General features: G+C 42.8%; 5 protein-coding genes across 8 annotated transcripts; 3 read left to right on the forward strand and 2 right to left on the reverse strand.

Annotated features, from left to right (window-relative positions):
* Positions 1-3,909: 3,909 nt before the first annotated feature.
* Positions 3,910-6,187, reverse strand: LOC110533344 (POU domain, class 4, transcription factor 3). The gene is made up of 2 exons (XM_021617455.2): positions 5,951-6,187; positions 3,910-5,636 (listed from the first exon to the last, which is right to left on the reverse strand). Exons 1-2 carry the CDS (start codon positions 6,068-6,070, stop codon positions 4,740-4,742), a joined length of 1,017 nt encoding a protein of 338 aa, XP_021473130.2. The 5' UTR covers positions 6,071-6,187; the 3' UTR covers positions 3,910-4,739.
* A 3,279-nt stretch (positions 6,188-9,466) lies between these two features.
* Positions 9,467-25,254, reverse strand: LOC110533345 (RNA-binding protein 27). 3 transcript variants are annotated; one of them, XM_021617457.2, is made up of 21 exons: positions 24,985-25,254; positions 23,976-24,094; positions 23,694-23,821; positions 23,523-23,605; positions 23,072-23,262; positions 22,561-22,848; positions 21,571-21,801; positions 20,811-20,966; positions 19,963-20,109; positions 18,215-18,359; positions 17,845-18,028; positions 17,458-17,682; positions 17,166-17,294; positions 16,907-17,035; positions 16,733-16,807; positions 15,142-15,312; positions 13,465-13,569; positions 12,374-12,586; positions 12,085-12,168; positions 11,853-11,972; positions 9,467-11,731 (listed from the first exon to the last, which is right to left on the reverse strand). In XM_021617457.2, the coding sequence occupies exons 1-21, from the start codon at positions 25,044-25,046 to the stop codon at positions 11,642-11,644; spliced, it is 3,075 nt and encodes a 1,024-aa protein (XP_021473132.2). In that variant the 5' UTR covers positions 25,047-25,254; the 3' UTR covers positions 9,467-11,641. The 3 variants fall into 3 exon arrangements, with proteins under 3 accessions (XP_021473132.2, XP_021473131.2, XP_036845595.1); XM_021617456.2 differs by having other exon boundaries at positions 17,166-17,297; XM_036989700.1 differs by lacking the exon at positions 20,811-20,966 and having other exon boundaries at positions 17,166-17,297.
* Positions 25,255-25,312: 58 nt separating this feature from the next.
* Positions 25,313-55,616, forward strand: lars1b (leucyl-tRNA synthetase 1b). Its single transcript, XM_036934554.1, is given in 32 exon segments — positions 25,313-25,321; positions 25,888-25,918; positions 25,921-26,008; positions 26,105-26,179; positions 26,243-26,249; positions 26,292-26,368; positions 26,428-26,536; positions 26,653-26,804; positions 28,207-28,263; positions 28,455-28,672; positions 28,805-28,906; positions 29,382-29,458; positions 29,596-29,644; positions 29,761-29,816; positions 29,818-29,907; positions 30,088-30,123; positions 30,125-30,169; positions 30,398-30,426; positions 31,214-31,296; positions 33,187-33,276; positions 33,279-33,324; positions 35,287-35,344; positions 35,346-35,409; positions 35,412-35,487; positions 36,002-36,234; positions 36,272-36,322; positions 37,190-37,325; positions 53,099-53,135; positions 54,031-54,062; positions 54,064-54,148; positions 54,533-54,665; positions 55,070-55,616. Coding segments are annotated over 32 exon segments (2,637 nt in total). The 3' UTR covers positions 55,276-55,616.
* Positions 55,617-55,762: 146 nt separating this feature from the next.
* On the forward strand, positions 55,763-61,182 carry plac8l1 (PLAC8 like 1). The gene is made up of 5 exons (XM_036989701.1): positions 55,763-56,740; positions 57,016-57,147; positions 57,314-57,558; positions 57,911-58,047; positions 59,989-61,182. The coding sequence occupies exons 2-5, from the start codon at positions 57,113-57,115 to the stop codon at positions 60,118-60,120; spliced, it is 549 nt and encodes a 182-aa protein (XP_036845596.1). The 5' UTR covers positions 55,763-56,740; positions 57,016-57,112; the 3' UTR covers positions 60,121-61,182.
* Positions 61,183-65,199: 4,017 nt separating this feature from the next.
* LOC110533346 (glutaredoxin domain-containing cysteine-rich protein 2) lies at positions 65,200-105,819 on the forward strand. Of its 2 annotated transcripts, none has more exons than XM_036989702.1 (4): positions 65,200-65,485; positions 91,059-91,419; positions 104,200-104,439; positions 105,083-105,819. In XM_036989702.1, the coding sequence occupies exons 2-4, from the start codon at positions 91,066-91,068 to the stop codon at positions 105,254-105,256; spliced, it is 768 nt and encodes a 255-aa protein (XP_036845597.1). In that variant the 5' UTR covers positions 65,200-65,485; positions 91,059-91,065; the 3' UTR covers positions 105,257-105,819. The 2 variants fall into 2 exon arrangements, with proteins under 2 accessions (XP_036845597.1, XP_021473133.1); XM_021617458.2 differs by having other exon boundaries at positions 65,206-65,485; positions 105,080-105,819.
* Positions 105,820-144,179: the final 38,360 nt, after the last annotated feature.

Here is a 144,179-nt window from a genome sequence, read left to right on the forward strand (position 1 = left end):
TGGAGTAGCTAAAGTAGGACCACATGGAGTAGCTAAAGTGTGGTGTAAAGTGGGACAACATGGAGTAGCTAAAGTGGGACAACATGGGAGTAGCTAAAGTGTGGTGTAAAGTGGGACAACATGGAGTAGCAAAAGTGGGACAACATGGGAGTAGCTAAAGTGTGGTGTAAAGTGGGACAACATGGAGTAGCTAAAGTGTGTTGTAAAATGGGACAACATGGAATACTAAATTGGGACAACATGTAGTAGCTAATGTATGTTTTAAAGTGGGACAAGTGAGTAGCTAAAGTGTGTTGTAAAATGGGACAACATGGAGTAGCTAAAGTGTGTTGTAAATTGTGACAACATGGAGTAGCTAAAGTGTGACAACATAGAGTAGCTAAAGTGTGTTGTAAAGAGGGACAACATGGAGTAGCTAAAGAGGGACAACATGGAGTAGCTAAAGTGTGTTGTAAAGTGAGACAGCATCGAATACTAAATTGGGACAACATGTAGTAGCTAATGTATGTTTTAAAGTGGGACAAGTGAGTAGCTAAAGTGTGTTGTAAAATGGGACAACATGGAGTAGCTAAAGTGTGTTGTAAATTGTGACAACATGGAGTAGCTAAAGTGTGACAACATAGAGTAGCTAAAGTGTGTTGTAAAGAGGGACAACATGGAGTAGCTAAAGAGGGACAACATGGAGTAGCTAAAGTGTGTTGTAAAGTGAGACAGCATCGAATACTAAAGTGTGACAACATGGAGTAGCTAAAGTGTGGTGTAAAGTGGGACAACGTGGAGTAGCTAAAGTGTGTTGTAAAATGGGACAACATGGAATACTAAAGTGGAACAACATGGAGTAGCTAAAGAAGGACAACATGGAGTAGCTAAAGTGTGGTGTAAAGTGGGACAACATGGGAGTAGCTAAAGTGTGGTGTAAAGTGGGACAACATGGAGTAGCTAAAGTGTGTTGTAAAGTCGGACAGCATGGAGTAACTAAACTGTGGTGTAAAGTGGGACAACATGGAATACTAAAGTGGGACAACATGGGAGTAGCTATAGTAGGACAACATGGAGTAGCTAAAGTGTGGTGTAAAGTTGGACAACCTGGAGTAGCTAAAGTGGGACAACATGGGAGTAGCTAAAGTGTGGTGTAAAGTGGGACAACATGGAGTAGCTAAAGTGTGATGCAAAATGGGACAACATGGAATACTAAAGTGGGACAACATGGAGTAGCTATAGTAGGACAACATGGAGTAGCTAAAGTGTGGTGTAAAGTGGGACAACGTGGAGTAGCTAAAGTGTGTTGTAAAATGGGACAACATGGAATACTAAAGTGGGACAACATGGAGTAGCTAAAGTAGGACAACATGGAGTAGCTCAAGTGTGGTGTAAAGTGGGACAACATGGAGTAGCTAAAGTGGGACAACATGGGAGTAGCTAAAGTGTGGTGTAAAGTGGGACAACATGGAGTAGCTAAAGTGGGACAACATGGGAGTAGCTAAAGTGTGGTGTAAAGTGGGACAACATGGAGTAGCTAAAGTGTGTTGTAAAATGGGACAACATGGAATACTAAATTGGGACAACATGTAGTAGCTAATGTATGTTTTAAAGTGGGACAAGTGAGTAGCTAAAGTGTGTTGTAAAATGGGACAACATGGAGTAGCTAAAGTGTGTTGTAAATTGTGACAACATGGAGTAGCTAAAGTGTGACAACATAGAGTAGCTAAAGTGTGTTGTAAAGTGGGACAGCATGTAGTAGCTAATGTGTGACAACATGGAGTAGCTAAAGTGTGTTGTAAAGTGAGACAGCATCGAATACTAAAGTGTGACAACATGGAGTAGCTAAAGTGTGGTGTAAAGTGGGACAACTTGGAGTAGCTAAAGTGTGTTGTGAAGTGGGACAACATAGGGTAGCCAAAGTGTGTTGTAAAGTGGGACAACATGGGGTAGCTAAAGTGTGTTGTGAAGTGGGACAACATAGGGTAGCCAAAGTGTGTTGTAAAGTGAGACCTGCTGTCTCAAGTTATAACCTGCTGTCCCAAGTTATAACCTGCTGTCTCAAGTTATAAACTGCTGTCCCAAGTTATAACCTGCTGTCCCAAGTTATAACCTTGTGTCCCAAATTATAACCTACTGTCCCAAATTATAACCTGCTGTCTCAAGTTATAACCTGCTGTCCCAAGTTATAATCTGCTGTCCCAAATTATAACCTGCTATCCCAAATTATAACCTGCTGTCCCACGTTATAACCTGCTGTCCCAAGTTATAACCTGCTGTCCCGGTTTAAAGTTCTGTCCGAAGTTATAACCTGCTGTCCCAAGTTATAACCTACCAAATGAGAACTGAAAATATGGTTTTGACTCCTGTCAATATGCTTTTTTTGTGTGTGTGTGTGTGTGTGTGTGTGTGTGTGTGTGTGTGTGTGTGTTAGTGTGTGTGTGTGTGTGTGTGTGTGTGTGTGTGTGTGTGTGTGTGTGTGTGTGTGTGTGTGTGTGTGTGTGTGTGTGTGTGTGTGTGTGTGTGTGTGTGTGTGTGTGTGTGTGTGGGTGTGTGTGTGTGATTAGGACACATCTTGAGGATTTCAGAAATGTATCATGTGTTGGGCTAATATGTTGGACAGACGTTGAAAGAGGTTACAGAATACGAAAATGCAAAGTGTCCCACTTATTCCTAATTCACCCTACAGTATATTGTTTTCTATTTTCATCAACAATATTTTGTTTTTATTTTCACTTCCCCTTAATACATGCATCGAATTTACACAAATCGAACCAAATTTGTATTTATTTAAAGCCTATTCCTGCTCCACTTTTACCAAAAAATATCCAATACTAAATTACTCATACAGCAGTACTTATTAATCACGACGAGAATACATACAATTACAATGAAGTGAGTTATTATTGTTATTAGTTTAAATAATACTAATAACAGATTGACAAACTAATTCAAAATTATATTGTTGCATTTTTATTCGTATAATAACAGATTCAACTTGAGTCCAAAAACTCCTTTATATAAAGATATAAAAACATCTAAAATATTGGAGAAAAAAAACATAGCTATCCCCTTAATAGTCAGTTAGATAATCACACATTTAAAATGACGGGGTAAAAAACCTACACAGTACACACAGATGAAAGGGGTGAAAAAAAAATCTGTTATTTTCGCATGGGTTTAAAAGATAAATAGAAGTCTTCAAATCCTTACCTGAAATTGTGAGAGTCACAAGCCTCTATCCTTCGAGTCACGAGCTCCCACACTCTCAGCCCTCCGCACAGCAACAATCCTCATTTTATGCCTATATAATTAATATTGCATCTTCATTATTTAATAATTTGAAAACTCACGACATACCCCAGTAACACACGGGCATTCGTTATTTAAACATATCTAATTAGGACCAAGATCCTGGTAACAGTGCGTCAAAGAAAAGGAAAACACAAAGTGTGCCTCTTATTGTTATTGTTGCGTGGTGTTACATGGTGTTTGACTTTGGTTTTAAAATTCAGCACTGAAAATATTTTTTTTCCTTCTATATTTATGTGCTATATGATTCATTTTAAATCGTAGCAGAGCATTGGGAATTCATAAATACAACACGTCAAGTTCTCTGTGAAACTCAAGGTTATACAATGATTTTATTGCCCATCTGTATCTTGAGGCATGATTTATTCAAAGACCACGGAAGAACAAACCCTGAGTCAATATTCCCTTACTCCAACCCCAGAAACGAAAGAGATATTGTATTTAACATAGACTAGCACAAATAGCAAAATTACTTTAAGCCTAGGTAAACGTTTTCTTCCTGTCTTTAAATTTAGTGATAATGCTAGGTCTAATTATCTACAACTGACATAAACACAAATTAAGCATGTCCAATGTAATCAAAATAATCAATTGCTGATTCAATTGAATTGTATAAAATATTCAATGATTTATTCATTCATTTTCAACTTCACACATTTTGTCAAGTAAAATTCAAGAGTGAAGAAAAATACTAACAATATTTCAGTGATACTCCAAACTGTTTTACATGTTCACATCAAAATACGTAATGTCAAAATATAGCAGCTTTTCCATGCCCGTTTGACGTGCCTTAGTTAAAATAGTGACATTTTGAAAATGACTAAAGAAAATCAACTCGTGTTGTGTCGTTAATATTGTGAAATGTGATTTTCCTCTTTTGCACACAACTGTGAATTAATTTGTCAACGAAGTTCAGCTAGTTCACAAAGAGAGCATATTAATTTGCAATATGTTTTTAAGGGGGGGGGGGGGGGGGGGTGTTAAACCGATAGAGTGAAAACACATTAATTCCATCCTATACAAGTATGAATCCAAACAGTCCGAGACATACAGTAAACGTGGAAATGTTGGTGTAATTGATTAAATTGTCCAAACAACTAACCGAACTTACGAGCATTCAACAGGACATCTCACATGATAGAGATAGGTCATTTTCTATAGGCCTATTTGTTATAGTTATGTGATTGAAGAGAGTTGTGATATGCAGTCAAGTAAAAGCAACAACAACGAAAACTTAATCCAAGAGACCTTTAGCACAACACGTGTCATTCCAATCTACAACATAAAATGTGCCCGTTAGAGGACAAAAAAAGTGAACGAGACAACACAATGAACATTTAAATAAATCTATAGAGTCGCGGTTGTAAATTCCAGTCGGACATGATGAAATGTTGATAGATCCCTGTTATCTCTTCAAAATGTCGTATTTTATGCATAATGTTAATTAACTAATGCACAGCAGAATATTTCATCCTTTTCTGTTTTTGCCTTTGGTTGCAAAACCACACACGAACCACGTTTTTTTTAAGGTCCAGCTTTTCAGCAATTGCAGCAATTTTTTCCGAAGATGGACGGGGCTGGATCGCAAAATATGCCTCCAACGAGCGCTTCTCAGGTGCGGCTATCGAAGTGCGTTTTCGTTTCCTTTCGTTACCATTAAAAAGATCTGGCTTGCTGTTTTTCTCCCGGTAAGCAGCCTCGGCCTCCTCGAGCCAGGCTTGGAGGACAGGTTTTAGCGCAATCATATTATTGTGAGAGAGGGTGAGGGACTCAAACCTGCAGATAGTACTCTGGCTGAGAGAGCCCACCCCAGGTATCTTCAGGTTGGCGAGGGCTGAGCCAACGTCCGCCTGGGTCACCCCGAGCTTTATCCTCCTTTGTTTGAATCGCTCAGCAAAGGCTTCTAGCTCCCTAGGATCTGACTCCACGTCGTTGACACACGACATTCCGTTGTGCACAGATAGAGAGTGCGGATGACCCATGGCCATAGCCTGGTGGAGGTGACCCATGGTCTGGAGGTGGTGCTGGTGCGTGGTAATCATAGAGGAATCCGGAGCCCCCATCCCGCTCACTGAGAGACTGGACGAGATGTGATCCAGAAGATCCCCCTCTAAGCTCTGGTTGAGGTGGTGGTGGTGGTGGTGTTGGTGAGAGGTCAGGGTGGAAGGATGGGAGATGGGCACCGTAGAGGAGTTGGAGGTGCAGGGGACACTACTCATGGTATGGTAAGTCACGTCTGGCTTGAAATGGTGACTCTTGCCGTGAGAGACTATGTCAGCAGCCGCCAGAGCTTCCGCGCGTGCCAGTAGACTCTCATCAAAGCCACCGAAGATATTGCCCTGGAGCTGGAAGCAAGAGTGCGCATACTGGAATCAGTGGGGAATTCTGTCAACTCAGGATTCAAATAAATGTTAAGCACAGGGAGAACCCTCCTCAAAGCACAGGTCATAAACATTAATATGAAAGCAGCAGCTTTGCTTGAATAGACGAGATGATGAGAGAGCGAAAGAGAGGGAGGGGGGAGGGGTTGTGGGGGAGAACGAAAGAAAGAACGAGTACGAGAGTGGATAAAACAAAGTCCTTTCTGATCCACTTAAAACGTCTTAAATTGATATTTGTTCATACATTTGTGCCTCAAATAATTGACTGAGAAACATACCTGCGGGGCAGGCAGACAAACTCTGCGCATGCCTTCCGAACTCGCGTGCAGGCCAGAGTATTTGGGCTCCTGCAGCACAGGGTGCATAGAGAAATGCTGCTTTCCGTTCATGGTCATCATCTTCGATGCGCACCTTGCAGGTAAGTGGCCCTGACATAGAGGCAGGCTCGGTTCTCTGGCTCCTTGCTGTTAGTGAGCTATTTCCATTGGCAGCGCCTCCCGTTCTGCCTCTCTCACCCCACCTGCTCCTTTACTCAACTTACAAGTTACAAGTCATGGGAATGGGCTGGGTGCTGTGCGCAAGCGTGATGCACGGTTGAAAGTGAACGCAATTAAATTGCCCATGAAACTAAAAACAATGGGCCTATGAGGCTCATTATCAGCTATACATAACATGTGATAATGGATTATAAATATGATTAGGCCTATACAATTGTTTGTTCATATTCTTAATAAACTACTCGAGGCCTATATATTTCTGCTGCATTAACTTGTGGTTCCAGACGTAATATAATGAACACAGATCAGTCTATTTTTATTAATTTGTCATGTTTTTTAGCCGTTTTTTTCCTCATCAAGGGTAAAACAGGAGCGTGGTTAGCTTCAGCAGCATGGACAGCTCCAGTATTGGCTTCTCGAGGCGACAGGTGATTCTCACACAGTTAAATGAGGGAACCGTGCTTCGACCAGTCTTCAACAATCAGAGGGTGTGGCAAATGAATAGCAGACGTGAAATCTAATTCCACACAAATTCTATACCATTAATTAAATTATAAAATGTGTTGATGAAATATACCAATAGATTCATTCCCTTCAATCCAGTCAATGTATGCTTAGAATATGAAACCACTCTTGATTTATGTACAAACATTTTTTCAAGAGGCAAAAAAGAAACAAAGGTAGCTCAAAAAGAAACAGAAATAAATACAAACTTGGTAATTAAAAAGAAAATTCCTTGAAAAATGATCAACATTAAGGCCTACATTGATTTAAAAATGTATAGATAAAGAACTAGCGTACTTCATACTTTATCAAAAACGAAAGAGCAATCTATAATAAGATTTCTCTTGAAAATATGATTTGGGTAATTTATTAATCCCATGTCTATCTCTCGAGCAATTACTGATAAATAAAAAATATTAAAATGATTAGTTAAGACCTCCCGAGTGGCGCAGCAGTCTAAGGCGTCACTGCAGATCCGGGTTCGATACCGGACTGTGTCTCAGCTGGCCGCGACCGGGAGAACATGAAGCGGCGCATAATTAGCCCAGCGTCGTCCGGGTTAGGGGAGGGTTTGGCAGGCGGGGATGTCCTTGTCCCATCGCGCTCTAGCGACTCCTGTGGCTGGACGGGCGCATGCATGTTCACGCAGTCGGCAGGTGTACAGTGTTTCCTCCGACACATAGGTGTGGCTAGCTTCCGGGTTAAGCGGACAGTGTGTCAAGAAGCAGTGCGGTTTGGCGGGTTGTGTTTCGGAGGAAGCATGGCTCTCGACCTTCGCCTCTCCCGAGTCGGTACGAGAGTTGCAGCGATGGGACAAGACTGTAACTACACATTGGGCAGAAAAAGGGGTAAAAGTAAAAAATTGTTTTAATTAGTAATGAAAAAATATGATTTTCAAAATTATTCTAAAACTGCGGCTCATATGCCCCATATAGCACCAGGCTAAAGCCAAAAGTATGTTAGTTGAATCTGGACTGACTGAAATAGGGATCACTTTAATGCTGCACATCCAAAACGACATAGACTTGTTATTTACAGGTATTCCTGATCTTAATCCTTCCCATCATTGCATTGGGATAGGGTCAGTTCAAGATGATCGACTTTGGCCAAATCTGATTACAGGATCTTGTAGATAAGACACCTACAGTACACACAACAGCAATATTGGCTGAATTTAATTGGAGCAGGTCAGGGCAGGGCCTTGCTCTCGTCTCCCTCCCCATGCAGGTGAACAGAGCACCTGTCCTCAGTGCATTAGATCTCATGTGGCAGGCTGAATGCCTCTCCCAGCAGTAGAAAGAGGAGCCAGGCAGGCCAGTGACACAGCGCTTCCATCTGATCCTGGCCACCTCTCCTCCGGTTCCTCAGACAGTGAATAATTCAGCAGCATGGTGGCAGGCATCAATTACCACGTTGGCATGTCCTTATTCATTATAGAGATTAAAACAGGCAAGGTCTTTTCTCACCACTGGACCTGTTGAGTGAGTGAGAGAGAGAAAACATCTTGTCAGGGTAGACTTTTTGTATACTGTACAGTAGGCCTATACTTTAAAGGAAGTCCGACTCATTGCCCAGCTGGGCTGCAAAGATGTTCAGAACTGAGAAACAAACTATGTCATGTATTATTCCATTCAATATTTTACCCTGAATTAAGTATAATGTCCTTCTCTCTCTTGCTCACATGAACTCTTATTCTTAGACTTCTTAATAACAGTATGTATAATTCAGTGGTCATTGTTGGCTTGTCATCTGTGTGCATTCCCATTCTGAAGATTGCATCTGACATGTTTTATGGATTTGTTTGTATCGAGATGTGACAGCAGCACTCATCTCCCTAGCCTGTGTACAGCTCATAAGGTTTCCTTCACCAAATGACCCTCCAATTGTTGTCTGTCTCCACTTTGGGATCTGTGGCGCGTGCACGTAGTGCTCATCACCTGGGCGACAGGGGATGTGAGGACGAGTGGCTGTGGTTGACATTTCGTCCCACGGGTAACCCAACAGCGCTTGCATTAAATCAAATAGACTCTTGAGTGTTTTTCACTTCACTTCCTAAAGTAAGGAATGTTCATGCATTATTTATCAACATTTGAATATGTCAAAGTCACTGAAGCCAATTTAAGTTCCTCTCTGTGTTGGAATTCTGTTTTGGTGGGTGGGATGGGTGCCATGGAGGAAGCCCACCCGAGAATGACCCTGTTTTGGTGGGTGGGATGGGTGCCATGGAGGAAGCCCACCCGAGAATGACCCTGTTTTCCCATCATCATACAAATAAAACTATGTGCCGGTACAGCCCCTCTCCATATGTATTTGGACAGTGAAGCAATTCAAACATTTTGTGGCTCTACACTCCAGCATTTTGGATTTGAGATGAAATGTTTCATGAGGTAACAGTACAGAATGTAACCTTTTATTTGAGGGTATTTTCATACATCTGATTTAGCGTTAATAAATGAAAGCACTTTATCTAGTACCCCGATTTGAAGATGTCACAAGTATTTGGACAAATTTCACTTAGTGTATTCAAGTTGGAGAAAGTTTAGTATTTGGTCACATATTTCTTGCACACAATAACTACATCAAACTTGTTCGATGCATTTACAGCTTGTTTTGGTTGTGTTTCGGATTATGTTTTCTACAATGGGAAGTGAATGGTGAATAATGTATCGTGTCATTTAGGAATGACTTTTGTCAACACTTTTACACAAATGCGGATGCTACCATAATTATAGATAATCATGAATGATGGGTGAAAAATGTAGTAAGACAACACTAAAGGAATGACAACACAGGTTTTAAAGGTAATATTCGTTTGGAATGTTCTCCCACCCAGGTAGAAATTTGAATGTATTTCTGTTTTTTTGCTGGTGTCAAATTCAAATTGTTTATATTTTGTATTTTGTTTCTCTTCCAAGCACCCCATTCCTCCATCTTTATTGGTAAAAGCAAACATGCTAGTGAGTTAGAAATCCATTTTACAAACAGAATAAATCAAAAATACACCCACATCCCGCAAATATAAACAGTAACAAATCCCCAAATGATTCTTCCAATAAATGAGTTGCATTTTACACTACGATGTCACAGTAGCATCCACATTGCAGTACAAACAAGTGTAGAAGTTTCTCAAAGCAATTTCTGAAATCCCACTTTGACATGTAATAGTCCTGTCTATAACTGACATTTAAGAAAAGGACTGTTCATAAAAGCACATAGCAAAACAAGTGTGAGGGTACTGTGCAGTGAAAAAGATCTTATTCTTTAGCCTTTTCCTTCTGGTCTTCCATCCCTTTCTCACATTTCAATGGGCATTTTATTTATTTCCAAAACTAAATATATTGGCACCTGATATAAGTGTCATGCTGATGTCTGTTACATGGTAACACCAAGCCTCACTGATGGAGATGAGGCAAAGCCTAGGAGTCTAAGAGTTAGCCTCCCACTTTCCACGTCTCTAATCTAACTCTTTCAATAGGACTGCAAAATGAACAGGGATCAAAAATCTGTTAGGGCTACGGCAACATAAAACTATTTTTCCTTTGCACTCAACGTTGAATTAAATGGTCTAGTCTTGAGTTAGAGAGAGACCCTGGCCAAATATGAAAGAAGAACATGCTCTAGAGTTCAATATCTGTAGATCAGCAGCAGCAATACAGGATTCATTTTTTCCTCTCCTGACAAAATGTAAATACAGTATGTAAGGACAAATAAAACACGTTTTTTCATCAAGTATACACATTCAAAAGAGGATGTTACTTTGCTCATTTCATAGCCACCAACACAATGCTTCTTGACTTGCAGGGAGTCCTCACTCATTAACACTAAGTGCCTCACACCGAATGGATTAAACTGCTGCCGCATATTGCTACTGTAAAATAAGATCAGAAACTGCATGGAGAAATCTGTTACAAATGGCTGGTTTACTTGTCAGCTCTCAAAACCATGCAGCTAAATCCTGGCAGACATGAGCCTGGTAAGAATGTGTTGTGAAGTGACGCCACAAGGGTTGCTTTAACACAAACCTACCTTAAGTAGGGACATTAAGTACTCTTGCTTGAAAATAAAAATGGGCCCTCTTTTCCTGACAACTTCAACATTCATTCAAATGACAAACTGAAAAAATATTAACAAAGTAATTCCTATTGCAAGAAAAATACATCTCGTAAAAATGCAGCCTTCTGATTATGTAAGGCAAAATTATATATAAAACCAAATGCTCAGTATACATTCAAACACCATTGTCTACAGATCTCAAACAAATTTGACAATAGATGACTAGATCCTCATCCAAAGATGTCTTTGGTCTCAGATGACAGAAGAGATGACTCGGGAAAAGAGAAAATAGAGTTGTTAAACACCATCTCAAAAGTGCATAACATTAGTCTTGGTGTTCATATGTGCATAAAGTGGCACCACACGTTTAGTCGACAACAAAATACTCAGTGAAATATCAAGTGTCTCTCTTTGAATCCAAGATGGAGGCTGTATCTAATTTACATTTCAACAGGGGACGCTGATTCTGTAATCTGTAGCTGTGACAGCATAGCCATCCCTGGACCTTGAGCCTCGTAATTATAGACAACATCAGTCAAATAAGAGAGGATGAAACCATAGCTTAAATATTTATAAAAATACCTATTCACAGTAGTCATAAATGTTGTACTGATATTATCTGGTAACCACATCGAAACATACATTTATTTATAACGGTTTAGATTTATCTCAGCAAAAGTGAGATTTTAATAATTATTCAGATGTTTCAAGAGAAAACAGTCTGCCCTTTCAAGCTTCACACGTATCATTAAAGTATAGACTTTGTCTCGTATTAGTCCGTATTTCTTCAGTCTCAAAATACTGGAAGCTGGTCTAAAAAAACCTAAAGAAGTGATTTCCGTCAAATCTGCTTGAATTAGTCTAAAAAAATATATCAAAGTCCTTCCCACGAAAAAGTGTGACGTTCGATTGCCTTCATCGCCTCCATGAACGACTCTCATACTCGTCATCCTCATCGTCGTCTTCCTCCTCTTCCTCCATAAGCAGGTAGGGGCTGACTTCCTCCTGGAGGAATCAAATGAAATAATCATCTTTAGATCAAGCGGTTCATTGAGTGATGATTTTACATGGTTTTCCAAAATGCTATAAGAAAACAGGAAATAGGGAGAGGAGTACAGTAACTTACCGCATTGACCTCTTCCTTCGAGTCCTCCTCCTCAGGTTCTGTGGATACGGATGGTGTCTTCGGCTTGAACCATGCAATCTGTAGAACGCGACCTTTGAACTTTGCTCCTTGGTTTGCAGCCTATAAAACGTGAAAATGATCATGAATGGTAAAATTAAATTAAAACTTGAGAAATTTCTCGGTTATAAAGGCATCAAAATGTTACTGTGTGCATGCCATCTGCAGGACATACATTCTCCGCGTCGCTCCGGGTCTTGAACGTCATGACAACACTGGTAGCATCCTGATCACGGAGCTCCTCTATCTCACCAAATTTCTGTGACAAGGACAAGAATACAGAAACAGCCGTAAGTACCTGTAGAAACTCCTTTACACATCTCTCTGGTGGAAGCACTGTTTTTACAACTATAATGATTCATGCTTTGTACCACGAGTTCTAGCACAGACCTTTCAATATTCAAATAAGACGTTTTGGGAAAATTATACAACTAGCTGTATTTGATAAGGGTGTATTTCCTTACCACAAAGTGAGGCATCAGCTCCTCCTTCTCTTCCTGTGTGACTCCCAGGATGGCGATGGCTCGGGGCCTGTGGTCCACCACCATGTGATTGCCACCTCCTCTGCCACCTCCTCTGTGTCCCCGTCCCCTGCCCCTTCCCCGGCCCCTGCCCCTGACGCCTGCTGCGTCGCCCACCTTCCCACGCCCGGTTGGTATCAGGCCCAACCGGGTGGCCTGGGGGAACACAGTCAACAAGGTCATCAGATCCACAACTAACTTCCATTTCTCAACACACAGCACGAGGTGCCAGCTGACACTAAGGTGATGCCACAGATCCACATGTGGAACCAAGACATCTGGCCGTGTTACCAGACCCCAAACCAAGGCGGTGGAGATGGTGCTACCTGGCATGTCCTCACCAAACAGTGCCAGGCAGCAGCATCAGTATCCAGGAAGAAAATGTAGTGTTACTGAGAACCAGTGTCCCCACAGGCTTGGTATCCATATTTAATGTGTCCAAGGGAACATGTACCAGCAGACTGACTGTGGTGGCCCTGATGGCTTGGAGCAGAGCACCAACACTCCTCCTCATCCTAATTGTCATCCCTCCACTTTCTTACAAGGAACACAATCTCAAACTTTAATGACATCAGATGCATCAATGTAGGATCTCCGTTTGGTTAGGATTCATTAGTGGGTGTCCTCTGGGCTTGGTAAGTGCCTGCAGTTTAATGTGCAGAAGAGGGGTAAAGCCATGCATATTTCATGGGGGCTAATTTAAGCACACCATGCTGGAAAAGCACTGCAGAAGGCTGTTAACAAAAATACATTTCTTGTTTTCAGCCTGATCCTCTGACATCAACTATGACATAATGTGACTAGCGACAGACAGAACAGCTGTGGGACAAGGAATATGTTCACATCCAAGGTGATGCCTTTCTGCTCGCTTCAGACCATTCTTGAAAAGGTTGCATTTTAACCAACAGTACAGATGTTTTGAACGTGCCGAGTCTGCCACTCCTCCTTCAGTATGCCAGAAGACTGCCACATTCCAGACATGTTCATTAACGCTAGAGAGCACTTCCCAAATTATGGACGCCCTGTGTACCCACCTCAACCTGCAGCTGACCCAGTCTCCTCTTCAGGTCTGTCGTGTCCTCTCCAGAACTCATCTTCTTGTGGAAATCAAGCTCTGCGTCCAGAAGCTCCTTTTGTGCCTGAGGGAGAGCACCATTAGTTTGGGATTTCCAAAATGCATGCGCCATAGAAATAGAATGAATACTCCCAGTTAGACAGAATGTTCTGGCCCCAGAATGTTCTGGGGGAAAACAACCGGAGGTTACCTTGGTTACCCCACTGGCTCACAGCAAAAACGTGACCCTTTTCAAAACAATGTTCTTGTTGTCTACTTGGTTTAGTCAATTGCAAAAATACATTTAGGAAAAGTACATGTCTAAAGATTACTTTCAACATCGCCTGCTCCAGAGTGTTCTCACTACTTAGAAAAAGTGTAATATTTTAGGGCTTCCCTTCATTTAAATGAGGGCCACATGAGGGCTCTTCTGGCAGGCTTCCCTACATGCAGTCAGATTTTTGACCGGGTTACATGTATATTGAAAACCACATCTTTGTCATGTTTTGTTATTTCTGTAGAACTAAACATTATTTATTTATTTTAAAATCGACAATATAGTCGACTCTTTTACAATGGGGAAATAATGATATTTTCCCCCAATTTGTGGGCGTGGTCAAGGGGAATTCCTTCTTATGACGTAAATAGAGTACAGAAGGGGCTTGGAGCCTCTGAAACCCAGTTTCCCAGGTTGGGCTGGCCTTGGTGGGCTAGCTCAAATTGCGTTTCCAGTGCCTCTAGGAATTACAAATGTCATGTTGCTAGGTAGCCAATTTGTGACTGTGCAGGTGGCTTTGCTAATGTTGCTAGCAAACTAGCACCCTATACTCCTGCCAGTGCCAGCCAGAATCATAGCCACGTATTTAATTTGCTAACGCTACCAAAAAGGTTAGTGTCGTCGCTAGCATTACAAGCTAGCTAGCTAATTGCTACCTTGCTTGCCATGACATTGGTTATTAGCTCGCTAGCTAACCAAGCAAACCAGACGACAGGTTTGATGCGTAGCTAGATTTTAATATGACCTGGCCGGATACAATTCCTGTTCTCAAGTTATCTTGCTAGCTTGTTTCAACTGATTTGCTAGCTAACGTTTGGTAGCTAGCATTAGAAGGCTGACTGTTCTTATAAAGAAGTTTGTGTAGCACCAAAATGAATGAAGGATCCAGCTATGGTGGTAATTTGTATAATGTCTGACTGTTACAATACTGCTTGTTGCTGTTAGCTAGCACATGGACAAGCCCAGACGAGCTAGCTAAATGTGTCAGCATCCTGCAGTGATTAATTAGCTATCTGGTGGTTGCATAGTAACGTCGTCACCAGCTCGAACTCTAATAGAGCTGGCACCAGTTGTGAAACTGGGAGGCGCTGGCCCGGGTTTCCCTCGACCCAGCTCGAATTTGAGAATTCCATTCGAGCCAGCTCAAATATGCCCTAATTTTAAGTGCCAGTGGACACAGAGCGTAATTAACCCTGCCAATTTGACTGGTCAACTCATGGGTTTACAATGGCTGCCTGGTATTGTGATGCAATAATTTCCATGTTAATGTTCATTCACATTTTGCTAACTGACCAAGCGCATGCAATGGAATGTAATTTTTGTAATGTCAGTTGAGTTTATTCAACAAATCACAGAATATGATATGGTAGGTAGACTTACATCTGTCTTAGTCTTGGACTGAGCCGTGTTGGCTGTGGAATGGGAGGCTGGGTTCATCTCGTTCTGAAGCTGGGAGATCTTGTCGGTCAGATCCTTCAGAGTCTTCATAATGTTGGCCCTCTCCTCTGGCTTCAATGTGGCCCTGTTCTTTTCAAGTCTGTTGATCAGAGCCTATAGGAGGGAGGGCATGAGATTAACTGGCTAATCAATGTAAGACGAGCAGGGTATCCAGGACAACACCCAGGGTCTCTTGGTCTAGAGGTGTCCATGTTTTGATAGTGAAAGGACAACACGATGATCACAGCATGTGGTTTATTTGCGACTAAAATGAAAGGTGGCATCCTTTAAATAAGGTCGGAAGTTTCCATAAACCTTAGCCAAATACATTCAAATTCCTGACATTTAATCATAGTAAATATTCCCTGTCTTACATTAGTTAGGATCACCACTTTATTTTAAGAATGTGAAATGTCAGAATAATAGTAGATAGAATGATTTATTCAGCTTTTATTTATTTAATCACATTCCCAGTGGGTCAGAAGTTTACATACATTCAATTAGTATTTGGTAGCATTGCCTTTGAATTGTTTAACTTGGGTCAAACGTTTTGGGTAGTCTTCCACAAGCTTCCCACAATAAGTTGGGTGAATTTTGGCCCATTCCTTCTGACAGAGCTGGTGTAACTGAGTCAGGTTTGTCGGCCTCCTTGCTCGCACACGCTTTTTCAGTTCTGCCCACAAATTTTCTATACATTTCTCCAAAATGTACAATCTTTGTTCCCATGTGCAGTTGCAAACCGTAGTCTGGCTTTTTTGTGTCGGTTTTGGAGCAGTGGCTTCTTCCTTGCTGAGCGGCCTTTCAAGTTATGTCGATATAGGACTTGTTTTACTGTGGATATAGATACTTTTTTAACAATTTCCTACAGCAGCTTCACAAGGTCCTTTGCTGTTATTCTGGGATTGATTTGCACTTTTCGCACCAAAGTATGTTCATCTCTAGGAGACAGAACGCGTCTCCTTCCTGAGTGCTATGATGGCTGCGTGGTCCCATGGTGTTTATACTTGTGTACTATTGTTTGTAAAGATGAACACGGTACCTTCAGGTGTTTGGAAATTTATCTCAAGAACGAACCAGCCTTGTGGAGGTCTACAATTTATTTTCTGAAGTCTTGGTTGATTTCTTTTGATTTTCCCATGATGTCAAGCAAAAAGGCACTGAGTTTGAAGGTCGGCCTTGAAATACATCCACAGGTACACCTCCAATTGACTCAAATTATATCAATTAGCCAATCAAAAGCTTCTAAAGCCATGACATAATGTTCTGGAATTTCCCAAGCGGTTTAAAGGCACAGTCAACTTAGTGTATGTAAACTTCTGACCCACTGGAATTGTGATAGTGAAATAATCTGACTAAACAATTGTTAGAAAAATTACTTGTGTTATGCACAAAGTAGATGTCCTAACCGACTTACCAAAACTATAGTTTGTTAACAAGAAATTTATGGAGTGGTTGAAAAACAAGTTAATGACTCCAACCTAAGTGTATGTAAACTTCCGACTTCAACTGTATGTAGTATAAGCAACCATCATACCTTTTGACATTCAATCTGCTTCTCTAGCATCTCCTGCTTCTTTTTTCTCATGTCCTGCTGCAACTTCAATGCCTCCTGAAACAAGAATAAAGCAATTATTTATAGTGTAATTTTGATTTGTGTATATAAAAAGGTAATGACTGACTATGAATGCAGCTGGCAAAAATTACTTGCCTGCTTCTTTTTCAAGATCTCCTGTGCTTCAAGTGCTTTGGCAGTTTTACCAAGTGACTTGGACGCTCCCTTGTGGACTGTGGAGCTGTAGGGCCCCTTCTGAAGGGCCACAGAAGTAGAGAAGAGTGCCTAGGACAGGAAGAGACAGACAGACCCTTTTGATTACTACCTGACCCCGTCTACTCTCTTTGCCATCATACAACACCATGCTCTAACTCTGCATAGGGGCACTCTCAGAGCATAGGAGCTGACGGCTTACCGCTGCAGGGTCTGCGCTGGGGTGCGAGACGTCCAGTTTGCCTCCGGCCACAGCCCCAACACCAAGGCCATGTTTGGACAACGTCTTATTATTCAGCACATAGGCTCCGGGATTGTGTTGCTTGATCACCTGCTGGTTTATACAGAGATGCATAAGAGTCATGAAATAAATGTTGATCACATCTAACCTGGAACTTAGAACCTCTCCATTCAAAATCAAAACTACTGTTCGAATGAATAAATGCTTGGCCAGCTAAAAAAGTTTTAGCAGTAGTCAGAAGTGCTCTGTCCACCTTATGAACGTTGGGGTGCTGCTGCCCCATAGCAGAGCTCTGTCCGTGTCCGTCCCCCTGGCCCTGACCCATGCCCTGTCCCTGCTGGGTGTTGGCCTCACGGTGCCAGTACACACGGATGAAGCGGTTGTTGAGCACCGCCTCAGTGCTGGAGATGGCCTGCCGTGCCTCCTCGTTGGCTGTGTACTGGATCAGCGCTGCCTCGGGGTCGCCACCAAATACCACCTATTGGAGGAGACAGGTCAGAAAGTAGTAAACAGGAAGGCCAGAAGTTATGTCCCTTATTCACCCTCCAAAGTAAAACGCATGTACACGCCCTAACATTTATTGATCTAAGACATTTTTGTAGTGGTACACATCGTTTCAAGGAATTGTCAGATTTCTTACCTGAATGTTTACGATGGTACCAAACTTGCTAAAGTGCTCATTCAATTTGGTGATGTTGTTGAGATCTCGGGGGATTTTGCGAACTTCAAGCTTAGTGTTGACGTAGTGATTCTTCTTGGGGAAGCCCCCGTGTTGGGGCTTGTTGTTGGGGAAGTTGAGCTGGTTGTTGGCCTGGTAGGTGGGCCTGGAAGAGAATGAGTTATTCGTCTCTTACATTTTTTAAATAGGTATTTTCTTAAAACTGTATTGTTGGTTAAGGGCTTGTAAGTAAGCATTTCACTGTACGTACTTTGGTACGTACTTTGGTGCGAAAAGTGCAATTCTGTTGTATTCGGCACATGTGGCAAATACAATTTTACAATGTTCTTACTTGTCCATCCAGGGTTTTTTGGGCGGTGGACCCTCTGTGGGCCCCAGGGGCCTCTTCCTACCCTCATGCTCTGTGCTGCTGTAGCGACACACACTGCTGGGGACACTGGCCACCGCCGGCTCTGTCTGGATCACGATGTTAGCCGCTGGGACAGGAGAAACACATTGTCAGTCATAATGACAGCTCGAATCTGGACCGCTGTGTCTGGATGACACGGAGGATACGTAAAGGCAGGATTCATACACATTTTGACAGATGGTATTGTGACTTTTCACCAAATTCCCATGACCAACAATTGGTGTAGTCTACGTACATATAAAAAAAAGCATGAGTGACTGCTCTCTGATGCTATGTACCATCTCCTGTCGTTGTACAAGGCACTTAAACACCACCCCCCGCCACAAAGTAGAATACCTGTTAGGCAACTGTATATAAACATTTTAAAAAGTGATCAACCCTCAGTCTGGAGAGCTTCTTCGTGAGCAGGCTTTGGTCCAGCCCTGCTCTGACAGAGTCAGTTTATCAAGGTTTGGTTGAGCAGCTAATTTCTAAAATGTGGGTAGTTTAAAAGGAGACTGGAATAAAAGCCTGGAGGATGGTTAACCACCCTTTATGTAAACATTGCAACATTACATTAGCTCATTCAAAAATATCAAATGGCTATGGTAGTGGGGCTGGGCGATATGGAAAAATATCATATTTTTCACATTTTATGTTTTTTAATAATACAGGTTGTAAATAAGCTTTGAGTATCTTGGTCTGCGGTTGTGAGGCCGGTTGAACTTACTGCCAAATTCTCTAAAATTACATTTGTAGAGAGAAAAAAAATATGTTTGTAGCCCTTTATTGTCCCCAGCACAAGCTACACCTGTGTAATGAGCATGCTGTTTAACCAGCTTCTTGATATACCACACCTGTCAGGTGGATGGATTATCCTGGCAAAGGAGAAATGCTCACTAACAGGGATATAAACAAATTTGGGCACAACATATGAAGGAAATAAGCTTGTTGTGCATATGGAAAAAAAATTTTTTTTTTCCCCCAGCTCATGAAACATGGGAACAGCACTTTACAAGTTGCATTTATATTCTTGTTCAGTTTAAATGTATTGAACATTAATTAATTTGCCCAAGTTTATCACAAGACATGAATAGAATGCATCAGTAATTCGCATTTCCTGCAACTTTATGAAGAGGCAAAAAGAATGCCACTGTGTCTGTGTGGTGCACACCTCTACCACTTTGTGTAGCTGTTAGCGATGATGCTAGCTAATGAAAACAATCTTCTGGTTGATGGAAAGGCTTTCCCCAAAACCTTCTCAATTAAATGCTAACGACAAACTTCAGGATATAATTGCATAATTTCCCAAGGCCCTACACTTACCTGGCAGAATTATGTTAATCAGTCCAGTAGGTATTTGTTTTGAAAACTCTACCATCACATAGGCGCTATAAAAAAAACACTGCTGAACAGCCTCTTGGATAGGTGCACAATTCAATTACAGTAACTACACCCCAAAATCGAATATTTTACCCTGACCTCAAAAGTGGTCTACGGATATGATTTAAGCATTGCTGTGGACTTAGAACATCCAATTTAGTTTTGGGAAAATCTAAATTTGAATCAGGCAAAAAAAATTAAAACAGATTTCATAGCACCCTAAATACAGAAGTCCTCATGTTTACTATAGGTTAGGATCAGAAAGAAAGCCCAAACTAAACCACCAAAGTATGACCCACATGTGATACCTCTGGATCCCTGGCCATCCCCGGAGGTGAGGCCGATCAGGTTGGGCCTCTGGGTCTGGATGCGGGGGATGAACTGCCTGTACTGGGGCCGGCCGGCTGCTGTCATGCCTGGAGACTCTGGGTTGTAACCCTCTGGGTCATAATTATCTGGCAACACAAGGGAGAACAGACAAACATTAGAAGAAGTCAGTGTTTTACACAGTGAGAATACCCAAATAGACCTATCCATCACGACACCTACTTTAACTATATGGCTACACTACAACTACAGGGAGAAAGAAAATACAGTTCTAGTATTGAACTCAATATTATACCGTCTGCTTTTGCTCTATAATGTTCAATGGCTTGAGACTCAATAATGCATGCAAAAAACTAGAGCAACTAAAAATAACATTTCAATTGAGAGAAGTGAAACGCACTGCATTTTAATTTCCTCTCTTATGTGGGCAGGACTACTAAAATAGAGTTTTTGCACTGTCTAATGTGCAGCTTACAGGAACAGTGGACTTTAGTTCATCAACAGTGCAACCCTCTGGTCAAAAGATGCTACTGCACCCTAAAGAAACAACTAGCTCATGCAGGCCAGGCAGTAGCACAAAAACAAAACACCTTCACTCAAAAAGGAAATAATTTGCAACACATGAATGAACCATGTGAACATAAATACTTTAAGACAACAGCATTTCTATGTCCTTCCTCACTACAGTCAAACAATACCATTTGGTTCACATGGATTTGAAAGTCAGTGTGTCAAAGAAAACAAATTGACAAAAATGTGAACAATATGGGAGCTATGCTCATAAAAGTACCACTTTGCCAAGCTTATTGAGAAAAGCATAGTTGCTTACATTCTGACTGAGAATATTGGGGGTGTAGAGAGACAGAAGAGGGAGGTGGTGGAGGAAGAGGAGGTGGTCCCACTCCAGGCGGTCCTAGAGAGGACGCAGAACTCGTCCCTGAGTGGTTGGGAGTTTCTATCCCACTTGTTGGTATCAATGGGGGCCCTATGGGAGATACAATTCCTTAATAAACTCCTTAACAGAATAGGCTAGGTAAAGTACTACAGACATAAACATTAAGTATAGGGTGAGTACTAGTGAGGGTAAGACAACAAAGACAGCCGTTTCCCTGAGGTGTGTTTCTATGTAGCACAACAGTCCTTATAAACATGCTATTTCTCCATGGAACAGGCCAGCCTTGAACAACAGGGAAACAGCTTTCTTCTCATTGATACAAACACACATCCATGCACCCTAAAATGACTCATCCATAGAACTTGTCTTTATATCTGTGCCATTGTAGCATCTGTGACAGCATGGGCAGTGCGCCATTGAGGCTACAACCCATAGGAATCCCCACCTAGTTGACTACTTTAAAAAATGGTGGAAGCCCTCAATGGCAATGTCCACGCTAAAAACGGGTTATATCCATGATGAGTCCTCCATCTCTAGGCTCTCACCACATCAGGAACTAAAGCTAGGGCCCTGGGTTTTTCTTAATCACGTGGACTGACCAGGAAAAACTCCTGGCCTTAGCCTATGTCAAACAATGACTGGTGAGCATTCTGGGTTGAGTTCCTAATTGGAGACACATGATAACATTACTCACCAGGAGGTGGCATAGGGAAGATGCCCGGTGGGGGTGGCTGGCCGTGGAGGGGCATTGGCATCCTGATGGCCGGGGGTGGCTGGCCGTGGGGGGGCATGGCCATGCGGGCCGGTGGAGGCATGCCAGGTGGAGGAAACGGAATCATGGCGGGCAGCGTGACGTCGTCCACGATCAGAGGATCATTGCCATGGTCAAAGGGACAGAGGTCACCACGCACACAGAAACCTTTTTCTGTGGAAGACAGAAACTGATCAAAATTCTGTTTAAAAAAAATATGAATTCCTTTCTTACTGTAAATGCACTCAGCAAGATGCTTGCCAATAATAGCTTTAAAAAATAAAATCAGCCCAAATGAGATTATCGGTTTGGCAACCTTGACACTTTTTGTTTACAGTTCCTGACAAGATCCAGGCTCATCTTTGAACCCTCAAGGTGGGGTGGAGTGAAATGTCATTGCTGTTGAGACTGGATGAATATAAAGTGTCCCTCAGGGGAAAGATGTTCAACTCGGGTCATTAGCGCTGCTTTAAACCAGGCAAACACCCTACTGAGGGTTGGAATACCACACAACCGATTGCATTTAATCCATAAAGAAAACACAATCGACTGGTATTTTACTAAATATTTGTACAATTTGAATAGAGTAGACATAAGCTTAACAGTCAACAGATATGAACCCTGAAGCACACAATGATTAGAAGGCCATGCGAGGCCACCTGCTTCCATATTCAACATCCTTTTACACATTTATGCAAGTACATACATTACATTAGAACTTATTTTGGTTATGGATAAGTGCCTTTCATAAAAAAAAAGATAAAGCTGTTTAGCTACATAAAAAAATGGTTATTGTAAAAGAGAAAGTGTCCTGAACGACTTACCTGGCAAAAATAAAACCCAGATATTGTTGCTAGATTTACAGCAAATCTGTAACATCTTGTATCATAATATAGACCAGAGTGAAATCAGACCATTTTAGTTAGCCCTTACCGTCATAGTCACGGCAGCGGTGCTTGACTGAAGTGACCTTGTTGAACGGCTTGCCCTCCCTGTGATTAGAGTAGTAATTAGACCAGCTCTCTGTAGTGCTGTCGGGCAAGTGAGCGGGTGCTACCACGATAACAGAGTTCTGGACTGCTTGGCCCCCGGAGGAGGGAAATGGGTGCTGCTGGGGGGTAGGTAGGAGGGGCGGAGGATGCTGGTGGGTTACCAGGGACCCAGAGGTGGAGTTGAAACTCTCGGGCTCCTTTCTCTCCACTTCAAACTTTGACCTGTAATCTGTTTAACATACACAGACACACAAAAAAGCTTGAACCTAAAAGGACCCAAAATGCAACATAACCCAGGAAAAAAATACCCCCTTTAGGAAACATTCTCACCACAGAGGGCATTTAAGGATCCCAGAGTAAAAGTCCAATAAATACACTAATGTCTTTTGCTTGTTCTTAGCAAACATTTGAAGTAAAGCAAATGTCCATGTCCGTGCCCCTGTGAGTCTCACCTCTCCCTCGGCTGTGCTCCTTGTCCCTGCTCTTGCCTCGGCTCCCACTTCGGCTCCTGCTGCGACTGTAGCTGCGCCCACGAGAGTTGCCTCCGTGCCGGTCATGCCTCTCCCGGTGGGAATCGGTGCTTTTACCGTGGCGGTCCATGTCACGCCGCTTACGGTCGTCTCGTCTGCGGTCACCACGTCCCCTGTGAGGTCAGGTATGTAGGTTGGTCATTTAGCAGCACCTTTAATACATCACCGGAACTCAAGGAGTTTCCGGTCTTTGTGGTAATCTGTACTATTGATGTGACTAGCATTTCAACAACAATAACTAAATTATGTGTCAAAGGTGCAGTCCATTAAAAGGGCCTAATCAAACTAACATCTTGATCCCAGAGAGCTACATCACTGTCAAGAGGAACTCACTTGAGAACACCAGGAAACAAAACATAGAGTCCAGCCTCACCTTGATTCGTTTAAGTCAGAGCGGTTTCTCAGTGGACTTCTCCGCCTCCTGTTATCCCCCCTATCCTCTTCTACATTTTCAGCCTTAAGAAAACAACAATAGTTAGCTAGGTATATCCCCACTATCAAAGACTGACATAATAAGACAGAGGAAGCTCAAAAAAGCCCTTACCTCCACAGCCTCCTGTTTTAACACAGGGAGTTTGGGCTCCTCTTTGGGAACTTCCTTAGGAGGTGGATTCCCCAAGTAGTTTTTGGTGGTCAAACATTCAAAGAGCTTATCAACAAAACCAGTGGTTTCTGCAATAGGGAAAGCATCGAGGCATAAGACTTTTATAAACATTTCTCTCAAATGATTTCACAGTCAGTCAACTACATGTTTACGCAACGAAAATACTAACATTAGTTGGTGAGATGCAAACCAACACTGACATTAAGGACTTAAGTAGCCTACCTTTTTGTAAAAAGACATCCAGTTGATCTGCACAAAGTGCTTTCAACTCTTTCTCAGGTTTGTCCTTCTTTACCAAAGCCACAACATAGTTGGCTAAAGCAGAGGGGTCAGCCTCACAGCTGCAAAAGCAAACATTATCCATATTACTCAACAGGGTTTGCATAGTTCCCAACCAGAGGTACTAGGATACCTGTGTGTACTTTCCCTATCCACATGGGGTACTTTAGAAGACCATAGGATACTTGTAAAATGCCCATGTGGGGTACTCCGGGCAGAACAAAATTCAGTTGGTGGTGCAGTAACCGAAAAAGGTTGGGAAACACTGCATTAGACAATATCTAGCTAGAATCATTCATTTGTAACCAAGAGAGTTGTAAGGAAAAAGTTGAGGTTTTTAAGGCAGAAGGTTAGACCCTAATATCATGCTACATAACACATATGCTGCAAATGACAACACACACGTAGTTACATCAACTTGGATGACATGCTTCTTAATTAACTGGTTAGCTAGCTGGTTGGCTAAATGCTAGACGTCACTGCTAGCACTGTCTAAGGCCGGGTAGATGCAGCTAACTTAGCCACTAAATTTATGATAGGATGTTAAACAAACTATGAGTAGACTAAGTAGTTACCCATTCATCACAAGCCAAACGTGATGTGCATCCATTAATATAAATAATTCACCTTGATTGGGACGATGTTGATTTGAGTTGAGCAAGCTAGCTTTTAGTTAGCTGGCCAAATTAACTACTGTAACGTTAGCAACTTAAATAGTTAGCTAAATTGCGGCAGCGACAGCAAAACACATATCTAAAATGTCATAATCAGATTAGTGTCTGCAATTTACCCAACAAATCCGATATGCAGAATGTGTAACGTCGCATAATTGACAGAACAAACGTTAAATGTGTATTTTTATTGCCATATAACGAGCAAACGTTAGCGGTGGCGTAGCTAGTGCTAACTCGTGCAATCTAGCTAAATGTCATTTCAATTAATCAACACTCACATTGGCTCCAGGAGTTTTGCCAGCCAAGACTTCAAAGCTTCCACATTTTCTATGATCATCATGAAAACGACTTAACAATACTGACTACAAGTTCAATGTGCGTTGTGATATTCCTCCTTTCATCGTCTATAAATGTATATTAGGCTTAGCTAGGCCTTCAATAGTCACTCCACTTGCAGGTCGGACGAATTGCTTTACGTTCAAACACAGGCATGGCAACTTAACTGGCAATGTCGTAAACCGATCAGCTGGCCACACTAAGATTGGGGTTTAGTGCTATCCGGGATCCTTAAGACGTCCCTACCCCCCATTGAAGTTTATATTTAAAATGGTTAAGGTACTTTTTATTTGTATATTTTTTTTAACCTTTATTTAACTGGGCAAGGTTAATGTTAGGGTTTAGGGTAGGGACGTCCTAAGGAATCCCGATAGTAACCAGTAACCAATCACCCTGAAACTGAATCCTGAGACTCTGGTTTTGCAGCTCTACTTAAAATGTTAATTAATGTCCAAGTTTCAGTATTCTTTGAACAAACTTCAGGCAAGGGTTGACTCTTAACTAAAATCTTATATCAAATCTTTTTTTTCACTCCTGTAGATGTCAACAGCTAAGTGCTGAAGGTTCGTTTTACTCCAATGTTTGTAAACAAAGTAAATCTAAACATATACTATATAGCCTAAAAACATGGTTAAAACTATAATTTAGATGGTCAGCCCTTGCATCCATAGGCCTGTCTATGAATATGAGAGTGGCTACATTTCTCCAACCCCATCCCATCCCTTACCTTGTTTTACCTGGGAATTATCTTTGTTATTGTTTAAACTGCTGATTGCAGCAATAATGATGAGGAACGATGATGTTGTTGTTCTTCAATCTAAATTAATTATACATATTAATTTTAGGAGCGAAACGGAACAGCAAAGTTGGACTTTCTCAAAAGATAGAGGGGGGAATACAACAGAAATGGGAGAAGGAAAGAAGGCTTGATTGTGACTCACCCACCACTATTTGTGAAAGCACATTGTAAGTCTACTTGGACCGTTAATATGATTATCCATGCCCTACTTTAGTTTTCACGGCCACTTTTCCCAACCTAATGTACCACCCTTTCATTCACAGCAAAAACAAGTACTTTGTCACCCACCCCTACTTGAATGGAAGGCTGCATCTCAGTCATACTTTCTGCCTTTCGAAGTAAGATATATATAGATTTAACTTGTAGATGTACTAAGTGTGGGTCTTATTACTACGTTCAAGATCCTCTGTGAAAAATGTATTTTACACATTGCTCTTTATTTCATTGTAGTTTGCTGTTGGTTTCCATTGGTTGAAAGGGAAGCAATGCCTATTTCCATTTGGGTTACATTGTACAGGAAGCTTGCTGTGCACATCATACATGATCAGCTGTTATTTAAGAAGGTTACATTCATCTTAATTCACAGGCCTGTGCAAGCAAGCTGAAGTGAGATATGGAGGTTCCCTGATGAGGAGGAAGAGAACCCCAAGTTTGCAGATGAGTTAATCTTTAAAGACAAATCTAAGGGCATAGAGGTGAACATTTTATGCAAATATCAATTGATCCTCTGCACTACTTGTAAGCTTGGGGAAAATAGTTTCCTTTAATGCACAATTCAAAATGTAACTTATCTCTTGTGTGTGATCTTCAGAGCAAAGCAGTGGCAAAGGCTGTAGAGTCCAAGTTCTAATGGGACATTATGTGGTCTCTGGGGTAGAGTGACAAGGAGATGGTGTCGTTTGCCAATATGGAGCACTGCCTGGAGAACTTCTCACCCCAGGCCGTGAAAGACCAAAAGGATGGGTGTAAAGGTGACTGATTATGACAAGAAACCATCAAACTGAGCTTGTTTCTTAATTGTATCTTATTCAGTACCAGGAAGCCTGATGTTAACCAATAGACATACATTTGTTTCATGAGATCTGATTCCTAACTCGAGATATGTGCTGATAACTTACATTTTCTTGCAAATCTTGCATTTACATCAATGTATAATTCTAAGTTAAGTGTGTGGATCTCAAGTTAAGATTCAGACCTGAATGTGCAGAGCAACAACCATGCTTTAGTTCACTTTGAAAAATAATTTCAGGTGCTGACAATGTTTTTTAAAAAAAAGGTGATTATATCACAGGTGGTACAGGCGACGCACCTTCATCACAACCGTTGTGAAGCCTTTCTACCACTCCTTTGTGAGGTGGCAGTTTATCGCCCTAAATGAGAGGAATAAATGAAAGTTTGGTAAAAGGTAAGCTGTTGGAAATGGTTATAAATATCCCTGCATTTTCCATGTAGCATTATTACATTGTCATGCCATTACGTTTTGCAGGTCTATCATCTAATCACCGAAAGATGGAAAGCTGTGCATGGACCACGACAGACAGACTGGAGAGGTAAAATGTTTTTACCACTACATAATCTCAATGAGTTGTGTGACTACAGCTCTGCAGCTTTTGTCATCAAAGCCCCATATACTACCCACCACGGCGACCTGTATGCTCTCGTTGGCTGGTCCTCACTACATATTCGTTGCCAAACCCACTGGCTCCAGGTCATCTATAAGTCTTTTCTAGGTAAACCTCCGCCTTAGCTCACTGGTCACCATAGCAACACCCACCCGTAGCACACGCTCCAGCAGGTATATTTCACTGGTCATCTCCAAAGCCAACTCCTTCTTTAGCTGCCTTTCCTTCCAGTTCTCTGCTGCCAATGACTGGAACGAATTGCAAAAATCACTGAAGTTGGAGACTTGTATCTCCCTCACTAACTATAAGCGTCAGCTGTCAGAGCAACTTACCGATCGCTTCAGCTGTAAACAGCCCATCTGTAAATAGCCCATCCAACCAACTACCTACCTCATCCCCATATTTGTTTTTCTGCGCTTGCACACCAGTATTTCTACTTGCACATCCTCATCTGCACATACATCACTCCAGTGTAAATAGCTAAATTGTAATTACTTAGCCACTATTGGACTATTTATTGCCTAACCTCATTACTTAATTTGCACACAATGTACACAGATTTTTCTATTGTGTTATTGACTGTACGATTGTTTATTCCATGTATAACTCTGTGTTGTTTTTGTCACGCTGCTTTGCTTTATCTTGTCCAGGTCGCAGTTGTAAATGAGAACTTGTTCTCAACTTGCCTACCTGGTTAAATAAAGGTGAAGTAAAAATAAAATCATCATGTTTTTACATTCTAGGGATCCACAGGATTACACCCTCATTAAGATGAAGGTTGTCGAGCCCTACCCTGCAAACTAAGTTACTACTCTACGTGAACCCGGAACAACTTTTTCATTGATGTAACCAATCAATTTTGTGTTGTTAATTGTGACATAAGATGCAAGTTGGTTGTCCTAATAGCAGGTTATAGCAGATTATAGCAGGGTGCTGCTTGAGAATACAATAATTGTTTTGCACTCTTCTGAACACTTATTTCCCTGGTAACCTGGAGTGTCCTTAAAAATCAGAGCATCTTTTTGGTGGTAGCTACTCTCAGACCAGAGAGCATGTTTGGCCAGACTAACTGCTGGGTCCATCCTGACATCAACTACCTAGCCTTCGAGACGGCCAGTGAAGACATGTTCATCAACACACGGAGGTCTACTAGGAACATGTTTTACCAGGGCTTCACGAAGAAGAATGGCAAGGTCACAGGGATCATGGGTGAAAAGATGTACATTTAAATGACATCCTTATGTTTAAGTATTTGCACATACACTTACACACTGCAACTTATGTGAGCCTGACACATACACACACACACTACATCTCATGTGACCACACACACTCACGTTTAACTCTCTCCGTAGGATATTCTTGGATGTGCTCTTAGTGCCCCGCTGCCATCTTACCAGACCATCTATGCTCTGCCTATGCTCACCATCAAGCAGGACAACGGTATTGGAATAGTCAAGAATGCTCCAAATACCACTTAATTGCTTCCATGATGTCTCTGCTCCAGCACGTCAAGATCGGCCTTGAGGCCTTCCTCCTTTTGAAGAGCTAAAGTGAGGGAGGCATAAGTCATTGTAGAGCAAGTAAAAAGATGATGGTTACTGATTTAGGACCTGAGGGGATGCTACACACAACTCCCACAGCATTGCCTCTTTTGCTATGAGTCATTACAGTGAATTATTTTGGTCTGTTTTGCTCCAGGGGTTTACATCTGCATTGAAATGGTCTGACTAAATTGAAACGTCAGAATGCAGATGTCTATGGCTTTGTTCTCTCGCTGATGCACAATGTCCTGTGTTTGGTGGAGAAGGCAATGAGGGAAAACATTCTCAGAGGACACCGCAGGGGAATTTTTGTGCCTCTGGGTGTTGGTTGTGTTTGTCATGTGACTTTGGTCCACTTGCTTTGTGACACCCAGGCACTGGAATTGTCACCAGCGTTCCGTCCGATGCACCCAATGACATCGCTGCCCTCAGGGATATAAAAAAGAAACAGGTGATGCTTTAACTGTACTACTTCATTATTTACCTTGTGCTTGTTTGTGGCTACTGGTCTATATTAGCTAACCTATGCATTGCAAAATATGTTTTGGTCAATGAAGTAATTGGAGATCACTTGGATTCCTCTTATAGGTCCTGAGAGAAAAATATGGAATCAATTTTTTTATTTTTTTTACATTTTATTTATAAATACAAGATGGTCTTACCTTTTGAGCTGGTAAGCTGCCTCTCGCAACCTTTATTTGGTTATAAATGACCAGACAGTGTACTGTGTGCCTTGTACTCACGCTGCTCTACTCCATCTGCCCATCATTGAGATCCCTGGCTATGGGAACCTGTCGGCTCCTCCAGTTCTGTGACCAGTTGACGATCCCGAGCCAGAATGACCTTGAGAAGCTGGCAGAGGCCAAGAAAAGGGTCTACCTCGAGGGCTTCTATGAAGGAGTGAGTCCTAATGGCTACACATAACATCTCAACTATGCATACATGTAATACAATACCACTTTATTTATCCTCGTAGGACAGCTATGGCTACAGAGGTGCAGCAGACCTATACAACAACCTAGAATAATATTTTTAAAAAGTCAACAACATAGTTTGTAATGAACTGTCTTCTTTTCTCAGATCATGCAGGTTGAAGGCTAGAAGGGCCGAAAAATTGCAGGACGTCAATAAACCCATCCAGAAGACAATGATGGAGGAGAAGGTACCCTGGTTGAAATCCATTATTTGATACTGTCGGGAAGAGTGGGGAGTGCCCGACTACACAAGTGGAAAAGGAGTAAACACACAACAACAGAGTTCAAGGTTCATAAGCTTTTACTCTAGCTTTCAGTGTCTCTGGAGTTCTTGTCCACAAGACGTTCAAGCTAAGAGGGTGGTTAAACATGGCGGCCACCTGTAGCCTCTTGCGGCGATGTGGCCTCACTGGCAGAATCTGTGGCAGGAGAGCGAAAACACAGTGTGAGTAGGCTGGCTGTCTTCCTAACTGCTCCAGCTGAGTGAGGTCCAGCCTGCGCTCTTGTGCCAGTCAGTTGATTAAGGAATGCCTTGCAGGTGTGCTGATTAGTAATCTTGTACCATGTGTGTTGGGTGAGAGGAGTTGTGGAGCTGTCTTCGACTGGCCTGGTTTTGACCGTAGTGCAGTCTTCCGCAGTGCTGAACTGAGTGCTGCTGTCCATGGTGCTGCACTGGGACTCCTTCACCTATGCTCATGCTTCTCACGCTGCCACAGATACGACACCAATCTATATTTATTGTGTTCATGTTTATGCTTTTTAACTATATTGTTTGTTTACACTGTGGGCTGTTTGCTGTGATTGCTGACATGGGCTCTTTGCTACTGTTGTTGACGTGGGCTCTTTGCTACGGTTGTTGACGTGGGCTGTTTGCTACGGTTGTTGACGTGGGCTGTTTGCTACGGTTGTTGACATGGGCTCTTTGCTACTGTTGTTGACGTGGGCTCTTTGCTACTGTTGTTGACGTGGGCTGTTTGCTACGGTTGTTGACGTGGGCTGTTTGCTACGGTTGTTGACGTGGGCTGTTTGCTACGGTTGTTGACGTGGGCTGTTTGCTACTGTTGTTGACGTGGGCTCTTTGCTGTGGTTGTTGACGTGGGCTGTTTGCTACGGTTGTTGACGTGGGCTGTTTGCTACGGTTGTTGACGTGGGCTGTTTGCTACAGTTGTTGATGTGGGCTGTTTGCTACAGTTGTTGATGTGGTCTGTTTGCTGTGACCACACACTCTTTAGGTTCTGTGATGAGACCAGGAAGAACTTTGAGGCCACTCTGAACTGGCTCCAGGAGCACGCATGTTCTCGTACCTATGCCCTGGGTAAGGAGGGGGACAGGCACATGGGGCAGGATCAGTGGAGTTAGTTTGGACAGGGGACAGGATCAGTGGAGTTAGTTTGGACAGGGGACATGGGACAGGATCAATGGAGTTACCTTGGACAGGGGACAGGATCAGTGGAGTTAGTTTGGACAGGGGACAGGATCAGTGGAGTTAGTTTGGACAGGGGACATGGGACAGGATCAGTGGAGTTAGTTTGGACAGGGGACATGGGACAGGATCAGTGGAGTTAGTTTGGACAGGGGACAGGATCAGTGGATTTAGTTTGGTCATGGGGCAGGATCAGTGGAGTTAGTTTGGACAGGGGACATGGGGCAGGATCAGTGGATTTAGTTTGGTCATAGGGCAGGATCAGTGGAGTTAGTTTGGACAGGGGACATGGGACAGGATCAGTGGAGTAAGTTTGGACAGGGGACATGGGACAGGATCAGTGGAGTTAGTTTGGACAGGGGACTTGGGACAGAATCAGTGGATTTAGTTTGGTCATGGGGCAGGATCAGTGGAGGTAGTTTGAACATGGGACATGGGACAGGATCAGTGGAGTTATTTTGGACAGGGGACATGGGACAGAATCAGTGGAGTTAGTTTGGTGTCACAGCAAAGCATATCCTGTGCAGGGCCAGGATTTTTACTGACCATGTGACCTGACAACTCTTGGCGTAGTTCTACCAGTAACATACAGTCTGACTAAACTCTTGGCCAGTTCTACCAGTAACATACAGTCTGACTAAACTCTGGGCCCAGTTACACCAGTAACATACAGTCTGACTAAACTCTGGGCCCAGTTCTACCAGTAACATACAGTCTGACTAAACTCTTGGCCAGTTCTACCAGTAACATACAGTCTGACTAAACTCTGGGCCCAGTTCTACCAGTAACATACAGTCTGACTAAACTCTTGGCCCAGTTCTACCAGTAACATACTGTCTGACTAAACTCTTGGCCAGTTATACCAGTAACATACAGTCTGACTAAACTCTGGGCCCAGTTCTACCAGTAACATACAGTCTGACTAAACTCTTGGCCAGTTCTACCAGTAACATACAGTCTGACTAAACTCTGGGCCCAGTTCTACCAGTAACATACAGTCTGACTAAACTCTTGGCCCAGTTCTACCAGTAACATACAGTCTGACTAAACTCTTGGCCCAGTTCTACCAGTAACATACTGTCTGACTAAACTCTTGGCCAGTTTTACCAGTAACAGACAGTCTGACTAAACTCTGGGCCCAGTTCTACCAGTAACATACAGTCTGACTAAACTCTGGGCCTAGTTCTACCTATAACATACAGTCTGACTAAAACTCTGGGCCTAGTTCTACCAGTAACATACAGTCTGACTAAACTCTGGGCCTAGTTCTACTAGTAACATACAGTCTGACTAAACTCTGGGCCCAAAACGGAACTTCGTCAGGTCAAACACACTGAGTGTTCACATCCCAAAATATATACATTTCACGTCACATGACCATTACGGACATGACGCATGGTGTGTGCAAAACCATGTGTATATCTCTAATAATTAGATGACAATGAGATGGGGGCTTGTAATGGTTCCAGAACATAACCTCTCACGTCCGAGAACACATCTTTTGAGACCAGAGGCATTGGGGAATTTTGGGATGGTGTAAAATTAGCTTGGAGGCAAAATACCCAAAATAAGGAAGCATGTTTTAGTAGATAATGTGCCAAACTACAGGAAGGAAACATGTTTCACATGCTTAATGATCAGTTTTCCATTTCAATGGAGGACCCAGCGTGTAAAACCACAGTAATTATATGATAAGCATATCCCTTACCGTTCACACTAGAAGGTGGTTGATTGTTTTTCTTTCTTGGTCTTTTTTTTTGTCCGGTGTGCTTGTTGCTATAGGAACAAGGTTGCCATGGGACCAGCAGTGGCTAATCGAGTCCCTGTCTGACTCGACCATTTACATGGCCTACGACACCGTGGCTCACTTCCTCCAGGGGGAGTGCTCAACGGACAGGGACCGTCGTCTCAAGGGATCAAGTATGCCCCACTCTCTACTCTCACATGGTCATTTCATTTATTGGGAATAGGCTTCTGTAGATGCAGACTGAGGGCTTTATAACTCCCTAATATGACCTTTTCAACACATTATTGCAATAGAGAAAGTTTGTAATGTAATGGTTAGAGATATGATTATAATGTACTATTTTGCACATGTATATACAGTTGAAGTCGGAAGTTTACATACACCTTAGCCAAATAGATTTAAACTCAGTTTTTCACAATTCCTGACATTTAATCCTAGTAGAGATTCCCTGTCTTAGGTCAGTTAGGATCACCACTTTATTTTAAGAATGTGAAATGTCAGAATAATAGAAAAATGATTTATTTCAGCTTTTATTTATTTTATTACATTCCCAGTGGGTCAGAGGTTGACATACACTCAATTAGTATTTGGTAGTATTGCCTTTAAATTGATTAACGTGGGTAAAACGTTTCGGGTAGCCTTCCACAAGCTTCCCACAATAAGTTGGGTGAATTTTGGCCCATTCCTCCTGACAGAGCTGGTGTAACTGAGTCAGGTTTGTAGGCCTCCTTGCTCGCACACACTTTTTCAGTTCCGCCCACACCTTTTCTATAGGATTGAGGTCAGGGCTTTGTGATGGCCACTCCAATACGTTGACTTTGTTGTCCTTAAGCCATTTTGCCACTTTGGAAGTATGCTTGGGGTCATTGTCCATCTGGAAGAGCGATTTGCGACCAAGCTTTAACTTCCTGCCTGACTGATGTCTTGAGATATTGCTTCATTATATCCACTATATCCTACCTCATGATGCCATCTATTTTGTGAAGTTCTCCAGTCCCTCCTGCAGCAAAGCACCCCCACAACATGATGCTGCCACCCACGTGCTTCACGGTTGGGATGATGTTCTTCGGCTTGCAAGCCTTCCCCTTTTTCCTCCAAACATAACAATGGTCATTATGGCCAAACAATTATATTTTTGTTTCATCAGACCAGAGGACGTTTCTCCAAAAAGTACAGTCTTTGTCCCCATGTGCAGTTGCAAACCGTAGTCTGGCTTTTTTTTATGGCGGTTTTGGAGCAGTGGCTTCTTCCTTGCTGAGCGGCCTTTCAGGTTGTGTTGATATAGGACTTCTTTTACTGTGGATATAGATACTTTTGTACCTGTTTCCTCCAGCATCTTCACAAGGTCCTTTGCTGTTGTTCTGGGATTGATATGCACTTTTCCCCCCGAAGTATGTTCATCTCTAGGAGACAGAAAGCATCTCCTTCCTGAACATATGACGGCTGCGTGGTCCCATGGTGTTTATACTTGCGTACTATTGTTTGTACAGATGAACGTGGTACCTTCAGGTGTTTGGGAGATGCTCCCAAGAATGAACCAGACGTGTGGAGGTCTACAATTATTTTTCTGAGGTCTTGGCTGATTTCTTTTGATTTTCCCATGATGTCAAGCAAAAAGGCACTGAGTTTGAAGGTAGGCCTTGAAATATATCCATAGGTACGCATCCAATTGACTGAAATTATGTCAATTAGCCAGTCAGAAACGTCTAAAGCCATTATATAATTTTCTGGAATTTTCCAAGCTGTTTATAGGCACAGTCAACTTAGTGTATGTCAACTTCTGACCCACTGGAATTGTGATGCAGTGAATTATAAGTGAAATAATCTGTCTGTAAACAATTGTTGAAAAAATTACTTGTGTCATGCACAAAGTAGATGTCCTAACCGACTTGCCAAAACTATAGTTCGTTAACAAGAAATTTGTGGAATGGTTGAAAAACAATTTTTAATGACTCCAACCTAAGTGTATGTAAACTTCCGACTTCAACCTTATTTTGTGGAAGAGGAAGAAAGCAGTGTGCCAGAGCTTTTTAAATCCCAATAGTTGGTTATGGATATATATAGTGGAGCCACTTTACAATCTGAGTCTCTGTGTCTGTGCTCTCTCTGTCTCCCTGTCTCTCCCTGTCTGTCAGGCCAGAACAGATGAGCAGGGAGGTGTGGGACTTCATCTTCTTTAAGAGCTCTCTCTTCCCCGAAGATGGAGATCCCCAAAGAAAACCTGCAGAGGCTGAGGAGGGGGTTTGAGTACTTGTACCCATGGATGCCCGTGTGTCTGGGAATGACCTGGTGCCCAACCACCTGTACAACCACATGGCCGTGTGGCCCAATGCCAGGTGAGATGAACCCCCAGCCTGGCCACCTGCCTGTCTGCCGGGCCTGCCTCTCTACGGTGCTAGGGCTGCTACAGGGATACAAGCTATTTGGGCTTTATGGGAATTTTGTTTTGCTATATTGATGTTGTTTTGCTATAATGCTGTATTGATTGAGTTATTTGAGCCTTCATTTAATGATGAAATGGGTGCGAGTGCTGTATATTAAAGATACCTCGAAGTGGTTTGTTTGTCTTTTCTAATTTATGCAGTTTTGGGTGAACTTGTACGTCCTATTCTTGTCATACTATAAGACTAATGTCCACATACATTAGATACAGCTGGTGTCCTTACAAGTGTAGAATAATTATGCAGTTCCATACCTCTATTATTTGAAAGGATTGTCAGGATAAGCCTAATTACTGCAGGGTGTAACCAGTTACTGTATGGGATAAGGCACTGTGCAGATGGTACGGATGGGAAGACAACCCCTCTGGAGATTCTCATGTTTTGAAGGAGATTATCTTTGTGTACACAGCAGAAAATGGCTGCAGGCAGTCCGGGTGAATGGTCAGCTGTTACTCAACTCTGAAAAGGCATGTTTTCCCTTCTCTGAAAGAGGTTTTGTTAACTACAAACAAGTCACCGATGCACTGAAATTTCTCTGTCGCCTGCTCTGGCATCATGGGACCTTTGTGTTTGACGCCAAGTGTCATGCACAAATGCTGTGTGTGTGTGTGTGTGTGTGTGTGTGTGTGTGTGTGTGTTTGTGTGCGATCCTACTGACAGTCTTTGTCATATTCATCAGATGGCAACATCTTCATTCTGAGTATCGCCATCTCCAAGTTCTCTGCTAACGGTAAGTAGGGCCCTATAAGCCTTCCAGTCTCTTAACTCAACATCTCCTAACTACTAGGAAGCTTTATGAGAGGAACAGTCATTATTTTACAGGCCTTTTCTCCAGAAGTTATTAGCATAATCAATTAGTCATTCTTTACTTCTTGATGGCTAAAAGTTTCCTGCTATTTCTCCTCTGATGGAAGGGTGGGTTTGCTTTATTTGAGAAACAGAAATAGAATTGGAAGGGGTAGCAGAGCATTGAGATAGCGTTTCCTGCATTCCTTCCGACCACCTCTTCCTACTTGGAGAGTAGAAATAAACACCATGGTCTGGCCCAGAGTGGTGGTAGTAAATTAGTCATGCTGATTTGATGCCATTCCTCTGGCTGATTGCTTCCTTCTGGTTATTTATGAAGAAGTGGGACTGCCTAAATGCACTGTTCTCTTCACATACTTTTGTAGAAGACAGGAGGGGGGATGGAGGAGGGATTATGTAAGGCTGTCATTATGCATCATTATACTAATTGCAAAAATTCTGCTTTTAGTGTCAAAGTGCTTTGTTTCTACTAGTGCCACTGTAATATGGTGTGCGTGTGTGTGTGTGTGTCCTGAGTGTTAAGCACAGCCTTACCATGTTGTGTGTGTCCTGAGTGTTAAGCACAGCCTTACCATGTTGTGTGTGTCCTGAGTGTTAAGCACAGCCTTACCATGTTGAGTGTCCTGAGTGTTAAACACAGCCTTACCATGTTGTGTGTGTCCTGAGTGTTAAACACAGCCTTACCATGTTGTGTGTCCTGAGTGTAAAACACATACTTACCATGTTGAGTGTCCTGAGTGTTAAACACAGCCTTACCATGTTGTCTGTGTCCTTGCCCATGGATGTCCAGAGGACACAGTGGAAGACGTTAACTTTGTGGATGCCATGGCCGATGCTGGCGTCCTGCACCTCTACACCTGGGTGGAGTGTTTCAAGGAGATGATAGTCAATCAGAACAACCTGAGGACAGGGCCAGCTTTTGCCAGGTAGTTTGCAATGTCCAATGAGATAATTTAATCTAACAGAGTGTGGAATCATCATCCAAGCTCCCACAAATTTATCTCCATCAAGGAGAATCAAAATCAAATCAAATCAAATGTATTTATATAGCCCTTCGTACATCAGCTGATATCTCAAAGTGCTGTACAGAAACCCAGCCTAAAACACCAAACAGCAAGCAATGCAAGTGTTGATGCACGTTGGCTAGGAAAAACTCCCTAGAAAGGCCAAAACCTAGGAAGAAACCTAGAGAGGAACCAGGCTATGAGGGGTGGCCAGTCCTCTTCTGGCTGTGCCGGGTAGAGATTATAACAGAACATGGCCAGTCCTCTTCTGGCTGTGCCGTGTGGAGATTATAACAGAACATGGCCAATCTTCTTCTGGCTGTACCAGGTGGAGATTATAACAGAACATGGCCAATCTTCTTCTGGCTGTGCCGGGTGGAGATTATAACAGAACATGGTCAATCTTCTTCTGGCTGTACCGGGTGGAGATTATAACAGAACATGGCCAGTCCTCTTCTGGCTGTACCGGGTGGAGATTATAACAGAACATGGCCAGTCCTCTTCTGGCTGTGCCGGGTGGAGATTATAACAGAACATGGCCAATCTTCTTCTGGCTGTACTGGGTGGAGATTATAACAGAACATGGCCTTTTAAACCCGAACTTGGGAGGATTTATAATACAAGTGACAGCCATTGAAAATAGTGGTAGGCTGAAATGTTTTTGTCCTCTGGGTTTTGCCTGCCATATCAGTTGTGTTATACTCACAGACATGATTTTAACAGTTTTAGAAACTTTAGAGTGTTTATCCAAATCTATCAATTATATGCATATCCTAGCTTCTGGACCTGAGTAACAGGCAGTTTACTTTGGGCACGCTTTTCATCCGGACGTGAAAATACTGCCCCCTACCCAAGAGAGGTTCATCTTAATGTGCAAGTGCTGTAGTCCTTTACACTCGTACTCGTATACGTGTTGAAAATGGCAGATTTGGGCACTGATAAACGCCTAAATTGTAACTCAGTGGCTGTACAGTAACATGCTATAGATGACGTCAGAGCTATGGCTCTACACTTCACAGCTCTGTATGGGTTTTGACTGAGAGCCGCTCTGAACTTGAGCATCTTGCGCGACAAGAAGTTGCCCCCAACCCTCCCATTAATTGGGCAACTTTTGCATTTTGTTTTCTGAGTGAGGGAAATGCTTTAAATTAAGAGGACTCAATGTATTTTGAAAGATGAGACATTGAGGATTATAATAAATAACTATTTGATATCATACAAGCAACCCAAACACCTGTGAGTCCAATTGTTCACTTCACATTTCCATATCATAAAACTCATGTCATATGCAATGGCAACGTGAATGATCACTATGTTTGATGTACATTTACAAGATGACATGGCGTCGTACCCTGGGTTGTTCTGAACAGAATCAGCTCATCACCCTGGGTTGTTCTGAACAGAATCAGCTCATCACCCTGGGTTGTTCTGAACAGAATCAGCTCATCACCCTGGGTTGTTCTGAACAGAATCAGCTCATCACCCTGGGTTGTTCTGAACAGAATCAGCTCATCACCCTGGGTTGTTCTGAACAGAATCAGCTCATCACCCTGGGTTGTTCTGAACAGAATCAGCTCATCACCCTGGGTTGTTCTGAACAGAATCTGCTCATCACCCTGGGTTGTTCTGAACAGAATCAGCTCATCACCCTGGGTTGTTCTGAACAGAATCAGCTCATCACCCTGGGTTGTTCTGAACAGAATCAGCTCATCACCCTGGGTTGTTCTGAACAGAATCAGCTCATCACCCTGGGTTGTTCTGAACAGAATCAGCTCATCACCCTGGGTTGTTCTGAACAGAATCAGCTCATCACCCTGGGTTGTTCTGAACAGAATCAGCTCATCACCCTGGGTTGTTCTGAACAGAATCAGCTCATCACCCTGGGTTGTTCTGAACAGAATCAGCTCATCACCCTGGGTTGTTCTGAACAGAATCAGCTCATCACCCTGGGTTGTTATGAACAGAATCAGCTCATCACCCTGGGTTGTTCTGAACAGAATCAGCTCATCACCCTGGGTTGTTCTGAACAGAATCAGCTCATCACCCTGGGTTGTTCTGAACAGAATCAGCTCATCACCCTGGGTTGTTCTGAACAGAATCAGCTCATCACCCTGGGTTGTTCTGAACAGAATCAGCTCATCACCCTGGGTTGTTCTGAACAGAATCAGCTCATCACCCTGGGTTGTTCTGAACAGAATCAGCTCATCACCCTGGGTTGTTCTGAACAGAATCAGCTCATCACCCTGGGTTGTTCTGAACAGAATCAGCTCATCACCCTGGGTTGTTCTGAACAGAATCAGCTCATCACCCTGGGTTGTTCTGAACAGAATCAGCTCATCACCCTGGGTTGTTCTGAACAGAATCAGCTCATCACCCTGGGTTGTTCTGAACAGAATCAGCTCATCACCCTGGGTTGTTCTGAACAGAATCAGCTCATCACCCTGGGTTGTTCTGAACAGAATCAGCTCATCACCCTGGGTTGTTCTGAACAGAATCAGCTCATCACCCTGGGTTGTTCTGAACAGAATCAGCTCATCACCCTGGGTTGTTCTGAACAGAATCAGCTCATCACCCTGGGTTGTTCTGAACAGAATCAGCTCATCACCCTGGGTTGTTCTGAACAGAATCAGCTCATCACCCTGGGTTGTTCTGAACAGAATCAGCTCATCACCCTGGGTTGTTCTGAACAGAATCAGCTCATCACCCTGGGTTGTTATGAACAGAATCAGCTCATCACCCTGGGTTGTTCTGAACAGAATCAGCTCATCACCCTGGGTTGTTCTGAACAGAATCAGCTCATCACCCTGGGTTGTTCTGAACAGAATCAGCTCATCACCCTGGGTTGTTCTGAACAGAATCAGCTCATCACCCTGGGTTGTTCTGAACAGAATCAGCTCATCACCCTGGGTTGTTCTGAACAGAATCAGCTCATCACCCTGGGTTGTTATGAACAGAATCAGCTCATCACCCTGGGTTGTTCTGAACAGAATCAGCTCATCACCCTGGGTTGTTCTGAACAGAATCAGCTCATCACCCTGGGTTGTTCTGAACAGAATCAGCTCATCACCCTGGGTTGTTCTGAACAGAATCAGCTCATCACCCTGGGTTGTTATGAACAGAATCAGCTCATCACCCTGGGTTGTTCTGAACAGAATCAGCTCATCACCCTGGGTTGTTATGAACAGAATCAGCTCATCACCCTGGGTTGTTATGAACAGAATCAGCTCATCACCCTGGGTTGTTCTGAACAGAATCAGCTCATCACCCTGGGTTGTTATGAACAGAATCAGCTCATCACCCTGGGTTGTTATGAACAGAATCAGCTCATCACCCTGGGTTGTGCTGAACAGAATCTGCTCATCACCCTGGGTTGTTCTGAACAGAATCTGCTCATCACCCTGGGTTGTTCTGAACAGAATCAGCTCATCACCCTGGGTTGTTCTGAACAGAATCAGCTCATCACCCTGGGTTGTTATGAACAGAATCAGCTCATCACCCTGGGTTGTGCTGAACAGAATCTGCTCATCACCCTGGGTTGTTCTGAACAGAATCTGCTCATCACCCTGGGTTGTTATGAACAGAATCAGCTCAACACCCTGGGTTGTTCTGAACAGAATCAGCTCATCACTCTGGGTTGTTCTGAACAGAATCAGCTCATCACCCTGGGTTGTTCTGAACAGAATCAGCTCATCACCCTGGGTTGTTCTGAACAGAATCAGACTATCTTTGTCTGTTTTGCCACATCACATCCACTTGACTGCACTCATAACTCTTTTCTATGGAAAGTAATGAAGTGAATAATGAATTGCATTGTGAAAGCCTAATAGTGAAATATTGTACTTTATAACTTAGCTAGTCATGTTGGCAATAGAACAGTCTTTCACATGTTGCCCACCTGACCCAGATTGTGATCTGTAATGGACCCTTTTTGGATTGCATAAACCAGTGGTTCCCAAACTTTTTATTGTCCCATACCCCTTCAAACATTCAACCTCCAGCTGCGTACCCCCTCTTGCACCAGGGTCAGCGCACTCTCAAATATTGTTTTTTGTTATCACTGTAAGACTGCCACACACACACTATATGATACATTTATCAAATCAAATCAAATTTTATATGTCACATACACATGGTTAGCAGATGGTAATGCAAGTGTAGCGAAATGCTTGTGCTTCTAGTTCCGACAATGCAGTAATAACCAACGAGTAATCTAACCTACCAATTTCACAAAAACTACCTTATACACACAAGTTTAAAGGGATGAAGAATATGTACATACAAATATATGAATGAGAGATGGTATAGGCAAGATGCAGTAGATGGTATCGAGTACAGTATATACATGAGATGAGTAATGTAGGGTATGTAAACATATAAAAGTGGCATAGTTTAAAGTGGCTAGTGATACATGTATTACATAAAGATGGCAAGATGCAGTAGATGGTATAGAGTACAGTATATACTATACATATGAGATGAGTAATGTAGGTTTAAAGTGGCTAGTGATACATTTTTTACATCAATTTTTCCATTATTAAAGTGGCTGGAGTTGAGTCAGTGTGTTGGCAGCAGCCACTCAATGTTAGTGGTGGCTGTTTAACAGTCTGATGGCCTTGAGATAGAAGCTGTTTTTCAGTCTCTCGGGCCCTGCTTTGATGCACCTGTACTGACCTCGCCTTCTGGATGATAGCGGGGTGAACAGGCAGTGGCTCGGGTGGTTGTTATCTTTGATGATCTTTATGGCCTACCTGTGACATCGGGTGGTGTAGGTGTCCTGGAGGGCAGGTAGTTTGCCCCAGGTGATGCGTTGTGCAGACCTCACTACCCTCTGGAGAGCCTTACGGTTGTGGGCGGTGCGGTTGCCGTACCAGGCGGTGATACAGCCCGACAGGATGCTCTCGATTGTGCATCTGTAAAAGTTTGTGAATGTTTAAGGTGACAAGCCAAATTTCTTCAGCCTCCTGAGGTTGAAGAGGCACTGCTGCGCCTTCTTCACCATGCTGTCTGTGTGGGTGGACCAATTCAGTTTGTCCGTGATGTGTACGCCGGGGAACTTAAACTTACTACCTTCTCCACTACTGTCCCGTCGATGTGGATAGGGGGGTGCTCCCTCTGCTGTTTCCTGAAGTCCACGATCATCTCCTTTGTTTTGATGACGTTCAGTGTAAGGTTACTTTCCTGACACCACACTCCAAGTGCCCTCACCTCCTCCCTGTAGGCCGTCTCGTCGTTGTTGGCAATCAAGCCTACCACTGTAGTGTCGTCTGCAAACTTGATGATTGAGTTGGAGGCGTGCACGGCCACGCAGTCATGGGTGAACAGGGAGTACAGGAGAGGGCTCAGAACGCACCCTTGTGGGGCCCCAGTGTTGAGGATCAGCGGGGTGGAGATGATGTTACCTACCCTCACCACCTGGGGGCGGCCTGTCAGGATGTCCAGTACCCAGTTGCACTGGACTTCCTGACGGGCCGCCCCCCAGGTGGTGAGGGTAGGTAACAACATCTCACACTCATAAGAATGAGTGTGGTTTTTGTCACAACCTTACTCGTGGGAAGTGACAAAGAGATCTTATAGGACCAGGGCATAAATAATAATATAAAAATAATAAATAATTTTCCTCTTTATTTAACCGTCTTACATATTAAACTTTACTTGTTCATCGAAAATTGTGAATAACTCACCACAGGTTAATGAGAAGGGTGTGCTTGAAAGGATGCACATAACTCTGCAATGTTAGGTTGTATTGGAGAGAGTCTCAGTCTTAAATCATTTTCCACAAGCAGTCTGTGCCTGTATTTAGTTTTCATGCTAGTGAGGGCTGAGAATCCACTCTCACATAGGTACGTGGTTGCAGAGGTCATCAGTGTCTTAACAGCGTGATTTGCCAAGGCAGGATACTCTGAGCGCAGCCCAATTCAGAAATCTGGCAGTGGCTTCTGATTAAATTCAATTTTCACATAACCGCTTGTTGCAATTTCGATGAGGCTCTTTTGTTCAGATATCGTTATGTGGACTGGAGGCAGGGCATGAAAGAGATAACGAATCCAGTTGTTTGTGTCATCCATTTCGGGAAAGTACCTGTGTAATTGCACTCCCAACTTACTCAGGTCCTTCGCTATATCACATTTGACATTGTCCGTAAGCTTGAGTTCATTTGCACACAAACAAATCATACAATGATGGAAAGACTTGTGTGTTGTCCTTGCAACTTCTTAATCCTAGCTTTAATTTTGCACCTCACATTGAATATAGTTGTGGAGAGTCCCTGTAATCCTAGATTCAGATCATTCAGGCGAGAAAAAACATCACCCAGACAGGCCAGTTGTGTAAGAAACTCGTCATCATGCAAGCAGTCAGGCAAGTAAAAATGATGATCAGTAAAGAAAACTTTAAGCTCGTCTCTCAATTTAAAAAAACTTGTCAATACTTTTCCCCTTGATAACCAGCGCACTTCTGTATGTTGTAAAAGCTTTACATGGTCACTGTCCATATCATTGCATAGTGCAGAAAATACACGAGAGTTCAGGGGCCTTGCTTCAATTAACAAAGTTAACCATTTTCATTGTAGTGTCCAAAACGTCTTTCAAGCTGTCAGGCATTTCCTTGGCAGCAAGAGCCTCTAGGTGGATGCTGCAGTGTACCCAAGTGGTGTCGGGAGCAACTGCTTGCACATTACCACTCCACTATGTCACCCCTGTCATGGCTTTTGCGCCATCAGTACAGATACCAACACATCTTGACTACCAAAGTCCAGTACTTTAAAAATATCCTCTCCTGTTGTCCTGGTTTCCAGTGGTTTGCAGAACAGGATGTCTTCCTTAATTGACCACCCATAAACGTAACGGAGGTATGCCAGGAGCTGTGCCAGTTCTGCCATGTCTGTTGACTCATCCAGCTGTAACGCATAGAATTCATTGGCTTGTATGTGATGCAGTAATTGTTTCAAAACATCTCCTGCCATGTCACTGATGCATTGTGAAACAGTGTTGTTTGATGAAGTCATTGTCTATATAGTTTTTTTGGCCTTTTCCCCCAGCATTGTTCCAGCCATATCGCGGCAGCAGGAAGAATGAAGTCCTCCACAATAGTATGGGGCTTGTCTGTCCTAGCCACTCGGTAGCTCACCATATACAACGCTTCTAGCCCCTTCTTATTAATGGTATCTGTTGCTTTCATACATGTCTTACAATTCGAAAGTCTTCTTAATTCTCGCTCAAAAAACTCCTGTGGCTTATTTTTCAAATTGGCATGTTTTGTTTCTAAATGTCTGTCCAAGAGTAAAGGTTTCATCGAGATGTGAGATAGTACTTTTGCACATATAACACTCTGTGGCAGAGGAAATGCACTACTCCCAATATAAGTGAACCACAAATCAATGTAGTTCTCATCATATTTGCGCCTTTTCGATGGTCCAACGTCCCTGTCTGTTGTTCGGTGCTTTTCCGGGTAAGTGGGCAGTAGCTCTTCGGCTGCATCAGATTCACAACTGTCAGTATCCATGCTAGCATTGGATATGCTCGTGGAAGCAGAACAACTTGTGTCGTCGACAGTTGCAGGTGTTGTACTGCTGGTACTTTTTTAAATGTGAATCACATTTTTATTTAGCTTACCCCCCGACGGCATTGCGTACCCCAGTTTGGGAATAACTGGCATGAACAACATTAATTGTGTGATGACGGGGATGCAGGGTTGTGTTCAGAAAATCTATACGTGTGCTTTCTCTAGTTCCCCAATGGCACAGCTAGGAGAGCTCACAATAGAAGCTTATACAGTTGAAGTCAGAAGTTTACATACACTTAGGTTGGAGTCATTAAAAAGGCGTCCCGCTAGCGGGACAACTTCTTGTGAAGCTGGAGAGCGCGCAATTCAAATAAATAATCATAATAATTATGGATATTAAACATTTAGCTAAATATAAGTGACTTATATCGGTTGAAAGCTTAAATTCTTGTTAATCTAACCGCACTGTGCGATTTACAGTAGGCTTTACAGCGAAAACATGCCATGCGATTGTTTGAGGATGGCACCCCACATCAAAATATTTTTCCACCGGCAAAGGTTTCATAAATTCACAAATAGAGATTAAATATTCACTTACTTTTTGAAAATCTTCCTTTGATTTGTCATCCACAGGGTCCCAGCTATAACATATAGTGTCATTTTGTTAGATAAAATCCTTCTTTATATCACAAAAAGTATTTTTATTTGACGCCATCGATTTCAGGGATCCACTCATTCAACGTGACAAGATAGGCGTCCGAAAATCTACCCCTAAACTTTGTTTCAACAAGTTAAAATATGTTTCTAATTAATCCTCAAATACCCTAAAAGGTAGTCAAACTATAATTTTTCATATGGAAATAAGTATGTCAATAGGAAAGCGATATTAGCAGGTGCGCGTTGTCTTCATTGTGAGTGGTCACACGAATTTCCAAGCAGATGTCATTGTACTAAAACTCATTATTCTTACTCGTCTTACTCCATTGTAAGAGCATGGGCTCTCTCTCAAAATAAATTCTGGCTGATTTTTCTTTGGATTTTCTCCTACCATATCTATCGTGTTATAGTCTCCTAAATTATTTTATAATTTCCGCAAACTACTGAGTGTGAATGTTTTCTTTCCAATGGTACCAATTATGTGCATATCCCAGCTTCAGTGCCTGAGCAACAGGCAGTTTACTTTGGGCACATCAGTCAGGCGGAAATTGAGAAAAAAGTATCCTCTTCTGAATAAGTTAAAACCCGTTTATCAACCACTCCACAAACTTCTTGCTATCAAACTATAGTTTTGCCGGTTAGGTTAGGACATCTACTTCGTGCATGACACAAGTCATTCTTCCAACAACTGTTTACAGACAGATTATTTCACTTAGAATTCACTGTATCACAATTCCAGTGGGTCAGAAATGTACATACACTAAGTTGACTATGCCTTTTAAAAGCTTGGAAAATTCCATAAAATTATGTCATGTCTTTAGAAGCTTCTGATAGACGAATTGACATCATTTGAGTCCATTGGGGGTGTACCTGTGGATGTATTTCAAGGCCTTCCTTCAATCTCAGTGCCTTTTTGCTTGACATCATGGGAAAATCTAAATATATCAGCAAAGACCTCAGAAAATAAATTGTAGACCTCCACAAGCCTGGTTCATCCTTGGGAGCAATTTCCAAATGCACGTTCATCTGTACAAACAATAGTACGCAAGTATGAACACCATGGGACCACACAGCCGTCATACCGCTCAGGAAGGAGACGCGTTTTGTCTCCTATAGATGAACATACTTTGGTGCAAAGAGTGCAAATCAATCCCATAATAACAGCAAAGGACCTTGTGAAGTTGCTGGAAGAAACAGGGTACAAAAGTTTCTATATCCACAGGTAAACGAGTCCCATATCGACATAACCTTAAAGGCCGCTGAGCATGGAAGAAGCCACTGCTCCAAAACCGCCATTAAAAAGCCAGACTACGGTTTGCAACTGCACACGGGGACAAAGATCGTACTTTTTGTCCTCTGTGCTGATGAAACAAAAATAGAATTGTTTGGCCATAATGACCATCGTTATGTTTGGAGGAAAAAGGGGGAGCTTGCAAGCAGAAGAACATCATCCCAACCGTGAAGCATGGGAGTGGCAGCATCATGTTGTGGGGGTGCTTTGCTGCATGAGGGACTGATGCACTTCACAAAATAGATGGCACCATGAGGAGGGAAAATTATGTGGATATATTGAAGCAAAATCTCAAGACATCAGTTAAAGCTTGGTCTCAAATGGGTCTTCCAAATGGACATTGACCCCAAACATACTTCCAAAGTTGTGGCAAAATGGCTTAAGGACAACAATGCCAAGGTATTGGAGTGGCCATCACAAAGCCCTGACCTCAATCCTATTGAACATTTGTGGGCAGATCTGAAAAAGCGTGTGCAAGCAAGGATGCCTACAAACCAGACTCAGTTACACCAGCTCTGTCAGGAGAAATGGGCCAAAAGTCACCTAACTTATTTTGGGAAGCTCGTGAAAGGCTACTCGAAACGTTTGACCCAAGTTAAACAATTTAAAAGCAATGCTACCAAATACTAATTGAGTGTATGTAAACTTCTGACCCACTGGGAATGTGATGAAGGAAATTAAAGCTGAAATAAATCATTCTCTCTATTATTAATCTGACATTTCACATTCTTAAAATAAAGTGGTGATCCTAACTGACCTAAGACAGGGAATGTTTACTTGGATTAAATGTCAGGAATTGTGAAAAACTTAATTTAAATGTATTTGGGTTAGGTGTGTGTAAACTTCCGACTTCAACTGCAGTTGAAGACTCTTCTTTGAGTCATAAAAGTGCAGTGAAATTACTTAGGAGCTGTGCACACTTTGGAGAGGTGTGTGGCCCCTTGGAGACACCAGTAGTCCTCTCAATCAAACCCTTGTAATTTTTTGTCTTATGTTGCACCTAAACCACATTTTCCAGGATATTTATTTTTATTTTTATCCCCCTTTTTTCTTTTCAATTTCATGGTATCCAATTGGTTAGTTTTAGTCTTGTCTCATTGCTATGACTCCCGTACGGACTCGGAAGAGGCGAAGGTCGAGATCCATGCGTCCTCCGAAACACAACCCAACCAAGCCACACTGCTTCTTGACACAATGCCCATCCAATCCGGAAGCCAGCCGCATCAATGTGTCAGAGGAAACACCGTACACCTGGTGACCTGGTCAGCGTGCACTGCACCCGGCCCGCCACAGGAGTAACTAGTGCGCGATCAGACTAGGATATTCCTGCCGGACAAACCCTGCCTAACCCGTATGACGCCGGGTCAATTGTGAGCCTCCCCATGGGCCTCCCGGTCGCGGCCGGCTGAGACAGAGCCTGGGCCCGAACCCAGAATCAGCCTTACACCACTGCGCCACCCGGGAGACTTCCAGGAATATTCTTATCATGTTACTGAATGTATCCAGAGTATTTTCTGATTTCGTTATCAACAAATGCTGGCGAAAAGTACAATAAATGTAAAATGCACACCAAATCAACAGTGTCTTGTTTGGATTCAGTCTTCTGTCAGGTGAACTTCTGTGTCCTAAACTTTGGTCTGATAATTTCATCATAATCTCCAAACTGTTCCCTTTCAATTGCTACCACAGTTGTGCAAATGCTTTTCATATTTCTTCTGTAAGAAACATTTCAAATGAGCTCTATCCATGTAGGCCAATTCCCCACGAGTATAAAGGGTTAATGGAGCTGAACTAAGTTTGAAATGTACCTTTGTGGTCAATGTTGATGAATAGCTTAATGGTTAGATGGGACATAATGGTCCTGCGGAATCCTTTCCCTTTCACACAGCACAGTGAGCCAGAAAACAAGTCTCTTCATTAAACCCTGACAATACCAAGCAGCCTTGGATACAGACATATGTCACTAAGTTGTACAGTAATTACCCAATGGTGACATTTAGGTCTCATTGCATTCTAATGTTGTCACAGTGTCACGACTTCTACCAAAGGTAACTCCTCTCCCTGTTCGGGCGTCGCTCGGCGGTTTACTAGCCACCACCGATCCTTTTTCCTTTTCTGGTTGTTTTGTCTGTGTTCCTTTTCACACCTGGTTTCAATTGCGTTTATTTCTGTGTGTATATAGGGCACCTGTTACCTGCCTTAATTCGTGCAGGATTAAGCTTGTGGGTATTTGCGTTCGGTATTCTATGTTGTTTATTGTTTTCGCATTTACGTACTTTACGTACTTTACGTACGTGTATGTAGTGTCGGAACTGTCGAGAGCGTAGTTTGGATATTCATCTGGGCCAATTTTGTATTGGTGGACTATGTATACATATTAAACACGCTTCTCAGAAATCCCTGCTCTCCTGCGCCTGACTCCTACACCTCTCACCACCGAGACGCACCTTATCACACACAGAGACCAATGAGTTCTCAGTCAAGTGGCTGGGGTCCTAGATAGAAGTTAAAATACTACTCTGATCTTGTAGCCTATCTTGTGTACATCTCCATAGATGGTTCCATATGTAATTCTATGGCGAGGAGTGTATTGACAACGTGAAGCTGTATTCTACCAGCCTCGACAGATGGCTCTTCAGTCACTGTCTATATTTTTTGGATGGAGTAAAGAGAAATGATTTTGTTCCATAGAAAACATAGACACGGCTATAACACATCCCCTATGAGTAGGATAGTTGGTAACAGTCAGTGAAAACAGCTCTTCTTCAAAGAGACCTATTTACAGACCATTAGCCTAGCTGTAGCTTTCTGCCATAGGGACTAGACAGCATCTTTAATGTATGGCTCACACACCCTCTACTACTCTGAGAAGAGAGAAAAATGAACGTGGCGGCAGTGTCCCGTGTGGTAACTAGAAGAGAGTCGACAGCTGTCATGTTAAATGAGTTCACGGATGCCCGGCTCCACTTGGCACTGAGACTAGTTCACACAGTAGCTCTTAGAGGGGGGACAATGAATACTCATCCTCCAGATAGGTTTAGGATCTTATATAACACAGTAGACTTGGCAGCATTAACTAGAGAGTGACATTTCTCAGTCATGTCATGTTAGCCCAGGTGCTAATGGACGTCTGGCTGGGTCAGGACTTCCTCCTCTGATGAGCATCGCAGCCAGGCTAACACTACTGCTGTGCTAGCAGGCTGCAGACTGACTGATCTCTCTATTGTCTGTCTGTTTCTCTGTCTGTTACTCCGTCTCCCTCCCTCCCTTTACAGAAGGGTGACGTGAAACCCCCGGCCAAGCCCTTCTACTGCACCATCTACGTGGTGCAGTAGAAGACGTACCCCTCCTGGCAGCACAATGCCTTCTCTCTGCTGGGAAAACACTACAAGGCAAGTACTAACCCCCATGAATCTGCTTGGTTGGGAATCAGACCGGGAAGACCGAGTGAGCCTATGAACTTGACTCTATGTCCCAAATAGCACTATATAGGCAATAGGGTGCCATAGGGCTCGGGTCGAAAGTAGTGCACAATGGCTGAATTTATTGCTGTGCTTATTTTGCCCAATTATTGACTAAAGAGCTGATCGGATTGGTCAATAAATGCAGCTTGGGAATAGAGTGCCATTTGAGACACAGAAATAGATGGTTCTGAAACGTATCTGTATTTCAGCTTGTCCCTCCTGTTGTTTTGGGGAGGAGTGGCTACAGAATATAGAGACCCTACTGTGAGCTGTGATCCGCCCACAGGCAGAGAAAGTTGCTATGCTGCTGACGGCCTGGAATCCCCCTGATGATAGACTGACACTCCCATGTGTAGTGTGTGTGTATGTGTGTGTGTGTGTGTGTGTGGGGGGGGGGGGGGGGTGTTGTTCTTCCCTGGATGTGTGTTCTCAGAGCAAGAAGGGCACTCTGCCTGATACCAAGGTCATTGCCATGGAGCTGGGTGCCCTGCCGGAGCTCTAGAAACAGATGGAGAGAGGTATTCTGTTCCTTACAGTGATCAAGGTGAGGCTGAGGACAGGAGAGTTGGCCCCTCTCCACCCCCCAGGGCCCTGGTCTGTCTCTGTGGTGGGGGCCAGGGCCTCACTATAACACAACCCTTGGCTGACCTCTGCTAGGCTCTCTGCATTCTTTTGAAAAACATGTACGGCTCTGTACAGTTGGTAAGCACATTGAGGACATTGTTTCCGTCATTAGATCACTTGTATTTCTACAGTCCATATTCACTACCTGGCCAGCACAACCCATATTCACTACCGGGCCAGCACAACCCATATTCACTACCGGGCCAGCACAACCCATATTCACAACCGGGCCAGCACGACCCATATTCACTACCGGCCCAGCACAACCCATATTCACAACCGGGCCATCACGACCCACATTCACTACCTGGCCATCGCGACCCATATTCACTACCGGGCCAGCACCACAGTGATCAATATTGGATAGCCTTTCTCAGTGGTTCAGAGCTTAGCATGGGTATTGCTAGAGGTATGACTGCATCAAAGTGATCAAATATCCAACAAACAATATATTCCAAGCCAGATTATTGCCTGTGTTGGGACTGTAAAACCCTACTGTATAGGTCCAATCTAAATAGCTGTGAACATGAAGGCTCTTAGGCCAATGTGTGTGTGTGTAAAAACTGTTGGTCTCTAAATCAGGAGAAGTGGCGGACCATGTAAAAACTAATGGTCTCTAAATCCGGCTAGAAAGACCATGTAAAAACGTTGGAATGCCCCCACCCGTCTGAGCGGTCGGCTGTGAATGCCCTCACCCGTCTGAGCGGTCGGCTGTGAATGCCCCCACCCGTCTGAGCGGTCGGCTGTGAATGCCCTCACCCGTCTGAGAGGTCGGCTGTGAATGCCCTCACCCGTCTGAGCGGTCGGCTGTGAATGCCCTCACCCGTCTGAGCGGTCGGCTGTGAATGCCCTCACCCGTCTGAGCAGTCGGCTGTGAATGCCCTCACCCGTCTGAGAGGTCGGCTGTGAATGCCCTCATCCGTCTGAGCGGTCGGCTGTGAATGCCCTCACCCGTCTGAGCGGTCGGCTGTGAATGCCCTCACCCGTCTGAGTGGTCGGCTGTGAATGCCCTCCCCCACTATATAGTTATTGGTTTGGTTTAGCCCACTATGGTGCTGAAAGTCACTACCACACACACAGACACAGTTGTTTCCATTTGAAGATGTTTGTATGATTTTGGTAATCCGAATTACTTGGAAATCTTATTGTTGTGGTTCTATAAGGAAAATATATGCACACATTTAAACAGCAAGGGTTATCAATATGAAATATACATATATGTACATTAATAAATGACAAATGGCATTACAATTACAACAATTCTATAAAGGGCTATAAACACAGCATCAATATTAAGATATACTTAAACATTCACCTCTTGGAGAGAGAGTTAAACAAATTACTTGGATTGACAAAGGGTCAATATTTATGACACCCTCTTTCTGCCAGGCTGTGAGCTCTTATCAGAAATGTCTTGGCACCACAGGGTCGTATGAGCAAGCTCCAAGAACCCTCTGGTATGACTCTAGAAGCTTGCACATGGCAGCCCAATAAAACACCTTAATAAAAGCCACTATGGAAAACACTGTGGTAGCGTGTGCATGCAAAATACTATGTTTACCAATACAACAATTCATTTTTTACATTTTATTTCTCCTTTATTTAACCTGGTAGGCCAGTTGAGAGCAAATTCTCATTTACAACTGTGACCTGGCCAAGATAAAGCAAAGCACTGCGTCAAAAACAACAACACAGTTTCCACATGGGATAAACAAACATACAGTCAATAACACAATAGAAAAATCTATGTACAGGGTGTGCAAATGTTGTAAGAGTAGGGAGGTAAGGCAATAAATAGGCCATAGAGGCGAAATAATTACAATTTAGCATTAACACTGGAGTGATACTGTAGATGTGCCGATGATGATGTACAAGTAGAGATACTTCTGTGCAAAAGAGAGAAAAGAAATGACCTACTTGTGCAACTAATGGAATAATAACGCTTATGGCAGTATGGAATAATACTACATAGATAAACAATAAGCAGAGCAGTATTGGCAAATCTAGCATGAATGAGAATAGCAACAGCCATACAGCCATACAGCCCCCCGCACCACATTCAGACATTGGTGTTAATGTCGGCAATAAAAAGTCCTGAGAAATGCACGTCTTCTTCCTACAGACGATGAGAACACTCTGACCTGAATGGCCGGGTGCAGTGCTCCTGGAGAACATAGTTTGACAAACTCTCTGGAGGTAGCTACACCAAACACTCTTCCCTCACTTTCTCCGAGCTATGCATGTTTCATGGAATGAGTTGTGAAGGATAGGCTCTACAACCTGCCATTCATTCTCTTAACTCCGCCCCCTGGTAATCTCTGAAACATCTATCAAGCGTTTCTTTTTTTTACATCCCTTCTCCCAATTGACTGTTTTCAGTTTGACTTTCAGTTTGTCCTCCACCTCCAGAGTTGAATCTAGCTGTTTTCTATCTGTTTAAGAGCACTATTGTCCATCTATACAGCCCAATGTGTTTTATTCATCTCACCTATGTTATTAGTTCTGTAATATTATACCATGGCTCTATGCTTTCTCTGGAAAATAATGCAACTCCATGGAAGGTTGGCGGCACTCTGCTAAAACATCTTGGAACACACTTTCCACGTCGTTCATTATTTACCATAGAACGCATAGACCCTTGTTGATTATCCCTTACATAACTCCCATAGCGACCATAGTGATTCAGCCAGCCTGTGATGTTTATTTGGGGCATTTGCTGGCACACCAGGCCTGTCTAACTAACTGTATCTAGTTTCTAATACCCTCTCTAACCAGTCTTAATTATACTGAAACAACAACAGTTGCCTTGAATGTGTAATGTGGGTAACTTTTCAGCAGCACCAATCGCATGAGGATTTCAGGCTAATGCCAACCATCTCCCCTGTTCCCCACAGTATGAATTCACAACGCTCCAAACACTCTGCATGTCACACTGGCCCTATCAAATATTAAACTACTGTGTTAATGGTTTCTCCCTCAATCTTTCTCCCTATCTCTCTCTCCCTCTCCTCCCTCTCCTCCCTGTCCTACATCTCCTCCTACTCTTCCTCCTCCTTCTTCTTCTTCTTCTTCTTCTTCTTCTTCTCCCCAGCTTGATCAGATAGATGCTGTGTTCGCATCAGAGAGATGACACAATAAAGGAGGACTGTTGCCTTGGGAAACCGTTCAGTGTCTTCAGATCCGAGGAAGACGGACAGACACATCCTCTTGTTTGAGCTGCCATTCTGCCACAAAGACGCGCCTGTCGGTTGTTTCACTAGTTTGTCTTTCTGCTTGATCAGCCCCCCACACAGAGAAATAGACAGGACATTTTAGATGCTATTAGAATAATTATAGTAAGAGCAACATAGTTTCCAGAGAGACCTCTTTATTATTCATGATTTTATCTTGAAAACATTGATACCACTAAACGTGTTCAATCAGTCCATGTTAAATGTTTACTTAAACATTTTGAAAGCGATGATAAATAATAACTTGACACTTGACACGACATATTATTTATGACAACATGTATGTCTGTCTGTGAAATGATTTGAACACTTTATGAATTATGAGTATAGTTCAGACCAGTGAGCTGTGTGTGTGTCTCCCAGCTTGGTGTGGCAGTGTTCCTGGTCAACCCCCATCCATCCAACGGTCTCTTTACCATCACCATCAACATCTGACAGGGCCACAGCAGAGACGACATCATCTGCAGACTATCCAAAGCCATCAGACTAATTAAAGGTATACTTCTAATCTCCTAAAGACCTTGCGACTTCAATGCTTTCCTATTGATAGCGTATAATTGAACCATATTTGATCATATTTTTTTAATTGCCTGCCTTGGCCTATTGCCATTCCCTTAGTTAAATGTAAAAGTTAGTTTTACTGAGGGTTGTATTTAAGATGTACAAATAGTTTGTGTCTAGTAGTCATTTAGATGAGTACTCTGCTCTTAGTTTTCACACAGTAACTTTTGATCATACAATTAGCAGAATGATGTTGTTTTAGGCTGCAGTTCAACACACGTCCCCTGTTATGTCCTGCAGACCTGACTGAAGTGAGGCATCTACAAGGTTGTTGTTGTTTAACCCTGCAATGTAACCGTGGTGCCTGACCTCCTACATGTTCCCTCTGTCCCCATGCAGACCTGTCCAAAGTGGAGCTGATGTGCTTTGAGGACCCTGTCCTGGGGCCTCGCCAGGTGCCCAACCTGGGGAGGGAGGAGCAGGGTAAGCTGCCCATCTCTGACAAGTCTTCCTTCAGCATCAGCCTGGCCAACCGGAAGGTCCTCATGACAGACAATGGCCTCAGCGTGGATATAGGAGACACCCTGATTTACCTGCTACAATAGCACAGGTCTGGGGCCTGTTTTACTACTTCTATCACTGGTCTGACAAGGGATCATCTAGTCTCATAGATATCAGTGAATGTAGGAAGAATGCATGTTAACAGTATTTGAACAGGGCCCTGCTCTCTGTGTAGAGGGGTGGGACTGAACCGCTGGGGCTGTAGCAGAATGACAAGACACTATTTTCCTGCTGTGTCGGAGGTCTATGTAGATAACATGCACAGCTCTGTGACGTATAGCCAGGCTGTCAGAATGTGTGTGTCTGGTAGCGAAGTCAGGTGCAGCAGAGCAGAGAATTGTTATTTAGGCAAAAGTGAAAAACGCCCAAAACAGTAAAAAAAAAATATGTTTAACAATAAACAGCTTCGTGAAAAATAACCCGGAAAAACAAGCCAGTCTAGCGCATCAACAATACACACGTAACACAAACAAAGACATGATGGGGAACAGAGGAATAAATACATGTAGATTGATTGGGGAATGAAAACCAGGTGTGCAGGGAACAAGACAAAACAAATGGATATATGAAAAATGGAGCGGTGATGGCTAGAAAGCCGGTGACGTCGACCGCCGAACGCCGCTCGAACAAAGAGAGGAGCCGACTTCGGCGGAAGTCGTGACACAGGCACAAGTCTTGCCTTTACCTTTTCTATTGAAGTGGTTGTACAATAGAATGTGTACCTTCGTCCTCTCATCTTATGTGAAATTAAATGTAATTATGTTGTTTCAATCGGCTCAGTGTCTGCCATTATGTGCTAAAGTACAGACGGAATAAAGCTCCTCTTGAGCATACCTGTACAGCCCTCTGCCTACGGTCTCTTTACACTAGTTACAAGACATATATTTTGTATTCATATGTTGAGGGGTTCCAGGCAAAGGTGTCTTCTGAACATCTCTTCAGCGGTACTTATATGTCCAGTAACTACCGTATACAATTAATAATTTCCACAAATGTGTCAACAAAACAAAAAATATTCTGGCATAATTGTTCAAGTTTGAATAAACACATTTTTATGTAATTGGGTGGTGCATTTCTTTCTTTTCATTCATATTGCGACATACGACCACATTAAACTCCCTCTGCAGTGGTCTTCTAGGTTACCAGTTTGGCGTGAATCACATGAAAAACATCTCTGTAATGGACTGTAGCCATCTACTGGCAGTATGAGCACTGCTAATTAAATCCCCCTTGGAAATCAGTCATGCATTTGAAACCCAGTCTGCCTCTGTTTCTATAAACACTACACAATGGATGTTCTGCATTTTGCTCTCACTCAGCAGGAAATGTCCTCGGCTGTTCAGAGAAACCGGGTGAGATGTTTCTTATTTTACCACAAGCCTCCCCCAGCCGATTCTCATACCAGCACTGTGCACCAAAAAGCAAAAAAGTGATCAGGAGGATGTGTGCCAGACAGCTCACTTGTGTCCAGGACTAAGCGGTAGCACTTTGCTGTTGTCTGTGATTCGGGTAAGTGTTGCCTCTTAATTTGACAATGATTTTCTCGTTGTCACTGCTGCCCGTTTATGCATGTGTTGGGAGTATGAACTTACTGGCTAGCCTTGGCCTTGGCCCCTACACTGTGGAAATGTGGCATTTGCGCTTTGAATTAGAGGCTCCATTCCAGACAGTCTTGAACAGGCCGGCTCTGTCCTTGTTTGCTGTGGCAGCGCACATGCTGTACTAAGAGGGTGTTATGAGCCCCTAGAAGAGGAGGCCCAAAATGTCTTATCTTCCTAGAGCAGCCGCTGAGCTCCAGCCCTCTCTGGAGTAGTACACCTCGTCTCAGTGGGAAACTCAACCAGTCTCCCCTTCCTTCCCTGGCTGGGAGCAGCCGTCAGCATGGAGGATACCACAGCCATAGTCACCACAGTCCAGTAAGTGTTAGGCCCTTATCAGTAGAGATCACTACTCACTAATCATTGTTGGGTGTAATGAATCATTCCAACATGTTCTTAAGCCTGATGTTCTTAAGCAGCATTGCAACACAGCTAAGCCTACATTCATTTCTACATTTTATAGTTCCTTTCTTGTTTATCTCAGTTGTGCACCAGTCACCAAAGCTGCAAAGCAGCAGGCCCCAGGTGATGAGGAGGACGAGGAAGCCGGGGGCTCGGACATAGGAACAGAAAGCTGGAACACACAGAGTGCCGCTTCTGCTGCGATGAAACTCCCTGTGCTCACGCAGCCTGGCCTGGGGGTAACCACGACAACAGTGACCACCATCACTCAGACAGGAGGGGATTGGAGCAGCAGTCTGTTCAACGTGTGTGGAGACAGGACCGCATGTGAGGCAGACACAGCATTGGGGTTATTACACTGCATTGTACACACTCAAGTGTAAAAGTCACAGTTGTCAGTTTGAGTAACTACAATAGTCAGATGGTGGATGGCTATCCTATCCTATCTTACATTCTTACGCTCTACCTATGTTAATTAAGGACATTCAATGTTACCCAATGTTAAAGAGAGGATACTTTGTAAAGATGACGATTCTCTTGCATAATACCATATCAATCTACAATACTCTGTAGGGTTGCTAAACATGTATTCAAATTGGAAACGTTTTCCATAACCGACTGCTACTATCTTGTGGAGAATTAGTTTTCCTAAGCCCTGTATCGCTCTCATTTTTCCCAGGTCTCTTAGGGGTCTTTGTGCCCTGTTGCTTGGACCTGAGTCTGGCCCACCAGTACGGGGAGTGTCTGTGTCTGCCCCTGCTCCCTGGCTCCACATTCGCCATGCGGGTGGGCATCAGGGAGAGATACAAGATACAGGTGAGGATTGTTACGCAATAATGACGGGGGTTAATGGGTGTTATTAGAATCCATTAACGACCTGCTGGTGTCATGGGGACCAAAGCAGTGTTCTCTCAGAGCAATTCGGTATCACTATTTATTTCAAGAGATGTAGGTTGCACATCATGTACAACAAATTATTGGACAACAAATTATGTGTCACTCACTCCCTCACATTTACTTTCCTCCTGTCTACGCAGCCGTGGCTGTACACCATATTTTATTTTGTATTGCATGCGGTGGGAAATTTGTTTCTGATTTGTAATGTAACGACTCATTCTGATTTGTAATGTAAAGACTCATTCTGATTTGTTACGTAAAGACTCATTCTGATTTGTAATGTAAAGACTCATTCTGATTTGTTACGTAACGACTCATTCTGATTTGTTACGTAAAGACTCATTCTGATTTGTAATGTAAAGACTCATTCTGATTTGTTACGTAAAGACTCATTCTGATTTGTTACGTAAAGACTCATTCTGATTTGTTACGTAAAGACTCATTCTGAATTGTTACGTAAAGACTCATTCTGATTTGTTACGTAAAGACTCATTCTGATTTGTAATGTAACGACTCATTCTGATTTGTTACGTAACGACTCATTCTGATTTGTAATGTAACGACTCATTCTGATTTGTTACGTAACGACTCATTCTGATTTGTAATGTAACGACTCATTCTGATTTGTTACGTAAAGACTCATTCTGATTTGTAATGTAACGACTCATTCTGATTTGTTACGTAAAGACTCATTCTGATTTGTAATGTAACGACTCATTCTGATTTGTAATGTAACGACTCATTCTCATTTGTAATGTAACGACTCATTCTGATTTGTTACGTAACGACTCATTCTGATTTGTAATGTAACGACTCATTCTGATTTGTTACGTAACGACTCATTCTGATTTGTAATGTAACGACTCATTCTGATTTGTTACGTAAAGACTCATTCTGATTTGTAATGTAACGACTCATTCTGATTTGTTACGTAAAGACTCATTCTGATTTGTAATGTAACGACTCATTCTGATTTGTAATGTAACGACTCATTCTGATTTGTAATGTAACGACTCATTCTGATTTGTTACGTAACGACTCATTCTGATTTGTAATGTAACGACTCATTCTGATTTGTTACGTAACGACTCATTCTGATTTGTAATGTAACGACTCATTCTGATTTGTTACGTAAACACTCATTCTGATTTGTAATGTAACGACTCATTCTGATTTGTTACGTAAAGACTCATTCTGATTTGTAATGTAACGACTCATTCTGATTTGTAATGTAACGACTCATTCTGATTTGTAATGTAACGACTCATTCTGATTTGTTACGTAACGACTCATTCTGATTTGTTACGTAAAGACTCATTCTGATTTGTAATGTAACGACTCATTCTGATTTGTTACGTAACGACTCATTCTGATTTGTAATGTAAAGACTCATTCTGATTTGTAATGTAAAGACTCATTCTGATTTGTTATGTAACGACTCATTCTGATTTGTAATGTAACGACTCATTCTGATTTGTTACGTAAAGACTCATTCTGATTTGTAATGTAACGACTCATTCTGATTTGTAATGTAACGACTCATTCTGATTTGTTACGTAAAGACTCATTCTGATTTGTTACGTAAAGACTCATTCTGATTTGTAATGTAACGACTCATTCTGATTTGTTATGTAACGACTCATTCTGATTTGTAATGTAAAGACTCATTCTGATTTGTTATGTAAAGACTCATTCTGATTTGTTACGTAAAGACTCATTCTGATTTGTTATGTAAAGACTCATTCTGATTTGTTATGTAAAGACACATTCTGATTTGTTACATAAAGACTCATTCTGATTTGTTACATAAAGACTGATTCTGATTTGTTACGTAAAGACTCATTCTGATTTGTTACGCAGGGCAGCGTCTGTGAGGACTGGACTACAGTGTATTGCTGCTACCCCCTGGCCATCTGTCAGATGATCCGAGAGATGAAGAGGAGGATGAAGAGCCAAACCTACAAAGTATCCACTGCACTAGAGTGTTCCTGACAACATGGCTGTCTGTGTGTTAGATTCATTCATCCAGGTCAGGACCACATTTTATTCATATTACAATATTCATGATCTAACCTTGGTACCTATAGCAAACTTGGCTTGTGTATAGAACCTTCAGAGGCTCATGTCATTTCATTGGTGCATCAATGATGTCTGCATATGACTATGTCACAGATGGATGATTACTATGTCACAGATGGATGGATGATTACTATGTCACAGATGGATGGATGATTACTATGTCACAGATGGATGATTACTATGTCACAGGTGGATGATTACTATGTCACAGATGGATGGATGATTACTATGTCACAGATGGATGGATGATTACTATGTCACAGATGGATGGATGATTACTATGTCACAGATGGATAATTACTATGTCACAGATGGATGATTACTATGTCACAGATGGATGGATGATTACTATGTCACAGATGGATGGATGATTACTATGTCACAGATGGATAATTACTATGTCACAGATGGATGGATGATTACTATGTCACAGGTGGATGATTACTATGTCACAGATGGATGGATGATTACTATGTCACAGGTGGATGATTACTATGTCACAGATGGATGGATGATTACTATGTCACAGATGGATGGATGATTACTATGTCACAGGTGGATGATTACTATGTCACAGATGGATGGATGATTACTATGTCACAGATGGATAGATGATTACTATTACAGATTACTGTCACATCCGTCTAAATGGTGATTATTACAGGTCTCTATGGGGGTCATCATACTACAGGTTCCCGTTTGGTGTCTTATGAGAGCCCTAGTGATCATTCTAGGGTTTCTGAGGACATCCCTGTTTAAGATGAGTCGGCATATGTAAAATAAAGTTATTTAAGTTAAGAATTAAGTTAAGAATGTATTTGGGGATGGGGACTTAGGCTTGGTATTTGAGCCTGTGTAGGATGTGGAACATCAGTGATACTTAATCAGACAATGTTTCATAAATGTTTGCAAAGTAAAATAAAATTCCTAAACAATTGTATGAAACAGTCCATGTAGGCTAAGCCATTAAATAATAAAACCTATTTGCATATTTGTATTATTATTGTATTATTCTATTTCTGACCTTACCCTGCCTGCGGCTGACAATCACGGTAAGCTAATTTTGCACGTCCCTCTCTGAACCGCAAATGCCAACCAACACCAAGCCAGGATGTATCCAAAGGCTGAATATGCAATTTGTTAACTGCTGTTTATTGCTTATTTCAGCATTATACATCAAATACGGAACACCGTTTTTTTAAAGTCTATACTAGAAGCACATTGATTCAACTGAGTGAGTTCATAAGAGGTAGTGTAAGTTTCCAACAATCCTTCACATTTAATCTCCCTGTTGTAGAATTGCAGTCCTTGCGTGATCTCTTGACCCCTGACTTTTGTATGCTGTATGATCCCAGATGAAATATGCATGAATGACAACCTGTGAAGAGGGTGGCTAGCTAGGAGCATGGTGATAGTAGCTTGATGATAGTAGCATGGTAGCTAATACAGTATTATGATTTCATCAGAATGTATCCTCTAATAACAATCAGCATCATGCTCTCATTATGGAAAAAGGTTTATGTCTAATGGCAATCTGGTTCTAGCCAGATGGACAGCCTTAGTGACCGTGTCATCAGCCCAGCTCCATTTACATATATCTACCAGTAGATGGCAGTGTTGCCTGAACTGCAGTACTGCTGCTCTGCTGCCTCCTGGGCTTCTGCAGGGACCAGAAAGCAGCATGCGTGTTCCTCCCGCCTGGTGCACCAGGTGTGCAGATGATGCTGTTGGTCTGTGGTAAGACCCCCTCGGGGGCGGGACTGTTGGAGCCAAACCACTGCAGAGCCCAGGATATGATGAGAGGGAGGGAGGAGAAGAGAGAGGGAGGAGAGGAAAGGGGAAAAAAAACAACAACAGTGGTGATACTGTAGATGCATACCCAGCCTGCCTGTGTATTCTTCTCATACATTCACACTGTGGTAGGTTTGTTAAGTAATGAGTTTTATATTTTACACACACTGTCTCATCGTTTCCCTTCCATGCAGTGAAGCCATTGTGACAGCTTCTGTTGTTGGCATAACCATTCCAGCTTCTAGGTATTCAGTTTAAAGGATGCTTTAAGAGGAGTTGGCCCCTGGATTTATTGACATTTCTTACACTCCTCTTGTCTGCCATACCATCCCTCCTACAGAGCATGTCTCAGTCGCTCAGCCTCTCACAAGCGTATGACGTGGGAAGAAAAGGAGGTGTGGTGCAGGGGGACCTAGGAAGTTGTCCCCTTGGTGATAACTCTGTCCAGGACAACAACGGCCACCTGGGGCTTACATAACAGAGTCCGCTTCCCAGGCAGATTCACACACACACACACACACACACACACACACGCACACACACACACATACACACACACACACACACACACACACACACACACACACACACACACACACACACACACACGCACACACACACACACACACACACACACGCACACACACACACATACACACACACACACGGGAAGGACTGTTCAGATGTTAAGAGCCTGGCAGCCAGCAACTTCTCTATACTGTATACATGGCAAGAGGAGTGGAGAGGGATTTAAATTTGTCAAATATTTTGGGGTGGGGTGGGGGGTGTGTGTATAGTCTAGTGATGCATGTATAGTCAGTCACAGCCGCCCCAAGGCAGTTAGGGGGTGATGGTCATTATTTTGTCTATTTACCGCTGGCATGCTTTTGGAGGGCTAGTCTGCTCTGTGTTCCTCTGCCATGGTCCACTGCATCAGTCTTGGCTAGGGGCATGACTTTGCTGCTTCCCTGTGGAATCCATTTCCTCTTGTTCCTCTCCCCTCCTCCAGCCTTACCAAGGGATTGGAGAACAGGCATGGCTACAGTAGTTCATTAGAAAGGACCCCATCTGTCTATCCCTTCTCTGCATCATCTTGTCTCACACCTCCAAGCTGAAGTGTGTTTTTTTATTCAGCTCTACATACAGGATTCATAAGGTCCTGGTCCCGTTGATGTTGCTGCTCTTTCGTCCGACATGGCATGGTGTCTCTTGTTGTTGGGTGTTAAGAGGCTTTCACTGTGGCAAGATGTGGTGAATGGCATTGATGCTGTGTGTGTGTGTGTGTGTGTGTGTGTGTGTGTGTGTGTGTGTGTGTGTGCGCGTGTGTGCGTGTGTGTGTGTGTGTGTGTGTGTGTGTGTGTGTGTGGCACTGATGCAGAGCAGCGGAGGATAGATCTCAGCACATCTATCATAGCTCCTCTCTTTGTGAATATTTGCTCCTCTTCTCCCTGGCTTGGGATGTGGTCCAAGGAGGTTTGTTACTATAAACAGGTGAGAACCCCCCCCCCACCAATCTCTCACTTAATCATAAGGACCACACATGACCCCTCACACTCAGCATACTGCTCTGTTTGGGACAGTTTGATGTCATAGCACAAGTATAAAGAACCTAAAGACGGCACAGCACAAGACATGCACGTGATGGTGCACACGCAGACACAGAACAACAGATGCACCAGTTTTCTGTAGAACATCAAAACAAACCACTCTATGGAGCTCATTAAAACACGATCAGACGCCTCGAATAATGCATATTTATCCAACTGTGCCCCGCACGCACACACGCACACACACACACACACACACACACACACACACACACACACACACACACACACACACACACACACACACACACACACACACACACACACACACACACACACACACACACACAGGTCCCCTCACTGTGATACTGTAAATGTCCTACAAACATTTTATAACAGATGGAGTAACACACCTCGGCTCCATTGAGATCCTTTCAACAAAGAAATTAAAGTAGAATCTTCCCTGTTGAGGGAGTGGAACTAACTCCATCTGGGAGTTATCTCAATGGCCACAGCACTGAACAGCCATCTCATTCTGTACATGGCTGCATACATTTGTTGTCACTCTAATCCCAGCATTTCTCACCAAACTCATTACCCATACCAAGTCATTATTTCCCCTTCATTAATAAGACGGATAGTATCTCAGGCGGGTATTTTCATCCTTCTCTTCGTCTGGAGGGGAATAGAGATTGAGGGGAGTGGGAAGGTGGGTCAGACCACCTTTCATCCAATGTTCTCTGTACACAGAACGGGAGGGCTCATCAAGCCACTATTACATCAGCATCTGATTTAGGACCTGTTAAAAAAAAGGGTTGAGGGAAATTTCAATCAATGAATACTTGAAGTAAAGTAATGTACTGGGCGGCAACAGGAGTGTGGGGGGGGGGGGGCTATTAATAACTCCTCTCAGACGTAGGAGATGCAAGGCTGGTTTTCATACTCTGTGCATTTTATACCTAATGAAATAAAGGACTTAGCTTATCCCTGAGCTCCATGTATGGTCCCATGACTGGGGATTCTCCTGGCAGGCTGGGGGGTCCGCTTGAAGCTTTCGCTGTGGAGGAGACTGCTTCTCATATTTCCTGCAATGGAATGCCAGCCACAGCCACTAGGTCAATCAGTGGAATAGAAAGCAGGTGTCAGCAAAAAACCTTTGACATTTATTGTTCCAGAAACATAACTATAATTTTCAGATTCATTCCAGTAAATCAGACTGATGATACAGGCAGGTCTGGATAGTAAATGAAAATAATTTTAATTTGGGAATTTTATTTTCTGTTTGTCCAGAGACGAGAGTAGGAGCCTCATAGTTTCACAAGAGTAACCTTATTTGAAGAAGCACGGCTCTTTGTCAACTGATCACCATTCCCCCGTCAGAGAGTTGTACTTTCCTAGAACTCTAAAAAGTATGAAGCGAAAAAAAATATACGAGTGCTGTCTGTCTTCAAATAGACTACAAGATCGTAGAAGCATGTCCAATCTAGGCATGTGAGCGGCTTAAACATATTTTGTGGATGACATGTCACTCAAGTCAACAGAGTACAAGGGAGGGTGATGAAGCATGTCTGACTGTTTGAGTTTGCAATAGCTCATTGCTTCACTCAGCCCACACACACACACCTGTTTCTGCCTGCTGCCGCATACACACACACACATAGACACAGGCAGAGCCGAAATGGAAACTTCTAGAAAAGGAGACTGGAGAGAGAGATAGGGAAGAGTGAGAGTGGCATCAGGGATTCAATTATACCATATGTGTGCTGGCGCCCACTCTGACGTACGTCAGCAGACATCAGCCTGTCAGAGGTGAGAGCAGAGCATTACAGAGCAGGACCTCTCACACAGCACTCGATGACAAATCCACACAAAGTTGTGTGTGTGTGTGTTTCTGCATGCAAGTCAGTGCAAGTGGGTGCAGAACCTTGACGGAGACTAAGGTAATGTGGGCTTTGTCTATACAGTACTTCAGGAAGACCTAACTTCAGATGTATGCCTCGTCTATACCTCGGATAGACGTAGGGTGTTTTCACATATAGTCCTATTTAAAATAACCAATCTTAGTCCTCTTTAATGTGTACTCTGGGGCATAGCCGCGGGAAGTAGGGATGCTGAGGGTGCTGCAGCACCCCCTGAAAAATCATAATAATATGGAAATTGATTGAATGGAAATTGATGGAAATTGATGGATTGATGGAAATTGATGTAAAAATATATCACTAGCCACTTTAAACAATGCTACTTAATATAATGTTTACATACCCTACATTACTCATCTCATATGTATATGTATATACTATACTCTATATCATCTACTGCATCTTTATGTAATACATGTATCACTAGCCACTTTAAACTATGCCACTTTGTTTACATACCCTACATTACTCATCTCATATGTATATACTGTACTCGATACCATCTACTGCATCTTGCCTATGCCGTTCTGTACCATCACTCATTCATATATCTTTATGTACATATTCTTTATCCCTTTACACTTGTGTGTATTAGGTAGTAGTTTTGGAATTGTTAGGTTAGATTACTGGTTATTACTGCATTGTCGGAACTAGAAGCACAAGCATTTCGCTACACTCGCATTAACATCTGCTAACCATGTGTATGTGACAAATAGAATTTGATTTAATAATAGAATTAAAAAAGAAAAGTCCTTTATTAGCTGATAAAACAAAGCTCAACATTCACTCAATGCACTCTGGGTAAACTCAGCAAAAAATGAAACATCCTCTCACTGTCAACTGCGTTAATTTTCAGCCAACAACATGTGTAAATATTTGTATGAACGTAACAAGATTCAACAACTGAGACATAAACTGAACAAATTCCAAAGACATGTGACTAACAGAAATCGAATAATGTGTCCCTGAACAAAATCTAAAGTAGTAGTCAATATCGGGAGTGGTCACCAGCTGCATTAAATACGGCAGTGCATCTACCCCTCATGGACTGCACCAGATTTGCCAGTTCTTGCTGTGAAAATTGTTACCAGACTCTTCCACCAAAGCACCTGCAAGTTCCTGGACATTTCTGGGGGGAATGGCCCTAGCCCTCACCCTCCGATCCAACAGGTCCCAGACGTGCTCAATGGGATTGAGATCCGGGCTCTTCGCTGGCCAACACTGACATTCCTGTCTTGCAGGAAATCACGAACAGGATGAGCAGTATGGCTGGTGGCATTGTCATGCTGGAGGGTCATGTCAGGATGAGCCTGCAGGAAGGGTACCACATGAAGAATGTTTTCCCTGTAACGCACATCGTTGAGATTGCCTGCAATGACAACAAGCTCAGTCCAATGATGCTGTGACACACCACCCCAGACCATGACAGACCACCTCCAAATTGATCCCGCTCCAGAGTACAGGCCTCGGTGTAACGCTCATTTCTTCAACGATAATCGCGAATCCGACCATCACGCCTGTTGAGACAAAACCGCACCTGGTCAGTGAAGAGCACTTTTTGCCAGTCCTGTCTGGTCCAGCGACGGTGGGTTTGTGCCCATAGGCGACGTTGTTGCCGGTGTTGTCTGGTGAGGACCTGCCTTACAACAGGCCTACAAGCCCTCAGTCCAGTCTCTCTCAGCCTATTGTGGACAGTCTGAGCACTGTTGGAGGGATTGTGCGTTCCTGGTGTAACTCGGGCAGTTGTTGTTGCCATCCTGTACTTGTCCCGCAGGTGTGATGTTCAGATGTACCGATCCTGTGCAGGTGTTATTACACATCGCCACTGCGAGTACGATCAGCTGTCCGTCCTGTCTCCCTGTAGCACTGTCTTCGGCGTCTCACAGTACGGACATTGCAATTTATTGCCCTGGCCACATCTGAGGTCCTCATTCCCCTTGCAGGATTCCTAAGGCACGTTCACACAGATGAGCAAGGACTCTGGGCATCTATCTTTTCGTGTTTTTCAGAGTCAGTAGAAAGGCCTCTTTAGTGTCCTAAGTTCTCAAAACTGTGACCTTAATTGTCTACCGTCTGTAAGCTGTCAGTGTCTTAATGACTGTTCCACAGGTGCATGTTCATGAATTGTTTATGGTTCATTGAACGAGCATGGGAAACAGTGTTTAAACCCTTGAATTATCTTTGAAAGACAGGGTCCTGAAATATACCTACTTACATTTTGGAAGCTAATATGTTGTAAAAAGCACTTCTCTTGTTCTGCTAGCACCGACTTTGCTGATAATGCCTTGTTGAGGGGAAATGTACTTGATCCGATTGTCTGGTCTTCCTAGCTATCTTAAGATGAATGCACTAATTGTAAGTCACTCTGGATAAGAGCATCTGCTAAATGGCTCAAATGTAAAAATAATTAAAATAATTGTAATAAGAAGATGCTGTTAACGTGTAAATATTATTGGTAACAGAAGAAATAGCAGAAGAGTAACTGATCCGGAAGACCCAGCTTCCGATGTGGGCCTTGTCTATAATTCAGGTAGACTTAGCTTCAGATGTGGGCCTCGTCTATAACTCAGGTAGAGCTAGCTTCAGATGTAGGCCTCGTTAATAATTCAGGTAGAGCTAGCTTCAGATGTAGGCCTCGTTAATAATTCAGGTAGAGCTAGCTTCAGATGTAGGCCTTGTTAATAATTCAGGTAGAGCTAGCTTCAGATGCAGGCCTCGTTAATAATTCAGGTAGAGCTAGATTCAGATGTAGGCCTTGTTAATAATTCAGGTAGAGCTAGCTTCAGATGTAGGCCTCGTTAATAATTCAGGTAGAGCTAGCTTCAGATGTAGGCCTCGTTAATAATTCAGGTAGAGCTAGCTTCAGATGTAGGCCTCGTTAATAATTCAGGTAGAGCTAGCTTCGGGCATGCATGGAGGATAATAAGAGAACAGCCAAAGTCTGCGTCATTCATCGTTTCAGCAACCCAGAGGGAGAGGAATAATTGGGGCAGAGTTGTATAGGTGTGAAGGACTTTAATGTCTTAGGGAAATTGTATTTTTAAAAGTATGGGGAAAACATAAGTTAATTGTGGAGAATAATGGCCTGGGTGGACTGACCCACAAATGACACACATAAAATCAGTAGTCCACATCTTATTTGTCACATACACATGTTTAGCAATGTTATTGCGGGTGTATCGAAATGCTTGTGTTTCGCTACACCCGCAATAACATCTGCTAAGCATGTGTACGTGACAAATAACATTTGATTTGATTAGCCTCCCTTGATTTGTAAAAAGGCCTCGCTCAAATTACACACAATTACCTCTAACAACACAAGCAGATCACATGATTTCAAAAAAGTTAGCAACTAATGATCAACATTATCTCTGATGTTGCCCTGAAAAAGAAAAGAGATAAAGAAACCCCAAGGTTGTCTAACAGCCTGTTCAGAACATAGCTTCAGACACTGTGGAGCAGTGTTTGTTTGAGTTGGGTGCAGTGGTTATTGCTGTATGCCAAACAGAGATACGACTGAAAGCGATAGATTGTGTTTAGTGCCGTGATAGATACTCACATGTTTATCCCCACAAGTATTCTGAACACAACACCACCTGGCAGCTATTTATAGATAAAAATAGCAGAGTTTCCACCTCTCTTCAGACTGCTGCCTACAGTAAGGCAAGGTGATCTTACTGAGTAGTCCACAAAGCTGTGGTAACTTTGAAACTCCAAACAGTGTGTCCTTTTCACCCTTAGCTGTTCCACCAACAATGCTTTTTCACAAACATGTCTTTGTTTCTGCATGACAGTGCTTTCGTCCATTTCCAATGCTTTCATATACAATGAACGTTAATAGTCTATCTATGATAGCCCTATGCACGTTTGTTGGACTCTATGTCATTTGCTTGGTTACTATAATAGGAAAAAGGATCACCAGGGGTCATTTAAAAAAAGGACAAATCACTTTCAGTGAAGCCTTAATCTGCTTTGCTATTGCAAAAGGTCAGATATCAGTTATAGGCCTCTATCTTTTCAATGCCTGCTTCACCCATGCATGGAAATCAGGTTGACAGGCATCTGTAATTGAAGCTGCTTATGTGGTGAAAAAGAGAGGGTTCACTGCTCCACCAAGTGGAATGAGTTTTACTGGCGATAAGAGTGTGACCATTGCGTAACTTGCACAAGCGTGGAGTGTGAGTCACGGCCATGTGTGGATTGGACTGACTAAGTTTGGGGGCGGGGGAGCCTAGTGGTTAGAGCGTTGGACTGGGATGACACGTTCAGGCTCTTCTCGGCCCTGCACCGCTCGTCTATGAGCATCCTGTGTATGTGCAGTGAAGGGCTTTGCTCCAAAGCCAAAGGGGTGGATGACTTTGTCTATGCCTATAAGGTGAGGTGTTTCATTACGATGAAGTGGAAAAACAACCTTTAGTCATGTTGACCTTACTACCAGACTCTACCAGTTGCAGGCCTTGTAGAATTTCTCCTTTTTCATCGGCTTGTTCAATGTAATGCCTCTATGTTCATGCACATTTCCTGAGGTAGTTAAGGTCCTGTAACTATGAGGGCATGGATTCTAGAGACCTTACACACTCCACTGTGCCTGTTGTGGGTAATGTACATTGATGTTAAAATGTCATCCATTCGCCTGTGAACAAACGAATAGCAACACTTTCAGCCTCTCTCCAGTGGCGTGCCATGCTTTTCATGGGGCGCTGGTCTGAATGCTGCAGAGCAGGAGCCATAGCAGAGAGGGGAAAATCTGGGTAGGGATGGGACTGCTGAATTATTCAGAGTTTGAGGCATGAGTTCTAGGCAGGTCATAAATGGCTTATCCATATCCTGGCCTGCATCGCTACAGGTTCTCAGAGCTGGTGCCTGCAGGACGTCTTAATAACACTGATAAAACCCAATGAGCTCACAGCGTGACTGTCTCTGTTTCCTGTAATAAGACTTGTTCATTGTAACAGTGGTCTGGGTCGATGTGGGCCTGGAGAGAAACATCTGTGAAGTCAGCAACAGTGGACCTGACACACACACACAATCAGAATTACCCTACTTGTTCTCCCCCAATAAGTGTCATATGAAGGTTCCGTTTCAGCCACAGGACACCATCACTCAAAAGACAGGTCCACCTCCTTCGGAATTCCTGAGAATCTCAGTGCTTCTATGATTGAGTGTCCATCCCCTGTACTGCTAAAACAAAAAGGCATGGCTAGTCAGTAATTTACATCCATGTACTGCTAAAATAAACAGGCTTGGCTAGTCAGTAATTTACATCAATGTACTGCTAAAAACAAACAGGCATGGCTAGTCAGTAATGTACAGAGCTGTACTGCTAAAACAAACAGGCATAGCTAGTCAGTAATGTACATCCTTGTACTGCTAAAAAAAACAGTCATGGCTAGTCAGTAATGTACAGAACTGTACTGCTAAAACAAACAGGCATAGCTAGTCAGTAATTTACATCCATGTACTGCTAAAACAAACAGGCATGGCTAGTCAGTAATGTACAGAACTGTACTGCTAAAACAAACAGTCATAGCTAGTCAATACTTTACATCCATGTACTGCTAAAACAAACATTCATGGCTAGTCAGTAATTTACATCCATGTACTGCTAAAACAAACAGGCATAGCTAGTCAGTAATGTACAGAACTGTGCTGCTAATACATACAGGCATAACTAGTCAGTAATGTACAGAACTGTACTGCTAAAACAAACAGGCGTGGCTAGTCAGTAATGTACATAACTGTACTATTAAAAAACAACAGGCATGGCTAGTCAGTAATGTACAGAACTGTACTGCTAAAACAAACAGGCATAGCTAGTCAGTAATTTACATCCATGTACTGCTAAAACAAACAGGCATGGCTAGTCAGTAATGTACATCCATGTACTGCTAAAACAAACAGGCATGGCTAGTCTGTAATGTACATCCATGTACTGCTAAAACAAACAGGCATAGCTAGTCAGTCATTTACATCAGTGTACTGCTAAAAAAAAACAGTCATGGCTAGTCAGTAATGTACAGAACTGTATTGCTAAAACAAACAGGCATGGCTAGTCTGTAATGTACATCCATGTACTGCTAAAACAAACAGGCATAGCTAGTCAGTCATTTACATCAGTGTACTGCTAAAAAAAAAACAGTCATGGCTAGTCAGTAATGTACAGAACTGTATTGCTAAAACAAACAGGCATGGCTAGTCAGTAATTTACATCCATGTACTGCTAAAACAAACATTCATGGCTAGTCAGTAATTTACATCCATGTACTGCTAAAACAAACAGGCATGGCTAGTCTGTAATGTACATCCATGTACTGCTAAAAAAACAGGCATGGCTAGTCAGTAATGTACATCCATGTACTGCTAAAACAAACAGGCATGTCTAGTCAGTAATGTACAGAACTGTACTGCTAAAACAAACAGGCATAGCTAGTCAGTAATTTACATCCATGTACTGCTAAAAACAAACAGGCATGGCTAGTCAGTAATGTACAGAACTGTACTGCTAAAACAAACAGGCATAGCTAGTCAGTCATTTACATCCATGTACTGCTAAAAAAAACAGACATGGCTAGTCAGTCATTTACAGAACTGTACTGCTAAAACAAACAGTCATAGCTAGTCAGTAATTTACATCCATGTACTGCTAAAACAAACAGACATGGCTAGTCAGTCATTTACATCCATGTACTGCTAAAACAAACAGGCATGGCTAGTCAGTCATTTACAGAACTGTACTGCTAAAACAAACAGTCATAGCTAGTCAGTAATTTACAGAACTGCATGAGATGTGGGTGAGACGACTCAGTGTGGGTCCCGAAGGTAGTTGCGCAGTATCTTCCAAATCACTGACCCAACTCAACTGCCATAGCCCAGATTCTGCCCTCAACTTCCTGAAACTTGGAATAGTTTCTTTCAGAAGTTCAGTTCTTATTTTAGTTTGAACTCTTGGCTCCAGCCAGGTGTAGAGCGAAGTGATATGAAAGACAGAAGTCTCAAAGAGTTTGAAAGACACTTTTCCTGCTTGACTTCCCTCTTTCCTGGGCGCTTTACCTGGCAGGTGTGGGTTTAGCTCCTCACTCTGGTTTTATCTAAATGTCCTGTGTTCTTTCCCTTTATCTAACAGCATGCAGGAAGCCTGAAGACTGTTGTGGTTAGGTGCAGGAAGGCTCAAGAATGGACACAACTTTGCCAAGACATACATGCTGGGATAATGCGTCCCAGTAATGTGTTTGAGAACCACTGAGAGGGAAAGGCCATCAGCGTCTTAACGCTCTGTTAGTCTTCACCAGTCAAGCGTCATGGGCTCAGAGTGAGGTTCACCACCACCAGAAGAAGCGTGTGATTCAGTCAGACACAGGTTGCATCCCAAAGGGCTCTGGTCAAACGCAGTGCACTATGTAGGGAATAGGGTGCAATTTGGGAGTCATCCACCGTCTTATCTGATATTGGCAGCTGCCATTTAATCGATAATCCATTCAAACAGCTAGTCAGAGCTTTTTTTAAAAATAGATTATTCCTTGGGAGCTTTAGCACCAAGGAAATAGACTTCTGAGTTTGCTTCCCACAGACTAAAGCTTGTCACCTTAAAAAACGATGCTTTGTACTTATTATCCGACAGAATCTAGTGGAATGTGTCAAACTATAGATAACCTCCCTCAGCTCTGCTCTTTCGAGCTGCAACTTCTCAGTTGGCCTCTTAAGGAGTTGTCTGTGGGTCTTCTTGATGCAAAAATACTAACTGCTCATTTTGCACCCAGATGCACACGGGCAGTGAAAACACAAAAACTGAATCTCTCTGAAAAGATTATTATTATTATTCAATTTTTTCACTAAAATAATACATGTAAACAGAACATTTTAAATTGGTCTAAGAAACAGCGAGCGATGTGCCTTGACTCTGCATTCTAAATTAAGCACTGTTGGGTTTGCACTAAAAGAGCTCCTTGATGAATAATGGAAATTAGTGATAGTTTAAAGCACTTCTATTATACTGAATACACTATATTGAGTGGTAACAGTGGGCTCCCAGCCGCCTATCATTAGGGCAATTAAAATGAGAATGAAGAAGGAAAACATATTCCTAACTCACTGCTGGTAATATGATAGAAATCATCTATATTGCTAAAGTTATCCTCTTTAGTTCTAGCAGGTTACATTTTGATGGCATTCAAGCCAAAGTGTAAGATATTGAGGCAGTGAAAGTGTCAATAGGGTATCACATGGAATAACATTCAACATTCACAATTGCTTGATTCTCCACCTGGTCAGTAAAACAAGTGACTGACAGTACATAGCTCCAGGAATGATTATATTGTCAGTTGGATAACCTCATTGTTTTACTTTTTCTACACCTTACTTGATATGCTCTTGTCCAAGTACATACTGCATTTTGTCACAATAGGCATCTGCCTGTACCTATATGTTGCCCTCTTACCAGCAGCAGCCTCTTGTCCAAACAGCAGCCTCTGGGTGTCTTCTCTGCCTATGGCATCAGGCCTGGCACTGTGCTCTGTGAGGCATCAGGCCTGGCACTGTGCTCTGTGAGGCATCAGGCCTGGCACTGTGTTCTGTGAGTCATCAGACTTGGCACTGGGCACTGTGAGGCATCAGGCCTGGCACTGTGCTCTTATATTAATGTGCTCTTATATCACCACATTTGGTCATTTGATAGATGTAATTAAGATAATTATGTTTATTCAATACTTTACTATTTGTTGAATACCAGCCTAATAGATCACCTACCCTGTAAAAATTGCATGTTTGAGCTTTGTCCCTGCTCAACAGATTCCTTCAACACATCTGAAACTCCTGAATCATCTGTGTGTCTGTTTGCCAAATAAAATCCATTGTGCTGCAATAAATGCCATTCAAATGTCGGACTCCAGGAAGAGTAGCTGCTGCTTTTGCAACAGCTAATGAGGATCCTAATAAAATACCAATACCAAAATATCAAATCCCAGTCCAAAATAATGATGTATTGAATCAGTTTGCCAGTCATTTAAGACAGACATGAATATTGCATGCTCATCTGTAGCGTTCCTTCTTGTCAGAGGAGGCTGGAGTGTGATGACAAAGTCAAAAAGTACAACTTCACTTCCATGTGCAGGACGATAATAGACCCGTAATGTCTGCCTGGAACAAATCACCTGCAATGCATTATGGATGAGATTCTAAAAGGGAACTATATTGGCTGTCTTTCAGAAATTGTCTTTTCTTGGGCTGGACTCACGAAAGCCTATTGAAGTCATTTTACAAAGAGGAGCTTTTCCTCAGCAACTCTGATAGGGCTCTCTCAGTAATTTTCTCCCTGTTTTTAGTGAATTAAATCTTACGACAGATTTTCAGCTATGTTCTATTAGGATTATATATGATTTAACACATGGGAGAATTTGAAATTGGGCTCAATCCTATTTCCAGATTGTATACCATTAGAGGCCATTGAAATGAGAAATAATGTAGTGTAAAACCTTGTAAAGGCCTTCAAAAACAGTTCAGAAAAACATTTTAGATAGTCATGACTACATTTTTTGTGTGTTTTTTAAGCCATATACAATTTATTATTTAGCCCAGACATGGAATATATTCAAGTCTTTATTGTATCTGCAAGTGCATGCTGAAGACAAGCAGAGGTATACTTTGCGGGATGTGTACCTGAAAACTGTTATTTATTATGGCCTTATTAGATGAACATATATGAAATGCATCATTTGAGTGCTAAAAGGAATATTATAAACCGGGTGGTTCCAGCACTGAATACTGACTGGCTGACAGCCGTGGTATATCAGACCTTATACCACCAGTATGACAAAACGTTTATTTTTACTGCTCTAATTACGTTGGTAACCAGTTTACAATAGCATTAAGGCACATCAGTGGGTATGGTATATGGCCTATACACCACGGCTAAGGGCTGCGTTGTGCATAAGAAAATCCCTTAGCTGAAGTATATTTGCCATATACCACGCCCCCTTGTGTCTTATTGCTTTAATAATATACATCATAGCCTACATGTAGATTACAGTGTCAATCATTTCAACCAAACCAGTAGGATTCCTGACACTTTAAGTTATTCCTTTACTGAGAAGCGCCCAAAACAATTTCTTGCATGAACGAGCCCTCAGTTGTAGCGCAAACAGATTACACAGACTTGGACTGGGTAAAAGGAAACAAAAGGGGATTAATCTAAGCATAATACAATAACAGTCCTCCGTGGAGATAATTGCAAGATTGATTTAGACATGCATGGGGGTTAATGGCAGCCATTGATTAGATTAGTGGGCCTATCTAAAATGGCTCTCCACAGGCATTAAGCCCCAACCCGAAAAGTTACTAATGCCATTTGAGATTTCTAAACTGAGATATTAACACACTCCATGGGAGCATGATAGTCTGAATATTTATGGCTATGTTTACACAGGCAGCACAATTCTGATATTTTTTTTTGACCAATCAGATCAGCTTTTGTGCCAATAATTTCTCAAGATGATGACTGAACACAGCGGTGCAGATCGCCTCAAGATAAAAACATAATATTCAATGTCAGTAAATTGGACTAAATATTAGCACATCATATACTTGTAGGTAATAACCTTCAATCTGGATAACAACAGAAAACAAATCATAAGGCAAGAGAAAAGTATCAACAAATATTAAGAAAACAAGCAACACTCAGACGTGACAGAGTAAACGAGGAGAATCAATCTTCCCCCAAAAAACGTGGCTCCTTGACGGATACAGACGATTTATGCTTTTCACCACCGGGACTGGTAAGGGTGGAAAGCGATCTGTTAAAGTTGATAAATGACAAACTGGGAATACTTCAGTAAGGACAGGGTTGGGGAGCAATGGATTACATGTAATTCGTTACATGTAAGGAATGGCATAGCAGTCAGACGTCTTTGTCTTTTGTCCTGTCGTGTTCCTTGTATATATATATTTTACATCTTTTTCTTCGCATATATTTTTTAAATATTTTCCTAAACCTCAACTTCTAAATACTCTCCTGCAACCCGCCTCACCCAATGTGGCGTGGATCTGCTTTTTTCGAAAGTATTTATATTTACTTCGGATCTGGAATCCCTCAACTGAAGCTAGCCAGCTAACTACCTACCAGCTATCAGTTAGCAAACCATTGCTAGCAGTCATCAGCTAACCTTTAGGTTGGAAAGCTCTCGCTAGTTTGAACAACGTGACTCAAACCAGAGCATAACGGACCCATTTCTCTCCAAATCCCGCGATTCCTACCGCAAACTCTGAACATTTTCATCTGGATCTTCGCAACTAGCTAACCGCAATCCCGGGTGACCACTCCTGGCTAGCGTTTCCATCCCGGAGCAAGCACCAATTAGCCTGAAGCTAGCCCGGCCAGGGCTTCTGTGCTACCACTGAAGCCCACTCCTGGGCTACAATATCCGGACCCCTTCTACTGCCGGTACGGGGCATGGAACCCCGCCGATCCTCTACGACTGGAATACCGACGTAATATGCCCGAGGATTCCAACAGGCCCCTCAGGTGTGACGCCGGCTGAAGACCCATTCTGCTAACCTGTTATGCCTGCTAGCTACCTAGAGCTACTTGGAACCCTACTAACTCCATGACTGGTCTATCGACGTCACCGCACGAAGAGGCACAAACAGACTTGCCTCTAGCCCTGCTCAATATGCCTTAACCAACCATGTTGTTCCACCTCCTACATATGCCATGACATCACCTGGTTTAAACGTCTCTAGAGACTATATCTCTCTCATCATTACTCAATGCCTAGGTTTACCCCCAATGTACTCACATCCTACCTTACCTTTGTCTGTACACTGTGCCTTGAATCTATGGTATCATGCCCAGAACCTGCTCCTTTTACTCTCTGTTCCGAACGTACTAGACGGCCAGTTCGTATAGCATTTAGCTGTACCCTTATCCTACTTCTCCTCTGTTCCTCTGGTGATGTAGAGGTTAATACACGTCCTGCGGTGCCTAGCTCCACTCGCCAGGTACTCTCATTTGTTGACTTCTGCAACCGTAAAAGCCTTGGTTTCATGCATGTTAATAAGGATATGGCAGACATATTGGAGAGATTGGGTACCCCTAGTAAACTGGAAAAAAAATCTGTCAAAAATTGCTAATATATGCAAATAAAAATTATTATTGGATAGAAAACACTCTAAAGATTCTAAAACCGTTGGAATTATGTCTGTAAGTATAGCAGAACTCACAGGGCAGGCATTCTTCCAAACTAGTTTTTGTGGCCATGAAAGTTGGAGCAACTTTGACGTCATGGCCCCCACCCTTCCCAACGAGCTATGATTCTGGGGACACTTTCTTTCTCTTCCGCTAGATGTCCTCTTTCATTAGAGCTTCAAATCGTTGAAATCCCGCGAGAATTGTGTGCTGTGCCTTGAATCTATGGTATCATGCCCAGAACCTGCTCCTTTTACTCTCTGTTCCGAACGTACTAGACGGCCAGTTCGTATAGCATTTAGCTGTACCCTTATCCTACTTCTCCTCTGTTCCTCTGGTGATGTAGAGGTTAATACACGTCCTGCGGTGCCTAGCTCCACTCGCCAGGTACTCTCATTTGTTGACTTCTGCAACCGTAAAAGCCTTGGTTTCATGCATGTTAATAAGGATATGGCAGACATATTGGAGAGATTGGGTACCCCTAGTAAACTGGAAAAAAAATCTGTCAAAAATTGCTAATATATGCAAATAAAAATTATTATTGGATAGAAAACACTCTAAAGATTCTAAAACCGTTGGAATTATGTCTGTAAGTATAGCAGAACTCACAGGGCAGGCATTCTTCCAAACTAGTTTTTGTGGCCATGAAAGTTGGAGCAACTTTGACGTCATGGCCCCCACCCTTCCCAACGAGCTATGATTCTGGGGACACTTTCTTTCTCTTCCGCTAGATGTCCTCTTTCATTAGAGCTTCAAATCGTTGAAATCCCGCGAGAATTGACCCTATGGGAGTGAAATTAGTGCGTGCCACGAGAGAATAGGCTGTGCGTATGGGCGCGAATTGGTCCCAGCCATTCCTTTGTGTCCAGCACTCAAGAGAAGGGCAGACGATGGCCGATTGAATTGAAGTTTGTTTTGCACGTCTAAAACATCATAAAGCTTGCTTCTGCACTTAGTTTGACCTGTTTAGTCGACATATAATGTGTAATTTTGAAGTTTTGATGCGCAACTTATCCGGACCAGAGGACGTTTTGGGTGCATTTCAGCTGATGTTATTAGCAGTAGCTAATACAAAGACGCAAGACTTGAAACCAAACGATGTATTGGGTAAGTATGAAGCCTTCCAGAACATTCTGAACGAAGACCATCGAAGGTAAGGGAATATTTATGCTTAAATCTGTGTTTCTGTTGACTCCAACATTACGTGGAAATGTAGCTTGGAACTGAGCGCTGTCTCAGCATATGGAATAGTGTGCGATTTCTGTAACGTTAAAAATAAATCTAACACAGCGGTTGCATAAAGAAGCAGTGTATCTTTCTAACTATATGTAGAACATGTATATTTAGTCAAAGTTTATGATGTCTATTTACGTTATCTTGCCGCGCTACATAGATTTCCTGCGGGCATTTTTGAGTAATTTCTGAAGGTGAACTCACTGTAAATGGACATTTATGGATATAAATGGCATATTATTGAAAAAAAAAAATATGTACTGTGTAATATGTCATATGACTGTCATCTGATGAAGATTTTCAAAAGGTTAGTGAGCGATTTATTTTTTAATCCTGCGTTTGTTGATTGCATGTTTTGGCTATTGAAATGAGCTGTGTCTGGTGGTGGTTTTACATATATATGTGCTATGTTTTCGCCGTAAAACATTTTAGAAATCTGACTTGCTGGCTAGATGAACAAGGTGTTTATCTTTCATTTGAGCTATTGGACTTGTTAATGTGTGGAGGTTAAATATTTTTAAGAATATTTTTGCGTTCCATGCGCCACCGTTTCAGCTGAACGTGGGAGGGTTGATCCCCAATTGGGAACCAGTATCGTAGACAGGTTAACATAAGAAGCCTACTCCCTAAGTTTGTTTTACTCACTGCTTTAGCACATTCTGCCAACCCGGATGTCTTAGTTACTTGCCAAAAAATCTCCTTCGCTAACTAAACCATTTTCCGCCAAGATAGAAATGCCAAAGGGGGCGTTGTTGCAATCTACTGCAAAGATAGCCTGCAGAGTTCTGTATTACTATCCAAGTCTGTACCCAAACAATTCGAGCTTCTACTTCAAAAATTCACCTTTCCAGAAACAAGTCTCTCAATTTTGCCGCTTGCTATAGACCTCCCTCTGCCCTCTCTGTGCCCTCAATACCATATGTGAATTGATTGACCCCCATCTATCTTCTGAGCTCGTGCTACTAGGTGACCTAAACTGGGACACCCCGACCATCAATGAACCTACCAGGTACAACTCCAAATCCGTAAACACGGGCACCCTCATAGATGTCATCCTAACTAACTCACCCTCCAAATACACCTCTGCTGTTTTCAATCAAGATCTCAGCGATCACTGCCTCATTGCCTGCATCCGTAATGAGTCTGCGACCAAACGACCACCCCTCATCACTGTCAAACGCTCCCTAAAACACTTCTGCGAGCAGGCCTTTCTAATTGACCTGGCCGGGGTATCCTGGAATGACATTGACCTCATCCCGTCAGTAGATGATGCCTTGCTACTCTTTAAAAGTGCCTTCCTCACCATCTTAATCAAGCATGCCCTTTTCAAAAAATGTAGAACTAGGAATAGATATAGTCCTTGTTTCACTCCAGACCTGTACAAAAACATCCTGTGGCATTCTGCATTAGCATCGAATAGCCCCCGTGATATGCAACTTTTCAGGGAAGTTAGGAACAAATATACACAGGCAGTTAGGAAAGCTAAGGCTAGCTTTTTCAAACAGAAATTTGCATCCTGTAGTACTAATTCAAAAAAGTTCTGGGAAACTGTAAAGTCCATGGAGAATAAGAACACTTCTTCCCAGCTGCCCACTGCTCTGATGCTAGGAAACACTGTCACCACCGAATAAATCCACTATAATTGAGAATTTCAATAAGCATTTCTCTCCGGCTGGCCATGCTTTCCACCTGGCTACCCCCAGCCCGGTCAACTGCCCGGCACCCTCCACAGCAACCCAGCAAAGCCCCCACCATTTCTCCTTTACCCAAATCCAGATAGCTGATGTTCTGAAAGAGCTGCAAAATCTGGACCCCTACAAATCAGCAGTGCTAGACAATCTGGACCCTCTCTTTCTAAAATGATCTGCCAAAATTGTTGCAACCCCTATTATTAGCCTGTTCAACCTCTCTTTCGAATCGTCTGAGATTCCCAAAGATTGGAAAGCTGCCGCGGTCATCTCCCTCTTCAAAGGGGGTGACACTCTAGACCCAAACTGCTACAGACCTATGTCTATCCAACCTGTCTTTCTAACGTCTTCGAAAGCCAAGTTAACAAACAGATTACCGACCATTTTGAATCCCACCGTACCTTCTCCGCTATGCAATCTGGTTTCAGAGCTGGTCATTGGGGCACCTCAGCCACACTCAAGGTCCTAAACAACATCATAACCGCCATCGATAAGAGACATTACTGTGCAGCCGTATTCATCGACCTGGCCAAGGCTTTAGACTCTGTCAATAATCACATTCTTAATGGCAAACTCGACAGCCTTGGTTTCTCAAATGATTGCCTTGCCTGGTTTACCAACTACTTCTCTGATAGAGTTCAGTGTATCAAATCGGAGGGCCTGTTGTTCGGACTTCTGGCAGTCTCTATGGGGGTGCCACAGGGTTCAACCCTCGGGCCGACTCTCTTCTCTGTATACATCAATGATGTTGCTCTTGCTGCTGGTGATTCTCTGGTACACCTCTACGCAGACGACACCATTCTGTATCCCTCTGGCCCCTCATTGGACACTGTGTTAACTAACCTCCAGACGAGCTTCAATGCCATACAACTCCCCTTCCGTGGCCTCCAACTGCTCTTAAACGCAAATAAAACTAAATGCATGCTATTCAACCGATCACTGCCCGCACCTGCTCACCCGTCCAGCATCACAACTCTGGACGGCTCTTACTTAGAATACGTGGACAACTACAAATACCTAGGTGCCTGGTTAGACTGTAAACTCTCCTTCCAGACTCACATTAAGCATCTCCAATCCAAAATTAAATCTAGAATTGGCTTCCTTTATCAAAACAAAGCATCCTTCACTCATGCTGCCAAACATACCCTCGTAAAACTGACCATGCTACCGAATCTCGACATTGGTGATGTTATCTATAAAATAGCCTCCAACACTCTACTCAACAAACTGGATGCAGTCTATCACAGTGCAATCCGTTTTGTCACCAAAGCCCCAGACACTACCCACCATTGCGATCTGTACGCTCTCGTTGGTTGGCCCTCACTTCGTACTTGTCGCCAAACCCACTGGCAACAGTTATCTACAAGTCTTTGCTAGGTAAAACCCCGCCTTATCTCAGCTGACTGGTCACCATAGCAGCACCCACTCGTAGCACACGCGCCAGCAGGTATATCTCACTGGTCACCCCCAAAGCCAATTCCTCCTCACTAACTTTAAGCACCAGCTGTCAGAGCAGCTCACAGATCACTGCACCAGTACATAGCCCATCTGTAAACAGCCCGTCTATCTACCTACCTCATCCCCATACAGTATTTATATATTTATCTTGCTCCTTTGCACCCCAGCATCTCTACTTGCACATTCATCTTCTGCACATCTACCATTCCAGTTTTTAATTGTAATTACTTCGCCACCATGGCCTATTTTTTGCCTTAACTCCCTTATCTTACCTCATTTGCACTCACTGTATATAGACTTTTTGTTTTCTTTTGCTCTACTGTATTTTTGACTATGTTTTGTTTATTCCATGTATAACTCTGTGTTGTTGTATGTGTCAAATTGCTATGCTTTATCTTGGGCAGGTAGCAGTTGCAAATGAGAAATTGTTCTCAACTAGCCTACCTGGTTAAATAAAGGTGAAATAAAACAAAAATAAATAAATAGCTGTAATTGTCACGTTCTGACCTTTATTCTTTTGTTTTGTCTTTATTTAGTATGGTCAGGGCGTGAGTTGGGGTGGGCAGTCTATGTTAGTTTATCTATATTTTCTATTTCTGAGTTTGGCCTGATATGGTTCTCAATCAGAGGCAGCTGTCTATCGTTGTCCCTGATTGAGAACCATATTTAGGTAGCCTGTTTTCCATAGTGTTTTGTGGGTGGTTATTTTCAGTCTTTGTGTGTCTGCACCAGACAGAACTGTTTCGGTTTTCACTTTGTTGTTTTGTGTTTTTGAAGTGTTCAGTTGTTTATTAAAAAGATGAACATTAACCACGCTGCGCTTTGGTCCTCTCTTCCACCCAAGACAGCCATTACAGTAATCCATTACATTACCAGCAAAAATATTGTAATCAGATTACAGATACTTGAAAAATTAGATGATTACTTTGAGGATTACTTTTAAATTCATAAAGGATGTTTGTGAAAAAAAATATTTGACACTTCTCTGTTTTCTCAATGACATTCAAATCAGCATTGAAAAAAGGAGCTAGTTTAAGTTCGTTCCACCTGAGTGAGTCTGACCACAAGTCAAAGACCACCATGATGACACAAAACATGTTTGATGGATCACAGGAAAATATCACAAATAGGCTTTTGTAGGCCACAGTCCAAGCTATGTCTTCCAATGGTGCAATTGCTGTCAGCATTCAAAGATGATCCAACTTGAATAAATGCTTGGAGGTAAGGATGACAGCAGTGGTGTAGTCTTCGTCAAAATGGATTTAACTTATTATTGATATTTACATAGCGCATTGATGTGAATCACGCTACTGCTCTCTCATTTAGCTATTTGCGCCATACGGATTGTGTTTTTTTATTATTCTTTTTTTTACTTCCGGCGCTGACAGAGATGGCCGCCTCGCTTCGCGTTCCTAGGAAACTATGCACTATTTTGTTTTTTTACGTGTTATTTCTTACATTAGTACCCCAGGTCATCTTAGGTTTCATTACATACATTCGAGAAGAACTACTGAATATAAGAGCAGCGTCAACTCACCATCAGTACGACCAAGAATATGACTTTCGCGAAGCGGATCCTGTGTTCTGCCTTTCACCCAGGACAACGGAATGGATCCCAGCCGGCAACCCAAAAAAACAACTTCGTAAAAGAGGGAAACGTAGCGGTCTTCTGGTCAGACTCCGGAGACAGGCACATCGTGCACCACTCCCCAGTATACTTCTCGCCAATGTCCAGTCTCTTGACAACAAGGTTGATGAAATCCGAGCAAGGGTAGCATTCCAGAGGGACATCAGAGACTGTAACGTTCTTTGCTTCACGGAAACATGGCTCACTGGAGAGACGCTATCGGAGTCGGTGCAGCCAGCTGGTTTCTCCACGCATCGCGCCGACAGAAACAAACATCTTTCTGGTAAGAAGAGGGGCGGGGGCGTATGCCTTTTGGCTAACGAGACGTGGTGTGGTCTCAAAAGCATACAGGAACTCAAGTCCTTCTGTTCACCTGATTTAGAATTCCTCACAATCAAATGTCGACCGCATTATCTACCAAGGGAATTCTCTTTGATTATAATCACAGCCGTATATATTCCCCCCCAAGCAGACACATCGATGGCTCTGAACAAACTTTATTTGACTCTTTGCAAACTGGAATCCATACATCCTGAGGCTGCATTCATTGTAGCTGGGGATTTTAACAAGGCTAATCTGAAAACAAGACTCCCTAAATTGTATCAGCATCTCGATTGCGCAATCAGGGCTGGCAAAACCTTGGATCACTGCTATTCTAACTTCCGCGACGCATATAAGGCCCTGCCCCGCCCTCCTTTCGGAAAATCTGATCTACAGACAGAAACTAAAACAAGAAGCTCCCACGCTGAGGTCTGTTCAACGCTGGTCCGACCAATCTGATTCCACACTCCAAGACTGTTTCCGTCACGTGGACTGGGATATGTTTCGTATTGCGTCAGACAACAACATTGATGAATACGCTGATTCGGTGTGCGAGTTCATTAGAACGTGCGTTGAAGATGTCGTTCCCATAGCAACGATTAAAACATTCCCAAACCAGAAACCGTGGATTGATGGCAGCATTCGCGTGAAACTGAAAGCACGAACCACTGCTTTTAATCAGGGCAAGGTGACCGGAAACATGACCGAATACAAACAGTGTAGCTATTCCCTCCGCAAGGCAATCAAACAAGCTAAGCGTCAGTATAGAGACAAAGTAGAATCTCAATTCAAAGGCTCAGACACAAGAGGTATGTGAAAGGGTCTACAGTCAATCACAGATTACAAATAGAAAACCAGCCCCGTCACGGACCAGGATGTCTTGCTCCCAGGCAGACTAAATAACTGTTTTGCCTGCTTTGAGGACAATACAGTGCCACTGACATGGCCTGCAACCAAAACATGCGGCCTCTCCTTCACTGCAGCCGAGGTGAGGCTGCAGGCCCAGACGGCATCCCCAGCCGCGCCCTCAGAGCATGCGCAGACCAGCTGGCTGGTGTGTTTACGGACATATTCAATCAATCCCTATCCCAGTCTCCTGTTCCCACATGCTTCTGTTCCCAAGAAAGCTAAGGTAACTGAGCTAAACGACTACCGCCCCGTAGCACTCACTTCCGTCATCATGAAGTGCTTTGAGAGACTAGTCAAGGACCATATCACCTCCACCCTACCTGACACCCTACCTGACATCCTCAACACTGGGGCCCCACAAGGGTGCATTCTGAGCCCTCTCCTGTACTCCCTGTTCACCCACGACTGCGTGGCCACGCACGCCTCCAACTCAATCATCAAGTTTGCGGACGACACTACAGTGGTAGGCTTGATTACCAACAACGACGAGACGGCCTACAGGGAGGAGGTGAGGGCCCTCGGAGTGTGGTGTCAGGAAAATAACCTCACACTCAACGTCAACAAAACTAAGGAGATAATTGTGGACTTCAGGAAACAGCAGAGGGAACACCCCCCTATCCACATCGACGGAACAGTAGTGGAGAGGGTAGCAAGTTTTAAGTTCCTCGGCATACACATCACAGACAAACTGAATTGGTCCACCCACACAGACAGCATCGTGAAGAAGGCGCAGCAGCGCCTCTTCAACCTCAGGAGGCTGAAGAAATTTGGCTTGACACCAAAAGCACTCACAAACTTCTACAGATGCACAATCGAGAGCATCTGGCGGGCTGTATCACCGCCTGGTACGGCAACTGCTCCGCCCACAACCGTAAGGCTCTCCAGAGGGTAGTGAGGTCTGCACAACGCATCACCGGGGGCAAACTACCTGCCCTCCAGGACACCTACACCACCCGATGTTACAGGAAGGCCATAAAGATCATCAAGGACAACAACCACCCGAGCCACTGCCTGTTCACCCCGGTATCATCCAGAAGGCAAGGTCAGTACAGGTGCATCAAAGCTGGGACCGAGAGACTGAAAAACAGCTTCTATCTCAAGGCCATCAGACTGTTAAACAGCCACCACTAACATTGAGTGGCTGCTGCCAACACACTGACTCAACTCCAGCCACTTTAACAATGGGAATTGAAGTGAAATTATGTAAAATATATCATTAGCCACTTTAAACAATGCTACCTAATATAATGTTTACATACCCTACATTATTAATCTCATATGTATACGTATATACTGTACTCTATATCATCTACTGCATCTTTATGTAATACATGTATCACTAGCCACTTTAACTATCCCACTTTGTTTACATACTCATCTCATATGTATATACTGTACTCGATACCATCTACTGTATCTTGCCTATGCCGCTCTGTACCATCACTCTTTATCTTTATGTACATATTCTTTATCCCCTTACACTTGTGTGTATAAGACAGTAGTTTTGGAATTATTAGTTAGATTACTTGTTGGTTATTACTGCATTGTCAGAACTAGAAGCACAAGCATTTTGCTACACTCGCATTAACATCTGCTAACCATGTGTATGTGGCAAATAAAATTTGATTTTATTTGATTTACATACAAGTGCCTAAATAGTGAAAGCAATGCACAAACTCAGTTCCGAAACTTAACTACACCTGCTAATAGTGAAAACAATAAACATCAAAGATAATCAAGCCAAAATACACACTAGCTTAATCCCGCACAAATTAAGGCAGGCAACAGGTGCCCTATATACACACAGAAATAAACGCAATTGAAACCAGGTGTGAAAAGGAACACAGACAAAACAACCAGAAAAGGAAAAAGGGATCGGTGGTGGCTAGTAAACCTCTGAGCGACGCCCGAACAGGGAGAGGAGTTACCTTCGGTAGAAGTCGTGACATAATCGGAAACAATTGAACATATGCGGTGGTACTTAATGAATATGATGACAGTTCGGTTGTCATCTGAGACATTCTCATCAATGATAAGATGACATAAACTCTACAGTGGAAAGTCTACACGAGTTATCGGATTCACATGGAATTGTTGTTCAAAACAAATTATTCGTGACGAGATGAAATGTGATTTTAGCTTCTAAAATATGAGATTTGGGTCTTCATAAGATATGGCTCTGTTAAATCAGTGGCCCGCCCCTGTGAAGGGACATGGGCTATAAAACTTTTCAAACACGCCCTCCTCTCCCTTCCTATATAAGCCCTTGACGATAATATGACTTCCTGTTCCGATGATGTGAGGACGACGCTAAAAACTACAGAACGAAGCCAACATCCGTGTGAGCATGGTTGTGAATGGTATGAACTTTGAACTCTTATTCACTACAGAAGTGATACCTCCTAGCCGTTGAGTTAGCAACAGCAGATGCAACGAGGGTTAGGAAGGAACAGACAGAGTATCCCGTCTATCACCCAACAATGTTACTACAACGTATTGAACTGACAACCAGAGACATTCTTCAAAGGACTCGGTTTGGCAACACGGCCTTCCATCTACCACCAACCTACCGAAGCGCAGTTCAGAGTAAATATTTATTGCATTTTCCTTTTCCAAATGGGCGGTAATGTAGAATGCATCAGATACTGTATATACGATAGCACAGCTTCTCCCTGTGTCCCTCAGTCTTCCCGCTCTTTCACTCAAACCCAGCCCCTTTCCTTTGTGTAACAAGCTGTCATATCTGTTCCGCCCGCAAGGGACGTTTTCCTTTATGACGTCATTTGTAATCAAGTTATGATTTAATTATTTGTATGTGTGATTCTGTGTGATTAGTTAGGTATTTAGTAAATAAATAATTAAACCCAATTTTGTATTGCTGATTCAAATTGTTAGCCAGAGTTCTTGCAGATAACCAAGAATTTACAACTTTCAGATGAGAATGAGGATTGATATTGACTGCTATTGATGTAAAATATTACTAGGTCTTTAAAGGTTTATGCGGAAGATATATAATATTTTGTGGTGCCCGACTCTCTAGTTAATTACATTTACATGATTAGCTCATCAGGTGATATTAATTACGAATAAATTATTTTATAGAATAGCATGTCATATCACTTAATCCGGCATAGCCAAAGACACGACAATGGTTAAAACAACACTTGCTATATCATGGATGGTTAGTCCTTGCATCCATAGCTCTGTCTATTAATCTGAGAGTAGTTACATTTCTTCAGGCCCATCCCTCAGCTTTTTACCAAAACAGAGGCTGGGCAACCGTTTTGTTATTGTTTCATCAATGGATTTGCCCTTTAAACAGCTGCATAATATCAAGATATCAGTGTCACAAGCTAAAAGTTAAATAATAGGCCTATAGCAAATGTAGCATATGGCATTAATTTTTCACACGTAAATAGCACATTTCAGTAGTGCTCAAAGCATGGCATTCCATGAGCGCAGCATTTATTTTTCAGCTTGAATCAATGTGCCCAATCAGTCCTCCATGACAACAAAATCATAAACAACAGAGTAGGGCTGGCTAATAAGTCCTTAGTTTTGGGGTCATGCTTAGGTAAAACAATTTGGATAATCTATACTTCCATATTTCCAAGTCCTATTCTTGAAGATCAAGGGGTATAACATTTATTGGAATGACTGGAATTCTGATAGACTTTGGTTTTTAATGTAAATATATAATTGAATCATATATGTAGAAAGTGATGGGTTAGAAGAAGCCTACCTAACCTACCCATAAAGTAAAATTTTACATCCAGCTTTGTTAACTGCAATAAATATTGTTCAATTGGTAACATACATTTTTGTCTTCTTCCAATGTCTCTTAAGGGGAAAGTAATCGAAAAATAACGGAATGTAATCAGATTACGATACTGAGTTTGTGTAATCCAAAAGTACATTTAATGCATCACGTTTAGAGAGAGAGAGAGAGAGAGACACAGCTGCATAATTTTTCGGCAGGGACATACAGTTGAAATTGGAAGTTTACATACACTTAGGTTGGAGTCATTAAAACTCGTTTTTCAACCACGCCATACATTTCTTGTAAACAAACTATAGTTTTGACAAGTCGGTTAGGACATCTACTTTGTGCATGATACAAGTAATTTTTCCAACATTGGTTTACAGACAGATTATTTCACTTATAATTCACTTTCACAAATCCAGTGGGTCAGAAGTTTACATACACTAAGTTGACTGCCTTTAAACAGCTTGGAAAATTACAGAAAATGATGTAATGGCATTAGAAGCTTCTGATAGGCTATTTGACATAATTTGAGTCAATTGGAGGTGTACCTGTGGATGTATTTCAAGGCCTACCTTCAAACCTTCAAACTCAGTGCCTCTTTGCTTGACATCATGGGAAAATCAAAAGAAATCAGCCAAGACCTCAGAAAACAATTGTAGACCACCACAAGTCTGGTTCATCCTTGGGAGCAATTTCCAAACGCCTGAAGGTACATCGTTCATCTGTACAAACAATAGTACGCAAGTATAAACACCAATGGACCACACAGCCGTCATAGCGCTCAAGAAGGAGACGCGTTTTGTCTCCTAGAGATAAATGTACTTTGGTGCCAAAAGTGCAAAATAATCACAGAACAACAGCAAAGGACCTTGTGAAGATGCTGGAGGAAAGAGGTGCAAAAGTATCTATATCCTTTGTAAAATGAGTCCTATATCGACATAACCTGAAGGGCAGCTCAGCAAGGAAGAAGCCACTGCTCCAAAACCTCCTTAAAATAGCCACACTATGGTTTGCAACTGCACGTGGGGACAAAGATCGTACTTCTTGGAGGAATGTCCTCTGGTCTGATGAAACAAAAATAGAATTGTTTGGCCAGAATGACCATCGTTATGTTTGGAGGAAAAAGGGGGAGCTTGCAAGCAGAAGAACACCATCCCAACCGTGAAGCACGGGAGTGGCAGCATCATGTTGTGGGGGTGCTTTGCTGCAGGGGGTGCTTTGCTATAGCTTCTCCCAAATGGGTGACACCTACTCCCATTGCCTGCTGCACTGCTGCTTGGATTCGACACTGCTGCTTGGATTCACTGTGTGCCCTGGCCTGTCTCACCCTATCTGATACCCCAACCACACTCCCCCCTCTCTCCCGAGCTTTTGCTCGCCTCCACCACATACACACTGTTGGGGCGAGTGACTCTGAACTTACAATGGCTAGCTCCAAGTCGTTATACTCACTTTTCAGTATTTGGTATTCAAGAATGGTCCACCACCCAAAGAACATCCAACCAACTTGACACAACTGTGGAAAGTATTGTAGTCATCATGGGCCAGAAACCCTTTGAAAGGTTTTTACACCTTGCAGAGTCCCTGCCCCGATGAAATGAGGCTGTTCTTAGGGCAACTCAATATCAGGAAGTTGTTACTAATGTTTTATACATTCAGTGTATATTTATATTCTGGACTCTGACATTGCTCATTCTGATATTTCTTAATTTCTTTCTTTAAACTTTTTGGATTGGTGAATATTGTTTTGTATTATTACTGCACTGTTGGAACTAGAAACACAAGCCTTTCACTGCACCTGCGAAAACATCTGCAAATCTGTGTACACAACCAATAAACTTTGATTTGATTTGAAAAGTGGCTAAAATACGGGATTGTTCCAGGATGCAGCCACGAAAAAAAAGAAAAATGTTTTAAACCATGACTCAGCGGTTGGGGGTGTTTGTTAAATTTGGATAAGCTTTTATTTTAATATGTACCACTGTAGCAGTAGAAATGTCCTTTTAAACAAATAGGAGAATGGATAAATTAGAATTATTTAGGACCACCTCCCCAGTTATACTTGTTGCATTTAGGGGGATTCATGTCTCATTGAGGGGGCCTGAGAACTCCCTGGGCCCCCCGTAATTCACACTCTGCTCCATGCCTACAATTCTTGCTTTTAGCAACACTCCACTACTCCTGCAAACATGATTATTTGATGATACGGTCTCAGTTTCCCCATTATCCTTTAGTGAATACGATCTGACACTGAATAATTCAGCTGTGGTAGCTAAAGACAGACAGCAGGTAGAGGTAGGCTGATCTCAAGCAGTCCATTGAACACCCCGTATCGTATCAGCTCCTTGTTCAAGTAGGTACAGTATATAGGGTCGTTAGGGTCTCAGGTGGATTCTCAAAGTCACATCTCCCAGCAGGAGAACCATGGAGGAGCTCCAGAGGAAACTGGACAAGAGGTATGACAGCGATCAGCTGTATGACAGCAAACCCAGAAAGGTGAGGTTCAAGCTGGCCTCGTCGGTCAGCGGCAGGGTGCTGAAGCATGTGTACGAGGATGGCCAGGAGCTGGACAGCCCAGAGGAGAAATACCCCCACAGCTTCCACAGCCACAAGATGCCCAGACACCTGGAGATGGAGCAGCTCTGTGGCTTCCAGGACATGCAGGACCAGGGTCTGTACCCCCCTACCGGACTGATGGCCCAGAGGATCAACGTCTACAGGGGGGGTGCTAACTACAGACCCTCTGCCCACAATGATACACCAGAGGGAGTCCCCAATGTGAGTAGTTGTAGCTTGGTTGAAAAAACATGCTATGAAACTGTTGATTGGTAGCACAATACACAACCTTCACCACACCCCTATTTGCTTTCATTGCCTTTTGTAATGCATGGTTAATCATCTCAGATCAGTAATGTATTCTATCCTGGTGGGTGTCTGCTTGCCGATTAGAATTTAAGGGGCCGATTCAGACTTAGGAAATGCACTCCCTTTGTCACGTTCTATTTATTTATGTCTTTGTTTTAGTATGGTCAGGGCGTGAGTTGGGTGGGTTGTCTATGTTTGTTGTTCTATGTTGTGTTTTGAGTTTGGCATGTTATGGTTCTCAATCAGAGGCAGGTGTCGTTAGTTGTCTCTGATTGAGAATCATACTTAGGTAGCCTTTTTCCACCTGTGTTGCGTGGGTGTTTGTTTTCTGTCTCTGTGTCTTCACCAGACAGAACTGTTTTGTTTTCATTCGTTCGTTCTCCTTGTAATTTTGTTTTTGGTGTTCAATGTTAATAAATGATCAACATGGACACGTACCACGCTGCATATTGGTCCGATCCTTCATACTCCTCGTCGGAGGAAGACGAATATCCTTCACACCCTTCTCCTACTCACTTCTCAGTATTTGAGATTCAGACTTACAGGCTGACTACGTCGCGTGCGCAAGCGTTGCAAAATACATGTAGAAATCTATATTATTCAATTATTGCACACACACTGCTCACGCACACCAACGAGCGTCTGCGTTGGTAAGGGCTAAAATGGAGGTCAGTTCTATTTCTTGACGCAGATCTCGCTGCAAGTCCTGCCTCTCCCATCTCCTCATTGGTTTATAGAAGCAGGTACCCATGTGCCATCTCCTCATTGGTTATACCCACGTGGGTGACTGAAGACAAATGAGGTCAGTGGCGGTGATGCACCTAATTTATGAAAGTTGCCAATTGAAATATAAAGTCAAGAGAAGAAAAAGCCTGGAAGGAAGAGAAATGACTAGAAACGATTTTGTTGACCGTTTTATGTGTAGAGTAGAGGACCTTGTGCATTTCAGGTAAATAGGACAAATTAGCTAGCAAGTGCAAATTAATATTATTGGGTCAGAGTTTGTTTTGATATTTTAACCTGCGTGTCGTGATCACGTTTGTTGTGGGGAGACAAAATACATTTATGCACGATGGCGCACGCACGCAGCTGGTTTGGGTTCCGTGTTAGCTTATTCAGTTACGTAACGCACTCTGCAGGTGTGGCTGTCTTGCGAGCTCTGAATAAAATGTATTCAATCTCTGAAAACCCTCCCACTTGCTGGCCATTCAATACGCTTTCAGTACACTTATTTATCTTAAACCATCCATTTAAATACGGAGTACCTTTTAGTTATACATTTGGCGACAGACTAGAATATATCGAGAAAACGGTTTCAGAATATTAGGGATCAGAAAAAGAAAAGACATCTAAATATATGCATATTCTTCTCCATTTCAGCAACAATTGGTAGATAAACTATTAGATGATTTAGGTTTAGGAACGTATTTATTAATCATAAAAACAGGTTTGGAGAGTCTTTACACACAAAAGAACGAAAACGGTGATTTGATTCATTCAGAAAATTGCCACATTCAGTTCTTTAACCCATGGTAATGTTAAATGAGTGTACATAGAATTATAATAGGGAGAATAGTGTACACTAGTAGGTTATACCCTCGTCTATTGCCTGCACTAACCATGTAACTGTGGATGACAACTAAGTATTGAGCCATGCGTCGGGTTCAAACTGTTATGGCTTGGTCTTGCGCTCCAGTCCATAATGATTTAATTACCCTGCATTACTTCTTTTATATTATCAACTGTTACTAATGATCCTCAGCAACAACCACACGGCCGTGACAGCGTTTACAGAGGAAGCTAATGAAGGTTAACAAAACAATGTTTATAGCAACTGAAGGGAACAAACAGTACATTGGCAGTTTAATATGTGGTTATTAGGCCTAGTGATGGCTAATATTTAACATGATAGAAGTAAGAAACAGAGAAAGTCGGGGTAGCCTATAATTAAGACATTCAAGAGTGCCCATGCCTGCAAATTAAAAGGCTGTACAATTTTTATTCTGCATAATTGCAAAGCATTTCATTATAGCATATGAGCTGTTGGGCTATAGTTTATCAAATTGTGTTAAAATGAAGGACAAAACAATGTTTTTGTTGTATGCTGTTATTTACCAAGCTCAATGTGTGTACAATACTGTGGCAATACAGCAATCAAGTATCAGCTGATCAGATAACAGTCACATCTTCAGTGTTTCATTCTCTGCAGCCAGTCTTTACTTTAGTCTGTCCTGTGAAGTTCAGACTGAACAAAATACGAAAAGCATAAGATGTTTACTTTTATCACTATGTCATATTTCTCCAAATTACTTTTAATGAAAAGACTAAAAGACTAAGCAAGTATCACACAGTCCAATAAAAAGTTTATGATTGTACACTTACAAATGCCCTCGGAGTGTTGTCAAGTTGTCCGCTGAATAGCAAATGAATACACTTAAAGAGACAGTAAAACGTTGTAAACACGCAATTAGTATTTTATCACATAGGTATTAACCACTAAAACAGACATTTTTATTCAAGTCCGTCTATCAAATCAAAACGATTAAAATGTTATTAGTCGCATGCTTCGTAAACAACAGGTGTGGACTGACAGTGAAATGCTTACTTATAATGTAGAGAGAAATAATAGAAAAGTAAATCACATAATAATAAAAGTAGCAATAGATACACAATGAGTAACAATAACTAGGCTTTATACAAGTAGTCCTGAGTCAATGTGCAGGAAAACGAGCAGGGTTGGACTGGGACCAAAAAGCTGTTTTTTCTAACACACCGGACCATGCACTTTGAATTTCAACACAGTGTGTTCAATAAAGACAGGAAGATGCATCATTGTTTGTGTGTTATTAGTTTAAGCAGACTGTGTTTGTCTATTGTTGTGACCTAGATGAAGTTCAGATCAAATTTTATGACCAATTTATGCAGAAATCTAGGTAATTCCAAAGGGTTCACATACTTTCTCTTGCCACTGTTCCTCCTGGGGGACTCGGACAGTCGATGGTCCTAAAGTCATTTGGAGAGGTAAATTGAAGAGGTACATCATTATAAGCTCAGCATAACTACGATTTCTTGCTTTCTCGAATGGCAACCAAAGCTTAACATACCTTGACTATTGGGCTTCAAATAAAGTGTAGGGCGTCTGTGCTTCCAGTGGTCGAGCGTCCAACCTCTCCAACTGCTCCAACTGCTCGTTGACTTCCACCGAGGTTAACCCTAAGACGACAAAGATAAAAAATATCAGTGTTATGGAAACTCAAACTAGCTTCATGTTATTTTGTTATCAAATGCAAATAGTCTGAAATTGTTTCTATTTACTTTAACAGATGGTGACCCCAGCTAGAACAAAAGAGCAGCGAGGTTTCCTAGGTCTTGCCTTCCTGTCGTCCTTTCGCCCTTCTTCTAAACCAAGTAATTCGCCTGGATGTCGTAGCACTTGGTCCCCTTTTTTATTCTGCTCTGGTAGCTCTCCTTCTGTTTCTCCTGCGCTTTGTCCATGTTCAGTCTCACCTTGATTGATAACAGGAATAAATGCAATTATATTTCTATTTACAAATACATTACTTACATATCTCTTGCAGGGCCAGAAAATAAATTAACAGCGGACAATCATTTTTACCTGGTCAAAAACCTCCACATCCTTCTCAGTCTGTGTCCGAAGGTGGTCATCGAAGGCGTTCTGATCTGGTTCTACAACTTCCACCACATCAGGTGGGGTTTCAGTGATCTGAAAGTATGTTTTACAAAAATAGCAATAGACAAACAACAACACTAAGTCTCATCACAAATTGGAAAGACTACAGTAAATACCATAACTGTACATACAATTGTATTGTTACCTCAGTCAACAGCTGCGGCTTGCGTCCAGACTCGTTGGCGGGCTGGATGCTGTTGTTGTGTGCAAAGAGAATTACCTTCAGGTTGTTCGCCCACCCTTCCTGGTACCAATCAAGGTACTTGCCCATGGCAGTCTTGAGGGTCTGGTTGGTCCATTCACCAAACCTGGAGGAGAGGGTAGGAAAGGGATATCAATTAACAATGTAAGATATTGAAATATGTCAGATTCTGGTTTTCCATACAATGGAAAAACAAAAAACGAATTGTAAATAATAAATCAAACAAACCATTGTTGACAGAATATAACCTATAACATCCGTACCTGACCTCAGGAGAACCGTGGGTGTTGAAGATGTCTATCATTGCCTTGGAGGTGGCCTCGCCAGTCTCGTACTTGATGGGTATCATACAAAACAACTAAACAAATATATATTTTTGGTTCCAAGCACCCTTTTTAATGGGTTACAGAAGGGAATTTAGAGTTAAGCACGTACTCTTCCTTTACTAACCTTAATGGGTATTGCCTTCACCCACTTGGTAAAGCAATCGGTCACCGTCAGTCACCAGCTGTTGATATTCCTGGATTTCGTGAAGGGACCGATGAGGTCCACCCATAACATTTGAAGTGTTAGAGAGAAGATTACTTTATTCTTATCCGTATATATATATGTGTCCTACAGAATGCAGATTTTCATATTTGTAAGCATACTGACACACACACACGTGCTATAATATTGAACTCTGCTGTGGTCAAGTAAAGCAACCATTACAAAACAACATATCAGGGCAAAATTTGAATTGGGACACATACCGATCATGTGCCATGGTGAAACAACTTTGATGGGATTCAACTCCGGCGCCACAGTCTTCACACTCTCAAACTTCTGGCAGGTTAGACAGGGTACTGACCTTTAAGAACAAAGTGACAAATTGAAACATTGTGTATTCTCTGATATGACATTCATTGAAATCATAATAAATTCAGATATAATAGAATGTGATTGATAAACAAAAGGCTATTTCATTTGCCCAGCTGTCCACCTCCTTGACAATTCCCCGTCAGAAGAATTTGGCATTCATGCGCTTCACAGGCTTCCCGGGTGGGGCAGTGGTCTAAGGCACAGCATTGCAGCGCTAGCTGTGCCTCCAGAGATTCTGGGTTCAAGCCCAGGCTTTGTCGCAGCCGGCCGTGACAGAGAGGCCCATGGGGCGGCACACAATTGGCCCAGCGTCGTCTGGGTTAGGAAGGGTTTGGTCGGCAGGGATATCCTTGTCTCATCGCGCACTAGCGACTCCTGTGGCAGGCTAGTGCACGCTGACCAGGTTACCAGGTGTACGGTGTTTCGTCCAACACATTGGTGCGGCTGGCTTCCGGGTTGGATGTGCATTGTGTCAAGAAGCAGTGTGGCTTGGTTGGGTTGTGTTTCGGAGGACGCATGGCTCTCGACCTTCGCCTCTCCCAAGTCAGCACGGGAGTTGTAGCGATGAGACAAGACAGTAACAATATTGGGGAGAAAAAGGGGCTAATTATTATTTATTTTTTATTTAAAAAATCTTCTTCACTCCGACATGGCCAGCATGCATCTCTATCAGCACGACCTTCCCCCGTAGGTACATATGATTGCCTAAAAGTTGGAAGAGAAGAGTTGTTGAAATACTCAAGTCTAAGTACATTTCCACTGCTCTCTTTCTCTCTCTGTTTCTTTCTCTCCATCTCTCTCTCGGTCTTTCAGTCTTTTCCAACCTCTCTCTCCCTCTCATCCTTTCTTTCTTACTTTCCCCCCCCCCTCTCTCTTTGTCTGTCTAGCAAAGACACCTAGTTAAGGGCATTTGGAATTACCAAAATTGCTTACACCTATCCATTTGATTGATCAGGTTAAATTTATAGCTAAACACCTCAATATGACAGATGTCTAACTATATCAGTGGAGTCTGCTAACTTATTAATCCCATTGTGATGCAGAGAGGACTATTTGGCATGACAGGCCCCCATTATTAGCCAGATCAGAATCATTTTGTGCAAAAAGAACTAGCTTAGACAAGCCCACTAGGCAAAACATTTACCAGCCTATCTGTCATTTGCCCGAAATGCCAGATGGCCAGTCAGATATCTAACAATTTCACTACAATACACACAATACACACAGATCTAAAGTAAAGGAATGGTATTAAGAATATATACATATTTGGATGAGCAATGTCGGAGAGGCACAGACTTAAATACAGTAGAATAGAATAGAATACAGTATATACATAAGAGATGAGTAATGCAAAATATGTAAACATTACTAAAGTGACTAGTGTTCCATTATTAAACTGGCCAGTGATTTCAACTCCTCTAAGGTGCTAGTGGTGGCTATTTTATAGTCCGATGGCCTTGAGATAAAAGCTGAGCTTGGAGGGTACTATGGTGTTGAATGCTGAGCTATAGTCAATGAACAGCATTCTTACATAGGTATTCCTCTTGTCCAGATGGGATAGGGCAGTCTCTCAAAGCACTTCATAATGACAGAAGTGAGCGCTACAGTCATTTAGTTCAGTTACTTTTGCTTTCTTGGGTACAGGAACAATGGTGGACATCTTGTAGCTTGTGGGGACAGCAGACTGGGAGAGGGAGGGATTGAATATGTCCATAAACACTCCATCCAGCTGGTCCGCGCATGCTCTGAGGATGAGGCTAGGGATGCTGTCTGGGTCGGCAGCCTTGCCACGGAGAAGGAGAACCCACAGTCCTTGGTAGCTTGCAGCGTCAGTGGCACTGTGTTATGCTCAAAGTGGGCAAAAAAAGGTGTATATCTTATCCGGAGGCAAGACATAAGTGTCCTCAGCGTGGCTGGTTTTCCATTTGTAGTCCATGATTGTCTGTAGACCCTGCTGCATACATCTGGTGTCTGAGCTGTTGAATTGCGACTCAAATTTGTCTCTGTACTGACATTTTGCCTGTTTGATTGCCTTACGGAGGGAATAACTACAGTGTTTGTATTCGGCCATATTCCCAGTCACCTTTCCATGGTTAAATCAAATCAAATGTATTTATATAGGCCTTCTTACATCAGCTGATATATCAAAGTGCTGTACAGAAACCCAGCCTAAAACCCCAAACAGCAAGCATTGCAGGTGTAGAAGCACGGTGGCTAGGAAAAACTCCCTAGAAAGGCCAAAACCTAGGAAGAAACCTAGAGAGGAACCAGGCTATGAAGAGTGGCCAGTCCTCTTCTGGCTGTGCCGGGTGGAGATTATAACAGAACATGGCCAAGATGTTCAAATGTTCATAAATGACCAGCATGGTCAAATAATAATAATCACAGTAGTTGTCGAGGGTGCAACAAGTCAGCACCTCAGGAGTAAATGTCAGTTGGCTTTTAATAGCCGATCGTTGAGAGTATCTCTACCGCTCCTGCCATCTCTAGAGAGTTGAAAACAGCAGGTTTGGGACAAGTAGCATGTCCGGTGAACAGGTCAGGGTTCCATAGCCGCAGGCAGAACAGTTGAAACTGGAGCAGCAGCAAGGCCAGGTGGACTGGGGACAGCAAGGAGTAATCATGCCAGGTAGTCCTGAGGCACGGACCTAGGGCTCAGGTCCTCCTCCGAGAGAGAAATAAAGAATTAGAGAAAGCATACTTAAATTCACACAGGACACCGGGTAAGACAGGAGAAATACTCCAGATATACCAGACTGACCCTAGCCCCCCGACACATAATCTACTGCAGCATAAATACTGGAGGCTGAGACAAGAGGGGTCAGGAGACACTGTGGCCCCATTCGATGATACCCCCGGACAGGGCCAAACAGGAAGGATATAACCCCATCCACTTTGCCAAAGCTCAGCCCCCACACCGCTAGAAGGATATCTTCAACCACCAACGTACCATCCTGAGACAAGGCTGAGTATAGCCCACAAAGATCTCCGCCACGGCACAACCCAACGGGGGGTGCCAACCGAGACACGAAGACCAAGTCAGCGACTCAACCCACTCAAGTGACGCACCCCTCCTAGGGACAGCATGGAAGAGCACCAGTAAGCCAGTTACTCAGACCCTGTAATAGGGTTAGAGGCAGAGAATCCCAGTGGAGAGAGGGGAACCGGCCAGGCAGAGACAGCAAGGGCGGTTCGTTGCTCCAGAGCCTTTCCGTTCACCTTCACTCTCCTGGGCCAGACTACACTCAATCACATGACCTACTGAAGAGATGAGTCTTCAGTAAAGACTTAAATGTTGAGAATGAGTGCGTCTCTCCCATGGGTAGGCAGACCATTCCATAAAAGTGGAGCTCTATAGGAGAAAGCCCTGCCTACAGCTATTTGCTTAGAAATTCTAGGGACAATTAGGAGGCCTGCGTCTTGTGACCATAGTGTACGTGTAGGTATGTACAGCAGGACCAAATCGGAAAGATAGGTAGGAGCAAGCCCATGTCATGCTTTGTAGGTTAGCAGTAAAACCTTGAAATCAGCCCTAGCCTTAATAGGAAGCCAGTGTAGAGAAGCTAGCACTGGAGTAATATAATTTTAAAAAATTGGTTCTAGTCAGGATTCTACAGCCGTATTTAGCACTAACTGAAGTTTATTTACTGCTTTATCCGGGTAGCCGAAAAGTAGAGCATTGCAGTAGTCTAACCTAGAAGTAACAAAAGCATGGATTAATTTTTCTGCATCATTTTTGGACAGAAAGTTTCTGATTTTTGCAATGTTACGTAGATGGAAAAAAGCTGCCTTGAATCAGTCTTGATATGTTCATCAAAAGAGAGATCAGGGTCCAGAGTAACGCCGAGGTCCTTCACAGTTTTATTTGAGACGACTGTACAACCATCAAGATTAATTGTCAGATTCAACAGAAGATCTCTTTGTGTCTTGGGACCTAGAACAAGCATCTCTGTTTTGTCCGAGTTTAAAAGTAGAACGTTTGCAGCCATCCACTTCCTTATGTCTGAAACACAGGCTTCTAGCGAGGGCAATTTTGGGGCTTCACCATGTTTCATTGAAATGTACAGCTGTGTGTCATCTGCATAGCAGTGAAAGTTATCATTATGTTTTCGAATGACATCCCCAAGAGGAAAAATATATAGTGAAAACAATCGTGGTCCTAAAACGGAACCTTGAGGAACACCGAAATTTACAGTTGATTTGTCAGAGGACAAACCATTCACAGAGACAAATTGATATCTTTCCAACAGATAAGATCTAAACCAGGCCAGAACATGTCCGTATTGACCAATTTGGGTTTCCAATCTCTCCAAAAGAATGTGGTGATCGATGTTGTCAAAAGCAGCACTAAGGTCGAGAAGCATGAGGACAGATGCAGAGCCTCGGTCTGACGCCATTAAAAGGTAATTTACCACCTTCACAAGTGCAGCCTCAGTGCTATGATGGTGTCTAAAACCAGACTGAAGCATTTTGTTTACATTGTTTGTCCTCAGGAAGGCAGTGAGATGCTGCGCAACAGCTTTTTCAAAAACTTTAGAGAGGAATGGAAGATTAGACCATATAGGCCAATAGTTTTTTATATTTTCTGGGTCAAGGTTTGGCTTTTTCAAGAGAGGCTTTATTACTGCCACTTTTAGTGAGTTTGGGACACATCCGGTGGATAGAGAGCCGTTTATTATGTTCAACATAGGAGGGCCAAGCACAGGAAGCAGCTCGTTAAGTAGTTTAGTTGGGTCCAGTATGCAGTTTGAAGGTTTAGAGGCCATGATTATTTTCATCATTGTGTCAAGAAATATAGTACTCAAACACTTGGGTGTCTCTCTTGATCCTAGGTCCTGGCAGAGTTGTGCAGACTCAGGACAACTGAGCTTTGTAGGAATACGCAGATTTAAAGCGGAGTCCGTAATTTGCTTTCTAATGATCATGATCTTTTCCTCAAAGAAGTTCATGAATTTATTACTGCTGAAGTGAAAGCCATCCTCTCTTGGGGAATGCTACTTTTTAGTTAGCTTTGCGACAGTATCAAAAATACATTTTGGATTGTTCTTATTTTCCTCAATTAAGTTGGAAAAATAGGATGTTCGAGCAGCAGTGAGGGTTCTTCGATAGTGCCGTGCAGTGTCTTTCCAAGCTAGTCGGAAGACTTCCAGTTTGGTGTGGCACCATTTCCGTTCCAATTTTCTGGAAGCTTGCATCAGAGCTCGGGTATTTTCTGTATACCAGGGAGCTAGTTTCTTATGACAAATGTTTTTAGTTTTTAGGGGTGCAACTGTCTCTAGGGTATTGTGCAAGGTTAAATTGAGTTCCTCAGTTAGGTGGTTAACTGATTTTTGTCCTCTGACGTCCTTGGGTAGGCAGAGGGAGTCTGGAAGGGCATCAAGGAATCTTTGGGTTGTCTGAGAATTTATAGCACAACTTTTGATGCTCCTTGGTTGGGGTCTGAGCAGATTATTTGTTGCGATTGCAAACGTAATAAAATGGTGGTCCGATAGCCCAGGGTTATGAGGAAAAAGATTAAGATCCACAACATTTATTCCATGGGACAAAACTAGGTCCAGAGTATGACTGTGACAGTGAGTAGGTCCAGAGACATGTTGGACAAAACCCACTGAGTCGATGATAGCTCCGAAAGCCTTTTGGAGTGGGTCTATGGACTTTTCCATGTGAATATTAAAGTCACCAAAAATGAGAATATTATCTGCTATGACTACAAGGTCCGATAGGAACTCAGGGATCTCAGTGAGGAACGCTGTATATGGCCCAGGAGGCCTGTAAACAGTAGCTATAAAAAGTGATTGGGTAGGCTACATAGATTTCATGACTAGAAGCTCAAGAGATGAAAACGTTTAGTTTTGCCCAAACCTAGTTCGAGGCACAGACAAGGTCTCAAGGTCGAATACATAAAATAACAAAATACTGCAAAGTTGCTTAGGAGCTAGAAGCACGGCTGCCCTATCTGTCTGCGCCATATTTTAATTCTATGACTTAGAAGGCTGGAGTCTTTAACAGTTTTTTGGCCTTCCTCTGACACCGCCTGGTTTTAAGGTCCTGGATGGCAGGGAGCTTGACTCCAGTGATGTACTGCGCCGTATGCATTACCCTCTGTAGCGCCGTGCAGTCGAATGCCAAGCAGTTGCCATACCAAGCAGTGATGCAGCAAGTCACGATGCTCTCAATGGTGCAGCTCTAAAACTTTTGGAGGATCTGAGGGCCTATGCCAAATATTTTTTGTCTCCTGAGTTTGAAGAGGCATTGTTGTGCCCTCTTCACAACTGTGTTGGTGTGTTTGGACCATGATAGAGCAGTGATGTGGACACCAAGGAACTTGAAGCGCTCAACCTGCTCCACTACAGCCCCATTGATGAGAATGGTGGCGTGCTCGGGTCCTCCTTTTCCTGTAGTCCACAATCAGCTCCTTTGTCTTGCTGACGTTGAGGGAGAGGTTGTTTTCCTGGCACTACACAGCCAGGTCTCTGGCCTCTTCCCTATAGGCTATCTCATCGTCGTCACTGATCAGTCCTACCACCATTGTGTCGTTGACAAACTTAATGATGGTATTGGAGTCGTGCGCGGCCACACAATCGTGGGTGATTGTGGGTGAACAGGGAGTACTTGAGGGGACTAGTCCCCGTATTGACGGTCAGCGTGGAAGATCTGTTGTTGTTTACCCTCACCACCTGGGGGCGTCCCGTCAGGAAGTTCAGGATCCAGTTGCAGAGGGAGGTGTTAAGTCCCAGGGTCCTTAACTTAGTGATGAACTTGGAGGGAACTATTGTGTTGAATGCTGAGTTGTAGTCAATGACCAGCATTCTCATGTAGCTGTTTCTTTTATCCAAGTGGGAAATGGTAGTGTGGAGTGCAATAGAGATTGCATCATCTGTCGGTGTGTTGGGGCAGTATACAAATGGGAGTGGGTCCAGGGTGTCTGGGATGATGGTGTTGATGTGAGCCAAGACCAGCCTTTCAAAACATTTCATGGCTACAGATGTGATTGCTAAGAGGCAATAGTCATTTAGGCAGGTTACCTTGGAGTTCTTGGGCACAGGGACTATGGTGGTCTGCTTGAAACATGTTTGTATTACAGACTGGATTGAAAATATTAGTGAAGACTCTTTCCAGCTGGTCAGTGGGTGCTCTGAGTACTCGTCCTGGTAATCCATCTGGCCCTACGGCCTTGTGATTGTTAGCTTGTTTAAAGGTCTTGCTCACATTGACTGATCACACATCGTGATCACACAGTCTTACGCATGGTTCAGTGTTGCTTGCCACGATGTGAGCATAGAAGGCATTTAGTCTGGTGTGCTCATGTAACTGGGCATCTTGTTAGAAGCATTCAATGAGCATCAGAGCCTATGTAGTATGATTCGATTTTAGTCCTGTATTGACGCTCTGCTTGTTTGATGGTTCGTCAGAGAGCGTTGCGGGACTTCTTATAAGCGTTCAGGTTAGTGTCCCACTCCCACTCCAGTTCTAGCCTTTAGCTCAGTGTGGATGTTGCCTTTAATCCATGGCTTCTGGTTGGGATAAGTACGTACGGTCACTGTTGGGACGTCGTTGTCGATGAACTTATTAATGAAGCCAGTGACTGATGTGGTAAACTCCTCAATGCCGTCGGATGAGTCTCTGAACATATTCCAGTCTGTGCTACTGAAACAGTCCTGTTGCTTAGCATCCACTTCATCGGACCACTTCCATATTGGGCATGTCACTGGTACTTCCTGTATGAGTTTTAGCTTGTAAGCAGGAATCCGGAGGATAGAATTATTGTCAGATTTGCCAAATGGAGGATGAGAGAGAGCGTTGTGTGCGTTTCTATGTGTGGAATCACCGGCCATTAGGAGCGACGCCTCTGTTGTTAACAAAGAGACACACATCAACTACTTTGTACTAAGTAATGCTCATCAAAGACCATGACCATGCTTTTTTGTTTGCCCTCTAGTCTTCAGTATTGGACTTCGGAAAGATAATAATCTACACCAGCAATCTGCGGATCATCCGGGCCCCTCGGAGGGAAGAAGGGACGGGGCGCCATCCTCAGACCCCGGGGAGAGTGGACGAGTACTCACAGGGGCGTAACAGAGGGGGTAAGCGGAGGCCGAAAGCCCTCTGTGCTCATGGGGAGGAGCAGAGCACACATCCACAGGACGGGGAGGAGCAGAGCACCCATCGACCGGACGGGGTAAAAAGGCCTGACCAGAACACCTTGCACCATGTTAATGTGCTTCAGCAATGCTATCCCCTTCTCTGTCTCTCTCTAACCACATCTCTGCCTACCGACTGCACAGATAGTGATGACTACTCAGTTTCTCTGCTGCCATTTATGAGCCGGAATACTCTCAGTAATTCCCCATGGTCGCTTCTTCAACTGATTGCCAGTTGCACTCTCTCCTTCTTTCTCCCCCCCCCCTCACCCCCCTCTCTCCCCCCTCTCGCTCTCCGTCTCTCTCCCCCTTCCCCCTCTCACTCTCCCCCTCGCTCCCCCCCTCCCCCCTCTCTCCCTCTCCCTCTTGCTCTCCCCCTCGCTCCTCCATTCTCTCTCTCCCTCTCTTTCGGTCTTTCCATTCCTAACTCATCTCTCTTTCTCTCACTGGGTTTCTCATTTCCTCTGCCTCTCCATATTTTCTAATATTTCATTTTTTCTCTCTCTCTTTGTTGCCTTTTTAACATTCTCTGTTTGGACCCAGGTCATCTTTTTTTGACTTGTACTTTTCTACCATTTTGTTTGATTCATTAGTAATGATATGTCAAATGAGTTGACATGGGTGGCAGTGTTTCTCTGGGTTGTTAGTGACACTGTGTGTATGTGTGTGTGCCTCCAGCAGGATGCAGTGTCTGGCTGCCAGCATTGTGGAGGTTCGGGCTGTGCCCCCTGCTCTCTATGCCATGGCAGCAAGCTGTCAATGCTGGCCAACCGCTTCAATGAGTCTATCAGTGTGCTGCGATGCCAGGCCTGCTACCCCGATGGACTGGAGAGGTGCCAGTCCTGTACCAAATAACACCAACCACTGGCTGTGTGTGAGCCCATTGTCTCTCCCGATGTAATAGCACTGTAATATAAAATGGTTATGATGGTTATGGGAGCACTGCATATGTTTTTGTAAGGAATCAGAATCCAATTGTTGGAAGGGAAGGAGGCTACCAAACGTGCAGCTGGCTGAACCATAGAGAACAAAGACACATGATAAGACAACAAAATCACTCTGTTGGTGGTAGGTGGTGCAACTGAGTCTCTGCAAAGATAACATGAACTACCAACTGGTTTCATGATGACTTATCATTTTAATTAAAATAATGTAAAATCATTGCATTTTATCCACAAGGGAAGCTGTCCTATCATCCCCACATTCACGAGAGAGAAAACCACTTTTATCTCCCATGTTAGGCCTATATATAAGGCTAATTGATGCTTTCATTTGGAGAGAGGGGAAGACTTTCAATAAATTATGGAGAGGCTTTTGGGCAGCTCTGGAGGTAGAAAGAAATGAATTAGTGTTTTATCTTCCTAATGCTGAGGTAATTGCTTCCAGAGTTGTCTTTGTGAGAATGAATAAAATGGACACATGCCTTATTTTCATTGGCTCTTCTTATTAGTCAATGAAGGAATCTACTTATACTCATAGAAACATAATTAATAGAATGGGTGTCCACTCAAATTGCCAGGGTTAAAGGTTCCAAGCCTGTTCTATTTATTCTATTTCTATGCTTATAACCCCAAATGTATAGCCTTCTGTTTTTACTAGTATAAAATGGAGAAACATGATGAGTGATTCAGCAAATATCCCTGAGAGAAGTTAGCATATATACAGTTGTTGCTGTGGCTTTCTTTTGGCTTTATCTCAGCTGAACACACACTTAACCATAGTCACAAAAATGCTTTCTTTCCTCTCTTTTTCCAAAGAGCTGGTCTCGTTCGTTCTCTCTCATCTCCTGTGTGGGGTGGGGGATAGTACTGCATCAAAGCTTTGAGTTGCTGCTTCTTACATGGATCCATCCTGCGGCATGGAGTGCTAGCTTCAATAATCCTGCGAGGTTCAACCCTCAGCCTTTAATTTCAGAACAGGAATACTGGCAGTTGGAAATCTCTCATCAGATGGTAGATCGCTTGGGTTCATGTGCTGTGTGCATTCGTGAACTGTGCTGCTCATTTCACATTCCAAGTTATTCCAGTTCATTTGAACGTTCATGAATAATTTCCAGTCATTATAGGGAGTTTTTTCTCTCCAAATGTAGTCTGTTTATAACCCAACATCGGAAGATGTCTTTATGCTCTATTTGTGAGGGTTTCCTTCTGTTCTCAATTGGCTAAACCCTGTGTATGCAACATCTTCCTTATTCACACATATAAAAGTGTGAAGTGGGTAAATATTCACAAGTTTACAGCCTCCCTTATCACTGGTGATAATCAGATAGCTTATGCACGTGTGAAGCAAAGTTTCAAATGACCCATGTAAAGATGGCTTGTCATTAAAAAGACTTCAGAATGTACTGAAAATGTAAACATGGCTGTGTTTGTGCTGGAATGTAGCCAAAGAGACTCCGCTCAGACTAGTTTCTTGGAGAAAAAAAAATTGGCCCTTATGTTTCTTATGATAGTCCTCTGAGGCCTTGTTTGTTGTTTGCTGTACACACAACTTTGACCTTTTGGCTTGCGGCCGTTTTCATCCAGCAGATATAGCGCTCATTAGATTGACCTCTGTCTTGGTGGTCCTCCTTTCATTTTGTCCACAGTGGTCTTCTGAGGATCCCAGCGAATCAGAGCAATTGAAAATAACAGTCAGTAATTCAAAACTGATAGCAATACGAACCACAGCACACCCTTAACTATTTGTTGTTACATTAGACCGACATGGTGTTAAGTTTGTTGTTACAAGGTACATGATGATGTGGTAACATGATGTTGTTACATGACATGTGATACCGTAATAGGCTACGCAGCCCTTGAGCTTGTAGGCCTACTGTTTGAGGAAGCTGAGAATAAGAAAAGATCTATCAGTATACAACTGAATATATTTATCTTAATGATTTCCTCATAACCACTTTTTGGGTGACATAACCTCTGTGTTATCCAGAGTATAATCCACCTAGTATTGTGGAATGCAAATGGCTACACACATACACTGTACATTATCCAAGCAGTTGAGAAAGGTACTCTGAACATCTCAAGGATTCAAACTAGTCACATTTTCCCCTGAAATGGTCAAATCTGGAGGATAAATGTTGATCATAAATGTCTGAAGCAACTGTAAATTACTGTAAATCCACTCCATCTTGAATTGCAAAAAGGGACTGTACAGAAACCCGTGCCTGTCAGACTTGGCTTCTGCTTTGAAGAAGTGGATTTTCAAACATCTAACTTTGTCTAGTTAGGCAGCATCAGTTGCACAAAATGACAACACAGGAGGGCAGAAAGAGGGTATTGTCAACATTTTGACAGGTCTCTTTATGATGTCAGAACGAGTATGGTGGAGAGATCAGGAGGCTAGCCTGCTCCCCAGTTAATGGTTTGTGCTTCGCTGCCTGAGAGGTGGTCATATTTATAGATTTTCCCACGGCGATACATAACACAGGTATGATAGCCACTAGCGTTTAACCTCTTCACTGCTGGTGAGGAACTACTTTATTGCCAGAACACCAAGTTCCCATGAATGCAATTTTGAGAAAAAAAGACTGTTGGTTAGGTAAAGTACTTTTTTATTCATGAACGTCTAGGCTACATGGGAAACAATGGAGGTTGCTGAGGGGAGGATGGCTCATAATAATGGCAGGAATGGAGTGAATGGAATGGCATCAAACACATAAAAAAAAAACGTTTGATTCCATTCCATTTACTCCGTTCGAGACATTATTATGAGCCATCCTCCCCTCAGTTGCCTCCACATAATAGGAAAGTGTTCGATGTGTAGGCCTACATGACAACAAGTCACCTGATATTATGGTTGAATATTTTCTGGGTATTTTACAAATGTTCCATCCCGGGGTAACCCTGTATTTCCCACCAAAACAGGAAGTGTCATTCAAAAGCATTCAAAACATAGAAAGTGGACATCATTTGAGTCAATTGGAGGTGTACCTGTGGATGTATTTCAAGGTCTACCTTCAAACTCAGTGCCTCTTTGCTTGACATCATGGGAAAATCAAAAGAAATCAGCCAAGACCTCAGAAAGAAAATTGTAGACCTCCACAAGTCTGGTTAATCCTTGGGAGCAATTTCCAAAAGCCTGAAGGTACAACGTTCATCTGTACCAGTAATACCATGGGACCACTCTGCCATCATACCGCTCAAGAAGGAGACACGTTCTGTCCTCTAGAGATGAAGGACCTTGTGAAGATGCTGGAGGAAACAGGTACAAAAGTACCTATATCCACAGTAAAATGAATCCTATATCGACATAACCTGAAAGGCCGCTCATTAGATGCAGAAGTCTTTCACTTTCACTTTCACAAATAAATTGAATGGTTGGGCTGGAATAAATAACTTCTGTTATTTATTTTGCTCTTCTTCTAAACTATCCGTGAGCTCTATTGGCTGCTGTATTTCACATTCAGAAAAAAAGAGCCTGCATTCTTCTTCTAATATTATATTGGTATAAGAAATGCACAAAAAATTAAAAAAATGTCCAGCAAGCTAATCTAGTCTAGCTTTTCCTGCCTGGGACTCCAAGAGCTAAGGATTTTTTTTAAAGGAGAGGCCAGTGGAGCACAGGTGTGTGTGTATTGCACAAGAGACAGCGACTATAAGTTAGAAGCTTATTATGCATAACTCATCATTCATTAGCTAAATATAAATGCTGCATAGACTAGGACATATATATACTGTATAGAGTTATATATCAATTTAGAACAGAATTATCAATTTTGGATGCTATTTGTATGAGGTTGATGGAGAGAGAAAAAGATTACGAGAGAGTGCTTGCGCGTGCATTGCAATTACATTTAAAAAATCTTTACAATGTAAAAACATGGTGAGCCCTGAAGCCCTCAGTGCAAGCAGCATCACTGCAGTCCCTGGTTCGAATCCAAGCTGCATCACATCTGGCCGTGAGGGCGGCGCACAATTGGCCCGGCATCGTCCGGGGTAGGCCGTCATTGTAGATAAGAATTTGTTCTTAACTGACTTGCCTAGTTAAATAAAAGTAAAATAAAAAAAAGTTAGCATGAGGTGATAGGTCTACATGTATTGTGAACTGCGCTCCATACAGAGATGGGTCTGTGCCCACCCTGAGCGTTGATGATTCATCATGCAGAGGCCATAGAGAAGACCGATTTAGACATCTCATATAATTGAACAGTTCCATTTCACACCTTGCTGTTCATATATTTTTTTTAATTACAATTTACCGGTTTCTAGCAGTTATTTATCCCGGGAAAAAAGGAGTGGTTTTGCATGAAAAAAATCCTGCCAAATCTCAGTAACCGGATTCCTGCCATTTAACCCTACCTGTGTCACGCGGGACTAGGTGGGTGAGGAAGGAATCAGGCGCAGAGAGTTCCACTGGGGAAAAGTGCAATTTAATGTGGCACAAAAAATAACAAGCCCAAAACACAGGGCGCGGACAATAATGTGGACCACCCAAAACACAGGGTGCCAGATCCTGAAACAGGGACAGCTCTACCTAACGCACACACGTAACATAAATACAATCCCGCACAAAACAAGGGTGTGTACACGTACTTTAAATAAGGAAGCCCATTAAGCACATACAACAGGACACAGGTGAAACTAATAAGACAAAACAAATAGACAACGAAAAAGTGATCGGTGGCGGCTAGTAGGCCGGTGACGACGACCGCCGAGCGCCGCCCGAACAGGCAGGGGAGCCAACTTCGGCGGAAGTCGTGACAACCTGATATCTCCTCATGTCAGGGCCGTCATCAATATGTAATATGTCTCATTGAGAGTATATTACTGTTCACATCAGCTTGCCTAACTATACTAAACTGTTGCTCCCATGTGTCATTAACTGAAATAGAAGGTCTTAGAAATTTTCCATAGGCACAAAAAGCTTATTTATTTCAAATTTTGTGCACACATTTGTTTACATTCCTGTTAGTGAGCATTTCTCCTTTGCCAAGATAATCCATCCACCTGACAGGTGTGGAAAATCAAGAACCTGATTAAACAGCATGATCATTACACAGGTGCGCTTTGTGCTGGGGACAATAAAAGGTTACTCTAAAATGTGCAGTTTTGTCACACAACACAATGCCACAGATGGCTCAATTTTTGAGGGAGCGTGCAATTGGCATGCTTACTGCCGGAATGTCCACCAAAGCTGTGGCCATAGAATTTACTGTTAATTTATCTACCATAAGCGTCCTCCAACGTAATTTAAGAGAATTTGGCAGTACGTCCAACTGGCTTTACAACTGTACAATGTGTAACCACACCAGCCCAGGACCTCCACATCTGGCTTCTTCACCTGCGGGATTGTCGGAGACAAGCCACCCGGACAGCTGATGAAACTGAGAAGTATTTACGTCTGTAATAAAGCCCTTTTGTGTGACAAAAACAAATTCTGATTGGCTGGACCTGGCTCCCCAGTGGGTGGGCCTCTGCCCTCCCAGGCCCACTCACAGCTGCGTCCCTGCCCGGTCATGTGAAATCTATAGATTAGGGCCTAATTCATTTGTTTCAATTGACTGATTTTCTTATATTAACTGTAACTCTGTAAAATCTATTCAATTATTACATGTTGCGTTTATATTTTTGTTCAGTATAGATCTTGAAGGTAGACATATCCCATATACTGCACCTGGAATATACACTGAGTGTACAAAACATTAAGAATACCTTCCTAATATTGCATTGCACCCCTCCCTTTTACCCTCATAACAGCCTCAATTCATCATGGCATGGACTCTATAAGGTGTCAAAAGCATTCCACAGGGATGCTGGCCCATGCTGACTCCAATGCTTCCCACCACTGGATGTTCTTTGGGTGGTGGAACATTCTTCATACAGACGGGAAACTGTTGACCGTGAAAAATCCAGCAGGGTTGCAGTTTTTGATACCAAATTGGTGCACCTGGCACTTACCATTACCATACCTCGTTCAAAGGTACATAAATATTGTCTTGTGCATTCCCCCTCTGAATGGCACACATACACAATCCATGTCTCAATTGTCTTTGAAATGTTTCTTTAACCTGTTTCCTCCCCTTCATCTAAACGGATTGAAGTGGATTTAACAAGTGACATCAATAAGTGATCATAACTTTCACCTGGATTCACCTGGTCTATGTCATGGAAAGAGCAGGTGTTCCTAATGTTTTGTAGGTGTTCCTAATGCGCATGTTCAGGGGGTTTCTTTTCCTGACATGTTTTTTTTCTCTACTACAGCATGATATTTCTTAAAGACTCTATTTGGTGTTATTGCACCATGATCAGCACCATGGACAGTTCCAACACTGTGTAAGATAACTCACATTTACAAGGCCCTAGGGAAAGGATGCTTACTCAGAGCATCTGCTGACCAGTTGGCAAGTGTCTTCACTGACATTTTCAACCTCTCCCTGACCCAGTCTGTAATACTTACATGTTTCAGGCAGACCACCATAGGCCCTTTGCCCAAGAATGCCAAGGTAACCTGTCTAAATGACTCACATCAGTAGCCATGAAATACTTTGAAATGCTGGTCATGGCTCACATCAGCACCAACATCCCAGACACCCTGGAGTAGACCCACTACAATTTCCATACAGCCCCACAGATCCACTGATGACGCAATCACCATTACAATGCACAATACCCTATCCCACCTGGAAAAGAGGAATACCAAAGTAAGAAAGCTGTTCATCGACTACAGTGCAGCCTTCAATTCCTTAGTACCCTTCAAGCTCATCACTGAGCTCAGGTCCATGGGATTAAACCCCTCTCAGTACAATTGGGTTCTAGACATCCTGACAGGCCGACCTCAGGTGGTGAAGGTAGGCAACAACATCTCCACCACGCTGATCCTCAACGCGTGGGTCTCACAAGGGTGCGTGCTCAGCCCCCTCCTGTACTCCTGTTCACCCATGACTGACTGGCCACACAGGTCTCTAACTCAACCATTACGTTTGCTGACAACACAACAGTGTTAAGCCTGATTACCAACAACGACGAGACAGGAAAATTACCTCTCCCTCAACATCAACAAAATGAAGAAGCTTGGACTACAGGAGTCAACAGAGAGAGCATGCCCCCATCCACATTGACAGGGCTGCAGTGTTAATGGTCAAACGCTTTCAAGTTCCTTGGCATGCACATCACTGACTTGAAATAGCCCCTTCACACACACAGTGTGATGAAGAAGGTACAACCTCTTCAACCTCAGGGGGCTGAAGAAATGTTGCTTGGTCCATAAGATCCTCGCAAGCTTCTAGAGATGTACCATTGGGAGTATTCTGTCGGAATGTATCACTGCCTGGTACGGCAACTGCACCGCCGAAAACCGCAGGGCTCTCCAGAGGGGGGTGCGTTCAGCCCAACGCATCATCAGGGGCACACTGCCTGCCCTCCAGGACATCTACAGCACATAGTGTCACAGGAAGGCCAAGAAGTTCATCAAGGACCTCAGCCACCTGAGCCACGGCCTGTTCACCCTGCTACCGGCTAGAAGGCAGGGAAAGTACAAGTGCATCAAAGCTGGGACCGAGAGACTGAAAAACAGGTTCTATCTCAAGGCCATCAGACTGTTAAATAGTCACCACTAGCAGGCCCCCGCCCAGTACCCTGCTCTGTACTCTACCCTGCACCTTAGAGACTGCTGCCCTGTGTACATAGTCATTGAGCATTGGTTACTTTGATAATGTTTACGTAATGTTTAACCCAGTCTATATGTGTATACTGTATACTATACACTATATGTATAGTATACTTCTAGTCATGGCTTATCCTATATAACTACTGCTGTACACACTTTTCCTATTCAGATGCTGTCCATACTGTATAGACACAGTTCGCATACATACTGTACATATACAGATGTGCTCAAATTTGTTGGTACCCTTGAAGCTCTTTGAAATAATGCTAAATTCCTCCTGAAGAGTGATGCAATTAAAAGCTATTTTATCATGTATACTTGCATGCCTTTGGTATGTCATAGAATAAAGCAAAGAAGCTGTGAAAGGATATGAATTATTGCTTATTCTACAAAGATATTCTAAAATGGCCTGGACACATTTGTTAGTACCCCTTAGAAAAGATAATAAATAATTGGAATATAGTGATATTTCAAACTAATTTGTTTCTTTAATTAGTATCACACATCTTCAATCTTGTAATGAAGTCAGTCAGCCTATTTAAATGGAGAAAATTAGTTACTGTGCTACTGTGCTGTTTGGTATCATTGTGTGTGCCACACTGAACATGGACCAGAGAAAGCAAAGGAGAGATTTGTCTGAGGAGATCAGAAAGAAAATAACAGACAAGCATGGTAAAGGTAAAGGCTACAAGACTATCTCCAAGCAGCTCAATGTTCCTGTGACAACAGATGCAAATATTATTAAGAAGTTTAAGGTTCATGGAACTGTAGCCAACCTCCCTGGGCGGGGCAGCAAGAGGAAAATCAACCCCAGATTGAACAGAAGGATAGTGCGAATGATAGAAAAAGAACCAAGGCCAAAGAGATACAAGCTGAACTCCAAGGTGAAGGTACGTCAGTTTCTGAGCGAAAGAGGGCTCCATGGAAGAAGACCCAGGAGAACTCTACTTTTGAAAGAAAAACATTTAAAAAATCCAGACTGGAATTTGCTCAAATGCATATTGACAAGCCACAATCCTTCTGGGAGAATGTCCTTAGTCAAAACTGAAGCTTTTTGGCAAGTCACATCAGTTCTATGTTCACAGATGGGAAAAAATGAAGCTTTCAAAGAAAAGAACACCATAACCTACAGTGAAACATGGAGGAGGCTCGGTTATGTTTTGGGGCTGCTTTGCTGCACCTGGCACAGTGTGCCTTGAATCTGTGCAGGGCACAATGACATCTCAAGACTATCAAGGCATTCTGGAGCGAAACGTACTGCCCAGTGTCAGAAAGCTCTGTCTCAGTCGCAGGTCATAGGTCCTGCAACAGGATAATGACCCAAAACACACAGCTAAAAGCACCCAGGAATGGATAAGAACAAAACATTGGACTATTCTGAAGTGGCCTTCTGTGAGTCCTGATCTGAATCCTATCAAACATCTATGGAAAGAGCTGAAACTTGCAGTCTGGAGAAGGCACCCATCAAACCTGAGACAGCTGGAGCAGATTGCTCAGGAAGAGTGGGCCAAACTACCTGTTAACAGATGTAGAAATCTAATTGAGAGCTACGGAAAATGTTTGATTGCCTCTAAACGTGGTGCAACAAAATATTAGGTTAAGGGTCCCATCATTTTTGTCCATGCCATTTTCCCGGCTAGCTGTATGAATCGCCGTGACCCCAACCAACCTCACTACTCCCTGGACCCTTATGATCTCTCGACTAAGCATGCCTCTCCTTTAGAGGTCGACCAATTAAAATCGGAATGGCCGATTAATGAGGGACGATTTCAAGTTTTTATAACAATCGGAAATCGGTATTTTTGGGCGCCGATTTTGCCTATATAAAAAAAAAAATTGTAGACCTTTATTTAACTAGGCAAGTCAGTTAAGAACACATTCTTATTGTCAATGACGGCCTAGAAACGGTGGGTTAACTGCCTTGTTCAGGGGCAGAATGGCAGATTTTCACCTTGTTACGCGAATGCAGTAGAAGCCAAGGTAAGTTGCTAGCTAGCATTAAACTTATCTTACAAAAAACAATCAAACATAATCACTAGTTATAACTACACATGGTTGATGATATTACTCGTTTATCTAGCGTGTCCTGCATTGCATATAATTGATGCAACGCTGGGGAATGATTTAACAAAAGCGCATTTGCGAAAAACCACAATCGTTGGACGACTGTACCTTACCATAAACACCAATTCCTTTCTTAAAATCAATACACAGAAGTATATATTTTTAAACCTGCATATTTAGGTAAAAGAAATCCATGTTAGCAGGCAATATTAACCAGGTGAAATTGTGTCAGGGTATATGCAACAGTTTGGGCAGCCTGGCTCATTGCGAACTAATTTGCCAGAATTGTACGTAATTATGACATAACATTGAAGGTTGTGTAATGTAACAAGAATATTTAGACTTAGGGATGCCACCCGTTAGATAAAATACAGAACGGTTCCATATTTCACTGAAAAAATAAACGTTTTGTTTTCGAAATGATAGTTTCCGGATTCGACCATATTAATGACCAAATGCTCGTATTACTGTGTGTTATTATGTTATAATTAAGTCTATGATTTGACAGAGCAGTCTGACTGAGCGATGGTAGGCAGCAGCAGGCTCGTAAGCATTCATTCAAACAGCACTTTCGTGCATTTTGCCAGCAGCTCTTCGCAAGTAGAGCACTGTTTATGACTTCAAGCCTATCAGCTTAATGGCTGGTGTAACCGATGTGAAATGGCTAGCTAGTTAGCGGGGTGCGAGCTAGTAGTGTTTCAAATGTCACTCGCTCTGAGACTTGGAATAGTTATTCCCCTTGCTCTGCAAAGAGCGATGGGAGCGACGGGTAACGCTGCTTCAAGTGTGGCTGTTGTCGATGTGTTCCTGGTTCGAGCCAAGGTAGGAGCGAGGAGAGGGACGGAAGCTATACTGTTACACTGGCAATACTATAGTGCCTATAAGAACATCCAATAGTCAAAGGTATATGAAATACAAATGGTATAGAGAGAAATAGTCCTATAAATACTATATTAACTACAACCTAAAACCTCTTACCTTGGAATATTGGAATAAGTCTCATGTTAAAAGGAACCACCAACTTTCATATGTTCTCATGTTCTGAGCAAGGAACTCAAACATTAGCTTTTTTACATGGCATATATTGCACTTTTACTTCTCCAACACAATTTTTTGCATTATTTAAACCAAATTTAACATGTTTCATTATTTATTTGAGGCTAAATTGATTTTGATTGATGTATTATATAAGTTAAAATAAGTATTGTTGTAATTGTCATTATTACAAATAAAATAAATAATTTGGCCGATTAATCGGTATCGTCTTTTTTGGTCCTCCAATAATCGATATCGGTATCCACGTTGAAAAATCATAATCGGTCGACCTCTACTCTCCTTAATGTCAATATGCCTTGTCCATTGCTGTTCTGGTTTGTGTTTATTGGCTTATTTCACTGTAGAGCCTCTAGCCCTGCTCATTATACCTTATCCAACCTTTCAGTTCCACCACCCACACATGCGATGACATCACCTGGTTTCAATTATGTTTCTAGAGACAATATCTCTCCCATCATCACTCAATGCCTAGGTTTACCACCACTGTATTCACATCCTACCATACCTTTGTCTGTACATTATACCTTGAAGCTATTTTATCGCCCCCAGAAGCCTGCTCCTTTTACTCTCTGTTCCAGACGTCCTATACGACCAATTCTCATAGCTTTTAGCCGTACCCTTATCCTACTCCTCCTCTTTTCCTCTGGTGATGTAGAGGTGTATACCGGCCCTGCAGTGCCTAGCTCCACTCCTATTCCCCAGGCACTCTCTTTTGAAGACTTCTGTAACAGTAATAGCCTTGGTTTCATGCATGTTAACATTAGAAGCCTCCTCCCTAAGTTTGTTTTATTCACTGCTTTAGCACACTCTGCCAACCCGGATGTCCTAGCCGTGTCTGAATCCTGGCTTAGGAAGACCACCAAAAACTATGAAATCTCCATGCCTAACTATAACATTTTCAGACAAGATAGAACGACCAAAGGGGGAGGGGTTGCAATCTACTGCAGAGATAGCCTGACTTCTGTCCTACTATCCAGGTCTGTACCCAAACAATTTGAACTTATACTTACACCTCTCTAAAAACAAGTCTCTCACTGTTGCCACCTGCTATAGACCACCCTCTGCCCCCAGCTGTGCCCTGGACACAATATTTGAACTGATTGCGCCCCATCTATCTTCAGAGCTCGTGCTGCTAGTTGACCTAAACTGGAACATGCCTAAGACCCCAGCCATCTTACAATCTAAGCTTGATAACCTCAATCTCACACAAATTATCAATGAACCTACCAGGTACCACCCCAAAGCCGTAAACACTGGCACCCTCATAGATATCATCCTAACCAACTTGCCCTCTTAATACACCTCTGCTCTTTTCAACCAAGATCTCAGCGATCACTGCCTCATTGCCTGCATCCGTAATGGGTCAGCGGTCAAACGACCTCCACTCAACACTGTCAAATGCTCCCTGAAACACTTCAGTGAGCAGGCCTTTCTAATCGACCTGGCCCGGGTATCCTGGAAGGATTATTGACCTCACCCCGTCAGTAGAGGACGCCTGGTCATTTTTTTTAAATGCCTTCCTCACCATCTTAAATAAGCATGCCCCATTCAAGAAATGTAGAACCAGGAACAGATATAGCCCTTGGTTCTCTCCTGACCTGACTGCCCTTAATTAACCAACACAAAAACATCCTATGGTGTTCTGCATTAGCATCGAACAGCCCCCGTGATATGCAACTTTTCAGGGAAGTTAGAAACCAATATACACAGGCAGTTAGAAAAACCAAGGCTAGCTTTTTCAAGCAGAAATGTGCTTCCTGCAACACAAACTCAAAAAAGTTCTGGAACACTGTAAAGTCCATGGAGAATAATAACACCTCCTCCCAGCTGCTCACTGCACTGAGGATAGGAAACTCTGTCACCACCAATAAATCCACTATAATTGAGAATTTCAATAAGCATTTTTCTACGGCTGGCCATGCTTTCTACCTGGCTACCCCTACCCCGGTCAACAGCACTGCACCCCCCACAGCATCTCGACCAAGCCTTTCCCACGTCTCCTTCTCTCAAATCCAATCAGCTGATGTTCTGAAAGAGCTGCAAAATCTGGACCCCTACAAATCAGTCAGGCTAGATAATCTGGACCCTTTCTTTCTAAAACTATCTGCCGAAATTGTTGCAACCCCTATTACTAGCCTGTTCAACCTCTCTTTCGTGTCGTCTGAGATTCCCTCTTCAAAGGGGGTAACACTCTAGACCCAAACTGCAAGTTAACAAACCATTTTGAATCCCACAGAACCTTCTCCGCTATGCAATCTGGTTTCAGAGCTGGTCATGGGTGCACCTCAGCCACGCTCAAGGTCCTAAATGACATCATAATCCCCATCGATAAGAGACATTGCTGTGCAGCCGTATTCATCGACCTGGCCAAGGCTTTTGACTCTGTCTATCACCACATCCTCATCGGCAGACTCGATAGCCTTGGTTTCTCAAATTATTGCCTCGCCTGATTCACCAACCACTTCTCTGATAGAGTTCAATGTGTCAAATCGGAAGGCCTGTTGTCCGGGCCTTTGGCAGTCTCTATGGGGGTGCCACAGGGTTCAATTCTTGGGGCGACTCTCTTCTCTGTAAACATCAATGATGTCGCTCTTGCTGCTCGACTTCGGCGATGTCATCTACAAAATAGCCTGCAATACCCTACTCAATAAATTGGATGCAGTCTATCACAGTGCCATCCGTTTTGTCACCAAAGCCCCATATACTACCCACCACTGCGACCTGTACGCTCTCGTTGGCTGGCCCTCGCTTCATACTCGTCACCAAACCCACTGGCTCCAGGTCATCTACAATACCCTGCCAGGGAAAGTCCCCCCTTATCTCAGCTCGCTGGTACCATATCAGCACCCACCTGTAGCACGCGCTCCAGCAGGTATCTCTCTCTGGTCACCCCCAAAACCAAATCTTTCTTTGTCCGCCTCTCCTTCCAGTTCTCTGCTGCCAATGACTGGAACGAACTACAAAAATCTCTAAAACTAGAAACACTTATCTCCCTCACTAGCTTTAAGCACCAGCTGTCAGAGCAGCTCACAGATTACTGCACCTGTACATAGCCCATCTATAATTTAGCCCAAACAACTACCGCTTCCCCTACTGTATTTATTTATTTATTTTGCTCCTTTGCACCCCATTATTTCTATTTCTACTTTGCACATTCTTCCACTGCAAATCTATCATTCCAGTGTTTTACTTTCTATATTGAATTTACTTTGCCACCATGGCCTTAATTTGCCTTTACCTCCCTTATCTCATAGACTACATTTTTTCTATTGTATTATTGACTGTATGTTTGTTTTACTCCATGTGTAACTCTGTGTTTTGTATGTGTCGAACTGCTTTGCTTTATCTTGGCCAGGTCGCAATTGTAAATGAGAACTTGTTCTCAACTTGCCTACCTGGTTAAAAAACTAAAACAATTAAGAAAATTAGAAATTAAAAAATTTAAAAATGGTTTTATTATTTACAATATTATGTAGAATAAAAAATATGTGTCACACCCTGACCATATTTTGCTTTGTATGTTTCTATTTTTTGTTTGGTCAGGGTGTGATCTGAGTGGGCATTCTATGTTGTGTGTCTAGTTTGTCTGTTTCTGTGTTTGGCCTGATATGTTTCTCAATCAGAGGCAGGTGTTAGTCATTGTCTCTGATTGGGATCCATATTTAGGTAACCTGTTTGGTGTTGGGTTTTGTGGGTGATTGTTTCCTGTGTTAGTGCCTGTGCCACACGGGACTGTTTTTGGGTTTTCACGGTGTTGTTTTGGTTATGTGTTCATGTTCAGTTTTCTCCTTAAAAAACCATGGACAACTACCGCGCTGCATTTTGGTCCGCCTCTCCTTCAACAGAAGAATCCCGTGACAATCAGAAGCAAAGTCTGATTTCTATTAAATATGGAATAAACAATGGCGGATACCAATTACTTTTGTCAGTTTCAAGTTATTTCAGAGAAAAATGTGCATTCATCGTTTTTTGTGGAAGGGTGCCAACAAATTTGAGCATGTTCGTATATATATTTATACTCTGACATTGGTCGTTCTGTTATGTCTTAATTTCTTGTTTTTTACTGTTAGATATTGTGTGCATTATTGTATTGCTAGATATTCCTGCATTGTTGGAGCTGGATCATTTCACTTGCACTTCCGATAACATCTGCAAAACTGTATATGCGACCAATAAACTTTTGATTTTAAATTGGATTTTAAAATGGAAACTCACTTAGAGTTCTTAGTAATAGTCATTGGTACGTCCATTAAGCACCTGTGAAAAATAGTTGAAAAGAGAGAGGCTCTATTATATGCTTGTGGGCACACAGTTCTCCTGACAGCTGCTTTTTCTCAGATGAGGCCATCGCAGCGGCGCCACCGCTACCCGTACCTCAGTGTCCAGAGTCAGCTTTCAATGAACTAGGGCCAATGAGTGATATTTTTCAGGCCATTGTGTCACTAGATTGGATTTCCTTCTCTCTATAGGTCAGGGCACCGTGTGGTCTCGGGAGAACGGCACAGAGCTGGAATGTGGTGCTTGGCCTTCAAAGGGAGCCGTTCCCCACAGACCTCACCAGGGGAGTTCGCTAATCGCTCAGAACTCCTCTACAAATGAGGCACCACAGGATTTTGCTGACACACATAAAACAAAGTGGGCACCATGTATATGGTAATTCATCAATCGTTCAACTTGTGTAGAGATTACAGGCCTGCTGTAATCATGGGGTGGTGTACATCGATGGGGTCATCTTAGACCGTGCACATCTGACTGGTTAAAGGAGAATGGGGAACAAAACAGGTTGTAAAGCTATAGATGAATCTTGTATATTGACATATCCACATGTACATTAAGATCCTGATGTAGGCTATATTGGATCTGCTAAGCCAGCAGTTTAGTGCCATGGGTGTAGAGATGAAAGCAATATTGAGATACGGTGCCAGTGAAAGTTTTGTAATGCTGGCACATTTTAATGCCGGTGAATTAGACAAATTTCCCTTCCAATTAAATCAACTAGAGAAAGAACATCTATTTTGTTATTATGTCTATGCCTTTGATGACTTCTACGTGAAGACTGGGTTCATAGCTGGGAATATACAGTATGTCATTGGTCAGGCTGGGTTCATAGCTGGGAATATACACTATGCCATTGGTCAGGCTGGGTTCATAGCTGGGAATATACAGTATGTCATTGGTCGGGCTGAGTTCATAGCTGGGAATATACAGTATGTCATTGGTCGGGCTGAGTTCAAGGCAGGGAATATACAGTATGCCATTGGTCGGGCTGACTTCATAGCAGGGAATATACAGTATGCCATTGGTCGGGCTGACTTCATAGCAGGGAATATACAGTATGCCATTGGTCGGGCTGAGTTCATAGCAGGGAATATACAGTATGCCGGGGTTTGGCAACAGGCGGCCAACGGACCAAATCCACTCTGGAAATGTTTTTTTTCTGGGGTGAAAAAAAGACTGTAAAATCACCAGGAAATCAGCAAAAAACATTCCACAAATAACATAAAAAACTGATATACAGTATGTTATTGGTTAGGCTGGGTTCATAGCTGGGAATATACAGTATGTTATTGGTTAGGCTGGGTTCATAGCTGGGAATATACAGTATGTTATTGGTTAGGCTGGGTTCATAGCTGGGAATATACAGTATGTTATTGGTTAGGCTGGGTTCATAGCTGGGAATATACAGTATGTTATTGGTTAGGCTGGGTTCATAGCTGGGAATATACAGTATGTTATTGGTTAGGCTGGGTTCATAGCTGGGAATATACAGTATGTTATTGGTTAGGCTGGGTTCATAGCTGGGAATATACAGTATGTTATTGCGTCTCAATGTAATCAAGGTATGAAATTGTTATTATTTTCAAATACAATCTCATTTTGGGCTTAGTTGTGTTCAATTTGCAGTGTGTCATTTATTACATTTATGTTCCGGCCCGCTAACCTTCCGCTCCGACAGAAATCGCCGCAAGGCTGAATCTACTGTAGATAGTTGTCATTCTCTGACAGAGATCAAAGACTTGATATCTGCCCACAATGTAATAAAAATGATGACATCTTTTGCAAAAACAAACCCTATAATGTTCAGACAGATTCCAGGTGGATGTTATCTGAAGAACAATCTGTCCACTGTGCTTTGATACTGTTTCATTTGGTTAGAGTAACAATGTAACTACTGCAGCTTAACCACAGGCTCCTGCGCTACCTGAGGGAGGTGCTTTAAGCAAGAGCAACTGCTCTGCTGTGCTATGCAGCTGTGCCCGAGGAACTAGCGTGACTGCTTTGGAAAAAAATGCATTTGCATTCCGCCTCACTGTTTATCCTTTTCATATTATTCCTCTATTTCTTAAAACAAATAAATATATGGGGTGAAAATGATGCAGCAAGCTCGAAGGAGAATACGTTCCTCACTTGGGAGAAAGACACAGCCCTGAAGAATACTAAAGAGTCCAGGTTTGGTTTCCCGCCTCTCAGAACAAAGGGTACATTTTCCATCAAAGAGCAACAAAAACTGCTGGCATAAATATGTCTCCTAGTTTGTGTGCTGAGGCCAGAGGTGGCTACGCCATGGGACGTGTTCAAACTGCAGAACGCTAGTTTAGCCTTTTACAAACGGTCACAAAGAAAATCTTACTTTTCAACTCACAAAGAATGTTTTGGCAACCACATCAATAGCTTACACTTAAGATTGAGTGGGGAAAAAATACAAGTCTGTAAGGATCCAAATATGGCCCAATGAACAACAAAGCATATAACGGGATTACTACTTTGGAAGGTATTTGGCACAACTACGGTATGTACTCTGGGACTTTAACAAGAGTTCTACTTAATTATATTACTCCAATATTTTTTAACGAGGCAAGTCAGTTAAGAACAAATTCTTATTTAAAATGACGGCATACACCCCTGGCCAAACCCTCCCCTAAGCCAGACGACGCTGGACCAATTGTGCGCCGCCCTATGGGACTCCTGATTACGTCCGGTTGTGACACAGCCTGGGAACAAACCAGGGTCTGTAGTGACGCCTCTAGCACTGTTATGCAGTGCCTTTGACCCTTGTGTCACACCGGAGGCAAAGTCAATTTTAAAGTCATTTGTCACACATCACTTAAAGTTAGTGTTTGTGATAAGGCCAATCTTTACTTTCAGTACATCCAAGGGCCTGTGGGCCAAGTGAAACAGAACAGGGCTCTGGACTACCATGACCTAATTCTCCATCTAGTTCCCAAGTGACCTACTGTCCTGTACTAGAGTGTGAGGGGAATAGGGACACACCTCAAAGGTAACTCAGAGTTACAGGGACTTTATCATAGTAAAATGTGAACTGTGTCAGAGGGCACTGACTGACGTTTTCTTTCACAGAAGAATACCACTCAGTCTACTAGAGGAAATGAGTCAACGGATGTCTTCATTATTCTGAATAGAACCTTTCCCATTAGGCACTGTGTTGTTGTTTCACCAGTGGGAGGGCCTGGTGACCTAATAAAACTTTGGTGGGTGTGTATATTTGTCCTGTTTCACACATGTACATGTGTATATTAATGTGTGAATTGGAAATGTGTTTTTTGCATATCCCGACTCTCTCTGAGACATCCTCGGAGAGCGGGGTCACGGCCAGGGTCTGCCATTATCAACGGTGACCCTGGAGAAATTAGGGTTAAGTGCCTGGCTCAATTACTGGCCCAACGCTCTAACCGCTAGGCTAACTGCCGCCCACCACCAGACGTCACAGCTACGTACTGTACATATGTGAAATACCTGTGCATCTGTTGTCCCTTTCAAAATCACTGATCTGGGTGAAACAAGGTCATCCATCCTCTCAACTTTGCCCACCATAGCCCCACCTTGGGATTATTTGTGTATTAGTATTGTACTGTTAGACACTGCTGAAAACAAGCATTTTGCTGCACCTGCTTTAACATCTGCTAATATGTGTATGCAACAAATAAACGTTGATTTGATCTGGATTTAGCAGTAGAGTCAAACACACTTTCAGTAACCAAGGTTGGATATGACAAAAAGTTTGACAGCACCTTCATTGTGATCCATTATAGATGTTCATAACTCTAGCCCATTCATAATGTATTATGCAGACTTCAGCACTCTTCATTACTCATACCTCATAACAGCCTACGTGGAGTAATGTAAGAATTAGATTTAATTTTTAATCAGTGCAATACTGCCTGGCAGTCTCTCTCTCAGTTCCAATTCCATTAGACGGATCTTCAAGAACATTCTTTATTGACAAAAATCTTACCGGATCCAAGTCAGACTGTCTCTGCATCGTCACCTAGGCTAGATTAAACAATCCTTGTCTAGAGTACAATAATATCCCAGCCAGGGTCTTTATAGTGCTTTGCAATCATGCCAGTAATTCACATCTCTTACAGAATGCTATATACTTCTGAAACATACCCACCTTGACCCAAACCGTAACCAATTGTAATACAGTTCTGATTTCATTTTAGGTTCAGACCACTTTAATAAAGCTGTCAGATCTAGTCTACAGACTCTCATGTTGAGAACTTTGGAGAACTTGCAAATCAAGATCGGCCGAAAATATAGGAACTACAACAATTGCCTGAATATCAGGATAATTGGTAAGTTTTCTGCAAATTTTGGGTTGCTTTTAGCTCTGCACTGAATACCTAATGTTATTCAACCTTCACAGGATGCTTCATCAATATCCACCATGAAGCCAGATTTCCACAAAACACATACATTATGAACCTCAAAAGAGGGGGCAAAGGGAATTTTGTTTATGCTGTGAGATAAGCCTTAGGAAGAAAAATGACTGTATGTTCCAGAAGAACATGATTAATGCATAGCTCATTTATCCTTCTCTGAAGTGTGAAATTGCAAATGTATCTAAAGTAAACACTGTGGAAATATAATTTTAGCATAGCTAACTCCAGTCCGTATCCGTCTCTTTTTCATAGACATGGCTTTTGGACATGCCATGATCCATTCTTTGTGAATCCCACTGGTTTGCCCCGGTGCCATGCAGCACAGAAGGTGCTCATCTTTAGAAGCTGGAGCATAATCAGGGCTCGGGAAGATGATGAGATGCCAATTAACATCCTGTCGGGCACCTCTCCAATTTATAATGGAATGGGAAGCAGCTGCAGCTCCCTGTACCGAGAAGGGTGGCGATTGAAAATGGATGGGTAGTTTGGCTATAAGGGTCTACATTGGTAGAGGAGAAATGTGCGTGCGTGCGAGTGCGCGTGTGTGTATGGCAAGGAGAGCAATGAAAGCACGTCTAACCCTTCTAACCCCACAGAAGCAAAATGCATCAAAGCTTATCAAGTTTATTATGTATGTGTCAAATGAGATAATTTGCATGATCTAGTGATTAAGACCTTTTGAAATAATCTGCAGCAAAAATGTAAATGTCAGAGAGTCAAATATTTAACTTGTTCTGAAGAATAATTGCCTTCATGAAGCAGCGCTAAATTGTATCATCACTGGCAGTGGAAAACCAGAGAAAGACACGGGATCATAGCCACACGGCCAGAGGAACCGCTGTGACACGGGATCATAGCCACACGGCCAGAGGAACAGCTGTGACACGGGATCATAGCCACACGGCCAGAGGAACAGCTGTGACACGGGATCATAGCCACACGGCCAGAGGAACCGCTGTGACACGGGATCATAGCCACACGACCAGAGGAACATCTGTGACTCGGGATCATAGCCACACGGCCAGAGGAACCGCTGTGACACGGGATCATAGCCACACGGCCAGAGGAACAGCTGTGACACGGGATCATAGCCACACGGCCAGAGGAACAGCTGTGACACGGGATCATAGCCACACGGCCAGAGGAACCGCTGTGACACGGGATCATAGCCACACGGCCAGAGGAACAGCTGTGACACTGGATCATAGCCACACGGCCAGAGGAACCGCTGTGACACGGGATCATAGCCACACGGCCAGAGGAACAGCTGTGACACGGGATCATAGCCACACGGCCAGAGGAACCGCTGTGACACGGGATTATAGCCACACGGCCAGAGGAACCGCTGTGACACGGGATCATAGCCACACGGCCAGAGGAACAGCTGTGACACGGGATCATAGCCACACGGCCAGAGGAACAGCTGTGACACGGGATCATAGCCACACGGCCAGAGGAACCGCTGTGACACGGGATCATAGCCACACGGCCAGAGGAACAGCTGTGACACTGGATCATAGCCACACGGCCAGAGGAACCGCTGTGACACGGGATCATAGCCACACGGCCAGAGGAACCGCTGTGACACGGGATCATAGCCACACGACCAGAGGAACATCTGTGACTCGGGATCATAGCCACACGGCCAGAGGAACAGCTGTGACACGGGATCATAGCCACATGGCCAGAGGAACCGCTGTGACACGGGATCATAGCCACACGGCCAGAGGAACAGCTGTGACACGGGATCATAGCCACACGGCCAGAGGAACAGCTGTGACACGGGATCATAGCCACAAAGCCAGAGGAACAGCTGTGACACGGGATCATAGCCACACGGCCAGAGGAACCGCTGTGACACGGGATCATAGCCACACGGCCAGAGGAACAGCTGTGACACGGGATCATAGCCACACGGCCAAAGGAACAGCTGTGACACGGGATCATAGCCACACGGCCAGAGGAACCGCTGTGACACGGGATCATAGCCACACAGCCAGAGTAACCGCTGTGACACGGGATCATAGCCACACGGCCAGAGGAACAGCTGTGACACGGGATCATAGCCACACGGCCAGAGGAACAGCTTGAACAGGTGAAACAAATGAGCACATTTTGTGCTTTCCAAACTAACCTTAAACTCTAGAAACTAATCGTCACAGATTCCTCTGATCTTTGGCCCGTCTCTCTTTCCGCCAAATGATTTATTCATTGCTAATTTGCTCACTGATTTTCAGTCTGGCCCTGCTGTACCTCTGAGGGCAGCTCTATCAGAGTGAAAGGATTGCATTAAGGACTCAATGTGACAATCTGTGACAGATTCCAAGCTGCACTAATTTCTAGCGAGGGTAAAGCAACTTCTAGTCAGACTAACAGTGAGTCCTCTCTCGCTGAGACAGTCCACTGGGTGTCTCACCATCACCACCACTCTCATCAAATCACACGTGTGTCAGCTACGCCCTCCGTAAGGCAGCCAAACAGCCAAAATGTCATTACAGAGACAAAGTGGAGTCGCAATTCAACGGCCAAGACACGATACGCATGTGGCAGGGACTCCAGACAATCACGGATTATAAAGGGAAAACCATCCAAGTCGAGGGAAACAGGGTGTCGTCGACGCCGACCACCACTGCTCCTGTGGACTGTGAGAGCTCATTCTCTGTGGCTGATTTAAGACATTTAAGCAGGTTAACCCTCGCAAAGCTGCCGGCCCAGACGGCATCCCTAGCCGCGTCCTCAGAGCATGCACATACCAGCTGGAGTGTTTACAGACATATTCAATCTCTCCCTATCCCAGTTTGTTGTCCCCACTTGCTTCAAGATGTCCACCACTGTTCCTCGACCCAAGAAAGTGGAGGTAACTCATGAAGTGATTTGATACTACTTAAAGATCATATCATCTCCACCTTAACAGACACCCTAGACACACTGTGATTTGCATACCACCCCAATAGATCGACAAACGATGCAATCGCCATCGCACTGCACACTGCCCTATCCCATCTGGACAAGAAGAATACCCATGTAAGAATGCTGTGTATTGACTACAGCTCAGTCTTGAACACAATAGTACCATAGTACATAATTAAGCTTGGGGCCCTGGGTCTGAATCCTGCCCTGTGCAACTGGGTCCATGACTTCTTGACGGGCCGCCCCCAGGTGGTGAAGGTAAGCAACAACACCTCCACTTCGCGGCTCCTCAACACAGGGGCCCCACAAGGATGTGTGCTCAACCCCCTCCTGTACTCCCTGTTCACCCTTGACTACGTGGCCACTCAATTCTCCAACTCCATCATCAAGTTTGCAAGTTTGGAGTTTCCTTCACTCTGCAGTCCAACTCATCCCAAACCATCTCAATTGGGTTGAGGTCGGGTGATTGTGGAGTCCAGGTCATCGGATGCAGTACTCCATCACACTCCTTCTTTGTCAAATAGCACTTACACAGCCTGGAGGCATGTTGGGTCATCGTCCTGTTGAAAAATAAAAGATAGTCCCACTACGCGCAAACTTGATGGCATGGCGTACCGCTGCAGAATGCTGTGGTAGCCATGCTGGTTAAGTGTGCCTTGAATTCAAAATAAATGACTGACAGTGTCACCAGCAAAGCACCCCGACACCATCACACCTCCTCCTCCATGCTTCACGGTGGCAACCACATATGCGGAGATCATCTGTTCACCTACTCTGCGTCTCACAAAGACACGGCAGTTGGAACCAAACATCTCAAATTTGGACTCATCAGACCGAAGGACAGATTTCCACGGGTCTAATGTTCATTGCTAGTGTTTCTTGGCCCAAACAAGTCTCTTCTTCTTATTGGTGTGCTTTAGTATTGGTTTCTTTGCAGCAATACGACCATGAAGGCCTGATTCACACAGTCTCATCTGAACAGTTGATGTTGAGATGTGTCTGTTACTTGAACTCTGTGAAGCATTCACTTGGGCTGCAATTTCTGAGGCTGGTAACTCTAATGAACTTATCCTCTGCAGCAGAGGTAACTCTGGGTCTTCCTTTCCAGTGGCGGTCCCCGTGAGAGCCAGTTTCATCATAGAGCTTGATGATTTGACAGTTCTTGACATTTTCTGAATTGACTGACCAAGTCTTAATGTAATGATGGACTGTCGTTTCTATTTGCTTATTTGAGCAGTTCTTGACATAATATGGACTTGGTCTTTTACCAAATAGGGCAATCTTCTGTATACCACCCCTACCTTGTCACAACACAACAGATTGAATCAGTTAAGAAACGTTTTTTAACAAGGCACACCTGTCAATTGAAATACAGTGGGGCAAAAAAGTATTTAGTCAGCCACCAATTGTGCAAGTTCTCCCACTTAAAAAGATGAGAGAGGCCTGTAATTTTCATCATAGGTACACTTCAACTATGACAGACAAAACAAGAGAAAATAAATCCAGAAAATCACTTTGTAGGATTTTTAATGAATTTATTTGCAAATTATGGTGGAAAATAAGTATTTGTTCAATAACAACAGTTGATCTCAATACTTTGTTATATACCATGTGTTGGCAATGACATAGGTCAATTGGTTTTCTGTAAGTCTTCACAAGGTTTTCACACACTGTTGCTAGTATTTTGGCCCATTCCTCCATGCGACAATGCGACCTCCTCCCAACCATCTCTGCAGCACTCCACCAAACACAACAGTGGCTTCGGGACAAGTCCCCGAATGTCATTAAGAGCGCCAGCCAGAGCCCAGACTTGAACCCTTTCGACCAACTCTGGAGAGACCTGAAAATAGCTGTGCAGCAACACTCCCCATCCAACCTGACAAAGCTTGAGAGGATCTGCAGAGAAGAATGGAAGAAACTTCCCAAAATACAGGTGTGCCAAGCTTGTATAAATACAGGTTTTCTAAGCTTGTATTGTCATACCCAAGAAGACTCGATGCTGTAATCGCTGCCAAAGGTGCTTCAACAAAGTACTGAGTAAAGGGTCTGAATACTTATGTAAATGTAATATTTCCGTTTGCTATTTTTTATTGTGTGTAGATTGATGAGGGGGAAAAAACAATTTAATCAATTTTAGAATGAGGCTATGATGTAACCAAATGTCAAGGGGCCTGAATACTTCCGAAGGCACTGCATATATATTTATACTCTAGACTCCGACTTTGCTCGTCCTAATATTTCTATATTTCTTAATTCCATTATTTTACTTTTTAGATTTGTGTGTATTTGTCACGTCCTGACCATAGAGAGTCCTTATTTTCTATGGTAGAGTAGGTCAGGGCATGACTGGGGAGTTAGTCTAGTTTATTATTTCTATGTGGGGTTCAAGGTTTGTTTTTCTATGTTGGGGATTGTGTATGATTCCCAATTAGATGCAGCTGGTAATCGTTGTCCCTAACTGGGGATCATATTTGATTTGATTTGATTTGATTTGATTTAAGTAGCTGTTTTTCCCACCTGTGTTTATGGGATATTGTTTTGAGTTAGTGCACGTAGCATCTCTGTAGTCACGGTTCGTTATTAGTTTATTGTTTATTTGTTTTTGTCTTTACTCAGTTTCACTTTCGAATAAATAGTGTGGAATCAACATCCGCTGCGCCTTGGTCCGACATTTATTCTAATGAACGTGACAGTATTCTTGTGCATTATTTGACATTACTGCACTGTGGGAGCTACTGTATGAACACAAACATTTCACTATACCTGCAATAACATCTGCTAAACATATGTATGTGACCAATAACATTTTATTTTATTTTGGTCATGTGCTCCACTGTATACACTGACATGCAGACCACAAGACAAGGTATCTTTGCTCTCATTGTGCCCAACGGTGTAATTGAGTGATCATGAATCAAATGATTAGCTGTGTGCCCTTCAATCGATACCTAAGTGAAAGAGTGATTGAATAATTTAGGGTAACACATCACATTAACTTGCTGTACCTGTGTAACAATAGTTACATTGTAGTATGGTATCATACATGGCAAGAGTAATCTCTTTGTAATTCTAGTGTCTGGGTATCTCTTTTGGTCCTTTAGCAGTTTATTATCTGGTGAGATTAATGTGCATCACTAAACTGCTACTCTAATATTGGGTAGAAATGTTTCAATGAGTTGGAAGGGTTCCATCAAGAACCCCATGGCTCAAGTGGCGTACACTCTTGGAGCTAGCTACATTGGTATTGTGAGGTGGCGTACACTCTCGGAGCTAGCTACATTGGTATTGTGAGGTGGCGTACACTCTCGGAGCTAGCTACATTGGTATTGTGAGGTGGCGTACACTCTCGGAGCTAGCTACATTGGTATTGTGAGGTGGCGTACACTCTCGGAGCTAGCTACATTGGTATTGTGAGGTGGCGTACACTCTCGGAGCTAGCTACATTGGTATTGTGAGGTGGCGTACACTCTCGGAGCTAGCTACATTGGTATTGTGAGGTGGCGTACACTCTCGGAGCTAGCTACATTGGTATTGTGAGGTGGCGTACACTCTCGGAGCTAGCTACATTGGTATTGTGAGGTGGCATACACCCTCGGAGTTAGCTACATTGGTATTGTGAGGTGGCATACACTCTCGGAGCTAGCTACATTGGTATTGTGAGGTGGAATGCTGATATCTCAGTAAATGCAGTAAATTAAGTAGTTTTATATTCCAAACAGCATCAACAGGAGATCTTGCAAGGGATAATCAACGAGGGGCTATGCGTTCTATGGAAAATAATGAACGACGTGGAAGGGGTGTTCCAAGTCTCACTAGTGGAGTGGAACTAACCTTCCTCTGAGTTGCCTTATTTTCCTGAACATTATCCCATTTATACCATAGCTATAATTGAACACATTTGTCACAAAAAAATGTGTTCATCCACTGAAGTAGCTTGAACGTTTACTAGATAGCTACAGTAGCTGCCTTGGTAACCAAACAAACAGACTTGCTAGTTTAACTAACCAAACCATCAGTCCTAGCTTGCTATTGTGAAAATCGAATTCAACAATGCTAATAATTTTTTCAATTTTACTTTCGCTTTCAAAAGCAGCTCAAACACAGAACATGTAAGAATAAACTATATAGACATGTAATTCTACCGTGCTGATATGGTACCAGTCAGTATTAAATAGAACATTGCGGTGCTGCCTGAATTTGGGGTGAAATATCTTCAGATTACCTCAACAAATTGACAACTAGAAAGCCAAAAGTCTGCAAGGCTGTAATTGCTGCAAATGGAGGATTCTTTGACGAAAGCAAAGTTTGAAGGATGGAATTATTATTTCAATTAAAAAACATGATTCAAAACCTTATCAACGTCTTGACTACATTTCCTATTCATTTTGCAACTCATTTCATGTATGTTTTCATGGAAAACAAGGACATTTCTAAGTGACCCCAAACTTTTGAATGGTAAAGTTAGCGCTGTCATAAGAAGGGGCATGAGGGAAGCCATATAATATTACATTTGTCTAGTGAGAACGCTTGGCAGAAATGTTGAAAAGTATTATTTAGACATGTACTTTTCTTCGCGCCCAGCCTGTCGTAACCGGCCACGACCAGGAGGTCCGTGGGGCGACGCACAATTGGCCTAGCGTCGTCCGGATTAACAAAGACGTACTTTTCTTAAGTGTAGATTTGTAATGGACTAAAACACGCAACAAAAAAATTGCTGTGAGCCAATTGGGTAATCAATGCAACCACAGGCTGTTTTCCCCAAAGTCTTCCTGAAGCACCTCCCACAAATTGGAATGGCTTGATGGGCACTTCTTATGTACCATAGGGTCAAGCTGCTCCCACAACGGATCAATGGGGTTGAGATCCGGTGACTGTGCTGGCCACTCCATTATCGACAGAATACCAGCTGACTGCTTCTTCCCTAAATAGTTATTGCATAGTTTGGAGCTGTGCTTTGGGTCATTGTTCTGTTGTAGGAGGAAATTGGCTCCAATTAAGCATTGTCCACACGGTATGGCATGGTGTTGGAAAATGGAGTGATAGCCTTCCTGCCTAGAAGGCCAGCATCCCGGAGTCGCCTCTTCACTGTTGACGTTGAGACTGGTGTTTTGTGGGTACTATTTAATGAAGCTGCCAGTTGAGGACTTTTGAGGCATCTGTTTCTCAAACTAGACACTCTAATGTACTTGTCTTCTTGCTCAGTTGTGCACTGGGGCCTCACACTCCTCTTTCTATTCTGGTTAGAGTCAGTTTGTGCTGTTCCGTGAAGGGAGTAGTACACAGCGTTGTGCGGGATCTTCAGTTTTTTGGCAATTTCTCTCATGGAATAGCCTTCATTTCTCAGAACAAGAATGGACTGACGAGATTCAGAAGAAAGGTCTTTGTTTCTGGCCATTTTGAGACTGTAATCAAACCCACAAATGAAGATGCTCCAGATACTCAACTAGTCTAAAGAAGGCCAGTTTTATTGATTCTTTAATTAGAACAACATTTTTGAGCTGTGCTAACATCATTGCAAAAGGGTTTTCTAATGATCAATTAGCCTTTAAAAATTATAAACTTGGATTAGCTAACACAACGTGCCATTGGAACACATGAGTGATGGTTGCTGATAATGAGCCTCTAAACGCCGATGTAGATATTCCATAACAAATCTGCCGTTTCTAGCTACAATAGTAATTTACAACATTAACCTTTCTAGGGCAGGCGTTCTGCTAGCGAAACACCTCGACAACATTCCGCTGAAAAGGCAGCGAGTCCAATACAGCAAATGAAAGATAAACCTCTTGTTAATCTACCCATCGTGTCCAATTTCAAAAAGGCTTTACATCGAAAACACAACATATGATTATGTTAGGTCATAGCCAAGTCAAAAAAACACACAGACATTATCCAGCCAAAGATAGGAGTCACAAAAAGCAGAAATATAAATAAAATGAATCACTAACCTTTGATGATCTTCATCAGATGACACTCATAGGACATCATGTTACACAATACATGTATGTTTTGTTCGATAATGTGCATATTTATATCTAAAAATCTCAGTTTACATTGGCGCGTTACGTGCAGTAATGTTTTGATTCCAAAACATCCGGTGATTTTGCAGAAATACTCATAATAAACATTGATAAAAGCTACAAGTGTTATTCACAGAATTAAAGATAGACTTCTCCTTAATTCAACCGCTGTGTCATATTTCAACAAAACTTTACGGAAAAAGCATGATCTGAGAACGGCACTCAGAGCCCAATCCAGCCAAAGAAATATCCGCCATGTTGGAGTCAACAGAAATTAGAAATAACACTATAACTTTTGACTTACCTTTGATGATCTTCATCAGAAGGCACACCCAGGAATCCCAGTTTGACAATAAATGACTGATTTGTTCCATAAAGTCCATCATTTATGTCCAAATAGCCACTTGTTGTTAGCATGTTCAGCCCAGTAATCCATCTTCGTGAGGCGCGAGCACTTCGTCCAGACAAAAACTCGAAAAGTTCCGTTACAGGTCATAGAAACAAGTCAAACGATGTATGGAATCAATCTTTAGGATGTTTTTAACATAAATCATCAATAAGGTTCCAACCGGAGAATTTCATTGTCTGAAGAAAAGCACTGGAACGAAAGCTAACTCTGTCGGGAGCGTGCATCCCGAGCCTGAGACACTCTGTCAGACCCATGACTCATTCAGCTCCCATTCCCCCTCCTTTATAGCAGAAGCCTGAAACAAGTTTCTAAAGACGGTTGAGGACTAGTGGAAGCCGTAGAAAGTGCACCTTGACCCCATAGACACTGTGTATTCGGTAGGCCAAGCTTTGAAAAACTACAAACCTCAGATTCCCACTTCCTGGTTGGATTTTTCTCAGGTTTTCGCCTGCCATATGAGTTCTGTTATACTAACAGACATGATTCAAACAGTTTTAGAAACGTCAGAGTGTTTTCTATCCAATACTAATAATAATATGCATATATTAGCATCTGGGACAGAGTAGGAGGCAGTTCACTCTGGGCACGCTATTCATCCAAAAGTGAAAATGTTGCCCCCTATCCCAAAAAGGTTTTAACAATGTCTATACTGTATTTCAAATCAAATCAAATGTTGTTAGTCACATGCGCCGAATACAACAGGTGTAGACCTTACAGTGAAATGCTTACTTATGAGCCCCTAACCGACAGTGCAATTTAAAAAAATACGGATAAGAATAAAAGATAAAAATAAAAAGTCATTAAAGAGCAGCAGTAAAAAATAGTAATATATACAGGGAGGTGACGGTACAGAGTCAATGTGCAGGGGCACCTGTCTGGCTAGCCGTTTGACTAGATGTCCATTGGTCTTATGGCTTGGGGGTAGAAGCTTAGAAGCCTCTTGGACCTAGACTTGGCGCTCCGGTACCGCTTGCCGTGTGGTAGCAGAGAGAACAGTCTATGACTAGGTTGGCTGGAGTCTTTGACAATTTGTAGGGCCTTCGTCTGACACCACCTGGTAAAGAGGTCCTGGATGGCAGGAAGCTTGGCCCCAGTGATGCACTGGGCCGTACGCACTACCCACTGTAGTGCCTTGCAGTCGGAGGCTGAGCAGTTGCCATACCAGGCAGTGATGAAACCAGTCTAGATGCTCTCGATGGTGCAGCAGTAGAACCTTTTGAGGATCTGAGGACCCATGCCAAATCTTTTCAGTCTTCTGAGGGGAGATAGGATTTGTCGTGCCAGCTTCATAACTGTCCAGTTGCAGAGGGAGGTGTTTAGTTCCAGGGTCCTTAGCTTATTGATGAGCTTTGAGGGCACTATGGTGTTGAACGCTGAGCTGTAGTCAATGAATAGCATTCTCACATAGGTGTTCCTTTTGTTCAGGTGGGAAAGGGCAGTGTGGAGTGCAGTAGAGATTGCATCATCTGTGGATATGTTGGGGCGGTATGCAAATTGGAGTGGGCCTAGGGTTTCTGGGTTGATGGTGTTGATGTGAGCCAAGACCAGCCTTTCAAAGCACTTCATGGCTACAGACGTGAATGCTACAGGTCGGAAGTCATTTACAGTGCCTTGCGAAAGTATTTCGCCCCCCTTGAACTTTGCGACCTTTTGCCACATTTCAGGCTTCAAACATAAAGATATAAAACTGTATTTTTTTGTGAAGAATCAACAACAAGTGGGACACAATCATGAAGTGGAACGACATTTATTGGATATTTCAAACTTTTTTAACAAATCAAAAACTGAAAAATTGGGCGTGCAAAATTATTCAGCCCCTTTACTTTCAGTGCAGCAAACTCTCTCCAGAAGTTCAGTGAGGATCTCTGAATGATCCAATGTTGACCTAAATGACTAATGATGATAAATACAATCCACCTGTGTGTAATCAAGTCTCTGTATAAATGCACCTGCACTGTGATAGTCTCAGAGGTCCGTTAAAAGCGCAGAGAGCATCATGAAGAACAAGGAACACACCAGGCAGGTCCGAGATACTGTTGTGAAGAAGTTTAAAGCCGGATTTGGATACAAAAAGATTTCCAGGGACAGGGAAGATGGTTAAAATTGATGGGAAGATGGACGGAGCCAAATACAGGACCATTCTGGAAGAAAACCTGATGGAGTCTGCAAAAGACCTGAGACTGGGACGGAGATTTGTCTTCCAACAAGACAATGATCCAAAACATAAAGCAAAATCTACAATGGAATGGTTCAAAAATAAACATATCCAGGTGTTAGAATGGCCAAGTCAAAGTCCAGACCTGAATCCAATCGAGAATCTGTGGAAAGAACTGAAAACTGCTGTTCACAAATGCTCTCCATCCAACCTCACTGAGCTCGAGCTGTTTTGCAAGGAGTAATGGGAAAACATTTCCGTTTCTCGATGTGCAAAACTGATAGAGACATACCCCAAGCGACTTACAGCTGTAATCGCAGCAAAAGGTGGCGCTACAAAGTATTAACTTAAGGGGGGCTGAATAATTTTGCACGCCCAATTTTTCAGTTTTTGATTTGTTAAAAAAGTTTGAAATATCCAATAAATGTCGTTCCACTTCATGATTGTGTCCCACTTGTTGTTGATTCTTCACAAAAAAATACAGTTTTATATCTTTATGTTTGAAGCCTGAAATGTGGCAAAAGGCCGCAAAGTTCAAGGGAGCCGAATACTTTCGCAAGGCACTGTAGGCAGGTTACCTTAGTGTTCTTGGGCACAGGCACTATGGTGGTCAGCTTAAAACATGTTGGTATTACAGACTCGGACAGGGAAAGGTTGAAAATGTCACTTGCTAAAGACACTAGCTAGCATGCTCATAGTACACATTTCTGATCAATTTGATATTATTTAACAATAACAATAAACATGCTTTTCTTTCAAAAACAAGGACATTTCTAAGTGACCCCAAACTTTTGAACGGTAGTGTACATTGAACATCAGCTTTTCAGCATGTTTTGTTATTTCTTTATAACAAAAAAATTGACTATGAAGCTGGCTCTTTTACAATGGGGATCAATGGGATAGAATGTTTGTTTTCCCCAATTTTGGGGCGTGGTCGAGGGGAATTCCTTCTTATGACATGAATACCGACTCGGAGTACACTGTGCGTTATAGGGAAATACGGCACACTCAAGAATGCCCTTCAAGCCAATTAGGAACAAGTATTCAACAATGCCATGGTTTAAAGTTACATAATGAGATGGATTTGATAAGGAACACATACATGATGCTTTGTATTTGTGTCACACTTTGACATTCATGAGGTGTCTGCATCTAATTGGTTTGCTGAATAGTATGTTGAAATGATGAGCGATTCAGTTCAGACAGCCCCCTATGACTTTCAGGACATGCATCTTCCAAACCTTTGCGATATGTCACTTGAGTTCCTTTAAGATTTTTTTCCATTACACTAAAAGGTTTTTCTAAAAATAGAACTCACTTGCAATGATAAAGTTTTCTCATTCAGAGAATTTGAACTTGGAGAATTACATCATGGATTTACAATGCTTCATTACGCAAGAGGATGTTAATCAGACAGAAACTGATTAGATATTGTTATTTCTAGTTGCCAGACTGGAGGCTACAGGCCAGGTGAGTGAAAATGACACTAAAGCAGTTTGAAAACAAAATTATGGACCAAATGTGGAGATAAAACTGAGCCCAAAAGAAGTCAATTGCATTAAAAGGTCAGGTATTACAGTGTTAGACTCCACTTTGTAATTTACAAACAAAGAGAGCATGTTTTATCACTGTGGCCAGAAATCTATGTCTGTGTCTTATTAAGCCATATCTATTGGCCCTCTGTTATGGTCCCTGAGCACAGATATGACAGTAATACATTCAACTTGGTGTCACCATTGCAAGAAAAACCACTTGCAGGAAATGTCTGTTTCACTTTATGGCCCAAACTAGATTTATCTGCACCCTGCCTGTTGCAGCACCATTTTAATGGCCTCATAAAATGGTGCATCCATTGAAGCACAAGAAGCCTGGCATCCTAGATTCCATTCTAGATTCCATTCTAGATTCCATTCTGATTTCCATTCAGATGGAGAGCCGGCCATGCATTCAATTCCCTGTTCCCCACCTTTATACCTCTCTCACCTCTCTATCTATACCTGCCTCTATTCCTATAACCATTCCTCACAAGCATCAGCATTAAATTAATGCCTTGTGACACCTGTAGAGACAATGATCTGTGAGAACTGCTTAAACGGATTCCAATTTCAATCTACTCCCTCTACAGAGTCTAAATGAAATTGCTGACCATGTTAAGATACGGCAGATCATTGCCATCAACGTCCCATACCACAGGTGTGTGGCTCTGTATCTGTGCATGGAATGCTAAGGGTATTTGCCTTTGAGTTAGCATCGCTGTTGTCTGGTTTTTCAAGCGTCTCAGTGTTTGGAAGCACTAAATCAATACAGTCTATGTGGGTAATCATATTTCAAAACGCAGCCAACTGTTGGAGGAGCTCTTTTTTTGCATTTGAAAACAGAGATTAAAGCAACACAAACTATGAACTATACAGGGGTTCCAGCATCAAATCAAATCAAACATGACTTTGGAAAACTGAAAATCAACTGTAGTCTATTCATTGTAACTTAAGCTTTTGCTAATTTTTTTCTCATGAGAATTCATTCATATTGCTATCAAGCCTTCCTCTAAATTCAATTTATTGTAGAATCCCTTACTTATAATACCCTCTGAGAAAAGGAGGGTTATATTAAATACCTCCTGCTATCCCGTGCGGTAAACCTTTGTCACTGTAGTTCTTCACTTCACAGTATTATCAGTAATACTACCAAACACATCATTCATTTCCCAGACACAAAGTGTCCTTGTTGAAATTTGGGAGTGCAGGCTGAGCTTCTTGATTTTCAAAGCACACGTTACACTCCTTTTTGTATAAGCCCAGCGTGTGTCCATAAGGTCTGTAAGTCACATCAGCCTAACTGGGGAAGATAGTTTGTGGACTTTCTCAGGCACTGTTGGAGCTCTTTAAATGAAGCCCCAATCGATCAGTCAGCCAACCTCTCTTTTCTTCTCCATCGCCTCTCGCTCTCTCTCTTCTCCATCTCCTTCCCTCCCTACCTTCAACAACTGTTTTAACGCATCATTTATTTATTTAATTAAGGAGCTAGACTGTGGAGTGCAGTTGTTGACTGTAGAGTGGTGCTTTGAAAAAAGCAAGTAAAAGTCATGAGCTTCAACAATGCAGGCTCCCAGATTACATGAGTCGGAACACAAATACAGCCTATTTTCAAGTTATGCTTTTAGTTTTACATTTAACTTACAATAATCTTACATACCCAAAGCTACAGTTGAGGATAATCCCAAGAAAAGGCAAAGGAAAACACATTCCACCTTTTTATTTCGTATCCCTTCATGCACTATTTTACCAACACGTATCACAAGGGTAAAATTTTATGACTAATCTGCCTTTGCTCTGAGAGAAAATATATCTGTAAACAGTGTAATAAATCCTGTCCTCCATCTCTATCCTCCATCTCTCTATCTCCTGCTGTAATGAACTACATAATACAGGTCCCGCTGGACCTGAACATGAATTATGATCAAATTTGAAATGAGCCAAATGCACTTTATTTTGTACTCTTACTTGGCATTTTGAAGGTAATAATAATAAACAACGTGTATTATGTAGTTCATTTCTTTTGCATTTGTGTGCTTTACAAGAAGAAAATGATGAAAAATAAAGATTGGCAAGAGCAGGGACCTACAGAATTGTATAACACATTCCCTCCTTCTGGACCAATCTACCAAGGCCAGGCAATCTGATTGCTTTCTTCTAGGCCAGTAAGGTAAGGCTAAGCAATCTACAATGCCTTTTAAAAGACACAGACAGACAGACAGACAGACAGACAGACAGACAGACAGACAGACAGACAGACAGACAGACAGACAGACAGACAGACAGACAGACAGACAGACAGACAGACAGACAGACAGACAGACAGTGAGTGAGTGAGGGACTGAGTGAGTGAGTGAGTGAGTGAGTGAGTGAGTGAGTGAGTGAGTGAGTGAGTGAGTGAGTGAGTGAGTGAGTGAGTGAGTGAGTGAAAGACATCGGCCACAGAAAAATATATTATTTGGTACACAGGCATTCTTTTCAGGTTGATGAAACAGAATCTCTCTCCCATTTTTCATCTTTGACTCTGCAAATTGTAGAAATTAATACTCCGTGCCTGTCAAGGTTCAGTGCAATGTTGTTATGAAAACACAATACTAAACTAATCTGAGGATCAGAAGACTTGAAAGATTTAACAACTAAAAATATCCATCATTTCATTTATTTCATGTTCAATTCCATTTAATTGTTTAGTCTTTCTTATCTTTCAAAGATAAAAAAGTGTAAACTGATGAACTTAGGCGGGTAACACTGAATTGAGTTGATCAATTATATCAATATGCAATTAAAGGGTAATTACTATGTAACAACATGTTAATGCAATGTTGTTTATTCTTGGTGTACTTAATTATAATAATAATACATGGGACTTATATACGCTTTTCATGGACCCAAAGTCATTTTACAATTATAGAAATGTAAAAGAAAAGCAACATCATAGGAGTCAAAACAAAATATCAGACTAAACAATACAAAGAGAGGAGTGGGTTCAAAGAAGGGAAAGAGTGTGATGTATCAGTGTAGGGGGAGCGGGGGGGGTTTGGATATGAACCTGGTTTAGGGTATGAGGTAGGGTAAGGGTTAGGTGCTGCTCACTATGGTGAAGAGAGGTGTGTCTTAGTAGTGTATTTATTTGCTTGTGTGTGTGTGTGGAGGGGGGGGGGGGGGGGCTTAAGTGTAGACCTTGTCAAAAAGGTTTGGCTTTAGGAGGGACTGAAAGATAGTGATGGACTCCGAGTCATAGATGGCTGGAGGGAGGGAATTCCAGAGCCCTTGAGAAGGCCCTGCTGCCAAAGCTCTGGAGCTTCTCCTGGGGATGACACGGTGGCCCAATGTGGTGTAACGGAGTGCGCATGTGGGTTGGTGGGGGAGTAGAAGGTCTGAGAAGTATGGGGGTGGGGAAGGTAATGAAGAGCTTTGTAGGTCAGAAGGAGGATCTTGTAATCAATGTGTTGGGAGACAGCGAGCCAGTGTAGTTCACAGAGGACATTGGTGATGTCCTGCCAGGACTTGGTGTGGGTGAGGAGGCAGGCTGCAGAGTTTTGAAATATTTGGAGTTTATGGAGGGAGCTTGAGCTGATGCCGGAGAGTAGTGAGTTGCAGTAGTCAAGACGGGAGGAGATAAAAACATGTATGAGGGTTTCAGCGGCAGGACAGGAGTGGGAGGACCTGACTTTCGCAATGTTGCGGAGGTGGAAGAATGAGGATTCGACAGTCTCTCTTGTGTGCTGGTCAAATGAGAGAGGTGGATGATGCCAAGGTTGGAGGGAAGGAGAGATAGTGGTGTCATCAATGGTGAGGGTGAGGTTGCCACTGTTGCTGAGGGTCGATTTGGGGCCTATGATGAGGAGTTCCATGTTATCACTATTGAGCTTAAGGAAGTTTTGTTGCATCCATGTTTTTATTGCAGAGAGGCAGGATTCAATGTGGGTCAGAGGTGGGTTGAGGAGGGATTCGGTGCTAGGTAGATACGATGCGAGGTAGATACGGGTGTCATCGGCCTAGCAGTGGAAGTTAAGGTTGAAGTGACGGATGATCTGACCAAGGGGGAGGATGTAGATGATGAAGATCAAGGGACCCAGCACAGGTTTCAGGTGTGACGGTTGGTAGGTTGATAGGGGGAGAGCCGGGTTTCAGGTGTGACGGTTTGTAGGTTGACAGGGGGAGAGCCAGGTTTCAGGTGTGACGGTTGGTAGGTTGACAGGGGGAGAGCCGGGTTTCAGGTGTGACGGTTGGTAGGTTGACAGGGGGAGAGGCAGTTGAGGGAGATTGATCAGTCAGTGATTCATTTATTTTAGTGATTTTGTCCTTGAAAAACTGAAGGAAGGAGTTACAGAGTTCAGTGGAGGGAGTAGAGAAGGTGTCATCACCGGGCTGTAGTAGTTTTCTGGCAATGGAGAAGTCCGGAAGTTCTTAGTGGAGTGATGATGTTGGAGAAGTAGGTGGACCTGGCAGCACGGAGGGCATCTCTGTAGGTGGAGAGGTGGAGTTTCTTGACCTCACCGTGAACAGTGAGGCCAGACGTCCTCTCGGGCTCTCCAGGAGGCATCCAGCTTGCTTCAGGGCACTGAGCTCAGGGGTAAACCGAGGCGAGGAGAAGGAGACAGGTTTAGTTTGGGGGAGGGGTCAGAGAGTTGAGGGAGACAGACAGAGCAGTATTTTATTGGGCAGATAGTTCATCAGGAGAGTTGGGGGTGTGGTCAAGGGGCAGGGCAGAGTAGAGCAGCTGGCATCAGAGAGTTGGAGGTGATCAACAGCTTTGACGTTGTGGCAGGAGATAAGGAGTTTGTCAGTGTTGTGGGGTGAGTATGAGGTAAGAGAGAAATTAAGGATATTGTGGTCAGACAGTGGGAACAGGGAGGGGGAAATATTAGTTATTTTGAGGCCAACAGAGCAGATGAGGTCAAGTATGTATAATGAAATCAGAGGCAAGTTTTGAGTTTGAGTCCATGTGAATATTCATATCTCCAAGCAAAAGTAAGCGGCGGGAGAGTGGGACAGCAATGGTGAGTAGTTCAGATAGTTCAGAGAGGAATGATTTGTTGACTTTAGGAGGACGGTACACAAGTATAATGGTCATGGAGCAAGATGATTTGTAAGCAATGTATTCAAATGAGGAGACAGTAAGGAGAGACAGTTATTTAGATTTTAGAGTTGTACCATACAGAGAGGATTTCACCAGCAGTGGTGACACAGGTAGCCATAACCAGCTGGAGAAGCTTGGTAATGAGAAAAGAAATCACTAGGTTCTTGCCTTTTTTCTATCAGGGAGTCATACTGAGACCAAGGTTTCTTACAGATGAGCCCTGAATTACAGAAATGATAGAAAATACACACATCAATATCAATACAAGATGCAAGCAGAAAGAACAACATGGTCATAAAAAACAAACACATTCATCAGTATAAAGATCCTGAATCAGCTTTCTTTTTTTTTACCCCTTTTTCTCCCCAATTTCGTGGTATCCAATTGTTAGTAGTTACTGTCTTTTCTCATCGCTACAACTCCTGTACGGGCTCGGGAGAGACGAAGGTCGAAAGCCATGCGTCCTCCGAAACACAACCCAACCAAGCCGCGTTGCTTCTTAACACAGCGCGCATCCAACCCGGAAGCCAGCCGCACCAATGTGTCGGAGGAAACACCGTGCACCTGGTGACCTGGTTAGCGTGCTCCGAGCCCGGCCCGCCACAGGAGTCGCTAGTGCGCGATGAGACAAGGATATCCCTACCGGCCAAACCCTCCCTAACCCGGACGACGCTAGGCAAATTGTGCGTGCGCCATGGACCTCCTGGTCGCGGCCGGCTGCGACAGAGCCTGGACTCGAAACCAGAGTCTCTGGTGGCACAGCTAGCACTGCGATGCAATGCCTTAGACCACTCAATCAGCTTTCTGAATTGCCTTAGAGGAACCACACATCAAATTTAAGAACATTTTGAAGATTGTTCACAAATAAGGGGAAAGAACTAAAAGCTGATTTACCTCCATAGAGGCCAAAGGAATTTCCAGAGTTAACCATCCCTGAGACCATCCCTGAGACCGTGGGTGGCAACTCGTGTCTAAAGTTTAGTAATGATGTTAGGTACAGTGGGACTTTTTGTTAAAGGGTTTTATAAATGAAAACATAGCAATGTATCAACCTACGTGACATCAAAGAGGTCCAACCAACTTTCTGCTAGAGAATCCAGTGATGAGTACTAAACTTGTCCCCTGTAATAAAGCACAGTGCTCTGTGATAAACTGCATCTATTCACTTTAATAAAGTGGAAGATTCATTCGTATAGATGATGTCACCACAGTCTAGAACCGATAGGAATGTCGACTGAATAATCTGCGTTCTACCATTTAG

The sequence above is a fragment of the Oncorhynchus mykiss genome, chromosome 10, assembly GCF_013265735.2.
Source record: "Oncorhynchus mykiss isolate Arlee chromosome 10, USDA_OmykA_1.1, whole genome shotgun sequence".
Lineage (NCBI taxonomy): Eukaryota > Metazoa > Chordata > Actinopteri > Salmoniformes > Salmonidae > Oncorhynchus > Oncorhynchus mykiss.

What these genes read in the sequence shown, in the direction of transcription:
- LOC110533344 (XM_021617455.2), bottom strand. Translation starts at nt 6,070, where the DNA reads ATGATGACCATGAACGGAAAGCAGCATTTCTCTATGCACCCTGTGCTG. An exon ending in TTTGTCTGCCTGCCCCGCAG is followed by an intron (nt 5,637 to 5,950) that starts GTATGTTTCTCA and finishes TCTTGCTTCCAG; the next exon opens with CTCCAGGGCAATATCTTCGG.
- LOC110533345 (XM_021617456.2), bottom strand. Translation starts at nt 25,046, where the DNA reads ATGATGATCATAGAAAATGTGGAAGCTTTGAAGTCTTGGCTGGCAAAA. An exon ending in GGAGCACAGCCGAGGGAGAG is followed by an intron (nt 22,849 to 23,071) that starts GTGAGACTCACA and finishes TATGTTAAACAG; the next exon opens with ATTACAGGTCAAAGTTTGAA. An exon ending in CCAATATTCTCAGTCAGAAT is followed by an intron (nt 20,110 to 20,810) that starts GTAAGCAACTAT and finishes TTGTGTTGCCAG; the next exon opens with ATAATTATGACCCAGAGGGT.
- plac8l1 (XM_036989701.1), top strand. Translation starts at nt 57,113, where the DNA reads ATGGAGGATACCACAGCCATAGTCACCACAGTCCA. An exon ending in GCCATAGTCACCACAGTCCA is followed by an intron (nt 57,148 to 57,313) that starts GTAAGTGTTAGG and finishes TGTTTATCTCAG; the next exon opens with TTGTGCACCAGTCACCAAAG. An exon ending in GTGTGGAGACAGGACCGCAT is followed by an intron (nt 57,559 to 57,910) that starts GTGAGGCAGACA and finishes CATTTTTCCCAG; the next exon opens with GTCTCTTAGGGGTCTTTGTG.
- LOC110533346 (XM_021617458.2), top strand. Translation starts at nt 91,066, where the DNA reads ATGGAGGAGCTCCAGAGGAAACTGGACAAGAGGTATGACAGCGATCAG. An exon ending in CACCAGAGGGAGTCCCCAAT is followed by an intron (nt 91,420 to 104,199) that starts GTGAGTAGTTGT and finishes TTTGCCCTCTAG; the next exon opens with TCTTCAGTATTGGACTTCGG. An exon ending in GCACCCATCGACCGGACGGG is followed by an intron (nt 104,440 to 105,079) that starts GTAAAAAGGCCT and finishes GTGTGCCTCCAG; the next exon opens with CAGGATGCAGTGTCTGGCTG.